The sequence below is a fragment of the Rhinolophus sinicus genome, linkage group LG16, assembly GCF_036562045.2.
Source record: "Rhinolophus sinicus isolate RSC01 linkage group LG16, ASM3656204v1, whole genome shotgun sequence".
Lineage (NCBI taxonomy): Eukaryota > Metazoa > Chordata > Mammalia > Chiroptera > Rhinolophidae > Rhinolophus > Rhinolophus sinicus.
The window spans coordinates 37,368,952-37,480,128 of record NC_133765.1 but is presented as its reverse complement, the minus strand read 5'-3'; the positions used below and the strand labels follow the sequence as shown (position 1 = coordinate 37,480,128).

The 111,177-nt window shown below is 49.8% G+C and overlaps 2 protein-coding genes and 1 long non-coding RNA gene across 5 annotated transcripts; 1 reads left to right on the top strand and 2 right to left on the bottom strand.

Moving 5' to 3' along the window:
- Nucleotides 1-2,869: 2,869 nt before the first annotated feature.
- Nucleotides 2,870-53,999, bottom strand: GLT1D1 (glycosyltransferase 1 domain containing 1). Of its 3 annotated transcripts, none has more exons than XM_074321931.1 (12): nucleotides 53,768-53,999; nucleotides 48,556-48,704; nucleotides 45,563-45,668; nucleotides 42,271-42,322; nucleotides 32,851-32,863; nucleotides 31,194-31,250; nucleotides 25,490-25,585; nucleotides 24,862-24,911; nucleotides 15,367-15,410; nucleotides 13,913-14,033; nucleotides 9,982-10,080; nucleotides 2,870-3,134 (listed from the first exon to the last, which is right to left on the bottom strand). In XM_074321931.1, exons 1-12 carry the CDS (start codon nucleotides 53,953-53,955, stop codon nucleotides 2,973-2,975), a joined length of 1,137 nt encoding a protein of 378 aa, XP_074178032.1. In that variant the 5' UTR covers nucleotides 53,956-53,999; the 3' UTR covers nucleotides 2,870-2,972. The 3 variants fall into 3 exon arrangements, with proteins under 3 accessions (XP_074178032.1, XP_074178031.1, XP_074178033.1); XM_074321930.1 differs by having other exon boundaries at nucleotides 32,827-32,863; nucleotides 53,768-53,998; XM_074321932.1 differs by lacking the exons at nucleotides 24,862-24,911; nucleotides 25,490-25,585; nucleotides 31,194-31,250; nucleotides 32,851-32,863 and having other exon boundaries at nucleotides 53,768-53,998.
- Nucleotides 54,000-56,239: 2,240 nt separating this feature from the next.
- On the bottom strand, nucleotides 56,240-63,947 carry LOC141569283 (uncharacterized). Its single transcript, XR_012492790.1, has 3 exons — nucleotides 63,807-63,947; nucleotides 62,522-62,772; nucleotides 56,240-60,963 (listed from the first exon to the last, which is right to left on the bottom strand). It is a non-coding gene; the product is annotated as an uncharacterized LOC141569283 (long non-coding RNA).
- SLC15A4 (solute carrier family 15 member 4) lies at nucleotides 63,548-84,491 on the top strand. Its single transcript, XM_074321929.1, has 8 exons — nucleotides 63,548-64,106; nucleotides 69,382-69,677; nucleotides 73,612-73,780; nucleotides 74,222-74,299; nucleotides 74,734-74,902; nucleotides 80,887-81,042; nucleotides 82,137-82,295; nucleotides 83,473-84,491. Exons 1-8 carry the CDS (start codon nucleotides 63,573-63,575, stop codon nucleotides 83,628-83,630), a joined length of 1,719 nt encoding a protein of 572 aa, XP_074178030.1. The 5' UTR covers nucleotides 63,548-63,572; the 3' UTR covers nucleotides 83,631-84,491.
- The last annotated feature ends 26,686 nt before the right edge of the window (nucleotides 84,492-111,177 follow it).

Here is a 111,177-nt window from a genome sequence, read left to right as displayed (position 1 = left end):
TGTTTTCTGGGATTGTGTTTCACCTGACGCAAAGGAACATTTTAGCAGATTCCAGTGAAAACCCATGCTGGCTTTGGCCCAGGGCCTTTAGTGTTTGAGGGAGTGACCAATACACTGGCTGAGAGCTCGTATCCAAAAAACGTCCTGGGGAGAAAGGCAAGCCGTGGAGGGCTGGCCTTAAAAGCTAATTTAAGGGAAAACACTTCTTGGCATTCAAAGGTATTCAGTGATTCAGAAGAAGTAGGATTCCTGCAGAATTAAAACAAGTTTATCTCCGTGGCTTCTGCAACTAAAGGCAGTCTCCTGGTATGCACCCTCCCCTTTCTTTTTGATAATAGACCCTGGTTTTTAACTGGGCACCAGGCTACTCGGGAAAGCCTGCATTTCCAAGCTGCTCTTGCAACTGGGTCTGGACACAGTATAGACCTGGAAGTGGGAATTGTCCTGACAGGGAGGAGATATGTGTTGGTTCCCGCTTTCCATCTTCCTGCAGCCTGGAATTTAGGCATGATGGCGTGGCTTGTGCAGCCACCTTACACCATCAGGTAGAGACGGCCTTCTACTAAGGAAGAAGGAACAGGATGGAGGGTCTGAGTCCCTGACCTGGGAAATACCAGATATGCTCTGTTAATCTTTGAGAAAAAAATGCATTTCTCTCCTGCTTCAGCCACTGTTCTTTGGATAACCAAACGTAACCTTAAGTGATATTCCCATTCTCCATACCAGTGTAGAGTCAGTCCCTCTTACTGTTGCTAGATGTTTAAAATATTCAAATGCCACCATGTGAATCAACCAAAGAGTAAAACTGCAAATCTTGCAAAAGTTGCAGGACTTCCTGAAACTGATGAGACATTTGTTGTTCCGACTTGAACCCCAGATGAATGCGGCTCCGACAGCCGGAGACCAGGTAACCGACGAGCGAAGAGAAAGGCCATGAGAGGACAGACGCTGCAGAAGAAAACTTAAATATCAACGAGAGAAGAGATACTTGGGACGGGACGACTGGTGAAGGCCCCGTGGATTGATTTGTGTGTGTGTGTGTGTGTGTGTGTGTGTGTGTTGGGGGGCGGGGAGGGGTAGTTCTTGGCCCTGCACTTACAGGTGCAACTCCACCTGTATAAATAAATTTTGTTAGCGACTAATCTAACTAGGTTCTTAATTCTGGGGTTTATATTTCAATAGGAAGTTACCATCCATCCTCTGTTTAGACTGTCCTTGTTTTCTGTGACATTCTGGCCCCTGTTCACATGAGCCATTCCAGTCAGTTGTCCATCTAGTCCGCACATTGGCTCACGGAAGCTTCAGGACGGAGGCCCCCCCATACCCCAAGGTTCTGATGTAACATCTGGGATACAGCCCGGGTGTGAGAAGTTTTCAAAGCGAGGCTGGGAACCACTGCTTCAGTGTATATGGCCTCTCCTGAGAAGGGGCGGCTTTGGGTAAGGAGGTCTCCCCGTAGGTCCTGCCAACCTCAGCCCCCTGACTCTCCACATGGACATTGGGTCCCAAAGGGGACCTGCGGGTGGGGTGTTGGAGGTGCAAGAAAGGAGAGGGAGGGGAAGAGGAAGAAGACGGCTGTGCCATCAGTGGACAAATGCAGAAGAGACAGCTCCCCCGACCTCAGGATGCTGCAGATCAACAGGGGACAAGGCAGGTTCAACTGCCAAGACCCTCCAAGGAGAAAGGCCATGTAGGGTGCAGACCCCGCTCACCAAGGCCAGCACAGGGATGCGAGACACGCTTGAAGCCACATCATGGCCTGCTGAGAGGCCAAACATTTAGACGCTCTCCCATCCTCAGCTGAGCGCGGGGAGGGCGGCCGCCAACGCCGAGAGCAGCATGTTCTTGGTCTGCTGCGTCCACCAGGCGTCCGCTGGACCGTACATTCCCATCTGCAAGGAGGGCCTACGTGGTCTGCTTCTGTAAACTGTAAGATCCATGATGAATCTTTCAGATCAAAAAGGTCCTGCTGTGTTTAGCTTTCCTGAGAGCTTGTGGGAAAGAGGCAAAGAGTGATCTTCAAGGAGGAGCAGTGAGCGCCAACCCCACACCCCAACTGCAGGCCCACGTGAGCACCCCCTCTTTTCAGGGTACCACTGTGCTGCATTCAATGTCTCCCCTCCGTATGTGAACGTCACCGGTTAGCTCTATCTGGAGATTTAGCTTCAGGTCCCCAGACCTGTACAGCAGCAAACGGAGAACGATACACAAAACGTTTAAACATGAAGTTAACTGAGCAGGAAACTGCAACTGTCTGCAGCGCTTACAGAAAAGCATTGCTCTTTTCATCTCTACTTTGGTATTAAAATAGTGATCGTGTTTTAAACCCCTCTTAATCAGACGCTCGCGTGTCAGTGTCTCCTTTTAAAGCTCAGGGACCAGAGGAGAGGGCACTACCTGTTTTTCTAGAGGGCACCTGCTGCTTTCCAGTTACTTACCTGAGGAGGACGGTGTGTGCACATGTGGACTCCACAGCCCGTCCCCAGTGTCCAGTCAGCCACGGCCCCTGCGTATCTGTCAGGACCCAGATTTGCTGTGGTCTGTACCATGTGAACAATGCTGCCAGAGCTCCTTGCAGTGGAAACGTTTGTTTGTTTTGCTTTCTGGACAGACGACGATGGCTTAGAGGCCACCAGAAGGCAGGTGAGCGGTGCCTGCACTGTGAGGCTTTACAGACAAGCCCGCTAAAGCCACAAATCCAGTTCTCTCCCTGATTCCCCTGAAAACCAGGGAGCCCTCCCCAGGAGCCTCTGTGTCTCCATCTGGCCTGATCTGGAAACACGTTGGGAGTGTTACTGGAAGCACCGAGAGCTTTGGGCTGAGCCCTCTTACAACCGACACATCTACAATTCCAATGAAACTGGCTTGATTCGTGTACGGGGCTGGACCTGCTGGCCCAGGATTTATTTGCGCAGGGCTGTGCCTCTGATGGCAGATGCAGGCTGGCACGTGACAGCCCCAGGCACGCACCGTTAGTCCTCAGGGCTGCCCTCCAGTGTCCTGACGAGGTGCTGGTAGGTGTCTCGCTCCACCTGCCACGAGTGGTACATTCTCACGTACCGCCTTCCGTTGGCCACGAGCTCTTTCTCTAATGCAGGGTCACTAACCAGTCTCTTCGCCAGCTGAACAAACTCCTGCCAAGGAGGAGAGGAAGAGAGTAGATGTGAATACTGGGAAGGGTTGCAAGTGCCTCCAAACGCCTGTGTCTGCATGAGCTCCTGGTGTCTTCCCTCTGAGAAGGTGGAGGGATGAGAGTTAATGCAAACACTGGGGTGGGGTAAGACTACACACACACACACGTACACGCACGCATGTACACGTGCATACATGCGCACCCACGCACACAGGTGTACACACACACACGCCAGGATGAACGTCCACGCTGACACGGGAGAAGGCGGGAGAGGGGATTGAACGGGCCTGGCTTTCCTCCCCTCCCCTTTCTCCCGCTGCTGAGTTTCAGACCATATTTCTCGAATGTGCATCGTTTGTTGATGTCCACAGACATGGCATGATAAGGAAAGAGGCGCCCGTTTCTGATCTCCAAGCCCTTCCTCATTGGAAAGAAACAGAATTACCTGGACTGTTAAGTGTAAATTCCAGTGACGCAGCAACGCCCGAGATTAACGCAGTGCCTGGCTGTTTGAAGGAATATCCACATAGTCTCAAAATCACTGTTAATTCAATGCTGAATGTTATAGCTAGCGTTATAAATAGCAATACTTATGATAGGATTATGTTTTTAGGTGTCGTGTATATACTTTATAGTAAATCAGTGTTCTTTTTGTAATAAAAACATAGCGTATTTATCCCCATCACATAACAGAACACCGTTCTTACTAAAGTCATGTGCGAGGCTTACAGATTCCGTGTGTCATTTTATGACGCTGGTCCTGTCTTTGCTGTCTGTGATGCAGAGACTTTGCTGAGCCCACCCCCCCACACACAATTTCTGCAGCAGGTGAGACCATTTTACAACACAATCCCGAATGAGAGGGTTTCTAGGAATACAATGTGATGCACTTTTTCCTCTCTGCGTGGAACCAAAACCACAGACGCAAGATAGAGGTGGGCGTGAGTGAGGACCGGGAAACACTGTGGCCGTCGGCGTGAGGAAACCTGGATGAGAGAGAGGCTGGAGGAAGAGGAGACGCACCACGGAAAGACAAGGGAAAGAGCACTGGGACAGTAAGCGTCACCCCCAAGGCTCCAGGCCCATTTTCTGCCTACGCGACCGCTGAGGAAACGCGCCGACCACACACCTGTGGACAGTGAGACGTGCTGGAGCGTGTGCAGAGATGGTGGCTGCAGCCCCATCCATCCCTGTGCATGCGTCACGCGTCTCTTTGCTGCATGAGTCTCCCACTCCTTCCATTAATGGGGAGAGGGGACTCCCCCAACTCCTGACTCTGGGCTGGTCCTGTAACTTGCTTGTGACACGTGATGCTGTGGGGCGTCCACGCAAAGCTCCAAAGGCCTTCCAGCCCCACCCTTGCCTCTCGGAGCCCTGAGGCCGCCACGTAACGAAGCCTGAGCTACTTCCACAAGGGTGGTGATGACCTGGGCAGAGACGCCAGCCACCATCAGCGTCCACCACCTCACGCGTGAGGCCCGTCAAGTGGACCCGAACTTGGCGGCAAGAGCTGGTGCATGACTTCTATGAAACCAGTACAGATGTCATTTGTCATCATTCCCACCAGAGCACGACAGATTTTACACACCTGTCTGCTATAGAACGCACCAGAAAACTGATTGGCTGATTGACAAACACTTGCTGGGGGAGGGTATTTATCAAGGGCTCTGTGCCGTGTAACGACCAGTCTCAAAGATTATTCGTGCTACTAACTCACAAGGCAGGAAAGCACACACACTAAGACAACAAAAAGAAAACAGAAACCAAGTATAGGAATGCCATTTCCTAACAGATTCAAACACAGATCTAGGCACTGTTCTGTATCAGCTTTGGAAACTCCAGTGCCCACTGGGCCCAGCGGGGAAAGTGGGCAGTGCCACCCAACTGCTGTGGGGAATGCCAGCCTACACTTGATGCCACATTGCCTGTGTTCCTCAAGAGAAGCCTGAATTCTGAATATTTATGGGAAAGCACCCCGTGTTAAATACCGACAGTAATTCAAAATTTTAAAAACACAGCAAACTAAACACCCGAGGGGACCAGGTCTACCCCAGGTCCACAGGGCTCAGGTTGCAGATTTCTAAAGTGTAACCAAAACTCATGCGGGAGAGCCTGGTTTTGCCTTCGTCATTATTCAGTTAGGAGTTGCCTGTTTTCAGTCATCTTCCCTTCCGAGCAGTCTTTCATTGCTGGTGGGAAACTTCCTGAAGAAGGGGCTGTGCACTTACAGTTTGCAGCTGCATTTAACAGCCAAGAATTACATATTTTGGTTAAGGAGTTAAAATTTGGAAGAGAATAAAAATAAGAAAGGGAGAAACGTTATTTTTATGGGCTGACACCTCACCAAATTCCATACGGAGAAAGTGGCCCACAGTGAGCTCGATGGGACCTCCGCCTCTCCCGAGGGCCGAGCCAGCGTGACTCCAGCGCTTGCACGAGAGTGTGTTGCACACTAGAGGGCTCCAAGGAGCAGCCGACGGCACCTTGCGTTCTGCCCAAGCCATGAGTACGAAGGGCTGAGAATGTGCAGCCTTCATCTGAGTGACAGAAGGGCCTCCGTCACGCGTGCTTTCTCTGTTCTCCAGATGGGCCTCATCTCCCTCTTACCAACGAGGCACAAGCGTAGGGAGCAGGAAGGTGTCTGGAGTCGCTCAGGTTTCAAGTGGAAAACGAGACCAAGCACGTCCGCCCACGCGACGTCCTCCAACACGTCGCTCTCTCCAAACATTAACCATGGATAGACGGTCGGCATCATTACCATTTAAAGAAAAAGAAACAATCTTGAGTGAACGTGGAAATCCACGCAGAGCGCTAGGAGCAGTGCCCGGAATCTAACGAGCCCTCGATCAGTGGTAGCTGTCATCATCATCCAGAAATTTATTTTTCTCTACGGTTGTCTAAAAAACAAACAGAACCTCCCAGCAAAACTAGTTTGGGCCACACTTTAAAAGTCTGACCCTGAGAAAGACTGTGGATTCACCGTATCTATTAAATGCCAAATGGAGTTTAATTCTGAAGCTATGACAGGGAACCATAAAATAGTTCGTCCTTATTCTTAGAAAGAAAGGGGTTGTTGTGGTAACAAAAGAAAATCAATGTTTAGTGGGTTTCAAAATCATCCCTTACGGCTTCCCAGGGATTAGCTGTATAAAAAGAGAGATTATTTTATTCCTATGACAGCTGAAGGTTTTTAATCTTCATTTTGTTAAAAGCCCCAAATACATTCTTTGATTTGATAAGCTGCCCAAAGCAAATTTCCTTTCCTTCCAGATTCCCCATTATCTTTACACAGCAGCCCTCACCTGTCCACACTCAGCACCAGGTCCCATTCCAGGTGCTCAGCTCTCCAGGGCAGAACCCAGGACCCCACAGGGGAGGCTTCTGCCTCCCTCTCACCATTAAGAAACTGCCCTCGCAGACCCAAGGCTTTCAGGGAGTGGGGCCACAAATGACCAAATGGCCCACAGAGTTTCAACTAATAATTTAAAAAATTAACTGAATTATTGACATGTAAAAGTTGGTAAAATCCAAATAAAAATCGAGATACCCAGCCTCGCTTCAAATTGGCCTGTGTCCGTACAGTCAGGTGGTGGGTTGCATGCCTTCCCTCCGGGCCTGTCGTCTCCAGCAGGGAGGGGACCCCACTCCCGGGCAGGCCTTCGTGTCCGCCAGACATCTGAGCTTGCACCCCCAGCCCAGCGCATGCGAACTCCAAATCGGCTTCTTTCCTACTCCCTCCACCCATGCCTGGCACAGACTTACTTATCGTGCGTCCCTTTCCTAAAGATCTCGCTGCTGCCACCCCGGCCATCAGTGTATCATTACTGTCACACCTGCTGATGCCCTGGTCTTTGGGTGCAGGGCCTGCGGGAGCCCACACATAGAATGAGCCCTGCCAGACGGATGGATGCACCACGCACGCGCGCCTCCTCACCCCTCACAGGCATGACTGGACCTCAGGGACGGAGCCACCATGTGACACAGATGCCAGGGAGGGGGCGGGGAGCCCCCTGTCCAACAAGGACAAGCACGGAGTATGGGCTACGCTTTCAGGGGAAACGTCACGTTTCCATTTCCCTGTTGTTGGTTCAGTCTTATAAAAAGGTTCACAAAATAAGCAAAAGGATAAGGGACCCCTTTAACCACTGTTCAGGCAAAACATACGTAAAATTTTTTTTCATTTTTAAAAATACGCGAGCGAGGGCTGGCCTGGTGGCTCAGGCAGTTGGAGCTCCGTGCTCCTAACACCGAAGACTGCCGGTTCTATTCCCACCTGGGCCAGTGCCAGATGGCTCAGCTTGTTGGAGCGCAGGCTCTCAACCACAAGGTTGCCAGTTCAACTCCCACAAGGGATGGTGGGCTGCGCCCCCTGCAACTAAGATTGAACACGGCACCTTGAGCTGAGCTGCCGCTGAGCTCCCGGATGGCTCAGTTGGTTGGAATGCGTCCTCTCAACCACAAGGTTGCCGGTTCAACTCCCGCAAGGGATGGTGGGCTGTGCCCCCTGCAACTAACAACAGCAACTGGACCTGGAGCTGAGCTGCACCCTCCACAACTAAGACTGAAAGAACAACAACTTGACTTGGAAAAAGTCCTGGAAGTACACACTGTTCCCCAATAAAGTCCTGTTCCCCTTCCCCCCACCAAAAAAAAAAAATTCCTTTAAAAAGAAAAATACACGAGCGGCGTGTGGAATGTGCAGTCTAACCTGCTGAGCGACTGAGTGGTGTCACCCTTTCTATCCGGCTTCTTTACCATCTCAATTAGGAAGTAAAAACCATGGCAGAACTACTAACTCCAGGTTTAGCATGGATTGGAACAGCATTCAAGGTTAAAAAATACCCACTTTACGAGGCTGGTGCTCTAACAGGGAAGTCCTTACTAAGTGAAATGCTGCTTCTAATCCACAGTGGAAACAAACCTTGCAAACGCTGGCCACCAACCCATTGGTTAGCCAAGCGGTTCCTTAGTTCCTTAGCTGAGAGACTATAACCACAGTCTGACTCATTTAAAAGGCCTATTTGTTTTTGAAGCAACAGCTCTGACTCTGTGTTAGGTCAAGTCCGATCACTGCTACAAAGCAAACAAAACAAAGCCACCTCCGTGTCTAATGCACGTTCTCAAACTATGTTATAAAAACGCAGCCTCCTCCCCATGTGAAACGCAAGCATCCTAGTTTTTTTTTTAAAAACATCCTTTGTACAACGAACGTTCAAGTTGGAATCAAAGTAAGGTCTGCGACTTAACTGCGTGCTGCGGGATGGTGTCTGAGAGCTCACAGGCGGCCGGTCACCAGCAGAGCTGACTCAGAACTGTGGCCATCATGACAGTGATTTGCACATAGTAGAAGGACCCATACCGTACAAGAGGCTCCCGTGCGGGTGTCCAGCCTGACATGCCCGTGCGTCAGTGACGGCTGCTCAGACACGCACTGAGGTCGTCGTGTGCTCTGAAACTGAGCTGCAACTCGTACTAACATTGTGTTTGGGGAGATGAGAATAAAACCGTTTTGCCAGCATGGAGACACTCTTCTCCGTCCTAAAGCTCAGCCAGTGCTGGAAGCAGTAAGCCTTTCTTTAGAGAATCAGCAAGTAACTACCTGAGCGCTTTACGCTCTGATGTTGTGTTGGTTCTAGGCGTTTTGTCAAAAGGCATTGAAAGTACACGTGCCTTTTGCTAGACCATAACAGACAAGCCATGGGCCTCTTGTATCCATTCAGTCTGCTCCCTCACTGAGGCAGCACACCTGTCCGGGGCTGGCTGGTCCCCGACTTCCTGCTGTCCCCCCACCACCGTGAAGCTGGCTTCTATCTGGTCTGCGCAACTCTGATGCACAGGTCGTGAAAAGGGCTGACCCATGATTATATTAAGGGAAAGCAAGAGAATCGGGGGTAAAACCTCTGCTACAGGAAATTTGAAAAACTGAATTTTCAAGTCTTTGAGCTGACTGTAATTTTTAAGTATAAATCCCTATGTTTCTGAATATAACATGTGCTTTCATAAAGACGATGGGGAGTACAACCTAGTTTTCAGGGCTAAAGGCTTGAAACAAAGGCTGGGCCTCAGATGTAGATTCACCACCTACAGGACGTAGGTGGCATGGAGCAGGGCCTCTCCCAGTGACAGCAGGTCCCGCTCTGGCCTGTGCCCTGCACACCACTCTGCCTGTGGACCTGCCACTCAGCCCCCGTCACACCTCTGAGAGCAGCAGTTACTGAGCAACTCTTGTCTGAACTGGGAGACGCAGGCCAGGCCCATGCCTGCACGCCGTCCCGAGGGGTCCACATGCAGATAGACACGTGGGGGCACATCCTTGGGACCTGGCACCTGGCAAATGGGGACCCCCTTCAACACACCTCCTGGGACGTCCTGGCACACGTGCCCCAGGTACACCCACTGTGCCCCTTGTCAGCTGCACTGTCCTTTATCTTCTGTTCCAATCCATGTCTACACACAAGCACCCGGCCTTCTTTGTACACGTGACTATGATCAGATGTAGGGCAGTCTTCTGAGCACCAGTAGGTGTTCTAGAGACACAGATGTGTGTGAAGCGAGCCCGTTTAGAAATCAGAAATCTAAGTGTCTAAGAGGTGATGTGACTGGATCAGGGTCACACACAGCAGCAGAGGACAACTCGGGTCTCCTGTTTCCTGACCGATGCTTGGTTTCTCCAGCCACATGTCCGGGCGGCTGCTCGTGTGGTCACAGCAGACACCGTGTGTCATCAGGGCAACCACCGGTTCTGAGACGGATGCCGCGAGCAGACAAAAACACGCATGTCACAGACCAAGATGACACACACGAAAGCCACCCACACAGGCGGGGGCCAGGGCCTAGCCCCTGCTTACCTGGGGGTCGGAGAACAGCAGTCCTGTGACCTCGTGCGTCACCACGGCCGCGTTCCCCGGGATGTTCCTGGCCAGGACCGGAACTTCCAGGTCCATCGCCTGCAGGACAGAAGGAGGACACAGGTGGGTGGGGCTGCAGGAGCGGCTCGGGCCGATGAGCCAGTTCCTGGGCAGCTTCTCCTGTTCACGGGGCCCCTGGCAGCTCCCGGAGAGGACAGCTTGACAAAATGATTTCCCTGTTGAAACACTGGGTTTTCACATGATGCACTGGATTTTAATCACTTACCGTATTTGCCAAGTTCTGGAAAATGATCCACTGTAACTAACATACCCTGTTTCCCCGAAAATGAGACCTGGCCGGACAGTCAGCTCTAATGCGCCTTTTGGAGCAACAATTAATATAAGACCCGGTCTTATTTTAATGTAAGACCGGGTCTATAATATAATTAATATAATTAATATAATGAAATATAATATTAATATAATATAAAACATAATACCAGGTCTTATATTAATTTTTGCTCCAAAAGACGCATTAGAGCTGATTGTCCGGCCAGGTCTTTCATCAAGGAGACGTCTTAAGCAAGAGCAGGTGCCAGAGTGAGGTGTCTGGCACGTGGTTGTTTGCAGTCAGTTCATTCTCCATCTGCCTCGGCCCCAGGAGCTCTTCAGCCTTCTATCAGGTTCACATTCAGCCTTCTTCAAAACCTTCATAGAGTCTCCAAAGACACTGCGTCCACTCTGCAGGACAGAGCAGCCTTAAACTGAAACAAAAATGCAGCTGCCCAGGCTCCAGGACCAAACAATAATGGGGGCTCCTGGAAGGGGGGCTCCTGCCCCCGGGTTTATGGTGTTCACGTGTCACAGCGCTTGGCGAGGCACAGCCCAGGTAGAAAACACCCCGTCCAGATGTTCTTGCAGAGGTTTGCTTGCGAGTTAACGGCTTTGATGGGAGCGTGTCCAGCCCAGTGACCGTGGCCCGTCATGTGGGGATGCGGTAAGGCTGAGTGACCCTCAGTTACCTCCACACGTGCACTCGGATCTTACATCGCTGGGGTAAGAGTGTTTCTCCCTGGGGATGCCAGTGGCATTCTGGGTACAACTCTTTGATTCTGTCCTGCACCTTGCAAAGTACTTCACTTTCCTACTGGCTCCACCAAACTATATTTGAGGAGCACCCTTCTAATTGTGACACATCAAAGGTCCCTTCGCTTTTCAAGGTGGGAGGGGCATGTACTGACACACACACACACACACACACACACACACACACACACACACACACACCCGGAAACTAGCCAAGGTCACATGACAGTCACAGTTGTCCTTGAAAAGCCCTTCAATGAATCTTCAACCTCCAGGGCCTGGACCTGGAAGCTAAGAGCCCAGAATTACCTTGTTCCTGCTTTTTACTTGAGAAGGGGCCTTCCTCACCCCGGGCAGTGTGTGTGTGTGTGCGTGTGTATACGTGTGTATGTGCATGTGTGTGCACGTGTGTGCGTTCTGGGGCGGGGAGGAGAGCCTAAATGAGAAAGACCCGGATAAGAAAATACTTTTTTTGTGTTCTGTTCATTTAATTCTGTGCCAAATTCAAGTCCGTAATAAGCCCAAACCTGAAACAGCAGCTTAGTAGTAGGAGTGTGTCCATCCAGCTCAAGTTTTGCAGTTTATCATGTTAGCATGTGTTTTTGCAAACGGGATTTTTATAAGCTTCCATGAGAAAACAAAGCTAATTCTGGAAGGTCAAAAGATCCCTCCCTTCAAAAATAATATGCATTTATTCTGCGATTAACCACTCATGTTATCTGAATCAATGCTGATGAAACATACCCTACCCACTCCTCTAAAATCAGTTCCATTCAAAACCCTCAGCCCAAAGGTTATTTTGGAGTTTTCAAAAGGAACACGACAACACTTTAAGGCAGAACTGCTCACAGCTGCCTTTCCTTTGAAGTAAATGAGATTTGACAGCAAGTCATCTGCAGTGAAATGCTGTGTGTGCGAGTTATAAAGCTCCCGAATTCCACTTCACCTTTTCTTAAGAAGCTGGGGGGACTGTGTATTTACGGAGAAAGGATAACTCAGCAGCAGCCCCAGCACCGGCTCAGTAACAATGCACATTTTTACCTCTAATGTGAAGCGTGGACTGTATCGCCCCAGTGACTATAGTGGAAGCTGCTTTTAAACCACAGAGGAGATTAATGCTAATCATTGAGCTCGGACCGAGGTATTGACGTCGGGCTGAGATGAACACATTACAAACCCACGGGACGTGCTTTGAAAGCACCCCACACCGGAATCAATCATGGGCGTGGGTGTGTAGCCTCTCCCCCAGCACTCAGTTTTTTTGTTTTGCTTTTTTTTAATGATGCCACATTAGAGGAAAATATCAGGCATACAACATCAGTCATTTCTTAAATGTAGGAAGGATTTCTTTTTCCTGCTTTAGTTACCATATTCTCTGAAACACTGAGGTTCACGAATCGTACGTTTTGGGCCAGTAAGTTCAGTAATTTCAACCCATGTCCAAAGGAATAATAATACATGGATATTACAGCTACTTACAACCCAGTAATAGCATCACTCTAAGCACACACTGTAAGCAGCAGCATGGGAGAGAGACAAAATGCAGCCGAGTCAAAGGCCTGGAGGCCCGTGGCCACATGTGTCGTCTCCTCCCGCAGGTTTGTCACATGCTCTTCAGTCAGTGCGCATGCCATGTCTGCTGTGGGCGATGCCAGCATTGGGAAGTAGGAAATACGAATGCTGCAGCCTGCGATGTAATGCTATGGAGAAAACCCAGTCCCGAAGGCTGGCCCCAGCAGGAGGGACCAGAGTCCACCCTTCGCAGATGCCACTCCTCAAAAGGAGTCCAGATGCAATGAACTAACAACAAAATAAGAGAAAGGACACCCCTCCGCGAGAGGCGCACACTGGTGCCTGCCTCAAGTACGTGTCGCGCGAAGCAGCTAAGATACTCAGGTAAAATACCCCGTCACGTAAAACGCTCCAGTGAGAAGAGGTGGCGAAGGGCTGCGAGGCAGATAGAGCCCAACAGAAGAGCTGACGGTCCAGCCAGACCCCCAGGATTTCAGCGGCAGGGGCTTTTTATTCGAGCCTCTCCCTGCAAAACACACAACTCGGTAATGGATCTGAGTTGTGTGGGAAGGTGCACATTTAACCAAGCAGACTAGTGATTTGCTAGAGCTGAATGCTGGATGGAGAGACTAGATTACACCACCACCACCCCATCTGCGTCTCAGAGTACAGTGGTACCTCGGTTTTCGAACGTAATCCGTTCCAGAAGACCATTCGAGGTCTGAAACGTTCAAAAACCGAGGCAGGGTTTCGCCATAGAAAGTAATGCAAAATGGATTAAACCATTCCAGACCTTTAAAATCAACCCCTAAAACTGCAAGTTTAGCATGAATTTTACTATCTAATGATACCATAGATCCATAAAATTCATGGCGTTCGTAAACCAAAATGTTCGTCAACAGAGATGTTCGAAAACTGAGGTACCACTGTGCTCCCCTCCCATCCCTTCACCCCTGATTCTAGATTAGCGAGCACATTGAAGAAGGGAAGAAACCAACAGAAAGGGAGCTTCATGCAAAAACACCTACACCCCCTTCCCCTTCCAACCTTCTCAACCTCAGCGCCCTGTCACTGTGATACTTCGCGGCTCAGACGCAGTGTGCCTTCGCTTTATTTTAGTTGGCAGCTGGCGAGGAGAAATGGCAGCGAGAGATGAAACGATCTTTTTAAGTCCCAGAGAAAACTTAAGAACTACTTTTGAGCACCCAGGGAAATGTTACTTTGCTTTTTCCAAGCTCTGAGAAGGCAGGACCTGGACGCCACCTCCATCAGTAAGACGAGGGGTGACGGACAGTTTCCTGGGTGCACACCCAGCGCCCCGTTACGTCCTCACCTCCAGGATGGCAGCGGACATGCCTTCGGACACAGAGCTGTTCACCAGCGCGAAGCATTTCTTCACAACCGCGTGGAGGTCGCCCTGAGGCATCTCAGGGATCAGTCGCACCCCAGTGGCCCTGGAACGATATGGGCAGGGACCTTACGGGAGGGCTGGGAGGACAGGTGACAGTTGTGGAGGAACCCCCTCGGTCACCAGGAAGGTCACTGATCGGGGTGGGACACAAAAAGCAATATTGGGCTGAGAATCTGTCTCCCACCCTCATAAGGGAGGGAGACAGCCGCTAACATCTCTGCTGTCATTTGAATACATGTGACAAAGGAGACGTCTCAGACATTGGAAGTTGCAGGTAATGTGTTTGCCATTTTCTCTATAAGATTTACACAACATCCCATTTCTAATTCAACCTTTTTTCAAATAATTTTTTAAAGATCCCAATAGAGACCATAATAGACGTGTAATAAACAGACAGAAAAAGAAATACTAAAATAGAAAAAGGCAACAAGAACCCCCGTTCCCACCACCCACAGGTGACCATCGTTTTTCCTCTCGGTTTTGCCTTTTTAAAATTTTTCATCCAACGACACTGATGCTTCTCCGGCCCCCACCCCTCTCCATGACTCCCATGACTCGGATACAATCCTTTCACATAACTGGCTATGCCTTCACATACGTGCTCTCTGTACCTACGAGCAATGTAAGGACACCTGAGAGTACGGGGAACCATCGCCATCTCCGGTCCCGTTTGTGACGGGGTGGCCAGTATGGTGGGCTGGAATCCCGGGGTCCGTGAGGAATCACTAAACAGGCTGGCCACTCCTCTGGCCCTCGCCCTGGCCTGTCCCGCCACTGAAAATGTGGAACGTGATGGGTGGCACTTGCAGCCACAGGTGAAGGACGCAGGACAGAGAGACAGGAGCCCAAGGCCGTGAGTTCTGAACCAACCATGTCAGATTTTCATGGGAACAATTAAGCCCCAGTATGTTTAAGCCAGAGTGGGCAGGTCTCTGATCGGGGCAGACAAATGCAATTTACCGCAGGTACTCTGACAAACCGCTCTCCAAGGAGCGGGTGGCAGTTGTCACCAGCAGAATAGGAGAGGGAACAGCTCTCCAGACTCTACCAAACCCTGAGTATTGACTTTTCCATTTGTGCCAATGTGACCGGTGCACATCGTCCTCTCAGCGTGGTTTCCGCTGGCATTTCCCTGATCTCGCGAGGCTGGGCACCTCTGCCACTCCCCAGGGAACGGCTTATGCTCTGAGGATCTCAGTTCCCTTGCCTGTAAATGGGAAAGGAACAGTGCCCAGGGGCTCACGGGACCACTGGGAGGATGAAGTGAGGAATTATCTGTAACATGCTGGGACCGAGCCCAGGACACGGACACTGGGCTGGTGGGCTGGCCACTCGGCTTCCTCTCCTGCAAAAGGCCCCTCCCTCCCCGTGCTCACCTCTTCACTTTGGCTTTCACTTCCCTTGTAAACACTGGATCAACCTGAAAAGAGACAAAGATAGATTTTAGGGAAAGCCTGCAATGAGCCCAAGTCGCAGAAGAATCGCATATGATGGCAAGAGAACCAGACTCGACAGTTGAGAAAGGGAGAAAAAGCAAGTCAAGTAGGAGAGAATGCCCCTGCGTGCAGCGGTTATGTCCTAACAACTAGGACAAGAGAAGGACTTGGGAGACGGTCCCCGAGCAGGGCACGTACACTCCTGCCTGCTGCTTGGTCTGTGAAGCCTGGTGCAGTCGGGCCAGCGCCCTCCACCTGACTCCAGGCCTCGCGACAGAAGCTCTGACAGCCATGGGATAACCTGACAGCACTTCAGATAGGTCTACGCAGTGCATTACCGTGGATGGATTTGTCGTAAAACCTTTGAGGCAGAATGAGTTGGAACCCTGAGTAGATCTAAGACAAAGGACAGAATTCAAATGTTATTTTTTTAACAGGGAGCCTTCCCAGAAACACAATTTTTAAGCCAAGGGTGTGTCCATCAGCTGATGTGTGGATAAACAAAAGGTGATCCGTCCACACAGTGGCATATTACTCAGCCATGAAAGGATCACAGCTCTGACACTCGCCCCACCATGGATGAGCCCTGAACACATGATGCTAGTCCAAGAGGCCAAACACAAAAGGCCACATATCATGTGACCCCCTTTATAGGAAACGTCCAAAATAGACAATTCCATAGAGAAAGAAAGTAGATTTGTGGTTGCCAGGGACTGGGGGGGTGGAGGGAATGCAGGTGACTGCTAACCGGTAGGTGTGGGGTTTCTTTGGGGTGATAAAAATGTTCCAGAATTGGGTGATGGTTGCAAAATGTTGTGACTATACTAACAAAAACCCCCATTGGATTATATACTTTAAAATGGTCATTTTTATGGCATGTGAACTCTATCTCAATTACAGAAAAGCCAAGTGCAGCCCCCTCAGTACGACACCCCCAGAGCCCTGAGTGTGGATTGCACTCCCATGTCACATCTGGAGGGAGTCCGTCCTTTGGGACAGCTGTTGTGTTTGTCCCACTGCACCTCTGGCGATTGACATGTGTTTTGAATCAATGCAACAGTGAAGAGCAGTGTTTTCAAGCTGATCCGCTAGGACAGTCTCTTTTACTGCACGTGTTTTCCAGCAAACTCCTGTGCAGGAGCCCAGGGGCCACAGAGAGGGTGGGGCTCTGGGACAGACATCAGGGCCAGACCCCCACCCCCACCCCCTGCCGCTCACAGTAATGGACCTCGCCGCCTCGGTTTCCCCATTTTACAAATGAACATAACAGCGCCTTGGGAGGATTAAGTGGGTTAAAACACATCCGTGCTGAGAGCGGTGCCTGGGACACGGCAGCTTCTATACGAGCAGAAGAAAAGCGTTAAATACCAAAGCCTGCCTATGATAATGAAGAGCAGCTGGTGCCACTGCGCCCAGCTTGTCTGGGCCTCACCCCAGATGTGCAGTGCCCAGTGACACGGCCACTCTTCTTAAGGTTTCAGGTGGGGAGGTGGAGACAGGCAGTCGCTGAGTCAGAGGGACCTGCCCTGGCCGGAAAGCAAAGCACTGTGCATTAGCTCAGCCGACCTCGTCCCAGGTACGTCACCTGCTCAGGCACCGAGATGACCTCGGACCGTTGTCGGCTACCCCAGGGGTCCTACAGCCTCCTTAGGAGGAGGCTGCCGGACACACTTATCACTTCTGGTTCATCCAGCTGCAAACTGCAACAAAACAACCAACAGGCTGGTTTTGCCCTGTACTCCCCCTCCTCCCTGGTGCTGTTAACGATGAATACAATTTAAAAAGAACTGGCAAAGTGTTCTTAAATGTATGCAAGTGTAACCCAAAGTTTGCAACATTGCTTCAAAGATGCGGGCAGAGGAGGGTGTGAACACGTTTGAGGAGGAAGGTGTGATCCTGTTACTTCTGATGAGCTGGGAGTGAAGACGATTCGACTGCTCTTCTCAGTCACGCTTTGCCAGTAGCTCGAAGGAATGACAAACCCAGTCTTACGACGAATGTGACAACCACCCTGTAGTTTATCATGCTGATGGAAATCATTGTTTTCCAGAAACTTCATCTCAGTGTGCGGTTTGTGTGTGTAACCCCAAGCCCTTCACAGCACTGGTGTGACCGAGATGTACCCCAAGACACTGGCAATGCTAAGTTCATTCGTGACCCTGACAACACGCTGTCACTTTGAAAGCTGACACAGCAAATGTGGGTGTGTAAGGAAAACTGAAGTTATTCCTAGAAAGAGTATGTTAAAGTTTGATGAATTTTAACAGCAAACTTACAGGAGCAGCACAGAAGACAGACAATATTCAAAACAGGCACGTGCACTTAGCACAGGTCAGAGAAGTACGGTGAGTGGACAGGGTCTGCATGTGACAAAGATGCTGCAAGGGGGAGGGGTTAACACGCACAAGTCGGCAGCTACAGAACAGCCAGGGAAGTAAAGTACAGCACAGAGTATGGTCAGTGACATTGTAATAACTGTGGGTCCTAAACTTACTGCGGAATCACCTCGTGAGTTATATAAACGTCCAACCACTACGCTGTACACCTGGCACTGACCTAGTACTGAATGTCAACTGTGACGGAAAAAATTAAAATTAAAAAGGAATTTAAAAAATGCTGCAAACTCCATTTAGTTGACGTCAGTAAGGACCCTGCTTATGTTAAGAAACCCCAAATGCTGGCATTTCCCAGAAAAACGGAACGGGCTTACTTCTGACTGTTGCGAAAGTCGACTGCGGAGACTTAATCGCTGAAACATTCGGACCCGCACTAACGCTCTGACGCTCCGCTTTTGTGGCAAAAGTTCACATACAAATGAAAACAGAAAAACTGCCAGCGCCTGACCTCTGCCTCCTGTTTCCACTCTGAGCATTTACATAGGTGCCTTTGGGCCGCGGGGAGGAACGTGGGCCGGCGGCCGTGGGCCTTGTAGTAGCCTTAGCGTAGCAACCTCCATATGTACCCTCCCTCATGGAGCCAGCCGGCTAGATGCTGCTTGGGGACCAGAGGGACACGCGGGGGGCCAGAGGGACGCGCGGGGGACAGGGACGTGCGGGGGGACAGAGGGATACGTGGGGGGACAGAGGGACGCGCGGGGACAGGGACACGCGGGGGGACAGAGGGACGCGCGGGGGACAGGGATGCACGGGGGGACAGCTGGATGCGTGGGGGGACAGAGGAACATATGGAGGGACAGCGGGACACGTGGAGGCTGCAGACCGGCTCTATTCCTAGTAAGATCATCAGAGAAAAACTCCGACCATGTGACTGGTTGTCTGTGGCCGCCGGTACCGATTGTATTCTTCCCGCTCACGCTTGGCCAACCTGTGTGAAGTCCTGTAGGTGCATTAACCTCATTTCTTGCCAGTAATCCTGTTACAATTGCCCCGACCTTAGGCAGGGGGACCCTGACGCTCAGAGAGCTGGGAAACTTGGCCAGGGTCACACAGCAAGAGAGATGCTGGGCCATGAACCCAGTTCCGGCCTCTGGAGACTGACCCGAGCGCCTAGTGGGTTTTCTCCAGTGGTTCATAAGCCAGTGCTCACCTATTTACTGACCCCCTGTCCTCGCCTGCACCTTCTCCTTCCCCCCTATCCCCTAGGGGTGCCATGCTCTCCCCCAGGAAGGCCCCACTGTCCCGCCTCCCAAGCACAGGCAGCTGCCACGTCTCTTGCCCCGTCATTGAAACTAGAAGAAACATCTCCACAGGCTTTCCTGCCGCCTCCTGACAGCACAGGTGCCCTTTGTTGTCCCCAGTTCATCTCCTCGCACCGTCTCCATTCCCTGCCCAAGGCCACGTCCAGGGCCTGTACACGTTTCTGAGCTCAGTCATATTTGCTGAATGAATGATTTCCACTTGACCCTGCCTCCCATTTCCACTGTCTGATTCGTTTTGCTCAAAGCATCCGCATTCCACCCTAACCCTAACGTCGTATCATGACGGAGTGAACAGGCCAACGGAAGCCGCTTTTGGGCTCCATGTATTCATGTTCGAGTCTGCATTTTACTTGTGGTCATTTTCAGTCAGCAATTCCTCGTTTCTAATTTTGTTAGCATGCTTCTGCTCTCATGATTAACTATTTGGGCAAAAGCAATTCATCAAGGAGAAAACAATCAAATTTTACAAGGACACTACAAAACCTCACACAAACTGAAATTTAACTGAAGACTGCACCCAACCTTTCTGATTCGCCTTCCACGTCAGTCCATTTCCAAGTCGCTCAGAGAAGCCAAGCAGAACAAAACAAAGACAAGGGAGGATGGACATTTTTATTTAATGAGAGCACATCTGATGAAACTTTAAAAAGCCAAAGCATTGCAAGCAACAGAGAAAAATTCTCATTTCCTCTAAGCTTCTTTATTTTCCAGCATAACACATCGTTTCAACTCCCAGGCTTAAGGAGAATAATCTTCAATACAGGAAGTCATGGAGGAAAGTCATAAAGCAGTCTTGCTCAAACCAAACAGTCACTCACACTCCTTATCAAAGAGCCCCAGAAAAATGCAGCCACCAAAGCCCTCCTGCGAGCGGGGACCACACACTTGCTGACACGGCTGAACTGAGCCATCAAAGAAGCTTCTAGAAGATCAACGCCAGACTCCAGCCATCCCGCAGCCAGTACCGAATCCCAGCATGTCCACACAGAGAGGAAACACCAGCAGGAGAGATCCTATCCTTGACACCCATGGCAGATACAAATTACGCCATTTGCATCCAAACATGTTAACTGACTTGCCAGCAGGTAGCAGCACTACATGACCCTGCAAATTATGCAACTAAACGCCAAGTTTCTCAAAGGTTCTCACTGAGAACGGCCCCCCAAACAAATAGATGTACAGCATCTACAAAAATAAGACATACACAGCACCGAGGACTTTTCAGCCACCTAGGGACATCACTATTTTATAAGTGGTTGGGAGAGCAGTAAAGGCCAGTTAGAAGGTGGAGTGATGGCCGCCCACAGAAAGAGTGGGAGCTGCCTCCGGGCAGGGCCCCGCGAGGGGGCAGGTGCAGCTGCGAGGGTGCTTGGCGCCCAGCCCCGACTGCCGTTTGCGGACAGCACACCTGCAGCCTGTGTTCACTCGTTCCCACCTGTCTTCCTGACCGACTACATGCCCCACGGCAGTTGGCGCCAGGTCTGTGCCCGTCACTGGGACACACCCACGTGCCTCCAGCACAGGGGCACTCAGTAAGTTTGGGAAGAAATAAAAAAGGAAGTAAAATTGTACACACACACGATGGGTATATACATATATGACAATGGACATTTTGCTTGTGTCAACGGACAGGAAGTACATAGATACCCAAGCCTGCCAGCCCCATCGGGCATCCACAAGAGGACGAAGGAAGCGGTGACAGTCTTACCACAGCTGTGCCGTCTGAGCGCACCTTCCACCACTAAGAATGGGGACAAAGCACCGAATGCATGCGAGGGACAAACAGTGGCCATCATACTCCCACAACGGACCAATGACAGTCTCCAGCTCTTTCGTTTGGTCGTTGATGGAAACAAACAGGTGATCCACGTACGCTGTGGGCATCTGTGCTTTCTCGGACCACTCAGCATCACTTTCACCTCTTCCACCAGAGCCCTGCTTCCTTTAGGGGTGCTTCCTCTCCTCTCCCCACTGGGTATGGTCTGCTGAACGTGGAATCAGGTACCTGGACCATGGACCTTGAACAGAAGGATCCAGAGACAGAGAGATGTGCTGCCTGGAGTAAAGTGTTCCCGGCTAAGACTTCTGGCCTCTGGGGTTTCTTGGTTCCTGCCGCAGTGCGAGCCTGGCCTTCACCCTCCCCAGCAACTCTCTTAGTAGCTCTTGCAGTCTTCTGATAAACATCTTTTGCTGAAGTTGGGCTGATGCTTGCAGCCATGGGGCACTGACTGAGCTGGGCAGCTCCCTCCTCAGAGGGGTCTCTCCGTGGGGAGATGGACACAAGGAAATAACTGCTGTGAGCACCACAATTACCCACTAATAGTAGACTGCTCTTTGTCAAGACGTGTTAACTAACCAAGTCGATGCAATTTTGCGCTAAGAGGGGCCGCACCTGACCTGGAAAAGCTGCAGCGCTCCAGAAGTGTGTAATTTACCTAAAGAGTTGATTCAGTCATTGAGCTGTGCAGTTAACAAAGAGAGACAGGCACCAAAGTAGAGTGTGCTCACATCAGATGTCACAAATAATTGTAGTACTTGGGGCATTTTATCTGTTAGATGAGATCGCCATTAAAATACGGATTTTAATGTCCCAAGATTTGACCTCTGACCCACTTCTCAAATCCATTTCCAGATTACCAGCATATTAACCTGTAACGTTGTAGCACAGGTTCAAATTCAAATGTAAAATCGTTTTCGTCTCCTGCTAGCTCTGTATTCAAAGATGATGGTGAATTGAATCCTTGACTCTGAAAACTGATAAGACGTTTGGAAATCTGATCATGATGATGGGGCAGCTGGTTAAACTGAGTGGTCGGGAGAAGCAGACCCAACAAGGTCACGTCTGAGCCACAAGATCTGGGGAGAGAGTTTCGCTGAGGAAATAGCCAATGCACTGGCCTTACAGGGGGACACGTTCAGGGGACACACACAGCGTCCAGCAGGGCCAAGTCAGTGTTTTCCAAACTTCAGATTATGGAGCTAATCATGAAATCAATTTGGGGGTTAAAAACAAGCTTTTCTAAAATGACATGGACTAGAATAGCACAGCATAGCATGAAGGTAAATAGAGTTGTTTGGTAAAGCGTGTCTCCGTGTGTGTATGTGTGTGTGTGTGTGTGTGTGTGTGTGTGTGTGTGCACGTGTGTCGCTGTGCCCAGTGTGCTGACTTGGTTCTGTCAGCTCACGAGAGCCAGCTGTGCACACCCACTTCCCTTCTCAACTCTGGTCAGTGACATCTGCCTGACAACTTGAACCTGATCCTGGTAAAACTTCTTAACGCCATGGAAATAGGCAAATAGGGCTTTTAGAAAACAGGGCTTCTCTCCCCCATCCCCAGAGAACGGTTGTGCACACTCACCAGCGTGCCGCTCCTTGTGGCTGAGAAGCAGACACACACACGTGACTGAAAGGCAGCAGCCTGCCTGAGTCTTGGGCGGCTCTGAAACGTGTGACTACGTGTGTCAGTTTTAAATCTTCTGTGGGGCAGAGGGAAACGAGGCGCACATGCTATTGGAAGGGGTCTGTGGCTCACTGGATTCAATGCTGCCTTCAGAAATTTAGAAACAAATTACTCTGCTGAAACGACATCAAGTTTTTTGGGGGGTGGCTTTTGTTTACCCCTTAGATTTGATGAAGACCTTTTACAAGGTGGGAAATTGCTGTGGCCTGAATGTCTGCGCCCTCCCCCAAGTTCATGTGCTGGCATCCTAATCCCCAAGGTGACGACAGTAAAAGGTGGGGCCTGTGGGAGGCTGAGGAGACGGCTGTGTGACTTACTGCAGCTTATCCGGATCTGGAAGCCTTGGTCTCTCCCGCGAACGGACAAAGTGACCAGACCCTAAGAAAGCGCGGCTAAGTGTGAGGGTGGCACAGTGCCACATGCTTATCAGTGGTCTGCTAGGGGGCACATGTGCCACCCGGGGATGCATTTCCCCATTCCCTGCAGGGGCTTCCATGGTGAGCAGTGGACGCCTCTGGAAGAAGTGCTTTAGAATCAGTCATTCACGGCAGTGAACTGAAGGTCTCGGGACCCTCAGATGGCGACCATCACAGCAGGTTGGGGCTCCCACACCAGGGCCCCCTTTCCTGGCTGTGTCCTCTCATCACTTGCAGTCCCAGCTCCACCCAAGCAAACCAGCAGCCCGAGAGCCGTTGCCCAAACTTCAGCTATTTGCGCCCACTTTCACAGTGTGTCATAGCTGCGTGCCATCTGTCCCTCAGCTTATTTGGTACTTTTCGTGCAGTCAACTCAGTTTATTTTTAAAGGAAATGTGCGTAATTGGAAAGCCAGTGTCACGTGCCATAGATAGAATGCAACCATGAAAATGCAGACAGTGACAAAGAAAGCCAGGTTAACTCAGTTCTTTCTACCCCCGTTATTGCCAGCCCAGGGCTCTGAGCTTGGGGCCTTCTCTCCTGGTTAGCAAAAATCTTAGCATCAACCTGAAACTTTTCTTTCAGCCATGCTCTTCAAACAGAGGGACGGAAAGAGAATTAAAATAGTCATAATAATAACTTTGCCACTAGGGGACTTAACACTAATTAGTGCACAAGGAATTATCTTGTTATCACCAAAAGCCTGGCACTGAGTGTGTGTGTGTGTGTGTGTGTGTGCAGGTGTGTGTGTGCAGGTGTGTGTGTGCAGGTGTACGTGTGTGTATGAGTGAGTGTGTTAAACCAAATGACGTAGATTGAGGCCTGCTTCATTCTCCTTGACAGCCTATGTGGCCACACAGATTCTCTAGCCCATGATACGTTGGTTAGGTTAGGTGGCCTCTTTCTCGGTAAACGTACTATTTCCAAAGGTCCTTTAGAATACTGAGAAAAGTGTGGGCCCTGCATTGCATGCTCTGTGGGTCCCAGGGAACTAGAAAACCTGCATAAGGCAGAATTACAGAACACATGAGACTGAGTTCTGTAGAAGGCCACTCACTGTTATGTGAAGTGACACAGTGCAGTCACACAGGAATTCAACAAGCACACACAGCTCTGCCTGCTTGGCTAACGTGCAAAAGGAAGAGACAGAAGTTGTTCATGGGGTGCGCTGTGCAACCCCGGAACAGAGACCCCACGGAGAAAGGGAGGTGTCGCTGCCGTGTTCCGTCTCACTGCATGGAAACACTACGTGTGTTTTGTCCAAACTGCTTGGAGTAAATCAAAGTTCACGTTCATGAGATGACCGGTGTCGCCACAGATTCTCCCAGCCCTGAGCTCTCAGACCTGAGTGGGGAACAGAGCACGCGCTAAGGGGCAAGAGGAAATCTTGGAGCCCCGTGGAATGAGCGGCAGGACGTCCAAGCCCTTCCACGGGTCTCGGGTCCCCAGGGGTCAGGTATGGACCCCTCCCCACGCCACGTGGAGTGTCTCTCCTGCTGACAGACGCTTATTTTCCATCCCAGCGCAAGTCAGTTACAGAATGGGGGCCCTGGTGAAGAAACTGCTGTTTGCCGAGCAGTTTAGGGGAGCTTCCGAGACAAAGCGGCTCACGCATGAGGCCTGCCTTCTGCGCGGTTCAGACCAGCTTTCCCTTTCTACGGCTCCTCTGAGTTTCCGTAGGACTCACTCGTTCTCCTCTGTAGCAATGAACTAAGCGCAAAGAGGTATAAAGCCTCGTAACATTTAACCTGCTCTGGTTTTCATTTTTTAAAAGGCAGACATTAGTTACTTACAAGGAACAAAATAATTTGGTTTGAAGAGTAACGTAAACTAATTTTAGAAAATATATAAAAAGCATAAGGAAGACAACAGAAATAGGTCAATGCTGTCATGGCACTTACTTCAGGACCTACAATCACCATGTAAACGTTGGGCTCTTCTCGATGCCATTCTCGGGGAGAAAAAAGAAAAAAACTTTTAAAATGGTGATAAGTCACAGCTGAAAACATAATTATTACACTACAATATATATTACTTCAGACCATTTTTCTTTCACACTAGTCAATTTGAATTACATTTATTTAAAATGTAAATCTTTGGCATTTTTTGCTTTTAGGCAAAATATTTTTCTAGAACATTACGTATTATCCAGACACCTAATGTATTAGATACCAGCACTGCCACGCCACCAAAGCTCAGTAATATACTGGAGCACATGCAGATCGACTTAGCGACACAAATCCACACACATGGTACACTCTGACGTGTGGGAAACATTTCCAGATCAAATTATTTTAGCCTTATAATTATCGGCTATTTTTTATGATTTCCTCAGAAGCCGAGGGCAAAGGAAAGTAGAAAGCAGCAGAAATTACGACTCAGAACTATTGTTTTTCTGGTTGCTTTCAGTGTAACCTAGAAACGGGTCTGCAAATGTGCAGAGAAGAAGATACAGCTCAAAGCCCAAATGAGAACAGGGTGAGACAGGCGCCCACGGGAACCCGCAAGCTGGCTGACTGCCAAACATACCTGCGAAGGCGTCCACCAAGTACAGCGGGTCTTTGACTTGTCTGAGCCCACAGATCAGGAGAAACACATGTAAATTATCAGCGCTTTGCTGGATGTCTGCAACAGAAGGTGTTTTCAGTGGCGAGGTCTCAGCCCGATGATGTGGCAACCGCATCAGCCAGCCCGGGAGCCACAGGGCTCTGAGCCCCCAGAGCTGCTCCCACTCCCTAACCCGTCACATCCCTTACATCCCGTCATTGAGGGACTGACTCCTCAAGGTCGGTCCATCTCAGCTGAGCTCAGACGTAGGAGTGAGCCCAGGCACGCTCAGGTGGAGTGAGAATTGACCTGGGCCCAACTGCTGCGAAATCATGAGAAACTACATGGTGGTGGTTTTAAGCCACCAAATGAAGAGGGGGCTTGTTATGCAAAAATAGATCCGCTGAGTCAATAGAAATTGGAAATGCAATTAACACAAGCTGACCTAAAACTGCATCATTTGCAAACTTATGTAAATGAACATAAAAATCTTGCAAGTAAAAGGTTTTCATTCATTCATTCCATTTCATTCCTCCATTGCTTAATGCAAACATTTTCCTTTTGGAAGTCTTGAATAGGAATATGATTGACACCACTTTGATCCAATCACAAAAGCTAAATAATAATAATAATAATAATAATGCACAACCAGCTCTAGAGAAAATCTTTACTGAAATGTTAAGATTCAGAAGTCCTTCTTAGAAAAGCCTTAAAAAATTATCACAGCCTCTGAATTACCTGTGAGCAATTTCATTGAGATATATGAGTTTATTTTTTTATATTTCCCCAGTATTCTGAGTATCCTGAAACTAATCTTAGAAATACAAACTTTTTTGAGTATTGTTTGACCCAAAGTTGAAGCCAGAAGCTTATGTGCAGAAGTTGAACTTGAGATCAAAGGAGCTGAGGTCAGAGGAAGTTGAGGTCAAGCATTTGAATCCAGGTCAGGGGACAGCAATTCTCTTTAATGACCAAAGTGGAAGAATACCTTCAAGGATGAGGTGTGAAAAACAGTCAAAATCTAAGTTGCCGGGCAAGAACCATCAAAGGATGCTGAAACCAGTGAGGGAAAGTTTGGTGAGGATGGAAATTAAAAGTGTCTTCTCAAAAATTACTTACAAAGGAACTAGAACACCTGTACATGGAAAAACCCGGGGACACCCACTTAAGTGAGGAAACCTTAGCCCAATGCACATGGGTGTTTATACACACACACACCACACACCACACACATCACATACACCACACACCACACACACACCACACACCACACACACACACACACCACACACACACACACACACACACACACACACACACACACACACACACACACACACACACACACCACACACACCACACACACACACACACCACACACACACACATCACATACACACACCACACACACACACACACACACACACACACACACACACACCACATACACACACACACCACACACACACACCACACACACCACATACACACACACCACACACACACCACACACACCACACACACCCTTTATATATTGAAAAAGAAAATAAAAAACCCAGTAATGGGAGAAGTTGATGTAAAGTGTCTCCAGACGTGTTACACAGAGAAGGACACAACATCACTTACAGCTATTCAACTATATAAGAAGGAAAAGAAGGAAGGTGGCAGGACAAGAACCATGCAAGTCCCAAAAAGAGGGGGACAGTGGAGACTCGCTATTACTGAGTGGAGAAAAAGTAAATTCAAGAACAAAACTAACAAGCAAGGATCGCGTCCTGAGAAGGCATGCAAAGAAAACACTTTTAAAACCCATGTGACGCTTGGGCACAGAGACACATTTAGTTCTTTATTTTTGCTATGCGACCAGTATAGATGTCGGAAACCTAGCTATCGTCAACCTTTATCCTGCTTTGACACATCACATCCTTGTTACTCAGAACCGCCGGTTCAGAAGGCCCGGTGGCCTTTCGATCAGGTAAAGCTGGAAAAAAGCGGCCCTCACCCACCTGCACCCCAGCACCCCGAGGAACGTCAGCCTGGAGAGAGAAAATGATAATTCACAACACTGATCTTCAGAGTGTTCAGGCTGTGACTTACGGTAACTCGGATTAACTTCAGGCTCGCTACGGCCCTGCCCAGCTTTAGGGAAATGCAGTGTGTTCAGCCTTAGATTTTAAAAACAGAAGGAAAATAGACTGCCCTGTGCAGGTCTGGAGGTGAAGCAGGTACCACCCTAATTTTTTTTTTGGTGGACTTTGTTTCCTCGTATTAACCCCAAACTTAACTTTTCTTATCTTTGCTTTTCCACTAATATCCAGATTATCCACATGAATGAAAGTTTGAACACATCGCTTGCAAACACATACATTTATGTATCGTTCTGACATTCCCACTTCCTGGAGAAGGGTATTTTTATCTTCCAAATAAAATGTGTCATTTTCATGGTCTGGCACCATATCGGTCCCAAAACGCACTTCCTCATCCTGTAAGTGACTCATCAGCTGCCTCCTGAACAGAAACCCAGTCCACGTTAAGGCACTTTCTGTCCCCTTTTTTCTATTCTAGCAGCTCTGTTTATTTTCTGTATGTGTTATTATAAGGAGAAAAGAATTCAAGAACTTCAGATGAGTGTAGTAGACTTACGTGAATTTTAGCTGAAAGATCGGATTTGGGGTCTGTGAGAGCATAAAGGGATCTAGTAACATTAATTTTTCAGATGAAAAACCAGTGAGTTTTCCTAGGAAGAAGTATACTACCCTCTGAGTTAGGCATAGTAGAGTCTCCATATAGAAAAACAAATCGAGTTTAGAAAGAGAGAGAAAAATAAACACTAGAAATAGAAATAAAATAAAATGGAAAACAAACAGGGAGGTGTGGCCAGGTCAGACTTAAGCTTTCATAGTTTGGGGATTTGATGGCCTGCAATGAATCGATACTTTAAATGTCTTGGTCATTGGCATTTAGAAGATCACTGAACCATTGCCACATTGAAGGTGTATGCAGAAAAGCTCAGACAGCCTCACAGACCAGGTGACTCAGGCCAGGTGCCCGCCACACCTTCTGATCAGAGCAGCTATTGTAAATATCACATGAGCAATGACAGCAGTGCCACTTAGGGCATCTCACCTACTCTGTTCTTTATGTGTTCCTCGCTGCTCTGTTGGAACGTGGAATCTGGTTAGCATAAAAACCGTGTAATGCTATAAACTCAGGAGACAGCCGTCTGTTAGCTCGGGCGTGTGACATACTGCAAGGGAGAATGCATCATCAACTTGACAGCAGATATGTCAGAAGCGAGCTGTAAACCTTGGTGACGGATCAGCTACCTGCCAACTTACATGGAGTGTTCAGAGCGACCCTGTGCAGCCCCCTCCCCTTGATTTCACAGTTAACAGTTCCTAAGAATTCAGAGGGTGTTTGATCACGCAGCGTCTGTATCATATTCACTGTATCTTCTGCTGTCACCGCCTGAGGCTCAAAGTGGAGTGACACATCACAACCACAAGTTCTGAGCGCGCCAGAAGCCAGGGTAAGATAGAGGGTGGGTGACAGTGGCGGCCCATCTCTGCAGTCTGGCAGACAGCAGAGACGGACGGCCACGCAAATGAGAACAGATGCCGGATCATAAAACCCAGAGACCCGACTGAGCCTAGCACATCTTCCCCTTAAGCCATTCTCTAGCCCAGTCACAACCCACGCTCCCCTGTGACCCATCTATTCTGCATACGTTCACACCTTCTAATTGCACCCATTACGATTAACGTGTGGCCAAGTAGGTCTCTGGGGAAAACGTTTTCTAAGGAGCATTTTTAAATCTCTCAGCTGTTTCGTGAATCACTCAATAATAAGACCAATGAGACAACAGAACTCAATAAGAAATCCTTCTGCTTTTGGAAATTATGAATCTTAGTTACACAGCAACTGGGTCCTACGATGGATAGAAGATGGAATCACCTCACAGCAGGCAATGAAAGATGGGCCCATTGGCTCTGAGCGATGGCACACATGACCCGACAAGATAAAGCAGCCAGACAGCAAAGCGTGGGCTCGTCTGTGATGCTGAGAACAGCTCGGCTCTTGTCACTGAGACTGACGGACACACTCAGAAATTATTTCTAATGAAATGCGGGGACATTTGGTTTTCTTTTCAAGGGAGTCTAACGCTGACATACAGTGTGCAGCAGAGGTTTTGTTTGAAGTTTTTGGAGCAGAAGCCAGCTTGTGGCAGTGTCCTCATGTTTGCTGAGGGCGGGACATCAAGCCCATGCTCCATCTCTTCCTTGAAGTTCATGGCCGGACCTGCAATTTCATCTCCCCCCCGGGAGTCCTCATGCCTTGTCGTCTCTCGGGAGAAACAGTTCAGGCTAAAACAAGTACATGCGTAGGCTTCCATTTGCATTTGTGGGCCAGTTTTAGCTGCCCTAGCACCTTGAGCAGAATTACTAGGCTGGTCAGCCTGTCAGGCATTTATAACCCCAAAGGGCACACACTTAGGAGCCTCACGTGTGGACAGCGAAACTCTCTCTCCTGAAACATGCTGTACAAAAAACATCTTTTTGTTTAAACATCGTGACTATGCTTAAATGGTAACACGCACAGAAACGCAGTAGCAAGACCCTCCAAGCCGCATTACATGCAGGGAAAGTGGTACCGTCACAGCATCTGCTCATGTGCGACGTGTGAAAGCTGATTAGGGGCCGGCTCAGCCCAGCGGTTCTGTTTTGAGAACTGGCTCCTCAGGCAACAGCTGGGCAGACGCGTGACGGCTGAAGTCCCAGCAGCTAAACCACTGCGTAGCACGAAGCTGCAAAAACTCTGACCGTCCAACAAGGACTGGCCAAATAAGTCTACAGAAGCCACAGTAATACGATGAAGGAATGAAAAGTCACGAGGTAATTAGAACTAGTAGATAAATTTACAAAATACTGCAGAATATGGTGTCAACGTGGAAAACCCCAGTGTCTTTCTATATATTAGCAACAAACAACTCAAAAATAAAATTTAAAAACATTTGTAATAGCATCAAAAATAAAATCCTTAAAAATAAATATAGGTATATATTAAATATAAAATAATTATAATTCTGTAATTTGATATATTAAAAATATTTATAATGTTACGTTATAAATATATTTATAATGTTGAAAGACAAAAGTGTCATAGATATACTATAGCTATAATAACAATGTTATAGATAAATACATAAAAATCATTATATATGTAACATTGTTAAGAAAGATCACATCGAAATGTTAATAGCAGTTCCTTTTGGTGCTGAGATTTCAAGTGGCTTAAATTTTTGTTTCTTCATCTGCTTTCCATTTTCCCTTCTACAATGGTCATTGATTACGCGTGTAACAAATAAAGTAGCATGAAACGAACACAGGAGGGTGGCATCCTTAAAAGACCAAATGTCACACGGAGGGACACTGAACGTCGCGGTGGCATGTCCTCTGAGCAGCACCCTCTCCCTCCTGCCCTGCAGCTGGCGTTTCCTTTCAGGATCAGACCCCGACGGCGCCTCCAAGAGCAGAGACGCCGACTCCTGCTATCCTGTTCTCCTAAACCAGGGAATGTCTTTGACCCGACAGCTCTTTTCCACAACCACGAGCACGTCAGGAACTTCTGACACTGGCTGACAAGGTACACGTCAAACAAAACCCCACCAGAAGACTCTCTCTCTCACCTGCACGCTGAAGAAAGGCGTCCCAATTAAAGGCGGTGTTTGGTGCTGTGGCGATTCCTGGGTCAAAGAAAAGAGAAGGGAGTACACACTGCTGACGCAGAACCAGCTATTCCGTGTTGCATTTAAGCGACGGTCACACGTGGGCCTCATAAAGCCACTTGGCGTTCTGAGTGCTTCACGAATGCCCGTTAATACCTCCACACCTGAGGTTTAAAGCGAGCCCACGGGTTCCCAATGGGCAAAACCACCACCTTCAACCCCACCAGCCATGTGTGGGCCAGGCTGCCTCTAGGTCATTGTTAGTCTGAGTTCCTTAGAAATGCATGTAAGTAAGAGGTTCCTAAAACATTAGCACCTAACCTCTACTAGCCCCAGGTAGAAAGGATGTCTTTATGTCAAGTTCCTAATCTCATCCCTCTCCAAGTCATGTATGATTGCCTGCTGTCTGTGTCATTTCCTCAGACAGATGTGTTTTAAATTCTCTGAAAATCTGAACATTTTAAGATACAGAAAATTCAGTGACAACATTTAACAGATTGTCTTGGTAGCAGAAAAAACTTTGAAATTTCGTGAAATGTAAATGAAGTCATCCAACCACCTCCACATTGCACGTCTAATGTCTGAGTGCCCCCCCCCAGCCTGCCCTGAGCACCTCTGGGAGGGGGTGTCCCACACGACCCTGGAAGTCCTAAACCCCGCTGAGCAGGTTGACACTTTCAGTGCATCCGGCTGGAAACTGAGGTTCCGAGAGCTTACGCCGTATTCAGAACGCTTGTAGGCAGCAGGAGCAGCGTTCACACCCACGTGCTGCTTCCAAGCCGTGGTTCTGCTGCCTGGCGAGCCTTTCCCTGGGTTGGGCATCAGGCCACGGCCGAGGAGCAGGGAGGTGCCAGCCACCTCCTGCCCTGACACACGCACGCACCTTTCACACTCACAGAGCCAGCACATCGTTTTTAAGAAGCGGGCTCCGAGAAAGGGTTTGTTTGGTAAGCGACTCTGCTGCTGCAGGCGTCAGTGGAACCACCCGAGCACTGATGACAGTGTCATGCGCTGTGGGCAAGGTGGGCCTGAGGGAGGCCGTGCCCCTGCTGGTCAGCACCACGGAAAGCGCCTCACGGGGCCTGAACGCTGACCTTGGCCCCAACCTGGTCTAACCTCAGTCTGGCATCAGTTACGTGTTCTTCCTAGGAGCTGCTCAATCCACGATTCCCATCGGGCAGTACAGTCATTTACTGGCTGTGTGTAGATCCCGAGGGTTTCGGGAGAGGATGTCGAGGCCACCACCGGCCAGGCCCGGCTGAGGCAGGAAGGGGTGGACAGCGCAGAAGTGTTCCATGCCCCCCAGTTCAACTCAACCTAAACAGGGAAGCCCATCGTTTTCCTTTTCTAAACATCCCACTGACCGAGTGCATTGTACTTTACCGGTTGAAACATTAAGTGATCTGCATTTTAAATTATTCTTTTATAATGTTCTGTTTATCTTCTATCTTAACGTTAGAAAATAATAAACGGGTATCCATTCTATGAACTAATTTAAGTAAATCTCGCGTTATTTCATCCACAAACATTTCAGTACGTGTCTCTAAAAGATAAGGACTCAATTTCTTTTTCAAATATATTTTAAAATTCTTACCTTGGCTCTGGACATAGATCTTACCCTTAGCATGCGGCTTTAAAAAAGAGGGGAGAAAGGGGAAAAAAAGTAAATTTGATAGATTGTTACAACTGCTTTTTAGAAATAAAATAAAGGCCGTAAAATAATCATCTTGGAAAACATCACAAAGCATCCGCTATAGAGCCGCTCACAGGCTAATTACTTTATAGGAGCAAAGAGTTAACCTCTGCTTTTAATGGGGATTAGCCCATTAAAAGTACAGCATTATAAGGTGAGAAGCCCAGAGAAAGAAGGCCCTTATATTAGGCATCATACAATTTTAGAGTCTTACAGTTACTATGTTAGTACAAAGTTATTGAAGCTCAGACGAGAACATGCCAGTGACACAGCCCCTCTGGTGCATATCGTGTGCTGAAGCTGCGGGTAGGCATTTGGGGACATGGTTGGGGAAACACATCCTTGAAAGGAAAGAGTATGCGCCCACAACTCTGGGGAAGGAGAAGGAGGAGGCGATGGCGATGGGTAAGAGCGCCCACCATGTGGGGAAACAAGAAAGCAGGCACCAGGGGCGGACGCTTCCAGGCAGGTGAGTGGACTGGTCTCAAGGACCCTGTAAGGACGTCCCCGAATGCCTCTCTGACATCAAGGGAATGTGTGGCACTCACATAGGTGATCTAGATATTTGTACCAAGATAGAAACTTACTATTCCTGCTGGTGTTTTCTGGTGGAACGTCACAAAAGTACTAGAGAGAAAAAGAATCCATGTCTCGAGTTCATTTCGACACAGTGGCATAAACGTTTTTAAAATCAAGTTTAGAGACCAGGCAGATGTACCAGGAGTACACTGAGAAGCCACATTTCAGTGGCTGCAGGGTCAACGAGTCAAGATACCGATGGCTATTCCTCATAGGTAATCAAAGGACAGAGTCACTTGGGTGAAGAAGTCCAAAAGAGATGCACCTATGTGTCACGTGGCTGAAATAGCCGATCTGTGCATGGAATGTCAAACTAGCCAGTGAGTGGTGGTCCCAGGAGCAAACCTCAGTGCTGTCCCCCCGAATGTGTGGAAGGGCGCCCTGAGGTCCCCTCAGTGACGGGAGCCCGTGGTGTTGTGTGTGGTCCGCTAAGCACCTCCACCTTCATCCTCAAATCAGTTCCATGTTTTGGGAAACAAGCCAAAGGGGAAGCTGTCCTGCCAAGGGAGAGGCAATCAAAGGGGAGACGAGGCAGTGGCCCTGCCCTCGCCGGGTTGATGGAAGGTTCTGGGAGAGGCAGCACCCGCCAGCTCAGGGCGGCCGACTGGGAATCGGTACACAGACAGGGTCTCGACTTGGCCTTGCGTTGTATATGTCACCACTGGAAACTGGAAATTGAAGTTCAGAGCCCCTAAAACATGCCTTCTGTTTATAATTTCCCTGGAAAGCTGGAGAACATTTTATTGGGAGATACTGGAGGCTAAGGGCGCCTCTCCCCTAACCAGCCCTGAGCCGGAAGCCCTGGCCTGGAAACTGCCTATAAGAAGGACGGTGACACAGAGCCAAAAAGAGACCAGTGTGGCCTGTTAACTTGGATGTTAACACATGTGTTCGACAACAGATTCAATCTAACCCTACGCAAATTCGACTCATGACGGTAAGGCAAAGTAGGGTTTTAGTCTTATTAGGGTTTAGCCACTATTTTCATTAGAAATATGCTCTGTAATTAGAGCTACAGGAATCCAGAATGCTTCTTTCAAGAAGATTTCTTTTACGCAAACAAAAATTAACTAAAGTAGTATCTTAACTCTATAAGCAGAATTAATTGACTGTACCAGAAACGTCAGGATTTGACTGCTGGCCTTTACATGTCCCCGAGCATTATTTCTCTAAAATCTACTGCAAACCCGAAAAGTATCAAGTCCTCTACAGACTTTTAAAATGTCTCATAAATGACATTTTAAGTTTCTTTCTGAGCAAATCAATAAAATAAGAGTTACACTATAAAAGGACTCTGGACCCGGGTTATTTTTAATCATCGTAATAAAAGAAATCTGGCAAAAGGAAATTGGTTTATATTGATTTTGAAAAACATTTTCTATATTAAAATGTTCTAAATACAAATTAGCTTTCTTTGCTCAATATTTACTGTTGTTTCACTTGCCTTGAAATAACATAAAAGTCAAATATCGTTTTGCAAGATTAGCTCATCGATGCATAAAATGGAAAAGACGACGGACCGTGTGTGTGTGTGTGTGTGTGTGTGTCTGTAGTGGGTGGGAAGGGAGGAGTCTCCATTTTGAATGTCCGTGAGAAACCATTACTTAATTTGACCCATCACTAGATTAAAAAAGCCAGGGCCTTGTTGGACGGATACCTGGAAATACACAGGACGTGACTTTGTAACAGCCCTGAATGCTGATCGATGCTGTCTCATCACGGAATAACAGCCAGTCAGCAACAACAAAAATGCCTGCTCTATGATTAATACAGCCTCCTAAAGCTAAACTTTCTGCAAGTGAAAACCACAACAAATATTAGTTTTGGAAATCTATGCAATTTCATACTCCACAGATGGCAAAAAACACGAACTTTTTACTTTGAAATGACAATGTGGGGGACGGCTTCATTCAAAGTACTTTTAAAATAGTTACAAGTGGCTTAAAAGAAATTGTGCATTGACACGGAAAGCTCTCAAAATACAGCTACGTCACAAAACACGTAAATAGAAACTGGGCACTTTCAGGGACACAGGTCTCCTCTTTTCTCCCTCTACTCTCTTCCTTTAGAAATCTGTTTCTAAGCAAGGAAAGAAAATAGTGGTCTTAAAGAAAAGAAAAAGAAGTGGCATGGCCTTGTCACTGAGCTCCCACAACTGAACTAGACAAAGATTTTTCAAGAAAAGAAAACACGCATGAATAAGACAAGGAGGAAATCTGGGGTCCAGTCCTGTGGGTGTCAGTGGGGCAGGCCTCAGAAACAAGCCCAAAACAGTCCGTGACCCTGGGCATAATCACAGGGTGACAGCCTGGCACCTCCTCGGGTCCGGTGGCTTAAGAAACAGGGATGCCAATGGGACAGCACCCGGGAAGTTACATCTGTGGAGTGAACAACTCGGAATTACCGCTGGTTATTCAAAGACCTCCCCTACCTTTCTCTGCCTTCGAGACTTGAAAAATTAGAACCAATGTGCGAGCCCCGGGTCAGGTAAAAGGTAAACTTGACTTCTAGGCTCTGACACTGACAAGGTTTCCATCCTTTGAGTTATTTTAAAACATTTCAGTTCCCAGGGATCTCATGGGGGGGGGGGGTGCAAAGAACACTTGCAGTCCCGTCGTGACGTCTCTGAGGAGAGCCAGTCTTAATAGAAATATAGAAGTTACTAAAAATGACGAGCTTCCTGGGATGTGACCAGTCCCCAGGGTTTCTCCTGCTGACCATTTGTGGGGAGGGCCAACCTATAAGCTAGAGAGTCGAAAGATGGAACCCACAACAGGAATACTTTTCAGGTTCCATCGTGTTAGAAACTGTAATCAAAGACGTGGTCTGTCGCTGCTGGGACCGCCACCGTGACTTTCGGAAATAGATACGCAGCAGTGGGCCATGCGAGAGGAAGGGGTAGTCATCAGAAGTTCACTAGACACGCAGCCGTTAGTCGCTAAGCAGCTCGCACACGTCAGGCCAGCACTAACTTTTTAGCTCACCTGTGCCATGACCCGTGCAGGTGACCGCCAACGAAATCTGTCTTGCTGTCTGTGTTTCAATTTCCAAAAGAATTCTGATGAGCATACGCGTCCACTGAACACATAATGACACTGTGGGTGTCGCCTAACACAACTGCTCCAAGGAAGTCATTTTCCTTTCATAAATGCCACAGTAAAGGAGGCCAGAAGGCAGTGACTCAGAGTGGCCACGTTAAAAGCCAGCCAAACAAACCGCTGAAAAGCCCCCCCACCAGGAGGCTCACCTCCGTGCTAACCTCAGAAAAGGCTACGGCTGTGTCGTTTGGGTCGTCGTTGTGCTGCCGTGAATTGGAAAACTGCATCCAGCAGGAGTATTTAAACTCAAGACTTTCTAAAAATAGTTCATGAATAATTGGAATTTGGAGAAAGCCCTCTTATCAGAGCACTATCCGAAAAAGCGTGCAAATAGCGCAGTAAAAACCCCATAGGCCTGTGGAATTTGACCCCAGTGCAGATTTTTTAAACCACACTCATTGCTTCTGCCGAGAGAAGAGCCATCGATTAAGACGTACATCTCACTTATTTTTAATTTTTTGGTGAAATACATACATTTTCTGGCAAATTTAGAGAAAGCAATCTAAACTTGGACTAGACCTACAAGTGCCTAGATTTGCAATCTGCATATATCGAGTACGTACTATAAAAGGAAATCAAAATTCTGTACGGGCTACTTTTACATTCCCACAAAGCCTATATCGGTTAGACATGTATAGTGAATCCAATTCCTAAAAAAATGCCAAATCGAGTTCCCACTATCACAAACCAGGGTCAGGCCATCCCAGAGCACAAGCACTGCTGCACTTGCATGATAAATATTAATAACAGCAAAGGGACCTGGCGAAGAGCCCTCTGGGGTTGTGCAGTTTACAAAATAGGCACGATATTGAATTACGGCTGATAAAAACAACACTGAAAAAAAAATAATAATGACCTGAGCCCAAACAAAGGCATTTCAAATTAAAAGAGAGAAAATAAAACCATCTTTATTGAAATCTAATCAAAGTAATTTGTGCAGAGTCAGCCAAAGACAGATTGGTGACGATAAATGCAGCCTCCAAAATAACGTTTTTAAAGGCACACCCCAGCTTTCTCGAGGGCTGAAATGCACCCACAGCTTGCAAAATAAACCCTCCCTTGGCACATTTTTGTTACTATGTCTCCCATGACCCGGGACTGCACGAGTCTGTGTTTTAGCAGCCTTGAAACAGGGCACTCGCCACTTGTAGGCACGTGCTATCCAACACGGCAGCCACCAGCCTCCAGAGGGTACTGAGACCCTGAAAGGGACCTGGTCTGAACAGCGATTGGATTTCGAAGACTGAGTACAAAAGAATGCAAAATACCTCATTAGTCGTTTGTATACTGCTTACATGTTGAAATAATGAGATTGTGGATACAAAGAAGGCATCCTTGGCCCAGGAGAGGGCTGGCCTTTGGCTGTGGATTCTGGGAAATAATCTATGTGATACCTGAGAGGCATGTCTTTGTGTGGGGTGGGACCAGCCATAACCAATAGTGTTAGGTGAGGGCTGCCATGCCAGAAAGACCAAACGTGATTTAGGGTGTGAACTTCGGGTCCAGCCGTATCAGTTGATGGAGACTGCATTCAACCATGTGGGCAATGAATTAACCAATCAGTCCAGCCTACCTAATGAAGCCCGGAAAAACTCTGGGCAACAAACGTGGGTGAGCTTACCTGGGGGATAGTACTTTGTGCACATGGTCTCAGGTCAATAACCTCAGAGCATAAGATGCCTTAACTCCCTGGGGGAGAAGGCACTGAAAGCTTGGCCCTATGTGTCTCCTTAGATGGCTGATTTCTGTCTGCACCCGTTCCCAGTAATAAATCATAACCATGAGCGTAGTGTAATGCTCAGTTCTGTGAGTCCTCCAAGCAAACTAGCAAACTTCAGGGGAACTCACAGTTGGTGCCAGAAGTGAGGGCTCCTGGGGACACAAACTTTGCAGTTTGGCTAACTCCAGGCAGTGGGTTAAATAAAATATACTATTAAAACTAATTTTACTTCTTTCCACTTACTTTTTTTAATGCAACTACCAGAAAATTTAAAATTACATTCATGGCTCACCTTCGTGGGTTGCGTTGTACGGCTGTGAACAGCCCTGGCATCGAGAGTGTGCCTGTGTTTACGTGTGTCCTCATTTAAATTAAGCTTGAGAAACACAAGTTTTAGACCAGAGTTTATGCTCAAAGCTACATGCATACCCACATAAACTATATAATGTATATTCCCTCTTTTGAAGTCACAAAAGCAATAAGAAGCAAATGCCGTAATTCATTCTCATCTGAGATGATTGGCATTTGATTCTGCTTTGGTAATAATTAGGTAGGATCAACTAATCTACAATCTGAACCATGCTGCTCACTAAAAGAGCAAACATCTCACACTGGAAACAAAAGCTGGTGGTTTAATAATGAAGGATAAAACTTAATTACTCAAACACTGTGTCACCGTTCAGGATACGCAAATGAAACTAGTCCCTCTACAAAATCCACCTAAGATAATTATATGAATATGGCTGCATGATGAACCTTTGTATTATTTACACAGTTTTTATTTGCAAGACTAATCAAATCAAAGTATTGAACTGAACTGCATTGAAAAATCACCCACACTAAATAAAAATACAAAAACCTATTAAAAAACAGTTCACCTTAGAATTTAATAACTAACCCCCACCACTTAAATGATAAAAACAAATTCATCCTTACTTTTATTAGCTTTCATTATAGTGCCTCTGACAGCATCACCCAAGATCAAACAAGTTTTGCTGCCGTCTCGCTATTTTCTCAGATGCCTGGTTATTGTACTTGGAAGAGTATCTTTCTGCAAACAAAGACGGCTAACCCAGGGTTGGAGTAGATGTGGAGTGGCTGGCCACTCAAGTGACCGCCAAATGAATGGTCAGCTTAGTTCTGAGATGGAAGACGATCCTTCTGACAGCACAAGACAACAGTATGGCTGCCCAGCCCGCCCCAAGTGTAATCCACCTGCTGTTAGTAGCATTTTCTTATTATATTGGAAAGTTAAACTCATCTAAGGATAATCCTTTCCATGCTTCAGTTTCCCCTTGACATGGGTGACCCCAGACCTCTGTCTCCCACTGTGCCCTCGTCTGGGGGCAGCCACCACTGGAAGCTGCATTCTGGATACTTACCCCCAGGCCAACTGGTCTCTAATTCCGTTTGTCTGGAACTCAGAGATCCCGTTCCTCTCCCTTCCCCCATCCAAATGCCTTCACTCAAGTCCCTCCAAAATGTATTGATCAAAAATCATAAATTGTGTTAACACATGCGAGCCCCTCTTCATTTCTTCCTTACATGCTGTCGTCTTCCCACTAAAAACTACCCACACCATGGTGCGTACGTTAAAAAACATTCTTTATCAAGGTGCATTCATAGGTAAAATGGTATATTATTTACAGGTGAAATGGCATGACAGCTGTGATGGTTTAAAATATTCCAGAAAAATAAAGTGTGTGCATGTATGTGCATGTGCATGTATGTGCGTGTGTGTGTGTAATGAGTATGTACCACATTTCGTGTGATTTGCAGCAAAAAGTAAGTGGTACAGTAAGTGAACACCTGCACTGACTTGGGAGGGTCACAAGATTGATGGACAGGTGATGAGCAAGACAGAAGCTGGGGAAAAGGGCAGGGAATTCATGGAGAAGGAACGTGCTTCGCCAGGTAAAAGCTTTCCTTCCCGTCTGGCGTAACAGGAGACCTCTGCGTTCTCCTGTTTGCTGTTCCATCCCACCCGTTTTCCATGTGTCATCCTGACTGTGGTACGTGAAGAAAATCTGAGTCTCACTGATGGGTGGTGGGAAGGGGAGGGGCATTTTAATAGCTGTCTCAGGTCACTGACAGGTAATAGTCTTGGGTTCTACACCCAAACTCAACGAACGGTAATTTCTTAAAGGTGAGTTGCAGTCGGGACCTGGAACCACCTCACACTCTTACCTGAAGGTCCACTGGTGTCTCTTCCACCTTCAATGAACCTGTACCTACGCACGGTTCTGTAATGCCATGTATTAATGCCGTGTCATTTGAAACTACTGTTTCCATGAGTGACATCAATCTTCCAAATGTTGAAACGTTTCATTATACAACATCCCAGAAAAATCACGTTTGTTAACATGACTCCGATCTTATCAGGAAAGTCTCTATGGGGAAGCTGTCAGCCTTTTCTGCAACGCGAATTCTGGCTCAACAATTCACATGTTACCACTGGCAACGAATACTGCCAGCTGTTTTTCTTGACGTGACTGGCTCCATTCATTGTGAAGGAGCTGGCTACCAAACGCCCAAGTCTGAATAACCACGGCTTATCTGTCAGTCACCCTTTCAGATAAGAAAACTCGTGTCCAAAAGTGGCGAGTTCAGTTTGCAACTCAGACTGTCACCCAGGGGCCTCTTCTCAAGGACCAGCACGTTCCATTGGGATCACAGCAAAAGACCTTCATGCTTCTCCTGTTTCGCCACAGAACATTTTAAAACTGTATTCTAAGGCTAATATTTCACGAAATAAATAATTTCTGTTGCTTTACCCGGAGATTCTTAAGTGATTATTTTTTTGAAACTACAAGTGGGTGGCAAGAAGTGGTCAGTGACTCTAGGGCATCGGCTGGCTGCTCCATCATCACCTTTCCAATGGCAGAAAAGGGCAAAATACGTCAGTGTTAGGATAAAAACAGGCTTGACGCTGTAGAGGCCTGTAAAGCCCTCAGGCCCCCACACTGAGAACCCCTGGTTTAGATGAGGGGCTGGCAAAGGGGACAGCGTAACACGAGATGCCAGGAGACAGTCCTTTTTGATTCTGAGGCTCACCACCCATTACACTGCACAAAGAGATGCAGCCTCCCTGCTCTGCCTGGGAAGCGCTGGTGGGAAGGGCGAGGGCCGCTGTCCCAGGGAGACGTCACCATCACATGCATGGGGTTTCCTGAGCTTTGGGGAAGGGACCACCAGTCCCACAAAGGACAGTGTTTGTCCCTGACCCACTGCAGCAGTCAGTCACCAAGTGCCAGATTTTACAGACTGAAATTCTCTGACGAACGTGCAGCGCCTGGGACATCACGCACAGGAGTGGCTCCCACAGAGGGTGAGTTGCAGAGCCCGGGGACCAGCGTGCTGGTGACACAGGCCCACCACGGGCTCCCCACCAGAGAGGAAACGCTCATGCCTGCGGTCCACCAGAGGAAGTGACCTTCGGCGTGGCCTTTCCTTGGTTTCGCAGGCACTAAGCTCTATCGTGCCTTTACATAGCTGCCCACTGAGAACTCAGACTCCCAGCAGCTCATTTCACCTGCCCCTCCCCCAGTCATAAGGGGGTGAACTTGTACAGTTACAAAGTCGCTGATTCTCTAAAGCTCTTCAAATAAACAGTGTAACTGGGAAACTTCATCTGCCACCTGAGAGATTGCTCTGCGTGTGGACGAGGTGCTGCAACCTTTATAGCACAGCCTGTGAGTCACCCAATCTGAGCGTATGAAAACAGACAAAACATTAAGATTTGGCTATTGGGCTATTTTCGCTATTCAATAACCACATAAAAAAATCAGTGCAGTTTTAAGAGGAGCTATACAAATAAAAAACATCAATAGACGGGAAACATCATACGCTACTGTGGCTACAACAGGCAGTGTCGATGGGAGATGGTCGGTTCCCATAAACCTGCCTTCACCAGCACAACCAAAATAACAAGACAAGATAAATACATACCCACTGCAGGCGTGCCATTTCCTTCATTGACTCTGTGAAAGCGACTGCAAATCTAGTAAAATGAACAAAAATAAAAATGGAAACAATTAGGGCAGAATTCAATTAACAGAACTGCAAAGCAGCACTTCAGACCAAACTGTGAGAGCCAATTGAAAGTGTAATGACTCTTTATTACTCGTGGTCATCAGCCATTGGCTTTCATCTCTGCTGACATAAAAAAAAAAAAAAAAAAAAAAAAAAAAAAAAGTTGTGTATGCAAGAAATAAATAAATGGAGCTAGAACTTCCTATTTTTCTTGTGTGTTCCTTCTACACAAGGTCAGAGAACCAAGGTTAAAGCCAAAAGTCAGATGCAAGAGGGAAGCAAGGACCTCAATGTGTCCTCTGACCGTCCCAGGGCCGGCTGCTCAGTCCACCGGCTTCGCCAAAGGGAGACTATGCTGATGCATTCAAGACCTACTGAAGGGACACGGATAACGAGCGCTGACATCTGAATGTACTGAAATGGCTGTTTCCAGACGTCGGGCCAAATTCACATGGGACGAACCAGGAACCCCTTACAGTGCCAGCAAGTAAGAACGTGCTCAAAAACAAAACAAAACAAAAATAAAACGGCGAGGGCATGGCAAAAGGACTCAGGAGTCAACTCAACGCATCTCCAACGGCCGTGGCTGGGACAACTGGAGCATCCAAACTAACAATGAAAGTGATGAGTAACCCATAGAGCAAAGTAAAACTAATGCCCTTGAGTCCATATTGATATAAATAAATAACTTAATAAGTCAGTGAGGTCAAACAGACAACTCCTCCCTATAGTAGAATTCCAGTTAACACATGTAGAAGGAGTAGGGGAAATAGAAAATCACTATGAGGCAAACACCGCAGGAATCATTGTTGAGGCTTCATGGACGATTCCCGCCCAACAGTGTGACCGGGAAGGACGGGGTGCCCTTCTGCAAGTGCCTCTGCCTTGCCTGTCCTTCCCTCCGCCTCCGTGCCCTCCTACAAAGCCGTCACCAATTGCAGACACCATCGCATGTCCTCTACTGAAGGGAGACATAAGGAAAGCTTCCCCTGGGTACCATGAGGCTCGCGAGGAGGAGAGGATCACATCACACTGCATCTGAGCCCACTCGCCACCAGGGCCCCACCCGGTGGTGCAGAGTCAGGCTCAGCCAACAGGGACCAGTTGGCTGGCATCACGTAGGACACGCTCTCCACGCTCCCTGTACATCGACAAGAAATACAAATATTCTGACGGAATCAACTTTATTCTGAGAAATGAGGATAAAAAGGAAGAAAAGCAACTAAACAGAAATTGCAAGGGTGGTGTAGAAACCTTCCTTCGTGGGCGTCTGCAACGATGAGAAACTTAAGAATCAAAGAATTAAACAACACCCTGCTTGCCAGAGTTCCTGCTCCCTCATTAATTTAACACCCGATAGGTATTTTCTATTACTATTTTCTACTGGTACTAACACCACTATTACCATGTCTTCTGCAAGACATCAGAGCACCCCACATGGCCAGCGAACAACCTCAAACTTTCAGAAAAAGAAGAAAACCCGAAGAGCAGAGGAAAGCTGCTGAGCAGGGCATGGAGCCAGTGCTATAAAGACCGTGCATTTTACCCCAAAACAGCGTTTACAGATAAATGCTCAGATGCAATCCTCAGGATGACTTTTGTGGGACGTTAGAGCCACACATTTGGCAAGCATGATTAGCACCTGCTTTGCCCTGGGAATGTCAGCTCGGTGCCATCTGGAACAGGGCTGTGCTCTGCCTCCCCGCACCAGGGATACCTGGCACCCCGCAGGCAGACAGCAATACCTGCTGACCCAATAAGTGAAAGAACCAGTGATCCAACGGGAAGTCCTGCTGCTCAGGGTGAGGGACGGAGGGTGGGGGCAGGGAGGAGAGTGCAGGAAAACGTCGCAGGTGTGGGAGCTGATGCCGCTGTGAGGGAGGCAGGCGTCGCAGCCCAGCAGCTGGTCCTTTTCCACAAATTTCCACAAATTTTCAATACCCCTTATTTAATTTTGGTATTTCTAATATAATTACCAAATACTCATTATATTATAATATTATAAGCCAAAAACTTGACTCTAAGATAAGTTTGAATATTATACGATATAGAAAAAAAGTTTAAAATACAAAAAAAAAAAAAGTTGTAAAATATACCTGATGGGGAAAATATAACTAGTTACAAGTATTTGATTAAAAATGAAACACTCATTATAACGCTAGACAGGTTCAATACTTTGTTTTATAGAAATGTGCCATATTGTGTCGGACAAGAAATCAATGATTCGTGCAACTTTCCTGCCCACTAACCTCGATCGATACCCTGCAAATAAAAATCAATGCGTGTTTTAATAACAATGCAAAGAATAATGCTAATGATAATACTACAAGATGAATTCATTCAATATTGTTTCTACCAAGCAGAATGATTTTCCTTCTACAAGACAGTACATTACGAAGGACGTGGGCCTAAAGGTAATACATTTTGAGAGCAGAAGAACAACAGCATCAAGAAAACCTACGACAGATCACCTTCCAAGGTGAGTCCAATCACGTACATACATGTGTGTGCCGCACACACACACACACACACACTCACACACTGCACTCTCTAGTTTAAAAAGGTTGTATTGCTACGTGTGTGTCCAGGGCAATAACCATTCCCATCCCGGGAGCTAGAAACATGTGGAGACGTGTTAGATTATAGCCCCTGGCAGGTGCTGTTCACACGCAGGGTGCAGGATGAGGGGTGTGCGGGACAGCCCCCCGCACTGAATAACCGCCCTGTCCCAAAGGCCCGCAGCAACCCCATTGAGAAATCCAGTTGGTGGCCCCTCTCCCAAATGGTGTTTACATAATCCAGAAATCTGTAGAAATAAGAGCTACATCCAAAAGATCCTACATGGGCACACTGATGCAAAGTGGGCCCTAACTTGTGCGCTAATAAAGCCGGAGTTTATCTGCCGTATTGTCTCTTAGGAGCCACAGTGCCTCTGTCATGTACCTTCCCAACATCCCCAGAATGTTCATCCGACATTAACTGGAGTCGGACAATTACTCGACGGCAGTAACTTGTTTACAAGGACTATTCGTGGCAAAGTAAAAATGTACCAAATGGAAGAAAAATAAAATGAAATGACAGAAAGAAGTTGGCTTTATATGGCAAGATGTAACCCTCCCAATCTCTTGGTCTCCTCGGTCTTGTTGTTTCCATGAATTCCACCCAAAGTGTTAAATCTTTAATGCCTCGAAATGCTCTCCGGCTGTACCTGGCTTCCTCGAGGACTTTCCCCATCACTTGGTGTTTTTCTCCCTGGTTAATATCTTCGTTTAAATCAGTTCCACCGAAGATGATTCCAAAAGGAATTCCATGACCTGTAAAATTAGGACAGTTAACAAAGCAGCGAGCAGCCTTGGGGACAGCCCTCGCCAACCCATCCCAACACAGTGATACTAAACACCGAAGCGCCCAGAACACAGGGAGCGAGTTATGTTGTTAGTTTAGTTTTACCCAGGTCTCCCACATGGTAGACTGGTTATCACCATGACGGGCGTGACCCGGGACTAATCACGTGAGACACCGGCCACCGTTGTCAAGACTGTTTGAAATCAGTTTGCTTTAGATTTCAACAATGAATAATATTGTTTGCCACCATCTATCAAAGCCAAGCTTATCATTCCTAGGAAATGGGCTCATCTGGAACTATTACTGGGTGTTTGGCAGAAAAAGACCTCTTCAAATTGAGTCCTGCCATGGATTGTACCATGTTTCCCCAAATATAAGACCTCGCCAGACCATCAGCTCTAATGCGTCTTTTGGAGCAAAAATTAATATAAGACCTGGTGTTATATAAGACCCAGTATTTTATATTATATTATATTATATTATATTATATTATGTTATATTATGTTATATCATATTATATTATATTTATTGTATTATATAAAACCCAGTATTTATTATATTATATTATATTATATTATATTATATTATATTATATTACGTTATGTTATATTATGTTATATCATATTATATTATATTTATTGTATTATATAAAACCCAGTATTATATTATATTATATTATATTATATCATATCATATTATATTATATTATATTATAAGACCCGGTCTTATATTATAGTAAAATAAAACCGGATCTTATATGAATTTTTTCTCCACAAGATGCATTAGAGTTGATTGTCCGGCGAGGTCTTACCTTCGGGGACACACGGTAGTGACAGGCGCCATGGAGCGAGGAACTAAGAGGGAGACGAAGGAGATGCAGACGCCGTGACGTACCCCCAGGGAACATGCGGTGCCACAGGAATGACAAATCATGGCGGGGACCCAAAATACTCGAGGTGCTGTGTGTGCAAAGTGTGCAAGGATTGGCACAGGAACATATTATTCTGCGCAGACTATGGACATGTACCTTTTCCAAAAACACACACAGATGGACATAGAGAAACACACCCAGTACAGATGACGCCCGTTCTGCAGAGAGTTTAGACTTTCGGGGATGCTGAGACAGGGTGAATGATTTTAGCATGTGGAACGGACATGAGTCTTTGCAGAATGAAGGGCGGAGGGCCTGTGGTAGGTGGAATAATGGCCTCCCAGGACGTCCATACCCTAATTCCCGGAACCTACGAATCTGTTACAGGGGAAATGGAAATGCAGCTGCGAGAGAACTGAGGTTGCTAGTCAGCTAACCTTGAAGTGGGGGGATGACCCCGGATAAGCCAGGTGGCCCAGTGTAATCGCGGGGTCCTTAGTGTGGAGGGAGCAGGTCGGCATGACGCCGTGTGAGGACTCCACTGGCCACCGACTGCCAGCTTTGAAGATGCGAGGGGGCTGTGACCCAAGGACTGTGCTGTCTCCCGAGCTTGGAACAGTAAGGAAACACGTTCCCCACAAGAACCTCCAAACAGAGAAAGCCCTGCCCACATCCTGGTGTTAGCCCAGCGAGCTCCATTTCAGCTTTCAGACCCCCAGGACTACAGGGTAATAAACGTGCGTTCCTTTCAGCCCCTGCGTGTGTGCTAACTTGGCACCGCCACGGAGGAAGCGTTCCCATCGCCACCAAGAAACACGCTCCCTCATAGAAACCTGCTCCTGAAGGAGGCGAAGGAAAATAGCAGAGAAAGTCTCTTTTGGTGAAACTGCAGAACGGGAGAGCTGATTTTCTAAGAGCAGGCGCTGCTGTTTGATTTCACTATTGACTATGAACGAAGAGCTCATGCTCTGTGAAGCTGCAGTAAATACTCTGCAGCTTTGCGCCAGGTGGAGATGCAAATGGTTCCTGTGCAGCTGTGATGGTCAACCTTATGTGTCCACTTGACACCCAGAGTGCTGGCAAAACGTTATGTCTGGGTGTCTCTGTGAAGGCGTCTCGGGGGGAAATGAGCGTTGGCACTGGTGGACTTTGAGGTCACCCTCACCTGTGCAGGTGGCAGCACAAATCCATCGAGGGCCCAAGAAGAACAAAAAGGCGGGGGAAGACCTAATTCAGCTCATCTGCTTGAGCTGGGACGTCCGTCTCCTCCTGCCCGCAGACAGCGGCACTCCTGGTTCTCAGACCGGGGCTGATACCATCAACACCCGGGTCTCAGGCTTTGGACTCGGATGGAACCAGCTTTCCTGGGTTTCCAGCCTGCAGACGGCAGGTCACGGGACTGCGTGGCCCCCACAGCAAATGAGCCAATCCCTGTCATAAATCTCCTCTCTCACATCTCTCTCGGTCCCTTTGGCTCTGTTTCTCTGGGGAAACTTGACTCCTATACCAGCAGAAACGATAGCCCCCATTGACAGGGGTCAGGTGCAAACCTAGCAACCTAATTCTAATACTCTTTGTGAAATCAACTGATGCCCGTCAAACTGTCCTTAGCATCTCCGTAGTTCCCTCATTTGTAAATCAGTGCAATAACATCGTTCCTGGGTGCCCATTCTATGTTTTGTAAAAGAGTCCTGTTTTCATTCTGAAAATGATACTGTGAGTTAGGGAAAGACGGAAAACATTCAGGATAATGCCCCTCGTGCAGTACAAACAGCTTATACATTAGTCTGTTCTCAATGGGCAGAGTTACATATACCATTTTAGAAAATTACCGGTAAGACAAACAAACCAGAAGGACGACTGTGTTCCCTTGTGGAACCGGGTAAACCAGAGAAGCTGTCTCGTGGGTGTTTAATTGGACATTAAAGGGAGGCGCTGTGGTTTCCACGGTTCCTAGCGCTGCACCGCGGAAGGGAGAGGGTTACCTAGCAGAAGCCGGCCTCCTCGGTACAGGTGCAGAGCCAGGGCCGCCTCCACGGCCTCAGCCTGGATGAGGGCTGCAATCTCGGACGGGCCATCAAAGTCAAAGGCATCTTTCAGAAGACACACGTGACCTGCGGCTTCTAGATGGTCCCTTTATCAAAACATACAAACAGGGAAAGAAAAAGATGGAGAAACATTAATGCACCTCATTTTGCTGCCGTGATTAAGATTGCAAATCCAAAGACCATTACATCAGAAAGTTAATGCTGTGTCTGCTCTGCATTGTCTTGGAGACACAATCCACCTGAAATACAGAACAAGGTCATGGCCAAGACAGTCACCATCCACCCACCAGTCTCTGATACCTGGGACTGGCTGGGACCGAGGCCAGCGGGATAAAGGGCTAATTCAGGAAGTGCTGGCAGCCGTGAGACACAAGGCACGCACGGCCATTTCTTAGCGGCACTTGCTATGGCAGAAAACTCCATCTTTATCGCCTTGATTCCACTTTTTTCTCCCGTCCATTAGTTCCGGGTGACACCCAAAGTTTGTTTTTAAGCATACGTTACTCAGTTCTTAATAAGACCCCTGCATGATGCTAAAGAAAAATGAAAACTCAAAAACTTTCCCACAGGCCTGCTTTCTTCCCAGTGTTGGCGTCCCAGGAGTATGACACCTCCGACAGCAGGAAGCAGCTGGGCCGTGGAGAGCGCAGTGCCAAGTGTGCATTTCTCCCTCGCCCTCCCAGTTAGTTAGGGAGTTAGTTTCCCTCTGGGCTTCTGTTTGCTCTTGTTATCTAAAGTGTTTCCACTCAAACACAAACACTGTTATAATGTTATAATCGTACACCGTGTCCCAGCTGGAGAGAGAACAAACAGTCACCGCCCACCACACAAAGTCCAGCGCTCAGCACCACCGTGGTGTTGCCTTAGTTCTGATGCCAACACGCTCATCCCTGGATTGAAGTCACAGCTCAGACGGCCGCTGCAGAAGCCTGGATCCTTCCCCGTTTGCTTATTTCCCACCCCTCTCCATTCCTTTCCCCTGCCCTCAGGAGCCCTGCAGACAAAACTCCAGGAAGCCAAGAAGCCAGCTGAGTATCTGACAGTTTAGTTTAAGAACAGGACGGAAAAATTTCCCTGGAAATGGCCAGAGAGGAAATACCTTGGGGTCTGAGGACACAGGGTCCCTCTTACCGCCCACGGGCTCTGTGCCTCTAGACTTTCTCGCCTCTGTCTGACCCTCAGGCAGTAGTTTGTCCAGCCTCCATTTAGAAGATTCTTTCAAGGTTTCTGAGGATGTGTCCTATGTATCCTAACGGAAGGCACCCTTTGAAACTATATAGAGATTTCCCGTCACTTCGTCGCTAAAGCAACCGTGGTACTTTTTTGTTTTTCAATCCATTACTCGTGCAATATATTTCTTCACCACACCATACGAACCTTGTTCTCCTAACTCACTGGAGCTGATATAGATACATATATAAATTTTATTGGGGAATATTGGGGGTGAATATTGGGGAACAGTGTGTTTCTCCAGGGCCCATCAGCTGCAAGTCACTGTCCATCAGTCTAGTTGTGGAGGGTGCAGCTCAGCTCCAAGTCCAGTCGCCGTTGTCAATCTCAGTTGCAGGGGGCACAGCCCACCATCCCATGTGAGAATAGAACCGGCAGCCTAGTTGTTGAGAGCTCGCGCTCTAACCCACTGAGCCATCCGGCCGCCCCCGGAGCTGCTTTTTAATTTTGACCTGAACTGTGAGGCGCTGACCTGCATCCGTGTGCCTGGTTCAGGAAGGTGCAGATCTTCTGGAAAACGTTTGGCAAGTTCCTCTGGAAAATGTTTACCGCCTCAGGGAATGAGAGGTGGGTGGGGAACCAGAGGTTCCCCTCCCCGCAGGCCCCACTCTGACAGCCAGACCAGCCACCCCCTCGTTGAGCCAGGGGACAGAAGGGACAGTGCTGCAGGCTCCCTGACTTTATGTTCACACAAGGGCCCACGTAACCGTCCCAGCAAACCACATACCCTAACCCCGCTTATTACTTCTGAAATGCTTTATGCTAATAAGCAGGTCCTACTGTAGATTCTAATATTAAAGTGCTCAGGAGGAAAACTCCTGAAAGATATTTAAAATGCTACCTAACAGCCCCAGAGTCAGAAATTAACACACGCACCCCACGCGTACCATACCTACTGAAGGATACTTAAAGGGCCACACAGGCAATAAAACAGTCACTGTCTGGTTATTGATCCCCAAATTTTTCTACCTTAACACCTTCTACTCTCTTATCTGCATATTCTAAACATCTTCTAGACAGCAGAGGCCCAAGCTGTCTGCAACGCCATTGCCTGACCTGCCGCAGTGAGGGCAGGAGGCCGGAGGCTGTCCTCGCCTCTCGCCTGGCATGGGTTGCCCCCCTAGAGGCTCCCAGAGCGCCCTGGACTTCCCGTGTCCATGCAGTCCCCCAATTCAGCCTCAGGATTTATGTATCCAGTGACCGTTTATAACCAAAGACTCGAGTGTGCAAGAATGGACCTGTTTCTCCTTTTTTGAAAATGCAGTCTTACGTGGACCTAGAGAACATTATGCTAAGTGAAATAAGTCAGACAGAGAAAGACAAATACCATATGATCTCACTTATATGCGGAATCTAAAGAAAAGAATAAGTGAATGAACTAATCAGAAACAGTTTTGGAAACATGGAGGAAAAACTGAGGGTTGCTAGAGGGACGGGGGGTGGGGATAAGGGGGAAGGTGAGGGGCTTAGAAAACAGTCGGGAACCACAAGATTGCCATGGGGTTTTGAAAATTAATTTGGGGAACGTAATCAATAATGTTGTAAAGATTTTGTAGGGTATCCGATGGACACGTGTCCCATTTGGGAGACAGTGGAAATGTAATGGCTCTGTGCGATGTCAGAGGGATAGTGGATGGGGGGAGGGGGTTCAACAGTGTGAGAGATGTAAATGATAAACGTCTAAGTATTACTTTGTCTTGTGCACCTAAAACTAATTTAAAAAAAAAAAAGAAAGAAACCAGACAGAAAAGGAAAAACAAAAAATCCAGTCTTACGTAACTCAGACACCCTCCCCTGCTACACTGAGGGGGACCCCGACCTTATTCTCTTGGAGGGGCAGGGGTCTCTTACAGAGGAAGTCTGATAAGATCCTCTGGTTCTCACTGCTGACTGGCGTTTGGCTGGGGGGGGTGTCACCATAGGAACCTCCCCCACACCCCGCCCCCAGGACACTCAGCATCATTTCTTCCAGGAGCCTAGGCTTTCACAAGACCGAGTTGTCTTCCAGCAGCTTCTGCTTTTTCCTTTTTCTCCCCAGCAATCGTTCTTGAGTGAAGGGGAGACAAAAGCTGCTCTGAAGAGAACAATCTTTATTCTGCATCCTGTTCAGCCAGGAAAGCAAAGAAGCAAGTATGCACTTAAATGGGCCCTGTACCCCTCTCCGCCCCCCCCCCCCAGTGTCAACGTCTCCATGGACGCGCGTGCCTGGTTCCCATCAGGGTCCCCAAGGCCTACCAGGACACAGTGTGTGAGGTGCACCACAGACGTGATGAGGGGACGAATAAAGGAATGCGTGAATTTAAGAACAGCAGCTAACAGTCGTCTTTCCCGTGTGCCTCTGAAATGGGCCAAAAGTACGTAAAGCGCACAGCTAGTGGCCCTTTGGGTGGGGGTAGGTGTGCGCCTGTGGAAGACGTGGGCTCATACGTGTGGCTCCAGGCGGGGGTGACATGTTAAATAATCCACGTGTTGTCTAGTTTCCTAAGTACACACTGTCCCCCCCGCCATGGACACAGGCTCAGCGGCACCTGCCATCTCTCTCTCGGACCTCACTTCCTAGCTCTATATTTCATCCTCCAAGATCTCTGAGTGTCTCCACCTCAGAGAGCCCTCCCGGGGCCCACAGCACAAATCACTTTCTGAAATTGCCGCCTTTCTTCTGGTCCTCCTGCAGTGTCTCCCCCGGCCCTGGGATGTGCTTCCTGAGAGGAAGACCACAGGCCTGGTCCTCGCTATAGATGCCCAGTGAGTGAGGGCAGAGCTTGGCATGACACTCACGGTGACCCAGTGCAATGAAAATCCTCACTGTGAAATCCTAACTGTAAACTCCAGAAGACTCATGTACCCTCCACCCATCATTTTCACTTAGGATCCTCGGGAGAACTAACAGTTTTAAGCAGTAGGGGGCATCCCATGGTTGGGGTCGCCCCCATTGCTCTTTTTAATAATGAGGAAGTAGACCCAGAGGGGGAAGTGAATTGAGAAATTTCAGGAAGCCAAGTCAGGTTTGTTGTAAAGGCTTCTGTTAAGCTTCAGGCACTAACCAGCCCCCTCCCCGACCTGAGAGCTTACATTCCAGAGAGGAGACGAGAAAAAGTAAACAAGTAAACATAAAACAAGATAATCGCAGCAAAGGGTAAGTGTTTAGAAGATAAGAAGTCTAGACGATACGAGAGATCGGAGCAGGGGATGCTGAGAGGGAGGGGACAGGGAAGGCTCCTCGGGCCGGGACCCAGGACACGTGTGCAGAGCAGACCCGAAGGACAGGGGGGTCTGTGCCCTTGCTGCACACCCCCGCCAACCCTCTAGCTTCAAGGGTCCGTCCCTCACGCTCGGGATTCTGCGCAAATGTCACCGGCAGGCAGGCCTCCCGGGAGCATCCTGCCTAAATGGCACATGCGCACGAGCACGCCAGGTCCCTGTCATACTCGTGCGTGTCACACTACAGATCCATGTGTTTCTATTCTGTCGCTCCTGTCCCCACTGAAAGGGAAGGGTCAGGAAGTCCCGACTTTCCTTTGCGTCGCTGTGTCCCCAAACCCGGGCGCTCACAATACACAGAAAGCCTCAGTGAGGACACCCAGGCGAAGGCGAGCGCGGAGGGCACGCCAGCGACCTCTGCGCGCGTCCGGCCGTCCTGCCCAGCGCGGGTCCCCGAGTGGGGTCTCCTCCCGCAACGCGAGGGCCGGGGGCGCGTTAGGACAGCCGCGCCGAGGCGGGCGGGGGCCGGGTCCTGGGCTGCCCCGCGCCCCTCTCTGCGCCTGCGCCCGTGAAGGCCCCCGCGCCCCGCGGGCCGGTCCGTTTGGGTTCGCGGTTCCCGGAGGCCCGGCGCGGCGGGGAGGTCAGACCCAGAGCCCCGCGGCCGGTCCCCGCCCCCGGTCCCCGCCACGCCGCGATGTTCGGGGGCTGCCACACCTACCGGACGCGCTGGGCTGTGACCGCGTTGCCCGTGTGCGGCCGCAGTACCGCCAGGAACAGGAGCCTCATGCCGCCGCCGTCGCCGCCGGGCCATCGACCGCCCCGCCGCGACCGGGCCCGGGGGCGGGGGCGGGATGCGGACCCGGCCGGCGGGCGTCCGGCTGGGTCAGTCCCGCCCGCCGCGCCCATGGCCGCGCCCGCGCTCGGCGGTTCCAGCGCCCCGGGCCCGGGCGCACGTGGCCGGCAGGGGGCGCGTGCTGGGGGGCGGGGAGCAGGGGCGCGGGGCCACTTCCAAGGGACCTGGACCAGGGGTTCCACGGGGTCCTCCCATGGGAAGCAGAAGAGACCAGGGTGGAGCCCCATGGGGTCCGAGGGTGGCCGCGGGTCCGCTCCTAGGAGACCAGGCGTGGCAGTGAGTCTGCTCCCATGGAGACCAGCATCAGTGGTGATTTCGGGTACCTTTTCGAGGACACCAGGGGTGGCCACAGATAACACCCCCCACACAGACGCACACAGGGACCAGGGGTGGTTGCGGGCTGCTCGCATGGGGACCAGGTGTCAGTGGGCCCCCATCCTCCGGTCAGCACCAGCGGTGATGGAGATTCCCTGCCACAGGGACCAGGGTAGCCGGCGGCCGCTCCCATGGAGACCAGCTCCAGGGGTTTCTGAGAGCTCTTGAAAATTGAGAGATCTGACAATATGAAGCCATCAATCCCACAGCTGACAGGAGCGAAGCAGCAGCTGCCCCCATTAGATGTGTCAAAAGATAAACTAGGCAAACTGAAAATGTTAAGTTCCAACAAACAGCCATTCCAACGGGGCGTCACCAAACCGGAAGTGGTTCGGAGGACCCGGGGGACAAGAGCTCAGGAGAGACTTCAATACAGAAAAGGTGGAGAATCAACCGTGAGGACACTACTGATTGACTACAGCTTACAGCCTAGTTGACTTTCAGCAACTGAAGTTTATTACTTGGCTCCATGGTCAGCAGGGACCCAGGCTTCTCTCTTTCTACCCCAGTCTTTTCCTGTTGGGCCTCTGTTCTCAAGAAGGCCTCAGGGTGCAGTGTGGCTGCTCCGTGCCCCAACCCTCATCTCACATTCCAGGCAGCAGGAAGGAAAGGCAAAACAGTGAGCCCAAAATGGTGCATTTCATTTTAAGGGCTCCTCCTGGAATGCAGCACAGCCTTTATGCCTTAATCTTATTGGCCACAGGACTACCTCTTCCATCCAAGGCAGCTGGGAAATGTAGTCCCTTAGCTGGGCACGTTGCCACCCTGAATAAAATGGTTACACACAACAGATGACTGGCTCCAGGGACTAGGATGTGGACATACCTTTTGGAAGGGCCACCATTCAATCCACTAAAGAGGCCCATTTCAAAAATGACTGCATGTATGAAAGCAAAGCCTCCCATGGCCTCATCTGGGACTGTCCCCTACAATCATGGCTCTTTGTCCCTTCTGTTCTGATCCCATCCTGCTTTATAATCACAGAGCAGTCAGCCCCACCCCCACACCCCAGCTAGATGGTGAGCTCACTCAGGGCCCTTGCCTCTGCTTGCCTAGGACAAGGGTCGTGAGTAGGGAAGGCAGCCATAGCTGCTTTTTGAATTAAAATCATTGAATTTGCACTGTTGTCAGATTTTATTCCCACGAGACTGCATTCCTGATCTTCAATAGGAGTCAGCACGATAATAGGATCTGCTAGGCTGAAATCTGCTGTTATTCAATTTTTCTGGAATACATCTGTTCCATAAATTAAGAGACACTGACATGTCACTTCTGGGGCCTGTTACTTTATCCATTCATTGCTACCATTTACCCATTTGCAAAACGAGAAAACCCACCAACAGTATCATAGTTAATCAGTTCCTTTTGATGAAGTCGTTTATGATTCTCCCAAGTAGGTACTATACCAGGTAGGTACAAAGACAAATGTGCTGTTATGGAATAATGCAGAAATAACTGCTGGGGGAGGGGCAGTAGCCCAGAAAAGGTTGCAGGCGTCTGAGATTTCTGCAGCTACTTCTAGCATAAGGGTCTTCACATACGTACATGTGAAGCAAAATCTGCTTTTTCCTTTGATCAGAGTGTTTGCTCAGACTATTTCTCTAGTTTCTAGCACTGGGGAGAATGAGACTTTATTATCTACCCTGTATAAAAATGATGGCATTCTCAAGGGACAGTACTGTGGGCATATTGACTTTAGAAACGGCGCTGTGACCAAAATCAAGACATCTTTTTTTTTTTTGCCTTCATGGTATTAATAAGTGAGGCACTCGCTTCCTTTGTTTCTATCAGTTTCCAATCTTTACATCATCATCCCCTCTATAGTACTGAGGACCACAAATGCTGTGTGTGTGTGTGTGTGTGTGTGAGAGAGAGAGAGACAGAGACAGAGACATAGAGACACTGAGAGAGAGACAGACAGAGAGCATGAAAAACAAGGTGCTACAGAACTGTGGTTTAAATGCCCTGCTTATGTTTCCTCTTCCTGGCTTTCACTTACAGCACTGGGAAGTGACCAAATACCAAAAAAAAGCTGTTGGTCTGAAAATAACTAGTTCCTCCCAGTGTTGCTTAATGAACATGAGAACAGTCACCAGCGCTAGGTGGCTTTCCCTTTGCGCTTTAGGCAAGAAAGCAGGCCTTGGATGCCCACTGCTGTCCTGAGGGCTGGGCAGACCGGTTCTGAGCTTCTCAGCAGAAGGACGCACACCTAAAGCTTGTCGTCACTGCTCAGTGAGACAGTGCATCTGACGGCCTTCGTGCTGCTCTGATGCTTCATATCCGTCACAGTGCAGGAGACACATGTCCAATTCTGTGCACAGTAGAGGTTTACTAAAGGGAAGATGCTTTAACTGCCTTTAGTAACAACGCGTCGTTTGCAGAAGCCCACATTTATTCTTATAATCTGATTTACTTTTATCACATAACCAATATATGTTGAACACATACAGATAAACAAAACGATTTAAAAACCACACAGAATCCCACCACCCTGAGATAACCATTATTAATACTTTGGTTTCAAGTTTTTCCAGACTTTATAGTCGTGTTTACTGTGCTCCCCATGTGCCTAGCTGTGTTCTAAGCACGCTACAGCTTTCCTCCATTGATCCCCTCCCACTGCCCTTTCGCCCCTCGCCCATCCCACACTTTATGGATGAATAAATTGAGACGTGAGAGGATGACCGTCCAGAAGGAGCACGGGCAGTGTGGACTCTTTACTAAGTTTCTTTAGCTCTGATATACAGACACAGTGTGTTTTTTTGTTGATTTTTACTCTGGTGTGAGTCTTGTTTATCATTGTTACAAAAAATAGGGACCCTGTCTACATAGTTCTTGTCATTTGTTCTTTACTTAATCATTGGGGTAGGAAATTCTAATCTGCCCCTAAGTTGCCTGCCTGCCTTCAGTGACACACATCCAGGCAGCGCTGTGAAGGAGATTTGCAGATGTGATTAAATCCCAGATGAGTTGCCCTTCAGCTAGAGAGAGGATGCAGGGTGAGTGTCACCCAATAATGGGCCCTTTGAAGGGACCGGGCATTTCTTGACATCAGAAAGAGTCAAAGCGTGACAGGGACCTAATGTCAAGCTGGTTCCCTATTGCTGGCTTTAGGAATGACGGCACGGGGGGTGGCTCTGTGATAAGGGACACTGGCAGGGTCTCCGAGCAGAGAGCAGCCCCCCAGCTGACAGCCAGCAGGAAATGACCACCTCCACGCCCCACCTCAAAGAACTAGACTCCGTCACAAGCACAGGAGCTGGAAAGATCTCCCGAGGAGACCCCAGCCCGCCCACACCTCGATTTCAGCCAGGCCCACTTCCCACCCACAGGCCTGTGAGCTCACGGGTGTTGTGTAAGTCGCTACAGTTGTACTTTGCTACAGAGCAACAGAAAATCAATACAATAAGCTCTCACGAATACTTTTCCAGAATCCCGCTCCTACAGGATCACGTGAGTAACTGCATGGTATTCCCTGTGTGCTGGCATTGCAGATTTCATCCCTGCTTTCTGACTGTACAGCTTCGCTGTTTCCAAGCTTCGTGCTATTTTTAAGCAGCATCATAATGAACATAAAATAGCTAAATCTGCGCACAATCTTAGATTCCTAGAAGTGCAATTGCACAAAGTGCAGGTGAATGCATTTTGATACAAATGACTAATTACCCTCCAGAAAAGTGGCACCAGTTTACTTTTCTATTGGTCATTTATGAGCACACTCATTTCCCAAAACAGTATCAGCCCTGGGTACTTTCTACTTCAAGTGACAAAGCATGGCCCCTCTTTTTGCATTTTTGAATTATTGGTGTCATTTGAATTTTTCTTTCCTGAGGGCATTTGTCTTTTTTCTTTTCTCTGTATGTGTGTGTGCATATCTACTGCTTGTATGAGTTAGGACTTTCTCAGCAGCAAGTGACAAACTCACATTTGCCTAATCAGAAAGAGAACTTATGAGGTCACAATTGTAATGTCCAGGAAAGAAGCTACTTTAAGCCATGATCAGACCCAAGACATAGAAAATGTCATTTTGATACAAGGTCTTTCTCCCTTCTTCTAGGTTCATTCTTGAGTTTCACGAGATGGGCCCTGGCAACTCCAGGCTTATACCTTTATAATTATAAATCCAGCAGAAAGAAGAACGCTTTTTTTCCCTGGGTACTCCAGAGTAAGTCATGGATTAGCTGTGATTCAAGCAACTTGGGTCACATGTCCATCTCTGAGCCAATCACTGCAGTTCAATACTAGATGGACTGCGGCCGATTGGACAGGCTGAGGTCACTTGAGGACTCCGAGCCTAGGAGACCAATCAGTCCTCCCTGAACCACAGGGAGGTGGTTAATGAAAAGTCAAGGTGCTCTTGCCAGGGGAGGAGATGCTGACTGAGGGAGACCAAGGACAGCTGTCCTCACAGCGCCCGGAGGTTCACTCTGACAATTGTAACTACTGGATGCTTAGCCAATACATTTCATGAGATTCCTGAGAACTCTATAAAATGAGGCCATTAACTTTGTCGTATGTGTTTTAAATATTTTTTTTCCAGTTTGTTGGCTGTTAACCAAAATGATTATTTTTGATACAAATTAGTTTTTAAGCCTCTATGCAGTCAAATCAGTCGACTTTTCTTTTATGACGTTAGTGTTAGGCTTAGAAAAGCACTCCCCTCCTAAGATTTTATATTTGCCAATATTTCCTCTTGATGCTTTCATATTTTTCATTTCTCCATGACCGTATTTTATCCATCTGGAATTTGTGTTGGTATGATCGATATGCAAAGCCTCCTTTTCTCACATTTAATCGCTTATTCCAACAGAACTTATTGCACAAATCTATCCTTTCCCCATGGATTGGAAATGCCTTTATCATCTGCTGAATTATTTATGTATGGACTTTAATCCTAATCCTCTGTATTCACCTCCATTGATCCTCCCTGGGAGGCCTAATCTAAGGAACACATACACTTATAACTGCTGAGTATCATGTTATGGTTGCCATACAGACTCACGTATCTGTAAGGAATTATGCAGGTGGTAGTCAAAACAGAACCACTAGGTACGGTCCCTCATTTGTCATCGTCTTGTACTTCTTCAGCTCAGAGGAAGCAGAAGTTACTTCTGGAACTTACTCTCCCTCCCTCTCCCAGTTCCCCCACGTAACTGGCGAATGCCCGGCTCTTGCAGGTGTCTTGCGGGTTTTTGAAACGCAGGCGGGAAAGAACCCAAGAAGTAGAGGTTTCTGCTCACCCGGGTCCAATAAAATGAGGGCTTGAAAAACATCAAATCCCAACCCATCTCCCTGGCCACACGCTCTCACATCCCCTGTGAAACCAAAACGCGAGTTACTCTGAGCTGAGCTAGTTCACACAAAGGAGGTTCGTGTGGCTTTGGTTTGGGCTCAGGAATGTAAGACTTGCTTCCATCCGTTGTTGGCAGTTCTTAGCTCTTGTACTTTCTGCTTCTACCCAGGTTCCTGCAGCCAGATAGAAATGGACTCCTTGAAATAAATAGAATTTATGACAACTCTCCATGTCCAAATACAGTCAAAAGCTCGATGACATGGCCGGTGACACTAATATGGCTAATGACTTACGCCGTGGCCTGACACAAAGATGATCAGAGTCCCTTGGCAGAGAACTGGGGCCCAGAAAAGCAGAAGCATGGGCCGTGACGCTGACAATGGGCTGTCGTGACCTAGGGAGCAGGTGTTCAAAGGTTATTTGTTGACTGAGTGACGTCCTGCTGACGCAGAGTCCATGATGGCTAGTGGCAGACCAGTGTTCTGAGGAAGCTGGAACTGTGAGTAACAGATGGGGCAGCCAGGGGTGAGCAACGCAGATGTGAAACAACAAGCAGAAGTGTCATGAAACGAGTCAGAGAAATCTGACAGCCCCTGAAATGTCCTCAGTCTCTGCTGGTTTCTGAATCCACCCCATCCGGTAGCATCTCTCTGAGCTCTGCACTGGAAAAGGCACAGGGGACTGGCGGGGACGGAGAAGGAAGGCCACTGCATTTTAGAGTGAACATTGCATTTTCAGTGCCAGTCCACACCACAGTATCCTGGCAGCAAGGTCCTCTTTCCCAGAGGGCCTTTGAGGTGAAGAGGCCGCCCACAGAACTGCTTTGTAAGGCAGTACTGTCTATCCTTTGGATACCTGCTGGGTGCATTAGGTCATTTATTTACCTGACTATTGTAGTTGCACAGGAGAGACTCACACAGTTGTTTTCAGGACAAGTATACCCAACAAAGTGGGGAGAGGCCATTTCCACCGTCTTTAGCTATACAATCACTGGGGCTTAGTACAAGGGCTTAACCCCCCCCACCCCCATCACAGGGGGCCAGGCAGAGAACTGTAAGAGCAAATTGGGCCAGGTATGAGAAAGCAAAAATCAGGCTGCCCTCCCTTGTTCTACCTTTAATGTTCCCACTTCCTGATCGAATCCCAGTAAGTGGCTCTGGCTACAGGTAACGGAAAATCCAACACAGCAGCTTAAACAGTGTAAGATTTGTTACCTTCTATTATCTGACTTTCCCTTGATTCTCAGCTGTGCCACCCACAAAGCTGGCTTCATCCTGGACCTGTTCACCTCGGGGTTGTGAGATCGCTGCCGGCAGCAACGGGGGCCACGGGCTTCCTACTTCAGGCTTCCTTTGCCAAGCAGGTCACAGGCCCAGCCTTGTAAGACTGTGACCTGTGAAGGATTCATAAAGGCACACACACGAGAGGCGTGGTTCAAGCAGGGATAGGGTGCTGTTACTAGTGTAACAGGGGGCCACAAGTCCCAAAGTTGCCAGAGTTCTCAGTTTTTTTACTAGCAGCAGGGCATCCAAATTTATATGTGAAACCTTCCAATTTTTAACTGTTACCTCACCTTTTTGGGGGCAACAGCTTTATTGAGACATAATTCACACGCCATATAGTTCAATCCATCTAGTGTTCAATTTGATGATTTTTAGTACATTCACAGAGTTGTGCAACTATCACCACAATTAATTTTAGAATATTTCCATCACCACAAAAAGGAACCACGGACCCTTTAGCAGTCATTCCCCAATCTGCCTATCCCCTCAGCACCTGGCAATCACACCACCATTTGCATTCGGTTGGTACAGGTTTGCCTATTCTGGACAGTTCATAGAAACGGAATCTTGCAGTACATGGTCTTGGCTTTTTTTTTCTTTTTTTAACACCACAGCCAAACCAAAACATTTCTGCCTGCTGGATTTGTTGTGCAATCTCAGGGCATTAGAGATGGCAGTGCACAAGAGACCTCCCACAGATCAGAAACAAGCACTCCAAATTCCTCAGTGTCAATCTGAACTCTGTAACTGCCTCCCTCCCCTCTTTTCACTCAGCTTTATGCTTCTTAACTGAAACAATCCAATTGAGGTGGTTTGCTGTCCTCCAAAATGGCACGTCTATAATGGGCAAAGCTTTAACACCAAGTCACCGCACGAGCCACGCCAAATGGCTTTCCACCCCACGTTGAATGTTCATGTTGTTCTGAGTGTGTCAGTCCTGTCAGTCTTGGAACAAACACTCAGAGGTCCTGCCTCATCCACCAGCTGAAGTGGGGAAGAAGCACTGGACTAGGAATTACCCAGTTACAAGCCTTTTTTTTAAGCCTGAGTTCCAATGCCTACTAGTACGTATGACCCTGCAGAGGGATATCCCCTTCAGGGGTTTGCTTTTCCCATCAGTGAAACGAAGATACAAATATATGCTGTAGACACCATGGGAATGTCAAAAAAAAAAAAAAGTCAGGTGAATAGAGATGTTCTTTCAGCACCATTTACAATTCAACAAATATTCATTCATTTATGCAGTTAATTCCACACATGTTTATCATTGGCAGCTACTGCGCTCGATTCTAGGAATACGGTGAGGACAAAATAAACAGTCAGCCCTCCAGCTTTGAAGATAGGTGTTAGTTTCACAAAATAAGTAATTATAAATTATAATGGGTGCTGTGTAAAAAAAAAAGTATAGGGTGCTCTAATGACATACAAGGAGGGGATCTGATCTAATCTGGGAGGATCGGGAAAGTGATATAGTCTGATAATTACGCTGACTAGCACCGCTGGACAGTGTGGGGAAGGTCCTATTCTGGCTTCCCTTGTGCTCTCATGAAATATTTATCTACTGCGTGCTGTGGGCCCGCACACTAGGCATTAGTCTAGATATCAGACATTTAGGAAAGTAAAAATGTTAATACTTGCTACTGAAGTGTCTTTGGAAGGCCCACCTACCCAGATGACCCGCTGGCAAGGTGATGGCTCCATCCTTGTCTTCCCGGGAGTTAAGGATGGAGGAAGAGGGAACCATCTCACGCTAATTGAATCATTGCAGCCACGCTTCCCCATTTCTGAAGACTCGCTGGGGGCCGGTGTTGGACGACACGCTCCCACTCCACACGCCAGGCACTGCTGTGGGTACCAGGGGGCATGAAACAGAAGAACGCTGCCACCTTGGAGCTTGTACCATGGGGACCACGGACAAGCTGGGGAGACAAAAGAATAAACAACAACAGCAAAGACAAATACTACGGAGAAACTAAACCAGGGTGGGGGTGGGGCCGGTTTTAGACGGGCTGGCCAAGAAACGCGTCTAAGAAACGACCCTGGAGTTGGGAATGGGAGGAAAACAGGATGCCAACCACGTGACACGGAGACAGGCGCTGAGACTGGCTTATTCTAGGGCAGTGGTTTCTCAATGGGGGTGACTTTGCTGCCCAGGGGCCACTTGGAGGAATTTTCAGTTGTCACAGCTGGGACACTGGGGTGGGACTGGCATCTAGTGGAGCGCAGAGGGCAGGGAGGCGAATAAGCGTCCCACTATGCACAGGGCAGCCGCACATCAGAGAAGCGCCTGCCCCACTGGGCAGCGGGGAGGCAGGAGGCCGGGCGCGGGCACAGGCACAGGGACCAGCGGTCGCCACCGTCGCACGTCCGCCTGCAGGACAGGCAGAGCCCCAGGCCGGTCTGCGCAGCCCGGGTTTCAATGGCGGGGCTGGAACCTCGGGGCGCCCGGGAAAGACTCCGCCTTAAAACCCTGCCCCCGGTAACGCCCCCGCCCCGCGGCCCCACCGACGGCGGAAGCGCGGCCGCCCCTGGGCGGGCTGCCCCCCTGACCCCGGAAGTTCCCGCGGGCGGCGCGCCCGCCCAATGGTGACGCTCGGGGGGCGGGCCGAGGCGGCGCGCCCGCCCAATGGAGACGCTCGGGGGGCGGGCCGAGGCGGCGGGGCCGGTCTCGCGACAAGGGCGGCGGCCCAGCCGGGCAGAGCGGCGGGCGGCCGGGCGCATGGAGGGCGCGGGCGGGCGCGCGGAGGAGCGGGCGCCGCTGCTGGGCGCGCGGCGGGCGGCGTTCGCGGGCCGGCGCGCGGCGTGCGCCGCGGTGCTGCTCACGGAGCTGCTGGAGCGCGCCGCCTTCTACGGCGTCACCGCCAACCTGGTGCTGTTCCTGAACGGCTCGCCGTTCGGCTGGGAGGGCGCGCAGGCCAGCCAGGCGCTGCTGCTCTTCATGGGCCTCACCTACCTGGTGTCGCCGTTCGGCGGCTGGCTGGCCGACGCGCTGCTCGGCCGGGCGCGCGCCATCCTGCTCAGCCTGGCGCTCTACCTGCTCGGCATGCTGGCCTTCCCGCTGCTGGCCGCGCCCGCCACGCGCGCCGCGCTCTGCGGGACCCCGCGCCCCACGCGCGGCCGCAACTGCACGGCGCCGCCCTGCGCCGACGCGCCCGCCCGCTACTGCGCGCCCGCCACGCTCAGCGCGCTGGCGATCGTGGGCCTGGGCGTGGGCGCGGTCAAGGCCAACATCACGCCCTTCGGCGCCGACCAGGTGAGCGCGCTGGGTGCGGACGGGGACGTGCAAGGCTCCGAGGACCCGTTGGGATGAGCCCTGGGGAGGGGGCCGTGGGGACGGGGCACACGGGTAGATGGCTGCGAATAGAGGGACCTCCTTTGTGCAAAGGAGCCGTTTGAGGGGCACCTGGGCGATAGCAAAGGACCTTCCCAGACGGGGCGTCTGCGAGTTCCGAGGCCCTGGGCCGGGAGGGGAGGAAGCGCGTGGGGGTGTTGTGGCTGCGGCAGCAATGGTGTTGCAACCCAGAAATGTATCAGATCAATGTCTGTCCGCCTGGAACTTACACAAGGTCACACGCTATTTTCTTTGAAGTGGGAAGAGAGGTGGTGGGCAGGGGCTCGGTCCCGTGAGGCTTGGTAAAGAGCTGCATGTCTGTTTCGGATACAGGAGGGAGCCTTTGTGGATTTTCAGCAGGCGAGCAATGTGATCTGATTTATGTCTGTAAAAGATTCAACTTCTGTAGCCCGAGGCGTGGCAGCTGTGGCCTGCCAGCCAAATCTGGGCTACTTCCTGTTTTTGGAGCTAAGAATAGGAATGGGTCTTGGGTTTTCAAGTGGAAGGGGAAAAACAAGAATATTTTGTGACAAGTGCAAATTCTATGAAATTCAAATTTCAGTCTCCACAAAGAAAATTTTATTGAAACAGGGGGCCCGCTCATTCCTGTTTGCTTCTGGGCTGCGCAATGGCTGTTTTCACAGTAGAGGAGCAGAGTCGAGTAGTTGGGACAGAGACTGCACGTCTCCAAAACCTAAAATACTTAGGCCCTGCTCGTCAGACGACACGTCCGGACATACGGTGGAGAACCTAGGTTGAATGGGAAGTGGTGGCAGCAGGATGCCAGGTGGGAGTGTGTTACACTAGCCACATGAGAGAGAGTGGAGGCAGTGGGGTGGAGCGAAGTGGGTGGCTTTGGGATGAGTTATGGAGGTAGAGTGAGCGAGAGGAACCATAACTCCTAGGTTTTTCTGTTAAGGAGCCCTGTAGTGGCCTACATTCACTGCGGGCTTTCTGTGTGCTAAGTACCTTATTAGTCCACACGACGCTGCTGCTCTTACTGTGCCCATTTTACAGATGAGGAAATGGAGCTTTGAGATGTGAAGTCATTTGCTCCAAGCTACACAGCTAGTGCACGACTGGGCCAGCATTTGAGAGCCTGGTCTTTGGAATCTGAGCTTCACCGATACCTGTATAAGGCTATCCGTCACAGTAAGGCGACACCTTGTAGTGACGTTGGAAGTAACAGTTGCCTGGTGTACCGAGTTCTTCATTCTCTGCACCTCGGAATGTGCTTTACACACTTGATCTCATTTGAACCTCACATGGATCTTCTTACACCCATTCTTCAGACCAGGAACCAGGCACGAAGCAGGGATTGGTCATTGCTGTCGTCCTGTGGGCAGTGAGTGATCAAGCCAGGGGTTGAGTCCAGGTCCGATTTCTTAGTCCACACTTTCCCCATTGCACCAAGATGAGCGGGACGTGTGTGTTCTGTGAGGATGCAAAAGAAATGCGGGGGCCTGGGTCTCAAGGCCAGGGCGTGTGGCTTTGGCCTTGAGGTGCCATCAGCTCACAGGCCACAGCAAAGGCCGCCTGCTGGGAGCGCAGTTGCCTGTCTTTAACGGCCAGGCCACAGGGTTGAAGGGTGACATGAGTCTTAGGCCCTTTCCTGCTCTGCGTGCTCCTACTTGGTCCCACTAAGCCCCCAACTATTTATGTGCTGCAGTTGTTCTGTCTTATAGGGAACGGGCTTCGAGGGTTTCACCCCCCCAGGGCACACAGCCAGTGAGTGGGGCAGCGGGGTTTGGACCCAGGCGTGATGACTTAAATGGTAGTTTTCTCCGGGAGATGACAGATGCGAAATTAATGTAATTTCTTAAAGAACAAATGGTCTGATAGGGGTTATCTACAACACATGACAAAATGTGCACTCATTTGAGGCATCGTTAAATGTGGACATTAAAAAGAAATGTGTTCTCTTCTACAAGATAAGTGGCCTAATCTCTCCACGTCTGACACTTGGGAAAACCAGGAGCCCTGCAGACTCGGCCGTGTTAGAGGCTGGGCAGCCAGAAGCAGTGCGTGCTCGTGAGGAGGTCCCAGAGGTTTTTTAAGGCATTTGTTTCAGACAGTTGGGATAAGTGAATATTGACAACATATTAGACACACGTGTGTTGATGTGAAGTTTCTCAGGTGTCATAATGGCATTGTGGTCATGTAGAAGGATGGCCTTGTTTTTAGGGGATTCATGATGAAATCTCCGGGGTGACATACGATGCTGCAACTTATTTTTAAAAAGTTCAGCCTAAAAGAGTATTTCAAAGATACAGACAAGAACTAAGGATGTGAGTGAGTGACATAGGAGCGTATGTCTTAATTATTCTTTCAACTTTTCTATCAGTTTAAAACTTTTTTTAGTAAAAATTAAAGAGAGGTCCAGCAGCTGATCCATGGATAAAGCAAAAGTGGTCCATCCACACAGCGGAATATTATTCAATAAAAAGGAACAAAGTGCTGACTCTCAATGTAATTTGGAGGAACCTGGAAAACATGCTGAGACACACCAGGCACAGAAGGCACGCGCGCATGATTCCATTTCCATGAAACATCCCGAGCAGGCAGATCCAGAGAGTCGAGAAGTAGACTAGTGGTTGCCAAGGGCCGGGGGAGGCGGGTGGGGAGTGACCACAGGGAATTTCTCGTTGGTGTGACCAGAGTGAGGAATCGGATGGTCACCTGATAGTTATAGGGCGCTGGAAACAGACTGAAAACCACTCGGTTGTACATTTCAAAAGGTGAATTTTTTAAGTGTGTGAATTATGTCTCTTTAAAATCGTGTCAAAGGAAAAAGCTTATGGCAGGTGCTGGCTGGCTGGTCTCTGAAGCCAATTTCAGAGGCTGCCCTCCCAGGGGTGCTGGCTGCTTGGTGAAGGGAGCCGTGGTCTGGGGTGTGAAGCATGTCAGGTCACTGTCATCTGCTGGCCCTTCTCATTTTGAGGACAGCTGTTTATGTTTTGAAGCTGCTGTTGAGCACGCATGTCTTTGTCTCCAGCGTAGGGCCTCTGGGAGACACGCGAGGTGGAGATGGACGGGGTCAGGCTGTACTTCAGGCCCGGTTGACTTTGGAAAGAAGATGCGTAGCTGAAGATTCTAAGGGTGATGGATTGTGATGTGAATCCTGCCAGCCCCATAGGTTCCCCCAGTGCTTTACCTTTTTCAAAGGTCACAGTCATTCTTGATGGGTGAATTGAGGATTTGAAGTAGTATTCTGAAAGAAGAAAACACGGTTTTACCAATAGAGACAGCCAATGATACATTTTTTTCTAGAGGAAAAAATTCCCTCGTGTGCATTTTAAGGAATTTTCCCAAAGAGGCCAGCTGTTTGAGCCACGCTCTGGGCTCCGTGATTCTGATCTTTCCGCTCTCCTCTGAATTGATGCAGCCTTGGCTTCTCAGCAGTCACGTGAAAGGCTGTTTGCCCTTGGTGTGCGGCGGGGACAATGATGTAATGTGACTAATGGAGTGATGGCTGCTGGCTTCTCTGCCCAGGGCACCTGGCATGTGATTTGCAGTGTGTAAGAGCCAGCTTCCCATTTGTTCCCAAAGAATCCCTGGTATGTGGCTATTTAGGGCCTGGGCACCAGGCTTAGCTTCCTCTCAAGTCATTTCTGGTGCGGTGCACATGGAAGGTTAGTCAGTGGGCCGGCAGGTTCACACAGGGTGTGAGTGTGACTGGGATCCTAGTCAGGGTGCTGCCAGACTAATTAACTGTTAATTTTTTCATGCTTTGTTTCAAGAAGATACATCTAAGGACTTGGGACTGTGTGTACAGTGCCCTGGGGTCATGGGGAGGCCCCTGCTGTATTTCGGTGTTCCTAAATTATGTCTGCATTAACTTTAGATTCCTGTTTACTGGCCCCCTTCCCTGGTAAGCTCCGCCCCCCCACCCAATTACTTGTATTTATATCTTTAGTTATAGTTTCTCTGCCCACAGTTTTTCTTTCCTCTGGTCTGCTTGCAGGAGTGCGTGACGGGTCACATCCAGCTTAGTGACATTGAGATGCATTGCGTCCGCATGAAGAGCTGTCTGCCCTAGACCTAGAAGAAATTCCCCAGACAAGTCACTTACTCAGTAGTCGGGCCAGCATTTGATCGAGGACCTCTGTGCAGTTCAGATGTAGGTGGGAGGCAAGTGTAAGCTTCTCCTGAGAACATGTAGTTTATTCAGAACTCAGGTTTTGAGCTTGGGATGGTGGTTACAATATAATTACTTCAAGCATGTTACTTGCCAACACCGTAAAAAACAGAGGTTCAAGTGTCATCAAGTAATGTGCTTGCTTAAAAGATGCGTTTCTGTGGATCGTAATTGGGTGTTTGGGCTCCATGAGAAGCCTCATCTGTTGTTTAGGAGTTTGCCCCGTGGACCAGAATCAGATCTGTTACTGGGACAGGAACTGTCTGGCCTTTCCATAAGCTGTGAGGTCAGGACGAGACGGCAGGAAGTCTAACACCGCGGACTAGACGGTCTGTGTGAGAGCCAGTGCCAGCCTTTGGTCAGTAAGCTTGTTACAGGTTTTATGAAATGACTCTGGCTGTTGTGGATGTGAAAACCCAAGTGGGAAGGGAAGTTGTGGGTGCCCCCCCACCAGGGGCCGTCACCAGCGAGATGGGCCCCCTGTAAGGAAGTCGTCTTGTGGAGACTGTACACCCAGAAATGGCTTGTTCTCTCGGTGCGTATGTTTGTCCAAGTTCGGGAAAATGAGGGATTTTTTAGTCTTCCAGGAATCCATCCTTGTCAGAATGTCCCCTGATCCCAGTGGTGGCCTTGCTGATCTAAAGTCTGTAATTTCCTCTGTGCTCCAGTTCTCTCCAGGCGAGAGCTATGGAGCTGTGACTGGAAAAGTCTCCTGGGAAGTTGATTAAAATGCAGACGCCGGGGCCCCAGGAGGCCCCAGGCAGGTAGTCCCCACCGTGTTTGGGAGCCTCTCCAGGACTTGTTGGATTTAAGCATAATTCGGAGACACATTACCCAGAATGTGTAGCAACGCAGAGTGTAGGATGCTTTGTTTAGTTTTGGTCAGGGGACCCCGAATGGATCAGTAAACATCATGGTCGTGCGGCACGTCTTCCAGGCTTGATGACAATAATAATTGTAATACAGAAAAAATAGTTGTAACGTAAACACATTACGTCTGTGTTTCATCTTTGACGTTTTTCAGACGCTTTCCCACCTGTCTCCTGCCGGTTGTTTCAGGTTAAAGACCGAGGCCCAGAAGCCACACGAAGGTTCTTTAATTGGTTTTACTGGAGCATTAACCTGGGCGCGATCCTCTCGCTGGGGGGCACGGCCTACGTGCAGCAGAACGTGAGCTTCGTGAGCGGCTACGCCATCCCCACCGTCTGCATCGGCGTCTCCTTCCTCATCTTCCTGTGCGGCCAGAGCTTTTTCATCACCAAGCCCCCCGACGGCAGTGCCTTCACCGATATGGTCAAGATTCTGGCATATTCCTGCCGTCCGCAGAAGCGCACTAGAGAGCACGGTCAGAGTGGGTGAGTGTGACCCCGTCACGGGCTCGCTGGCAGCTCATGCACCTGCTTCCTGTCTGTCACCTGCTCACTGGGCGGGGCACTGGGCGGAGCGGTTCATGTGTCACGTCCTTTAACTCCCATCGCCAGCAAGTTGGAGGGGACAGGTGCCCGTCTCCACCTGAAAACCAGCCCAGCAGCCTGACTTGCTCTGCTTTTACGTTTTAACCTGCATGTGACCTTGTCTCCCCGCTGATGCCGATGGCAGCTCCCGACTGCGTAGTTATATGCGGCGGGTACAGTAGAAAGGTACAGAGGCTTAGAGGAGAGGCACGTACTCTGTCCATTTCTCTTCTTTTAGAAAGCTTGGACAGTCCTCTGAATGAGAAAGCAAGCAGCAGTTGCTTACTTTGTAGGTACCTCTGTGTGCTCCCTAAACAGTCAGCTGTCACCTTACGCTCTGGGTCAGCATGTGAAGGGTCAGCAAGGGCCGCCTGATCCGATGGTCACGCCAGCCGCTCTCTGACAGAGGACACAGCAGAATTTTGAGGTGCAGGTAGGGCAGCTCCAGGTCCCATTTGCGTGGGACTTCCCGGTTTCAGCCCTGAAAGTCCCATGACCTGGGGAAGTCCCACAGCCCTAGGCAAAGGGGGTCCCCTTTGCCGATCACTAAAGCCTAGTTCAGAATTTGCCCAAGAGAAACCTCAGAATTTGTGTTTTGCTATTTATTGCAGTATAATTTCCATGTAGTAAATGCGTCCCGTTGGCTGTCCAGTTCCGGAAAGTAGGACAGGTTTGTTCCGTGGCGTCAGCACAGTGCAGACAGGATCTAGCCCACCGCCCAGGACGGTGCTGGGACCCGTGTAGTCAGCCCCTCAGGGAACATGTCCACCGAGGTGGCCTTCTGGAGGGGGCGGCCAGTCCCTGAGCCCGAGGCTGACCTCAGGCACGTGGGCTCCCTGCCTGTGGCACCGCACCCTCCTGATTGGGTGGCCCTGATGGCTGGAATGTTCTCCAGACCGGCCCCCACATCTGCCTCCTTGTGGCTTGTATGTCTCATTTGGTCCTTGGAGCCATAAGGAATGTCTGCTGTCCCTTCCACGGGGGAGATTTGCAGCTGCACTGAAACAGCCTTTGTGGCCCTTCACCCTGGCTGAACACCTCTGGTTCCTTCAGCTGTCCCTCTGTGGAATTCCGACGGGTCTCTTAGCCACCTGTGGGACCTGGAATCCTGGTGGGTCAGTGTGGCATTGTGACTCGCAATTGAGAATGACAGACGGTGGGACCACGGCACAGTTTTAAGAGTGAAAATGTCTCCGCGCCAGCAGCGGTCACTGGTGCCCTCCTCAGGCACCTCCTCAGGTCCCGCTTTTCTCCAGGCAAAAGCAGAGTTTCCCACCCTAGACGTCCATCCTACACACGGAAGGCCCTTTAGCAAACCGCATCCTTGGAAGGAACCCCTCGCGGTTTTAATGTTTGTGTGTGCGTGGTTCCTGGTGGACACTCTGCGAGAGGACCCATTGCTCCAGGGACATTGGTGGGTTTTAATGCACAGGTGCCATAGTGAAGATTTTCACTCAGGAATCGGATTCCCTTTAGGTTTGTTTTTGGAAGCCTCCTTTGGCATAATTAAGATAAAAAGGACTACGTAGCTTGCAGAAAAGTTGATGGCCCAGAGAATTCTCCACCTGTTCCCTCCTTATGCACAAGTTCCGGGCTCTGTGACCTCGGGCAGGTAATGACCTTGCAGAGTCTGCGTGTCCTTTTGTGCAGTGGAAAGGGATGCATCCCATAGGACGTCGTGAGGCCTGGGTGCGCTGAGGTGTGCACAGCTCCCAGCAGCACACCTGCCCCTGATGACAGCGCCTTTAATATTAACGAGTGCTCGAAGGTGCTTGTCTTAGAATCCGAAGGGAGTAGGCAGTGCCCCAGGTTTCCCTGTTGGCGCTCTCATTTCATCTGCCCATCTCCATTTCCTTCTGACGTAGGTTAGTCTATGTTTGAGGATGATTTAGTGCCGATTTTAAATGAAAATCCACTCAGTTCATCAGAGCAGAGTGGAAATGGTTCTAAACCTTTTTTGAGATCCATACCTTTTGGAGTTGAGAATATGAGAACTAACGGACCCTCTTCCCGGAGAAGGCACACGCGTGTGCATGCAGCCTCTGCAGACAGTTCCGGGAGCAAGCTCACCCCATCGACTTGTCTGTTCCGTGTCATGAGTGACCCTGCCTCCATGTTGGACCTTTGTGTGTTGCAAAAATAATACACTAACAATATGTATGAGCCAGGCCAGGCTTTAGATGCATATTGACTTAGCGGTTCTTTAACTATGTAATGAGATGAAACAAAAACAACGTAGCCAGTAGCCTGTGTAGCCAGTATTCCTGGTGAGAAAATGGATGTTACTCGACATTTAAGTGTATTTAGAAACACGCGCAGTATGACAATCATAGTCATATGAGGTAGACAGGGACTTTCAATTTCCTTATTTGGTCAAAAAAAAAATTGGAACAGCTGTGAATGTTCTCAAAAGAAAGTAGGAAAAAACTTTTGGAATTTAGAGGTTTCACTCTGAGTGGGTTTTTTTTTCTGATTCTTTTCCCCTAGGAGACAAAGCTGTATGAGGGTAGGAACGGTGTCTTTCTTATTTATTCGAGTACCCCCAGTACCCACTTAAAATGGGGTTGGGCAGAGCATAGGTGCTCGGGAAATATTTGTGGAAATAAATTTAGTTTTTCAGTACAAAATTTGACGAAAATATTCAGTTAAAGTTTTCAGTTTTCTGTGCTCTTCAAGTTCAGATGAAAAATGTGAACATTGTAAGACAAAGGTGATTTAAAATGGTGGTGACTCCGCTAAATGGGCAGCAGTTTACAGGCTGGCAAGCAGCTGATTGGCGTCTCTGGCTTTAGAGACTAGTGTGCGGTTAAAACAAAACCCTTCTCTGGTGCCCTAAGGAAACGTTAGAGCACGTTTCTCCATTAGAGTGGCTCGGAGCTAGGAAAGGGCTCGGAGCTATCCACTGGGACCCCATCATTTTATCACCAGTGAAACAGACCCAGGGAGGGAAGCTGCTAATACGAGAGCCAGGACCTAAGGCCTGAGTTCTGACCAAGCAACAGGCCTGCTGGGGGTGGGGGTGATGCCTGTGGGTGGGGAGCAGAAGGGTAGGTGTGTCCTGCCGAGGGCTGGGCCGCCGGCTCAGAGCCAGCGCTGCCTGGGCTTAAACCAGCCCCAGCTCAGGCTGTGTTACCTCAGGTCCATTCCTTGCCCTTTCTGTGCCCTGGCTCCTCCTCTGTAGGCGGCTGGCAAGGTGTCCTGACCCTCACGGGCCTAAGGAGTGAGCACTCATGTCACATTATCTACCATCCTTGTCGTGAGCACTAGCTGTCCCCTCTCAGCTCTGCCTTTGTAAGAGGTGACTGCTTTCCCCGCTGTAATAGGACAGGGCCTGCCTCACGTCACACCCGTGACCACGTTTTACATAAACCAGCACAGTTTGACTAACGGCAGCATCCGTGTCGATTGTCAGGCCTGGACATTTGATAAATTCCCTAATTAGAAATCGCAACAACCCAGCGCAGTTTTCTCTTCAAACATGAACCCCATGGTGGGGCTGCTGTGCGTGTTGCCAGCTTCAGATGGAAAACTGCAGGCCTTCCTCCCACAAGTGGACGGTTGGCGTGGGACCAATGCTGGGACCGCACTGTACCTTGTAGCCTCGTAAAGTGACAGTGGCTGCAGTCGCACTTTGTGTCAGCTGTTTCGTACGTTTTGCAATGTTGGGCAATCATCGGGGCAGCTCTGGTTGGTGTGGACCATTAGTAGGTAATAAAATGACGTTTAAGTAAATTCAGTGCAGCAGGCTGCCTTCCTCCCCCAAACTTAGTTTGTGACCAAATAATTGATTTCGAGGGGTGGAAAAAAACTAATTCCTTCATTTTATTTCCCAAAGTGAAGGCAGTGGAGTCTTTCAGCAATCTTCTAAACAAAGTCTGTTTGATTCATGTAAGATGTCTCGCGGAGGGCCATTCACAGAAGACAAAGTGGAAGACGTGAAGGCTCTTGTCAAGATTGTCCCTGTTTTCTTGGCTTTGATACCTTACTGGACAGTGTATTTTCAAGTGAGTGGTGACAAACAGGTTTAATTTCCTTTATCTCCCTGTGAAATGTGACCCTGGCACCCGGCAGGGCCGTCACTGAAGTATGTAGGGTTCCGTGGTTTCTTCCCCGTGAGTCTCTAGGGTCTTGGAATCTTGTTTTTAGTTACGGACTCATTTTTGCTCATTTAAATGTTTTGAATTGTTTTTCAAAGCAGCAGCTAGGAGTAGGTACGCTTCTGTTTTTCCAGGCCCCTTATTTTCGTTTGATTTCTCATTTGGATAACTCTGATCTCTTTTTCAAAGTTGATCTCCAGATGAATTTATGATGGTCAGATAATTGACTTGTCTGTTCCGACCTGAGCCCCTGAGCCCGCGCGTAGGCTGGGGGGGGGGAGGGGCAAGTTGCGGGAAGTGTTTGAAGGCGAGCTGTTCATGGATAACGATACCGCTTTTTACCCCTAGATGCAGACAACGTATGTTTTACAGAGCCTTCATTTGAGGATTCCAGAAATTTCCAGCATTACAAGCATTCGTCATACGGTGAGAACAATTGGCAGTGATCTGAAAGTGGTCACTCGGGGTTTATGGGGCAGATGGGTCCCTCCTACCCATCGTGGATACCTTATAAGCGTTACCAGTTCGCACCAACCAAAAGCATTCTTACTGAAGTGGAATTTTTCCTTATTTTAGAGACTGTTTTTCTGTTGGTTGGGTCATTTACTTGATTAAGTTGACTAATGTCGGTCGATTAAACACGAATGAATATTTTCACCTGAATCTCCCAGCCTCACCTTAAAGCACAGACAAATAAACGCAAATCCGTTTAGAAGTAATATCTTGCCTCAATTCCGGCGTCTTGAAACTGACAGGCCCGAATGCTTTGTAGACATGCGCTTGGGATAAGCCTTCAGTTGTTGGGTAAGTGCCCCCTGTTCTGCAGAGAAGTAAGCTCGTGTTTCCCGTCTTCCTCCCAGTTCCCGGCAGCCTGGCTCACCATGTTCGACGCGGTGCTCATCCTCCTGTTAATTCCGCTGAAGGATAAGCTGGTGGATCCCATTTTGAGGAGACATGGCCTCCTCCCGTCATCCCTAAAGAGAATCGCCGTCGGCATGTTCTTTGTCATGTGTTCTGCCTTCGCTGCAGGTGAGAAGCCACTTCCTCTCGTTTCTGCTCGACACGGACTTGGGCGGTTGTGGGGAGTTCGGAATATAGTGATCGACCCCGGCTACTCGGTCCACGTGTTACCAGGAAGTGTGTACTTGAAAAGAGAACTGCATGGGTTATTTTAAACCCGAGATGTTCGCTTTGTACCTTCTCGCTATAGGAAGTTTAGGCTTCTTTAGGGATGTGTCAGTTTTCTGGTAGCACACACCCCAGGGAAGTGCTCTGGGAAGGGGCTGAGACTGAGTCCAAGGAAACTTGTCCCCACCCCACTGAGTTAGGTTTCGGACAACTGCTGATTGCTGACCAGGTGGGTTTTTATAAGTTTAAGGTGTATGTTTGTCACACCCCCTAGGGTTCTAAACGGCGGGTCCACCCCTAGGCTTCAGCGCTCCCCCGAGCCCTGTGCACTCCATAGACAGGAAGCGTGCGTTTTCCTGGAGAAAGGTTTCATCAGTTACAGGTTCACGACCAGCCCCCACCCCTTAGAAAAAAGGAAAAAGTTCAGTGGTAGTGCCTAAGTATCCATCACCGAGGGGGCAGCGACCCTTTGGGGGGCCCTTTCTGTCTCTATAATTCTTCTAGTCTGGAATATAAATTGAAATGTCTTCTGCTGAGGTATTGCGACTTTCCCAAGTTATTTGGACTTCTTCCCTCATTAATATTTGAAAATTATTGCGCCGAAAACAGCTTCATTTATAACAAGAAAGCAGCTATTCCTGAATCAACTCTATCAGCACTGCTGTGAGGAATTGGATGCTAAGCTCTGCTGAGACGGAATTTAATATTCTCAGCAGCCTCCTCTCCCACCGCCGAGCGAACATATTGATAGGGTACTTAATAGATGTAAAGAAATGAGTCCCCAGGCTTAAGAAATCCATATCCCAGAGACTGCGACATCTTAGAAGACAATTACGTTTTCTCTCGATCAAATAGATAATTACAGTGAGGTCGTGTCTGAGTGCAGTTTGGACCGCGTGCTTTCCTTCTCATTCCGCCTGTTCTCCAGGCCTGGGGCACATGGGGAGCCAGGCGCGAGCAAATGGAGCTAAATGACAGCTGGGCTCCAAGCAGGTGTCCACAGGCAGGCAGGCGGCAGTCAGCGGGAATGTCTGGAGGAGCCGTGATTGGCTGGAGGTGCTGTCTGTCCGTCCGTCTGTCTTATCTCCCGAGTCCCTACTGGAGGCTCGGCTGTGGTCTCAGCAGCGCCCCCCTTTCCCAGATTGGGGAGCCCTCTCTTTGCACACGACCACGCTGGTCACATGCCAGGGAGGGTAGGCCCTGTCCTCTCGCTGTGGGAAAAGACATGTGCTTGGTTTCCCAGGCATTTTCTAGTAGGTTCCGGGTTGGGCTCCTTTAATACCACCCGCCGTCCCTTTCAGTTTCATTATGGCTGAGGAGTCTCTGCCAGCTGCCCTGAGAGCCTTGGAGGGAGTTCCTCTGATTTCAGAACCTGTTTGTGCAGGAAACAGCTGGCAGACCAGGGACTGTTGAGAATGCCCATGGGACACAGCCGTCCTGCCTTTGGAAAAGTGCTAGAAAACAGGGCAGCTTCCCATGCTGAGCAGAATCGGGCTGCCTTTGAAGTGGCACTGGCACGCGTGGGGACACAGACGGTTTGAGCTGGCGTGGCTGCACAGCTCTGAAATGGCAGCATCTGAACTGATGAACTCAGAAATGGAAAGTGCCTGCTATGCTTGTAGTTTTAGGCTTTCTCTGCTAAGTGGCCAAATCCTGGGAAGGAATGTGCCTGTCGCTGGTCCGGACAGTTTAAACATCCGATGACTTGACTGGAGCACAGTTTGTTAGTGTCACGGAAACGGCCCTGTCTCGTGCAGCTTCTTTCCAGCGCTAGTGAGGATCACTGAATTGGAGCAGTAATGACCTTCGAATAGAGACCTGCAGCTATTGTAGCAAACCAACATTTTGATCTAGAAAAGAAACTATCTTGCCTAGTAGCTTACTACATTCACTACTAATAAATTTGCCTTTCAACCCACTACATTCACCCCTAATAAATCAATATATTCCACTTAGTGCCATATCAGCCACTAATAATTCTTTCTTTAAAGTTTCTCAGATGAGAATAGAGCAGGTCTAAGTGGCTTCTTCAAGTCTTAAGAAAAAGAAGCATCTGAAATGGCAGCATCTGAACTGATGAACGCAGAAATGGAAAGTGTTAATTTGTTAGTTTTCCTTTTCCCCTTAAAAACGTGTGTATGTGTTCTTTAGTTCCTAACATAGTCCCACGCCTGCTGAGAACCTTAGGACCACAAAGAAGAACAAACATACAATCACGTAATCCGCAGTGCTCACACGACTGGTATGGCGTGTGTCTGGTCTTGATTTTGCTGCACGCATACACTGTTTGTGTTTCTGCACAAATGCAATCCTGCTATGTAGGCTGATGTGAGCCTGATTAAGAAAAACTAAGCGTAAGAAAAGCGTGAAGGTACAGTAACAGCCACGCATGTTACACGTAAGGAGGGAAACCCTCAGTACAGTGGAGACGTTCTCACACAGGTGGAGACACTGTTCCATCACCCCAGGAGGCGCACACTGCCATTGGCACATGCGTAGGCATGTTCCCTCCATGGTGTGTGACAACTGGTGGGACTCCCTCTGTCGCCTGCTTTAAACACCCTACCGTATCACGAGTATCCGTCCATGTCAAACATTCAGCTGCTGTCCTTTATTGCCATGTATTTAGGGTCCTCATTCTCACCGTTACGGGCCTCGCTTTAGTGAAATGTCTGCTGTTCAGGTCCCTCCGTCCCTTCACGGCCTTCAGTGCAGGAACCACAGTGAATGTCCCTGGCTGGAGTGTGTGCTGCACGCTGCCAGCTCGGGGCTTGGGGCTCTGGCCAGGCGTCCAGCACGCACTCCGGGACCGGGCAGAGCCCAAGGGCCTTTCCCCAGGTCCACGCTTCTTAGAGAAGAGCCAAGAACCGCGGGTCTGCAGCGAGTTTTTAAAGATGATTATTGCACAGTCAGTCCCTGGTCATCAAAAATACAGAGATGGAGGGGGGCGGATTCGTCCACCTTCCACCCAGTGACGACCACTTTATATCTTCCTACGACATTTTCTGTGACAGCTAAATTGCCTCTTTTTAAAACAGAAAGGAACAAGCCATTCCCACGGTTCATAGCCCTCTGTTTCTGTGTGCTAGATACATACCATTTTCTGTGTCGATTATAAATTCAAATTATGGTTTTTTTAACAGCTACATAATCTTCCATTTTTGGATGTACTATCATTTTTGAAAATGATTCCTCTCTTATTAAATGATGGCTGATTCTGGTCCTTATTTAACAACACGCCCTCTGTGTGCCTATGTGTGCACTTGTCTTATTGTTTCCGTGGGGCAGACAGCCCAGCATGAAAACGCCAGCCGAAGTGCACAGAATTTCTGATGTTACAGGACCCTTGTCAGTACTAGTTACTTTTTTGTATTAATCTCTTTTCTGATGGGTTAAAACATGGTACATCTTTGCTTTCAGGTATTTTTTTAGTGATGCTTAAGATTTTTCCCCAGATTGAACAGTCGCTCTGTTCTGTGTACAGTTTGTGTTGTGCCCAGTTTTCTGATGGGTTTTTCTTTTTCTTGGTGATATGTAATCGATTGTTATTATTCAGAATTTTATCTCACCTTACATATACTTTTTCCAATTAAAAAAATTTTCCCTTTAACTTCATTTACGGTATCTTGCAAAGTCTTACACATTTCTTCATTTAGGTCCTATCCATTTAATGTTAAGTTTATTCCCAACTACTTTATGTATTAGGTTGGTGCAAAAGTAATTGCGGTTTTTGCAATTTTTTTTTTCTAATCTTTTAAACTGCAATTACTTTTGCACCAACCTAATATGTTTGGTTGCTCATATATGAGATTTATTTTAATTCTGAGTTTCAGTGAATTATTTTCGAATGGTGGTCATGCGTCCTCTTCAAACAGCAGTTCTTAGAATAATTCTACCTCCCTCCTGTTTGCCAGCACTGGCCAGACTGTCCCCTCTCTCCTGACTAAGGAGCGCCTCCAGCGGCTCGCTCACTGTGAAGGTTCAAGGTCTCTGTGGCCTCTCAGTTGGAAAGGATGCTGCTCTCTGACTTTCCTTCACGTTTACTGAGTGTTTGGGGCAGAAATGAGTGTTGGATTTTGCTCAGACGCCTCATTTTGTTTTCCAAGAGGATTACGTGCCACCCCCTCGCCCCCCAGCTTGGCTGCCCATGCTTTTCATTTATACTAGCTTCCTGATATTGAAGTGTTTCTGCATTTCTAAACTAAAGCCTGTTTGTTAACAGGGCTGCTTTGACGGCTGAACTGTAATCGGCCGCCGTTTCATCGAGCACCTGTGTGTCTGTCCGCAAGTGACACCAGTCAGTGCCTCGCGTCTCGGGGGAGTGGGCAGAGCCCTGTTTCTGTAGGCAGGAGACGGACACGACGAGAGTAGTCTGTCTGCTCCCAGGGAGGTGCAGGCCTTCACCTAGAAAACCTGTGAGCCCACGACCTCTGAGATGAAATTTGATAGCTTTTTCACCTTTTTCTCAGTTTTGTGCCGATTTCATTTTCTCTTGAATCACTTAAGCGCTTTTTTTTTTAAATGTCCCTAGTAAACCATCCGTTTTATTATTGAGTTTTAGAAAAATCATTAGTGGAGATAAAAATAGACTTTTAACTAAATCTTTTGTGTTTCCTTCCTCATTGCTAGTTTCATGTGCATATGTTCTCTTTTTTATTAGATCTGCCAAGACTATATGTATTTTGTGGTCATTCCATCTCTTAGATTTATCGGTTTGATAGTTTGTGTTTTCTAAGTGAAGGATTAAGTTATTAATTTCTTTCTGTTACCTTGGGTTTGTTTTGTGATTTTCTGTCTCACTTCCTGGGCTAATTCTTCGTTTTCTCTTGTTTATTCCTCTTTCCTGTTCTGCAGTGAAAGCAGGAGCTCTGAGGCCACTGTCCTGCCTGTCCCCCAGGGAGGATGGGGAGGTCGGGGACCCCCGGCTGGCCTGCGGGGAGGAGGTGCAGGTTTCCATGGGAGCGAGCTGCCTGCTTCCTTCCCGTGGTCCCTTGATGTCCCTCTTTGCTTGAACATGTCACTTGAGACGTGGCTTGGGGTGCAGGTTCCAGAGCTTCTCTCGTCATCACCCCGCCAGCCATGATCTGGGCTTTTTCATATTTTTAATGTAGATCCCATTGCCAGGCCCCAGGCTCCTCTCCTGCTCCATGCGGTTCTAAAACGTGCATTTTTATATACGCATTAGATGCTGGGGTCTGTTATTGCACTTGCAGCTAGAGCTCTTGGAAACCAAACATGTCCACGTTGTTAACCTCAGACCTTGGGCCTGCACACTGTCGTTTCTGAACTGTATTGTGATGGTTTAGTTTTGCTTCTGTGAAGAGGGGCCGTTTCACTCTGGCTGAGTTCTCCATGTCGTCCACCGCTTGTGGGATGAGCCGTCACTCGGCGGTGGCTGCCACCACCGAGAGCAGACCCTTTCCTTTGGCTTCTGAGGTCCAGGTGCCTCATTAGTCACAGTTACCATGGTGATGACAATTGCAGTGGATCAGCTTACAGCCCTGACGGTGATGTGACAGTCTCAAAATGTATGACCTACGGACAAGCAAACAGAAGTGTCTTTTCATCGCAGGGCTCTAGCTCCCCACCCCCTTTGAAAACAAAACAGGCGCGTAGGTGAGCAGTCGGGGTGTGAGCATTAGATTAAACGTGCTGCACAGCTGGCTTATGAACCCCATGTGAAACGCGTGTGATGTGACCCTGTGTCTTAGTGACCTACTCAGGAAGCTGGACGCGGGGGGCACCCTTCCATTGGGTCCCGGGAGCTGTGTACTTGGGTGTCGGCCTTTGTGTGCTTGGCAGCACACACCTGGTAGCGGACATGCAGTTGTTTAATTGCAAATGTTAATGAGCAAACGCTGTACTGACCGACTTATGAATTCTAGGGATTTTGGAAAGCAAAAGGCTGGACCTCGTTAAAGAGAAAACCATCAACCAGACCATCGGGAACGTCGTGTACTTCGCCGCTGACCTGCCCATTTGGTGGCAGGTCCCTCAGTACGTGCTGATCGGCGTCAGTGAAATATTTGCGAGTATCGCAGGTGAGCGTCCGTGGCAGAGGTGTGTGGGCGAGTCAGCTCGGAAAGTGACACAAGTCGTGACGTTTTCTTACTGTGTTGAATATGCTGAGACAAAAACAGCGCTTTGTGTTTTTGGTGGGCAGGTGTGGTTCAGAATACGAATTGGTAAGTAAATAGTGGCTGGGGTTCTCCTTTCGTAGTATAAAAACAGCTTCCCAAAAACATGTCCATGGACGTCCCCTGCCACCTTGGAGGGGCCACAGGAGAGAGAGAAGGGCCTCCCTACAGGGGGGGTGGGGTTTCCGGGTCTGGCACTTCTGGTCCAGCCCGGCCACGCGACCTGAGGGTACAAATGGCAGCCCCAGCTCGGGGGTTCAGTTCGGACTCACAAGAAAACAAGTCTGGTTTTTAAAAACACGTTCTCCTGGGTCATGCTCTCCTTTCCCCACCAAGTCTGCGATCAGGCGGTGGGTCTGTGCAGGACGTTTCTGGTGCTGGGTGGGGAGAGAAAATCAGTGACAAGCAGAAGCCGCGAGAGGCGTGGGGGCGGAGCTGAGGGTGTTCACCTCACACACATGCCAAGTCGGCTGATGGGCCTCTGAGGGGATAAATCACACAGAATGGGCCTTCCTTTAGAATCCACGGCAGAACTGCGCGTCTGGTTATTATAAAAATCTGAATTTATAGCTGTGCCTGCTGGAATTGTTTTAAAATATATTGCCTTTAAAATAGAATTCTTAAGTAGGTTCCCCATTTTAGTGGATCTACTTTGTTTTCATACTCCCATTAGTTGACGCTATAGGAAAATTTTGCTTCTCAACCTTTCTTTCCATAAAGACCAAGAAATTCTACGTATCAAATGTTACCTTGCAGTTTGAGAGCAAGGAGCTAAGTCTGTGTCCTAGCGTCTTGTAGGACCTGTCGTGGTGACAGGAGGAAGAGCCTCCCGCGCGTACCTCTGATTCTTGGGTTCCCATAAAGACTGTCTTCCAAGGAGGGGGCAGTTGCTCCTGCTTCAAGCTCTGAAGCGCTGAGCCCGCACCCTGGCTGCGTTCCTGCCACCTCGGGCAGTAGAGCAGCAGCCGGCGCCCGGGCTCACCCCCCGTTGCCCGCAGGTCTGGAGTTCGCCTACTCGGCTGCGCCCAAGTCCATGCAGAGCGCCATCATGGGCCTGTTCTTCTTCTTCTCCGGCGTCGGCTCCTTCGTGGGCTCGGGGCTGCTGGCACTCGTGTCGCTCAGGGCCATCGGGTGGATGAGCAACCACACGGACTTCGGTGAGGCCACCATCCCCGCTCAGCAAGTGCCCGCTGCGCGAGGGGAGGTTGGGAAGGAGCGTGGTGTGAGCGTGGGCTGTCCCTGTCCCTCCAGCCTGGCCAGTCCTGCTGTCCCCGCACCCGGCCGGCCTGGGACGTCCTCGGTTGGCAGACGCCTCGTCCACCTTAACATCCACGTCACGGTTTCATTTATGGGCATCTGTCCGTGTGGCGGCTTCTTCCCGACCATGCCTTTTAATTGTCTGCTGTTAAAACAACAGATAAGCGCCCTTTCTCAGTAAACAAACGTCACTCAGACCGATCGTATGGGGTTTCCCAGCTGAGGGCAGTGGTGGCACCTGGGGCGCTGGACACACGCTCACAAAAGGCGAGTTTGCTGTGTCCAGTTCACGGCAGCTTCCCAGGGGCCCAGGACACGGAGGCCTGTCTCCTCGTGTGTTCTCGCTGCTCTGTGTGGCATCCATTGTGACACCCACAGCACCCCAGGCCTGGAGGGGGGACATCAGCCGCCCTCTGCATGTCTTCACACCTGTCTTCCAAAACGTCAGCTCTGCCCTCTGCCTAATGGGGGTGCAGGGAGCCCCTGCAGATAGTTGGGAGGAAACACGGCATGAAACAGGCTGGGGCGCACTGCAGCATCCGGTCTGATGTTTGCTTCTGCTGGCAGAGCACACAAAAGACTTTTTTACTTTCCCCAAATGTTCTGTACAGAAAAAAAAAAAGTGGAAAGAGGCTTAGTTGACATTATTTCTCTCGTGGCCAGTTTTTCCCAGATTGCCATGCGGTGTCACACTGTCCACTGATTGTCACCTCGTCCTCTTCAGCCCCGCATGGATTTTCCTGAGGATGAGGCTAGAAGGGGGTCACATCCTCGTGTTCCTTTGTCAGGGGCTCGGAACGCTCCCTTCCCCCTTCCAGGAGAGACATGGGGTCCCAGGAGCAGGGGGGACCCGGCAGAGACCCCAGTCCAGAGCCCCTCTTAGAGACATGTCTGACTTCCGGTGACTTTTTGCAACAGCTTTGAAAACAAAATGCTTGTGTGTTTTGAATTACAGATACGTGATTCTTTTCTTTTTTTTCTGACCTCCCTTAAAAGTCACTCTGACTTAGTAGGAACCAAATTAAATAGGCAAAATCTTTTAAAGTCTCTCATAGGCGTCTTTGTTTTGTTTTCCAGGTAACATTAACGGCTGCCATTTGAACTATTACTTTTTCCTTCTGGCTGCCATTCAAGGAGCCACCCTCTTGCTTTTCCTGATTGTTTCCGTGAAATACGACCGACAGCGATCCAGAGCGGGTGGGACCCCCGCCAGCAGGAGGGCCTCTCGGCTCTGAAGCTCACGCAGGGTCTTCACCTGAGGGGCCCGCAGGTGACTGAGGGAGGCAGGGTTCAGGTCGCCGTGAATGGCTGGCTTCCCCAAAGCTTGTGTGACACCTGCACTGCTGTCTCCCCTCTTCAGCCAGATGAGCTTGGTAAGTGCCTTACTGGTTTGTCCCCGGGACGCTGGGCCTCCTGGACTGGGCCGCAGAGGTGTGTTGCTTCTCAAAAGTGAAGGCTGCTGCGTCCACCCGGCTGCGGGTTTCCTTTGGACGAAACCCACACGTGGAGTGCACGGTCTCGGGAGGCTCCTCGTGTCTCAGGCGGCTTCAAACAGATGTTGTCATTTCCTTCGCACACACCGTGTGATCTGACTTTTTTCTTTTTTGATTAATAAACATCTCATATCGGAGAACGGGAGGATTTTTAAGAGAGAAGTGTGGTCAAACACTCCAGAGGCTTTGTGTGAATGTCCTGGTCATGTTTCTTTTGTGAGCCACACGCCTTGCCATTCCCCCATTCCTTGGCACTGCTTCAAACGATCCTAATTTTTTGAACTATTGACACTGCTTTTCTTCCTCTAAGAACGGGCATCGAGACGTATGTAAGAGCATGTGTCCTGTCTCAGGCTGCAAAGCAGCTGAAAGAGTGTGTTACACCTGCCGCACCAGTCCTGCTGTGAAACGCCGTTTGGGCACCCTTCACGGGAGGGTGTCAGGAGCGAGTTCTTTTGGGCAGAATTAATGTAGTTACAAACGATGGAAAGTGTTAAATGTGAACTTGAACTGTTTGACTAGTCCCCAACTTTTGTGTTGTTATTTTACACGTTCGTGGCGTTCTGATTTTGTTAAATAAACTGTTCTTTATTTGTTGCTGTACTTCTGGTATAACTTTGTTATCAAAAGCACCGCCAGTTCGAGACCCATTAACTAGTTCTTTGCATGGATTCCATAGCCATCGTTTCTTTGGCATTTACACAATGTCATGAGGCTCCACGAGCTGTCACATTGGAAGCATCGAGTTTCCCGAGTCAGGAATTCACAGAAAATCACGATAAAGTACTTGTTCCTGACACGACTCAGGTTTCCCGAGGTGGTGATTCTTAAGTCTGGTCTGGATTCAAATATACTTTATATTCAGAAAAAACAGACACAAACACAAAACCCCCATTCTTTTCTTACTATGTTTTGGTAATACGAAGTGGAGGAAAACTACAGAAAAACACGAGGCAGTCTTGACCGGTGGGGTTCAGTCAGGTACTGTCAGCGTACCACCAGCTCTCAGGGCTGCAGTGTGCGCTGGTTAAGAAACAACCTATAAAAGGTGGAGAAGCTCTGCCCTTGGTCACGCGTTACCCTCCAGACGTGGACGTGTGTCGTCAGGACATGTTGCATAGCGCAAACCATGAAGCCATGCTGTCAAGAAGGAGGTTTTCTGTAAGGAATTAGCCACAGGAGGGAGGGATGGCAGGTGCAATGACAGGAAGTCTGCAGGCTGCTGTGCACGTGCAGTGTTGACACCCGGGCACGTAAGGCGGGAAAGGAAGGACCAGGTCCTCACCAGCCTCCCCTTACTGGGTGTCCGTCGTGGGCTGGGGGCTGGAAGGGGCCCCTCTTGAATCCGTCTGGGGCCAGAGCTAGGCACACCCTCGGTATGTTAAGGGGAATCTCTAGGAATTTAGCCGAAGTGCTGACTATGGAGAAACAACACTTTAATTTTTCATTTGAACTTAGACGGTGGGAGGAGGCTGGACAGGAGGCAGGACAGGGCACAGGGTTTCCTGATGGGCAGGTGGGCCTTGAGTTTCTTTTATTTTGGGAGGCTTTCTTTGTTTGGTCTTATGGAGGTTTGTGAAGCACTAGTATCTGGCAATTTTATGGGTCACTTAGTGTGTGTTGAGAGGCCTTTCTCCTGTGTGAACCCCTGGGGCCGGGCGGACCCCCATGCCCAGGCCACCGGATCCTTCAAAACCCACCGACGCCTCCTGAGGAGGTAGGAGTTGGTGGGGCCACGCTGCTGCCTTATGTTGGTGACCCCACTTGTGCTCTGCAGGCCTGACACTGGTGTGGCTGGGAGCCGCGGTGACATAACCGCCCCACACGTCACCCCATCTGCACACCACGGGTCACCCCCGTCTACACCATGGGACTTACCCGCGTCTCCCGTCTGTAACGGGCCAGCCTTCCTGGGTGGCGGGCTCACCTCCTCCCCCGCCTTGTACACAGTCCCCTTCTTGCCTGATGGTGGTATCAGTGACCAGTCGGGAACAATTTGTCACCCATGGGGCGCCCCTCATTTAAAATGAACAAGCACATACGTATACAGAGCATCTAGCTGGCGGCTGGGACAGAGCAGTGGAGGTTGGGGCCCTGCAGTTACAGAAATGGTGGCACATGGCGCCTCACTTAAGGCGGCTCTTCATAAAGGTACTTAAGTTTCTCGGGAGTGGGCACCAGACCATGTTTTAGTCTCTATTCTGTGCTCTGCACGGTGGAAGCTCAGATCAGCATTGTGGAGATCTGAAAAAGCCAACCCCTCCTCCCCCAAGACGTCCCATCCTGATCCCTGGAACCTGAGAATGGGGGACCTTACATAGCAAAGGGGGCTTTGCAGGTGTGAGGAAGTTAAGGCTCTCCAGGTGGGGAGGTGACCCTGGGTCACCTGGCTGAGCCCTGACAGCAGGAGTCCTTACAGTGAGAGGGAGGCAGGACGTCAGGAGACAAAGTGAGGACAGAAGGAGAGGTCACAGAGGTTGTGGGCTTTGAAGATGGAAGGAGGGGCCCCGAGCCAAGGAATTGGGTGCCTCTAAAAGCTGGAAAAGGCCAAGAGGATTCTGCCTCCAGGTGGAATGCTGTCCCGCTGACACCTTGGTCGGCTCATGCTGCTGGGACAGCACCACAGACTGGCTCAAACCACAGAAACATTTCTCACAATTCTGGAGGCTCGAAGTCCAGATCCGGTGCCGGCCCGGGTGGGTGCCTGGCTTGCAGAAGGCCACCTTCTAGCTGTGTCTTCACATGGTGGGGACAGCAGTGGGTAGGAGGGGTAGGGAAGCTAGCTCCCTGGTATTTCTCCTTATAAGGGCATTAAATGCCATCACGGGGACCCCTCCCTCATGAGCTCAACTAAATCTAACTACCTCCCCCAAACTCCGTCTCCAAAAACCATCATACTGGGGGTTAGGGCCTCCACTTGGCAGTTTAAGGGGTGGGGACACACATTCAGTACATGGCACATTCACACTTCTGACCTCCAGGATTATAAAATAGTAAGTGTGTGTTGTTTTAGGCCCCCAAGCGTTTGGGAATTTGTTACAGCAGCCCCAGGAAACAAACACAGGGCATGTATTACATTTGAACATAGTAAGATTTCTTAGCCATACTCACGTGCTTTGTGATCTATTTTGAAGATACAGAACTAAATGACTGTTCCCTAACAGGAAGGTATCTTAACGCTCTTTCCTCAACCTTTCACATTTTGGGAATCAGGGACTCTGCCCCAGCCCCTCTGTGGACAGCAGGGTGGGGCTGTCCTCCCCACCGGGGCTGAGATTGGGTACAAAGTGTAAGGGGCGCCCAAACCTCAGTAACCAAGATAAGTAATATGTTAGTGCCTTATCTTAAAAATCAGAATGGATGTGAAAACTCCACGAGGAACAAAAGACCGAAATTTTGAATGAAGGCAGGACTTGTCCCCGCTCTCAGGAGAAGCAGCCTCCCCCTGCCCACCTGCGTCCCCCTCCTGCTGTTCGTTCCCAGCAGGTGACACTCTCGGGCACTCCCCACAAGCCCAGCAAGTGCGCTGACCGATTGCAAATGGGGGGTTTATCTAAAGCTCCCTCAGTGCGCCAGACAGCGTCACTTCTCACGCCTCCTGTCACTCCTGGAGCTGAAGGGGGGGGTGGTGGACACACCAGAGATGGTCAGAGGGACCTCCAGTGGGTTTATGCGCGCCAGTGAAAACGGTCTGCCCGAGCCACGCTGGTGAGACCCACAGGACTTCTTGCTTGCTTCCCGTCAGGGCTCAGGGGTTTCAACGACATAAAGCAAACCATAGGGCCAGCAGTTTGAAATGTCCTCGACACCCCATCAGTGCAAAGCGTGGTTCACCGTGAGTCGTGACGCCACCCGAGACAGAAAAGTCAGGGAAGGAGACCCAGTCTGTTCGTGTGGATCAGAGGTCACGTCCTTGCATCTGTGGTATCACTCATTCACCCGCACACACGCCTCAGCCACCTGCTGCGAGACCGCGGGTTTAGACGCGGTGGGTGCAGCGCTGAGCAGACAGTCCCCGCTGCCCGGAGCTCACGCTTTGTGGAGGGAGCCAGCCAATCCGTGCACATGGAGGCAAACAGTAACATTTCAGACAGTGGAAGGATTATGGCGAAGACAACAGAAGACGGAGGGCTAGCGTGACCCCCATGGTGAGGCAGTGAGATGCTGAGAGGACCGGCAAGCACTTCTGGGTGGGGGGGCCCCCTCTCGCCCATGAGGGGTCCGCGGGTCTCGTTTGCCCTGCCATCTAGTGGCTGAGACTAGAACTGCAGGCTGTTTTCCTAAAGGGCTCAGGGATTTTTTGAATCCCTCTGGTAGAAAAAATACGTAGTTTGAGGGTACAGGACGGGAAGGAGGAGAGAAACAAGTCCGGGAGAGAGAATGTGCAGCATAGTGATTTCAATCAACGTCCACGAGGCTGGGATATAACCTCAAAGTCGGTAAGAGACTAGATCTCAGCAGAAGTGAGAGCGACGTGGCCCGCGGTGGCAGCATCGCCCACATCTGTGCACATGTGTCGAATCCACACGGTGTTCACCGTCCACGTCCACAGGGTATCGGCCCGTTATAGTTCACTTAAAAAACAAATTTGAAAAGGGACATTTTGTGTAGAGAAGGAACATGCATTTAGGGTCCAGCAAACTGTGTGATGGAACCTGGTCACTCTGGCCATTTTCCTGCACCCCCACGCCAACCCCCCAGGTTCAAAGGCAACAGGACCGAGAACTGCCTACACGTGTCCGTTTGGCTTTAGTTCACGTCCCTTTCTCGCACGCAGGGTCCTCTCCGCTGACACGAGCCACTACGTTTCCCCGGGGCCAGTGAGATTCAGCCCAAGGGCAGCGTTTTCTGTGTGAGAAGGTTGAGTGGTTGCAGATTTGCTTCTGGGACACAGCGAGGACCCCACGCAGGTGCTCTCTCGGGAGTGGAGCCCGGCTTTGAGAGAGCCCCACGTCCGTGCGCCTGTGCCCCCCCCCCCAGGGCCACACAGTTGTCGCGCGGGGGGCCTCACAAGAGGCATTGAGCCGAGTGGCAGCCGTCCTGGGCACGAGTCCGTCTCCCCAGATGGGCTTCGACTTCCCGAGTTTACTGCCGGGGGAGCCAGGGCCAGGCTGAGGAGGGAGGAGGGGCTGAGGACACCCCGTTCTCACCACCACCGCCTGGAAGCCCCGGGGGTGGGGTGGCCACCTCGTCACTGTCAGTCACTGCCCAGAAGGAACCCACACAGCCCACGGGGGGGTGGGGCCTGGGCTGTTCCTCTGCATGAGCCGGGGGCCACTGGGTGACCTTGAGCAGGGGCCTGATGTGCTCTGATGAGGTTCTGTGAGAATCACTGCTCACTGCGCACAGAAGAGCTTCTCAGGGGGTGAAGCGTGGACTTGGGGACCTGAGGCCCTGAGAGAGGGCTGGAGAGGAAGCGTTGCCATCCTCATCTACTTGCTGTGAGGTGACTTTCATGCCTTGTGCCCAGAAATCATCCTGGGATGCTCAGCGGGACACACTCCACATTTTGGCCTAAAGGACAATAGCATGTCACTCGGAGGATGTTTGAGGGGAAGACAGAACCAGCCCTTCGCAGATGGGGTAACACCCTCGGAAAGCTCAGGATGGTAAGAGCCTGGGACATGCCCTCCAGGGAGCCTGCAGCTCTGGCCAGGACAGGCCCCCACGCCCCATGCCTCTGTGTCTGAGGAGGAAACGTCCATTCCTCTCCCCAGGAAGACTGACTGAAGCGGGATCGTGCAGAGCAAGACACCTCGGAGAGGGACAGCCTGGGAACACTCCAGGCTCTGAGGAGGATTTCTGTGGACTGACAGATTGGTTTTCTGATATTGATGGACCTGTCAGATCTATTCAGGAACGATTTTCGAAAATATAATATTTTCTAAAACATAAACATCACATGTTTATGTACATTACAGAAAAATGTTAAGTTCTTTATATTAATATAGTTTATTACATATTATATAAATATTTTAGATTAATTTAAAAATAATACAAGCAGGCTAATTATTTTTGGTGCATGGATTAGTATATATGAGAGTTTTCCAGAAAACCAGAACTAATAGTCTCTCTCTCTCTCTCTCTCTCTCTCTCTCTCTCTCTCTATATATATATATATATATATATATATATATATATATATATATATATCTTTATTTCTATACCTATCATCTGTCTGTCTATCCATCCATCCATTACCTTCATCTATCATCTATCTACATAGTACATATTCATATCCCTTCATTAGTCTCTTAGCCATGTATGTCTCTAATACTGCACCACAGCTATCTTTCTGAAGAATACATTTTAAAATATAATCTAATGCAAGCTCAGAACCAGTGCTGTTAAATCAAGGATATTTTTATGATGTTTTAAAATATTGAAATTAATAATAAAATATTCAGTCCAGGTATTTTCACAGGCAGTGTCCTTTATGCTTCTGTTCTGAAAGCCTTTGTTTGACAAATATTTTTACAACATAAAACCTATCGAATAAACGACCTCTACTTAAGGTTTCTTCTAATATTTTACCAAATCTGGATCCTGCAAAAATGATAGGCTTGTCCCATTGTCCTCCCTTGTGACACAGAATAGAAATGTACCTAATTAGATACGGGAATTCTCGCACGAGATTGTTCCTCCAGATCAGGGAGTTGCAGAGCACAGTGCGATAATTTCAAAATGAAATCTTGCTGTCGTTTGACTCTCACTGTCACACTGCTCCGTCCCTCCATGCTTCTGTACAAATAAACCTCAGGGTCTTCTTGCTTTCTGCCTCCCCCGCCCCCCTGCCCCCCCCACACAATGACCTCAATTAGCTAAAAGCTTTAAAAGCGAAGGTTTGCTTGCAGGGCTCCATTGTTTGAATGTTCTGATTAAAGAATGTGGATGGAATGCTACCTGAATCTCAAGTTTCTGCAAGTTCAATACTGCTTGTTGGAGGACACTTAGGCGGGCTGGCAAGGCAGGTCCTGTGACGGAAGGGTGGCACCGCGGGCTGAACGGGCACACTGCTCGGTGTGTTTTCCTCCCTACACTCACCTCCCCGGAGACACTGGGAGGTTCCCTTACTCTGAACATGTAGAAATATATCTAAATGTTTGCAGCTAGAGCTTTGTATTTGTTATTTGTGCTGCATAACAAATTACCCCCACACTGAGCCATTTGAAAACAGCGCACGTTTATTACATCACAGTTTCGCGGAGTCAGGAGTCCAGGCAGCTCACAGCTGGGCCCTGTCATTGGCTGAAATGGAGGTGTTGGCGGGAATGCCACCGTCTAAGGTTTGCCAGGCGATGATTGGCTCCCAGGCAGCCCCAGCTTCTCCCCGGATGTGCACTGAGCACTTGCGTAGCCTGCCATGGGGCTTCTCCATGGGGTGTCCACAGGACAGCAGCCTGTAGCTCCCAGAGTGAGAATTAGAGAGATGGAGTGAGAGAGAGGACAGACTGCCCAACACAGCGCAGCATCTCCTTGTGGGACGCCCAGAGGGGTGTCGCTTCACTTCTGTTCTCAGAAGCCAGTCACTCCACGGAGCCCACCCTGCAGGGGAGAGAATTACACAGGGCCCTGAGGGCCACCAGGTGGGGGTCGTTGTGGTCCATCCCAAGGGGCTGCCAGCTGGGAGGGACTCCTGGGGTTGGGGGAATGGCCACTTCTCCTTCCTCTGCTTCCCAGAGTTAGACCATCTTGCGTTAGAAAGAAGAGGGAAATAGCCCATCCTTCAAATGCCAGTGGGTTTGTATTTGACAAACTGAAAAGAAACATCAGAAAAACCATAGGAGGCATTTGTCTTCTCCCTCCGAGATTTGTGCTTCATGGGACCCTAAGTGGCTTTGTCTGTCTCAGTGTTTCTGGTGGTGACCCTGGGACGGAGACACCGGCTTAGGCCGTCTCAGGCCCAGGAGCTGCACGTCCGTCACACCTGCCCACCTCCGGTTTCTTCCTGAGGAAGCTGCTTTGCAAGCATGGCTGTTCATCACAGACCCTCCCTCTGAGGAGACAGCCAGAGAATTTGCTGGTTTGATTTCCTTGTGGCCACACGGCTGATGGAGAGAGACTGGGCCCCTGTGAGTAGAGAGAAGGTTCTCTCCTCTCCAGCGGGGTGAGCCCGGCCCTGAGAAGGCACCCGGAGTCACACTCTTTCATGACTCCCAGCTGAGGGGCGGCATCTGAAGGAGCATAAGGGGATGAGGGCCCGGTTGGAGGCTGCCTCGACCGTGCCAACCTAGAGACAGGTGTCTGAGGCCCAATAAGGCTTTGGAGCAGGTCTGTATTTTACTTTGAGACCCACTCTGCGAACGCCAGTGTCTCTGCTGAGCCCCATTCAGAATTTCATGAAAGACCTTCGCTCTCATACAAAGTATTTCCTCTCCTTTCCCTCCCTCCCTCCCTCCTCCATCTTTTTTTCCTCCTAATCCACATCCACCCCACCCCCCCACTTATGACCTCCTAGAATTGGAATCCAGGCTGTGTATGTCTTTTCTCCTCACACACAGTAGGCACTCAGCACACAGTTGTAAATTGAGCAGTGAGCCATCTGGTGAGAGGAGAGGTGACATTTCCCGGCTGTGGTGTGGTGGCCTCCTTGACCCCTCTAGGCTGGGAGCCTGGGGAGGGGTGGCACAGCCTCGGAAGGAGACAGTCAGTGATGACCCTCGCTCCAGGCCCACAGTGAGCGAAGCTGTGGGGTTTCCGGCAGACCCGCAGTAAAGAAGGACCCATAACAGTCACACCTCTGTCCCAACATCTAATTCCTCTGGTTGCTGTATGTCGTGCATCATGGCCTGCGGGGTCTCTGCTCCCGCTCCCCACATAAGAACACAGGATATGGTGAGGCCAAAAAGGAACACCCACGTAGCCATAGGTAGGGGAGCCATACTACTATATTCTCTCTGGCGGCTGGGTTGGAAACACAGGAAGCAGGAGCCACGCAATTCGCAACCCTCACTGCACCGCTTGCAGGCTCAGCCACCATCTTCTTGCTAGCCCCCATTTTCCTGCTAGCGTAGCCACGGCAGTTATATTAGTGGCCAATGGCTCACTGGTTACAGCTGACGGCCAACTAGCCACAGCTGATGGCCATGCAATCACAGTTGATGGCCAATTACTACCTGAGCCAGCACCTTTCCACATGAGGCCAAGAGCCTGGAAACTGCTCTCTGGGGCTCTGTCCCCACACCGTACAAGGAACGTTGTTCCCCCTTCCCACGAGGGCACCTCCGGTTTTGCTGACGAGTCACCTGGCATGCCACGGCTTCTGAGAACTGCTGTCTGAGGTCCTCCTCGCCCCGTAATTATTTCCCCGACTACATGATCCTTAATTACCTCTCTATCGATTTCTCTCCCCGGGAGCTGGTGGCAGCTCAGGGTTAAGCTCAAGGCTGATGAGACATCCATCTGATCCACACATTCCCCAGCCCCGCGGAGGACGCTAACAGATAAGCAGGTGTCACAGTCTGGGGACTTAAACAGCTGAGACGTCTGTGGACGCCTGATCAAAGTGATAAAATGCTGAGTGTGGACACATGGCTTAAAATGCTGGTCAGGACAAATGGCTGGAGAACATGAGACCCGTGGAAGGAAAGTTTAGGGAATGGTTTAGCCTCGAAACGTCCAGCAGAACCCGCTGGGACATGGCTCTCCCAGGGTGCTTTCTCCGGCCTTACCTTTGCCTTTCCCAGCTCACCCAGCGCCTACCTGCACTCAGCCTCCCTCCCCTATTGCAGCCCTGGGAGGAGCCTCCTCAGACCCCTCACCTGCCTCCCTTGTCTGGGGAGCCCTACCGTTACGGGGTTCAGGCCCACCCCTCTGCACAGCCCGGTGCCCCCCTGAAGCAGCCATCATCCCCTTTGGCTCAGCAGGCCTTGGCTTAGGAGTGAGACTATGAAACCCTTCCAGTCCATGGAAGGTCAATTCAGGCCGTTGGAGGCATCCGGGAAATGCTCTTGCTTTTTCAGAAGAATGATCGACATAGAGGAATGAATGATTTCTCCTTTCACGCGTGTGTCCGCCCATGACGCCCAAGACCTTGGCTGCCATCTTGAATCCCTGAAGGGCAGGTTGTGAGGAAAAACCACACAGAAAAGAGTAGGCAGCTGGGACCTAGCTCCTCCATGGTGCTGTTGATGGTCTGAGTCAAGAGCTCCGTACACGTTCCGACCCCGGGGCTTCTGTGAGAGGCAAGAGGACATTTTTCTGCTGTTCATGGAGTTGGGTGATGCTGGAGGAGCCTCAGGACGTCCCTCGCTGGACGTGACTCTCCCCTTTGAACTTCCTCAGCACGTCAGGACCCAGTGTCCACATACTGTGTGATTCCACGTCCACGATGTGTCCAGAAATGTCCACAGAGACAGAAAGCAGAGGCTGGGGCCACAGGGGGTGGGGTCTGACTTCTAATGGGCACAGGGTTTCTTTCTGGGGGCATGAAACTGCTCTGGAACTAGACAGACGTCACGGCCACACAGTGTGTGTGTGGACTGCTGTCAGCCCATTGCACACGTATAAATGGCTGATTTCATTCTGTGTGCATTTCACCTCAGCAACAAAAAGGCAGTGTTCTGAGGGCCCTGTCGTCACCGGGAGAGCCCCTGATGGACCGGGGACAGTCACAGCTCTCGTCAGTTACACCAGGCAGCCACCACGCAGCCCCGAGGCTCGGCCGGGGGCAGGACAGGTGTCTTCTCTGTGGGCCCCTCGAGTGCCACCGGGCTCTGGCCACCTCCTGAGGCCAGATCACAGCCTGCTTGGTCAGGGTCCCTTTCCTGCCACAGTCCCCCCGGTGACAGGGCGCTGGGAAAGACAGCAAGGTGGGAGCAGACGTCACGTCATTTGTCAGGATCTAGGTGTTTCATCCCTTGGGAGCCTTTCCTTAAGAGGCTCTCTCTCTCTCTCTCTCTCTCTCTCTCTCACACACACACACACACACACACACTCCATGGGAATAGCAGGAGGTCTCAGGAAGTCCAGGTTTTAACTGTGTTTCTCAGTAACAGACCCTGAACAGACGCCACATCACAGTAGATGAAACACCTGTCGGGAGTGAGATGTGGGACTGTGCTGTCAGGTAGAGAGGGCAGGCGTGTGTGTGTGTGTGTGTGTGTGTGGGGAGGGGACACAGACCGTGAGGTCTGCGTGTGCATGTGTGTGTACAACCTGGGGACACAGCCTCAGGGTACCATGTTGCCCCGAAAATAAGACCTAGCTGGACCATCAGCTCTAATGCGTCTTTTGGAGCAAAAATTAATATAAGACCCGGTCTTATTTTACAATAGTATAAGATCGGGTATAATATAATATAAATATAATATAAATAATATAATACTGGGTCTTATATTAATTTTTGCTCCAAAAGACGCATTAGAGCTGATGGCCTGGCTGGGTGTTATTTTTGGGGAAACACGGTATTATTCCTGGGCACAGCTAAACCCATGGAAGTTCCTTCTGGAAGAGCCCCTGCAAAGCCTCACCCATCGGTAATCAAATGATCTCCCAGAGACCCAATAAGCCTTCCACTGTCCTTCACCAAAGGACAAACACCCGGCCCTCCAAAGTGCAGCAGTCTCTTGTCACCTCAAATCAAACTGCTTTATAGTAAAAAGTAAAATTCTTTTATTGTGTGCAGACCTCAAGTTATTCACTTTCATTGCTCAAACATTTTATACGCTCCTACCATATGGAAAGTGGGCATCAATGGACCATAATCCTTTAAAATGAGAAATCATATATTTTCTTGCCTACGATAAAAAGGCCCCGCTCTTCTAGGAGCGTGACACATGCTGGCAGCATTTCCTGCAGGCATCAGAGTGAAGGCTGCTCGTTTGCTGGCAGAGAAACATGACCCCGTAAACGGTGATCCCAGCCTGTGGTGGGGGGTGGGGCTCTGGAGCTGCACGGCTGGGTGTGAGGTGAGGAGGGGGGCACAGACCTTCTCGGAGCCCGTGTGTGGCCCTCCTCTCTCACCCAGGCCCTCCGCTGCCTCTTTCCATCCCCGCCCCCAGACGGGCTCCCACTTCGTTCCCTGTGGTTTGTTGTAAGGAATTCGACTCTTTTAAAAATACTGGGATGACACAGTGTGTTTGTTTCCTGGGGCTGCCATAACAAAATGTCCCAACTGAGTGGCCAAAACAACAGGCTCTGACTCACAGTCCTGGATGCGAAACATTCAACATCTGGGGGCGGCTACCAGGCAGGTGGCAGCCGCCCTTGGCGTCTCTTGGACTGTAGACATGTCACGATGTCTGTTCCATCGTCACATGACCTTCTCCGTGTCTCCGTGTCTGCATTTCCCTCTTCTAAGGACACCATCACTGGGCTAGTGCGCACCCACGTGGTTACGTCTGCAAAGACCCTCTTTCCAAATAAGGTCACACACATTCTGATGTTCCAGGTGAACGTGAATTTGGGGGACGATATTCAGCCCAGGACACATGGTGACACTTCTATATATGGTACATGAGGCCAAAACCATACATGATCAAAAGGACCCTTAAGAACTCTTCGGGGGGTAGACAAAGAGGTCTTCATGAGGGAAGAGAATTTTTCTCTGAGACTGCCCTCAGATCCCCCTTCACTGTCACTGAGCAGGACTGTCACAGGTGCCATGCCCCCGCCCCGCCCCCTGGACCAGTTTGTGTCAAAAGGGACGGGAATGACGCGCTTGGCGTTGCCCGACCATGATTCATCGCGGCATTGGCACCCTGCCTCTTGCACAAACTTGACGCAAACAGAAAGCAGGTGTGACCGCCGAGAGGGAACCAAGTGTCTGCCACAGGGGAGCACACAGACGCTGCCATCGCCGCCCCCACCAGGGACTGTGAGCTTATCTGTGCCGCCCTCCATGCCTGGTCCTGTATCCGAGCTCCTCGCTACGTGACTCCGCTGCTCTCCCACAGCGGCGTGGACAGTGTTTCAGGAGCCACAGCTGTGCAACCCGAGCCAGCCACACCGCAAGTCACCGTGCTGTGGTGACCAGAACGAGACGCTGATGAGCACGGCAACGCGGGCGAACGCTGGGAACATGACGCTGAGCGAGAGGAGCCACACACAGAGACACACAGCGTACGGTGCCATATATACGGCATGTCCACAATAGTTCTACAGAGACAGAACGGGGATTCGTGGTGGCACAGGGCTGGGGTGCGGCCTGAAGGGGGGAAGTGATTCCGGTGGGGGCAGCGAGAAGGTGCTCACACTGACTGATGGAAACATGCCTGTGAGTGGACCTCACCCCACGGAAACGACACTTCAGACGAGCAAACTGAATAGCCAGGAATTATATCTTCAGGGAGCTGCTCACAAAGAGCCAGTACTCTTCATTCAGGGTGATTTTTGTGACTTGTCTTGGCCCAAAGGACATAGCAGAAGTGACACTGATACTATGTCAGTTTCATGGCTGCCATTTCTCAGGATCCTGCGGGTGACAAGCAAGCGCCAGCCTGGTAGATGATGACACATGGTCCACTCACGGCCCTCGCCCCGGCCCACAGCCACCAACGACCCGACGTGAGTGGGGCTATCCTACCCCCAGCCCTCAGCCACCTGTCAGGCTGGGCACAGACCTGCGAGCAACCAGCCAAGAGCCCCGCAGCTTCCCGTGGCTTCAGGACCAACAACGAGCTGCCCAGCTGCAGCGTCTCAGGCAGCATGTCGCTCAGTAATAACTTAAACAGTTGCCATCATAACTTTCTTTTAGCGGCTTTGCCAAAATATAATCCACATGTGTCACAGCTCACCTTTCCAGAGCATATAACTTGGTGGTTTTGAGCCTATTCAGAGTTGTGCATCCATCACCACAATCAACGTTAGAACATTTTCACCATCCAAGAAAGACGCTCAGTGTCCCACCAGCAGTCGCCCCCCCATGGCCCCTCCCCCACACTTGCTTTCTATCTCTATCAATTCGCCTATTTTGGTCATTTCATATAAATGGAATCATTCCAGATGTGCCTTTTTGTGACTGGCTTCTTTCACTTAGCATAGCGTTTTCAAAGCATCACAACTTTGTATCAATAGTATCGTTTATCTATTTGCTTCTCTATGAACTGTCTTTCTCCAGGAAAATGTGAGATCCAGGACCTCAGGGAGTTCACTTGTCTTATACATTGTGTCACTCTCCTTGCCTAAAAATGAACTTTGCACATAGGACCCTTCCTGAGCAAATGAATGGGTCCGCAGGGAAGTGACAAATAATATAGACTGAACAATTAAAGACCCTGAACAGGCACGGGGTTATCAGCTTGTGTGAGCCAGGGGGCACTTCCCGGGACACCGCTGTCACATGGTGGCAGAGGACGGCCTGCCGTGCAGCCCACAGCTCCACAGGCCACCTCTGCACCCCACCAAACCAGAAGGGCAGGGCTCCCTTCTCACACTCGTCCCTCTGGCTCTAGTCTTTAGCAAAGCAACGCTCCTCTCGCAGGTGAGAAACGACAATGACAGATTTTCTCCTGTTGCTTCCGGCAACACTGACACCATTGCCAGTGGAAGACAAAGGAAACTTCCTTACCTGGTAATGAGACAGGGTTCGCCTGGGGTGCCCAGTGTCCCCCAAGCCCGATGCTGTGCTGCATCGTGTGCAGGGCTGATGGCCGCCACTCTCCACGCTGTCCCCTCGAGTTCATTTTAATTCCGGGGCCCTGGGTGGGAAGGAATGACAAGGGTATCTAGACCAACCTCACCGGCAACCTTGACAAAGCCCTTTGTTAAAAAGAAAGGCAGAGAGGCGCGCAACCACCATCACACAACTGCCACTCAGCCTCCAGCTGCCAACACGGCCATGCCTGTTGAATCTATGGCCCCTCACTTCTTAAAACCTGGTATTTTGGCCATTTCTGTTGCAGACGTAGAGACGTGTGTGAATCCCTTTATTCCTCAACCAGCCATGGGTGTTTTCAACCCAGAGCCAAGCGCAGGGCAGCTGGAGCCCCCAGGGCCGAGGCCCAGTGCCTTTGGTGGCGCGCGGGGAGCGGCAGAGGCAGGGCGGCCCCCCCGCAGGCACCTGAGTGGCCACTGAGATTGCCCCGCTGCAGGGGCCGATACACCTTGCAGCGAGGACACGCAGAGGAGCTCCGCACCCACGGCCCTGCCTCCCCAGCTGCGCGCCCCGGGGCTTCGGGGACCTTCACCCGGTGTGAGCAGTGTGAACACTCAGCCCGCAGCCGCCCTTTGCGACGGCCTGTTGGCGGGACCACACGCAGGTGCGGGCGGTGGGCGTGGCCCTGCCCTGTGACGCACGAGGTGTCAGGGGCGGGGCGCTCGCACCTGTGCTGGGGCCCGACTGTGCCAGCTGGTCCTGGTGGGCGGCAGCAGCGGGTGGTCTCCGCGTGGGGCCCGTCTGCTCCGTGAAGCTGGACGCGCTCTCGGGGACGAGCACAGTGCTGGTTCCCTCGTCCTGAGAAGGGTTCTGCGGGCTGCCCAGCAGCTTCGAAGGAGACATTTGTGAACTCGGCAGCTACACTCAGCGTCTGATACTTGTGAATAAGACACTTGATCTTCACGAAAGCTGCCCGTAAAACATTACTTCTGGCTGCCGGGCTGTTTTCTCGTTGTTAGGGTGTGGGACTGTAGAGGCTGGCCTACCTGGGACCCAGGTGTGTGTGTGTGAATTTAGCAGAGGAAAACCCTGAGACGTTACCCAGACCTTAGGCCATTTTGACTCCAGCAAACCGTGTAAACCGGGTCTCAGGATCCTGCTGGTGCAGTAAGTGCAAATTCCTTCTCTCCTGCGTGGGGCAGGTAGACTCTTCTGCAAAACGCACCATTTCCCCTGCTAACCCCTCCAACCTGGTGTCTGCAGAGACGTCAAGCGGATGAGAGAGGAGCACGCTGCTAACATGTCCTGTCTCGGAACCAGGACAACCCAGCCTTCACCTGCTATCGACTCACGTCTTTCTGAGAGGTCGCCATTCGCTCTGATGGAGGTTGAGTGTAACTTTCCGAGCTCTCCCAGTGCTAGCCCTTGAGTACACATCACACAGAGCTCCACTTGACTGATCTGTCCAGAGCTGTCACCTACCCCCCCCCCATGTTTATAGAACATCCAACATCTTGTTATCTTTGGCTAGCCCAGGGGTGGGGGTAAGGAGGGGGGAAGTGAGAAGTAGGATTTGCTAGCTTCTTAAAGAGACGCTGTCAAAACCATAGAAATATGGGGCCGGCCCGGTGGCTCAGGCGATTGGAGCTCCGAGCTCCTAACTCCGAAGGCCAGTTTGATCCCCACATGGGCCAGTGTCCTCTCAACCACAAGGTTGCTGGTTCGACTCCCGCAAGGGATGGTGGACAGCGCCCCCTGCAACTAACAACAGCAACTGGACCTGGAGCTGAGCTGCGCCCTCTGCAACTAAGATTGAAAAGACAACTTGACTTGGAAAAAGTCCTGGAAGTACACACTGTTCCCCAATAAAGTCCTGTTCCCCTTCCCCAATAAAATCTTTAAAAAACAAACAAAAAACCAGAAATGTGAACGAGGCCAAGAAGAAATGACAATATACACGTTTGGTTCTGTTCAGCGACTTCCATATCCTCTGTCTGGTACACGAGCATTTTCTTGCTGAGGAGCAGAGTGCCAGGAAAGAACGAGGAGCAGGTGTTTACAATCGTCTCTGTCTCCAGGTGCTGGTGGCAGACGAAGCGGACGCAGAGGGTGTGGTGCATGCACAGTCCTGGGTCTGCAGATGGGCACCACGGTGGGTCTGAATGGCTCGGATTCTCTGAGTGCCGAGTAGTGTGGTTACGCTGTGCCGTCTCCACCTCTTCCCAATGCTATACCCCTTCTGTCTTCTTCTGGTGACAAAACCATCCAATTTTTCGGGGAGGGAGTGAGCCCACTTTTAGTCTCAAGTTCTCCTTGGCTCTGGAGGTGGACATTTGGCCCAGGCAATCAGAGCATCAAATACCCTTAGACATGGTGGTGGATTGATCAGCAGACACATGATGCAACGGTCTAAAGAGAGTCAACTCTTGAGGTTTTTTTTTTTTGAATGGCTAGCAACAAGAATGATTCTTACCACTGGTGATACTGACAGGTTACAAAGCAAGTTGGACACTCCCGGTGGCCGTCTTTCTGCCTGCCCCAGCAAGGACGTCACACAGAGACAGGCAGAACTGAGGACCTTGTGGGAGCACCTGGATCCAGCCGTGCCTGAAGCTTCTTGACTCTCAGTTTCAGCTAGCCACCTCTCCTTTTATTCTTAAGCAATTTTGAGTTGGATTTCTCACTGCTTGGGACCAAAAGAGGCCCGCCTCTTACAGAAATCATGTAATACTTCCCGTTCTTTCTCTCTCCTCCTTTGTCTCCTTTTCTATCTTGCTTTACCCTCACCTTTTCAGATTCTTCTGTTTTAATCCGTATTGCCTTCCACTCAATTTTCCAGCTCTCAGCTACTGATATCACACTGTCCCTTTTGGGGCCATAATGGATGAATTGGGCACTGGTGTCATTAAACAGCATTAAAATGATGTCGGACCTGGACTTGACCCTGGCAAAGCTGTCCCAGGCCCGAAGTTGCCTCAGAGGCTCCCAAAATGGGCTTCATCCTTTAAGTTCGGATATCGCCCTTCGAAAGCTGATTTCCCACCCACAGCGGAATGGATTGACGGGCTCTGTGAAACCTGGGAATTAATTTTAGTCTTGCCACTTCATCTTTACACTCAGGTTTGCCCTGCCAAGGAAGGGAGATGTCATTGTCCCCACTGTCTCGGCTTCTCCGATGCCTACCACACTGAATTACAAGGATCTGATCCAGAAGCCTGCATTTACGCATAGATGGAGTCCAGTGTTATTCCAGCCATTTGTGCAGTAAATAGCCTGCTGGGGAAAAATAAAACCCAGCTCCGTTTACAATCTCTCCTCCCTCTCATGGAAGAAAGCACACGGGGATTGCAGCCGTACTGCAGGCGCCTGCTGGATGATACCCGGCTGCTTTCCTTATTCCCCCAAACAGAGGAAAAGAAGAACCCTCAGGAAGGCACGATTCCACTTTGACCTGGGGACGCGGGGGACAGTGCCCTCATCTGTGGACATGAATTACCGAGGCGGCCGCGTCAGAGTAACCAGGACATCACAACTTTTATGAAATAAAAATTCGGACATCATGGATGAGAACCTGAGTACTGGCCTCACAGCCGTTAAGGGGTTTCCATGGCAACCTTGCTTTGCTAACAACCCGCCCACACTGGACGCTGGCTCCCAGCCGCCCCTGGACTGAAAGCCTGCTTTTGTGTGAACTCCGTCCCGGGTTCCCATTTTCAAATACACCTTCAGAAAACGTGATTTGTGACTTCTCAGAGCTGGAGATGTGGGGCTGACTTGTCTGTGGAAGAAGCTGGAAAAGGCAGCTTTGGGCCCCACTGTCTCTGGGGCCGACTTACTGTCAGTATCAGGAAGATGAAAATGAGGCCACCCATAGCCAGTGGAGTCCTGAACTCCCACGTGGGCTGGATGCCACCCACCCCACCCCCAACATACGTGAGGCCCCCAAACGACGCTAATGGAGGGCCACACACCATGGGCACATACTGACGAGGCTCACTATTAAATGAAATGTGTGCCCCCCCCCCCCCCGACTCCCCATCACCTTGACACGATGCCTGCATAACAGCCCGGACAGCTAGGCTGGAACTGCAAATCCTTACGCTCTTTGCAGCTGCGTGTAGAACGTGTGAGAACAGGGCAGGCCAGCACTGGATACCTGGCCCCTGTCCTCCCTCGTCTCTTCCATCCCACATGTTTCTCCTGCACACGTGGACAGGCCTCACCTGCACACCTGGGGACACCTGTCCTGCAGAAGCAAGCTCTGCTCAGACGCCCTGCAAACAGCTGTCTCCTGGGCCTCTCTGAGCCGGGCCTGGACACAGAGGCTTCCTGGTCGGGCCGCAGGAGGCTGGCCTGTGGTCGAGGCCCTGCCAGTGTGGCCGTGGACCCAGGGCCATTGTACAGGGGCTTCTGGGATTCAGGAACCTGAAGTATGTCCAGAAGGGCCCACACTCCTAGTGGGCAGGTCCCGTGGGCCTCTGCATTCTTTTCCTAGGGCTGCCATCACAAAATGCCACAGGCTGGGCAACCTGAACAACAGGAATTGATTTTCTCACAGCTGTGGGGGCTGTTAGTCCAAGATCAAGGTGCTGGCGGTTTGGTTTGCAAGGAGGCCGTTTCCTGCTGGGTCCTCAGGTGGTCTTTCCTGTGTGTGCACATGCCGTGTGTCTCTGTGTGCCCAAATATCCTCTCAGACTGGATTTGGCCCAGCCTAGCAGCCTCATTTTAACTTAACCATCTCTTTAAAGGTCCGATGTCTAAATACAGTCACCTTCTGAGACTGGGAGTTGGGGCTTCAACATAGGAATGGGGGGGGGTCATAATTCAGCCCATGACAGCCTCCTCCTAAGGGGGCCACAGGTCTGTAATACTATGCAGGTGGAGAAGAGCCAGAGTCAGGCTTTCTGCAGGGTGGGCCCAGGGCGGGGCCCGCCTGCCCGGAGGTGAGGGCACTGCTGCCTCTTTATGACTATTTGTCCCCACTAAAGCTACTGATCTGATGCGTCTGCTTTTGGGGGTCTCCTTCCACAGCTGGACCACGTGAGTGGTATTCTCAGGTCCTACTTGACACGAACGTGACAATATCAGCCTGTGACTCTAGTTCGGTGACGAGCGTGGCTGGCTGTGACAGTGGCATTTGGCCAGTATTAATGGGCTAGCGGTCCCATTGACATGGTTGGCTCATGGAAAAAACCTCCAAATCTATTGCTAGATTAATCATTCTCAGAACTAAAGAAAGGAAGAAAACAAACAAACAAAAACCAGCCCGTCATATTGATGAAAAAAGCAGATGTCCAGTGTTTTCCAAAAACGCCCATTTTCTTCACAAGGGACATGCAGAAAACGGTCGTTTCTGATGGAAAAGCTCTTCACGACTGATCAAAAGATTGAGAGTTTACCGTTTGGGCCACAGGCGGGCTGAGCGGCGTTGATTTTCCTCCTCTCCAGAGAGAGCCGACTTTGATCACTTGCTACGATGGAAACGTTAACAGTCAGTTTCTCTCTGCAGATTCCCAGCAAAGTGGAGTGGGCACCGCCGACACACACGTCACATGTCTACCTGCGCCAGCCAGGCACCGTTGTCTGACAAACCCCTCAGGGCTCTCTTCTCTTTCTGTCCTTTCTCCCTGTAACAAAGATGAAAGAATAGGCTTTGCCGAATACGGATGCTCAAGGAAAATTCCAGCCCACCGACGGGCATGGATTCCCGAGACCCACGTTACAAGTGTCTGACTCATTCTCAAGACGATAGAAAGGAAAACCGAGGGCTTCCTCTTGTCACAGTTGAGTGGACTGCCGACAGTTCTGCTCTCTGCTGGGTCATTTCAAAGAGCCGGGCGCTGGACTCAGTGCCCTGCCTGAGCTCAGTGAGAAAATCTTCCCAGTGACCTTGGAATTGGACGTCCTTCCCATCCCACAGCCGAGCAAACTGAGGCTAAAGTCATTGAGTCATTTGCCAACAGCCACTCAGCTGGCATGTGCGTGCGCCAGTCAGGTTGGGCTTTTAATTCTTTGGTTGGTTATGTTTGTAACTTTAAATAACATACAGCGATCTCTACTTCTTGATCCATCAATGTTAAATTGTATCTGGTCATGTCCACGTGACTGGATGGGAACCAAGTACCTTGACGTCGCTTCCCTCTCTCTGTCCCTCTTTTGTCAGCTTTCCTTTGGTTTTAATGACGCAAAGTTTAATAAGATTTACCCTTAATTAAATAACAACTTCGCTCCCTCTGTTATTTCCGGGGTCTCCTGAGCATTTCGTCGCTGCTGTCCTGCTGTACACGCTGGGAAAACCGCTCCAGTTTACCTTCCAGCCATTCCATGCCACTTTACTTCTGGTTCCAGCGATGTTGTTTTTGAATTTCCAGGAGCACTTTTTGTTGCTCTGATCTGATTGTTTCTTTATCGTGCTCTTGTGTTCTGGGTATAATTGCTCTGAAAATGATACTCAGAGTTTCTTGAAGCTCGCTCTGTCCTCTGAAGGATTTCTGTTTTCTATACAGTCCATCGATTTGCTTGCTTTTATTGGCCCTTGCTTTTCTTTATTTGCCTGCTTCTCTTTGGCTATCACTCACATTTTGGGCCCGGTGACCCACATTTTCAAAATTGCCAGGTGCTGTTCAGAGTTTTATGCCCACCAGCCTGTGTGACTATGTTCTCCTCTCTATAACCCCCCAGCTTGGAGCAGTTTAGTAAAACAGTTACAACGAAAATCGTTGCCCATTTGGAAGATGACAGATGATGGACTGTTTTCATTTGCAATCATTTGACCATTTTTAAAGATGTTTGTCGATTCTTTCTATTTCTTCTTTTGCCAGTTAATAACGGGTCAATAAATGAAAACAGAGATGAAACACAGAAGAGGGAGACGCGAGAGACATTCCCAGCCTCCCAGAGTCCTCATTAAATGCCTTCGTTTCTCTGCTCCCCAAGTTTGAACTGCCTGGCGTTCCTCTGTCTCCCTTCCCTTCAAAGGTAAGTAACAAGCCCCAGGAAGAGTTACTCTGTTCAACCGGAAAGACAGATCCATCAGTGCAGACCAAACGGGGGACGCTGACTTCTCCAAAGCTGCCGAAAATGCTCAGCTAATGAGAAAAGACACCTTTTGGCAGCTGCCCTCCATTCTCTTCTCGGCTCTCTTCTTGCTGTTGCTGTAGGAATTTCTACCTTTTGCATTAAATCGCTCCAAATGGAGAGATTTACCAAGCCTCAGAGGCGCGTCTTTGGAAAGTCATAAAGAAAATTCTTCCAAAATTCATGCACGGGCTGAACCAGACAGAAGCCCTGATTACTTGGGCGTGCTTAAAAAATTCTGACCTGTGTGCTCTGATAGGGGATGGGGGTACATGGGACGTGACCGCAGAGGCGGGCTTCATGGGCGGTGCCCACAGACTAGACTGGAAGAAGGCAGATTAAGGAGCGGAACACAGACGTGTATTAACGCGGGCATTGCACACACACACGGGGACTCGTCAATGAGTGACCCAAAGAGGTGGTTGGGACTTGGGCTTACAAACAGCTGAACAAAAGGACAATGGTTTTGCAGAAACCTGACAAGGAGTGACAAAAAGAAGGGACTTTGAGCTTCTCAGGGTGGCCAATTGTGGGAAGGTGCATAAACGGAGGAGAGTCAGGGGAGCTAAGGGCACACTGGCAGGGTTTGTTCCGGAGATTCCTCGCGGGCTGTCCCTGGGCTGGAAGAGTCTAGAACGAGTGGTGTCTGATGATTAAGAACCGTAGAGAGCGGGAGGGCCAAGAGTTTTCCTCTTGTGTGCTTCTTTTCAACTGCCTTCAGCTCCAAACAGTGGGGTGATGTGCTCTGAACCCCGTGGAATACTGCGGAGCCCTGGCAATGTGGCGAGTCTGCGCTGAGATGGGCTGTCAGAGTTTTACGACGGACCTAGTGAGCCACAGTATTTGCTGGATGTTGAAGGCAGCACAAAAATACACACCATCCATTCATGCATTTTAGAGTGATTACACGTCAAAGCGGTAATTTTTTAGATAAACTGGATTAAATAAAACGTATTAATTTCATTTCTTTTTGTTTTTAAACGTGTGGCTTCTAGAAAGTTTAAAATTACACCTATGGCTTGCATTGTATTTGTATTGGACAGCGTGGGTCTAAGATCACCACGAAATGTGTCACCTATTCATGCATCTGAGCAGCTGCTATGCTCAAAACCCCAGGGGATGAGAACAGACAGAACCTGTCTCCCTTGCTGGGGGTCCCCCCCAATCCAGGCTTGAACCAGGGCTGTGCAACGCGAGCGGGACGAACACCCTCTCCTGGATCTGGGGTTAGAGTTCCAGGTCCTCCCAACCCCACGGAGACAGCCACACCTCACAAACCCAACTGCTCCTCTTTCCTAGACCTCGTCACCTGCTTTGAACAGTCTGTTTAGTAAGACGTTCCTACTGGTTTCGGGGGCTCCAGGTGCAGGTATTGAAGCAGGTGGCTGTGGGCTGGCGTGTGTGCTGTGCCAGGACGGGCATGGGTGGCCCTGTGCGTGTGTCTTCTGTCCAACCTGGGGACACAGTTATCTCAGACACTTCGGAAACAGAGCCATCGGCTTCCCCACCCCTTTTCTCACTCCCTGACCATCTGGTGACTCTCACCACTGGCCCACCTGGCTGGAGCAGCCCGGGAGGCAGGACGTTGTGTGACAGCTGGGACAGGTGACATCTCATTTGTCACTCAAGAAGAAGCACAGCTCTTCCTGAAGCCTGTTTGTCTTTAATGAGCCAGAGAGAACAGCCCCAAAGGAGCGGTGCTGGGCATCAGGTTAGGGTGGGAAAGGCAGACAGGTAGCAGGGCTCAGGCAGGTGTGAAATTACATGGAAAATCGGGTTCAGCCTCTCTGAGGCTGACTCTTCAGTTTCCCTGTTTTATTGAGGAATTCTAAACAATGGGTGCCATTGTCCTCATTCACACTTGGGGCCTTCTGGCAGCACGGGAATGGTAAGCCTGGTTTTTGCAGGGTGTTTCCTGACCTGCAGCGGAGAGGCTGCCAGGTGGTGGTGGTGGGGGGAGGGAGGGAGGCCACAGGTCTAGGATCTGACTCCCCTCTTGAGAAGGGGCTTCAGTGCTCCAGATAGAAGGAAAGTCTGTGACTGGTTGTTCCCTCATCTCCCGCTGATTCAGGCCGATCAGAGAAAACTCAGGAATCGCTTCCATCTATCGATCCTTCCCTGGGCCTGGGGCACTCAGCGTGTTGCTTGCATGGCGTTTTTTACGTGGTGGGCAGTGTGGTGCAGTGGTTAAGAGCACAGCTGCCGGATCCAGGCTGCCCTGTCCTGCTGCTGACTTTACCCCCCAAACAGCCAGATGCCCCTGACTCAGCGACTTGGCTTCTCGCTGACCCATTTTTGTTACCTGTAAACACGTGGCAGTAATAATACTATTACTTACTCCATGGGTGTGTTGTCGGGAATTAGTGAGTGGATGTTTTAAAGCACCTGGAAAACACCTCCTCACTTAACCTGGGTTTTTGAAATCAATGAAATTTCACAGGGTGGTAATTCCTTTCCACCCAAATGCCCTCTTTGACAGGAGGGGAAAAAAAGCCTTTTTGAACAGAACATTTTGATTAGTGGACGATAATTTGGAAAAATTCATAATTTCCTTCATTTTTTGACACATTGTCGAATGTGCCCCCTAACGGACAAGGGGCGACAGGATAACCCAACCCGACTCTTCTCTCAGTTCTCCCTCATTAGCCTTCTCGTTCCCAATTGTTAAACAAGCGCCTCCGCCTGAAAGAACACCCAGAACAAGACTCACCCGTGGAAACCCACCCGATTTGTTGCTTGGGAGCAGTTAACAGGCCTTTCCGGACAGACACGCCCTTAGGAAATGCCCCCAACTCGGCTTCTTCCAGCTGGAAAATTGGAGATGCAGAGGCCAATTCAAAACACGAGTATTTGGTCAAAGGTTCCGCCAGTTGGGACCGCGAGATAGAGCTCGGGGAGAAACGCCCGTTTTTAAAAAGCAACGGATTACATAGGCGTTTGGCCTCTGTTCGCAGTCGAGTGGTGAGAACGTGACTTTTCCCCGGGTGAGCGTGCAGGCAGCGCCCCGGAAAAGCCGTGTGTCCGGCCACGTGTCTCCCCATGCCCTGTCCTGCCACGCCGTCGCCTCTCCGTGCGGCGCCTTCACACCTGTGCTGCCTCCACCTGCCACTTCACCTGGGTCACCTGCCACCTCCAGTGCGTCCTCTGCTTCAGGACGACCTGCGTTTCCTCGAGCGGCCTCCGCGGGCACCTCGAGTGCCCATCAGAGGTTGTCCTGGCACCGTCTGCTTTCTGTAATATTTGTCACCCCTGACGTTTTACAGCTGCCTGCGTGAATGTTTGATGCATGTCTGTGAGGGAGCGTATGCCTTTCTGCCCAGACCCAGGTATCTATGGACCGTCCCTTGCGTGTCGCCTCCTTCCCCGTCCCCGCTCCCATCTGCCCAGCTTCTGCATCTGTCCTGTCCGATGTCCAGCGCCTGTGGCTTTCTTAGAGGAGCCCCATCTGCTACCTCTGCAGAGGCCAAGCAGTGCCTGGGACCTGCATCCTGCAGGGCAGCTCTTAGCCGGAAGTACTGACAGCACCCACCTCTGCTGGGATTTAGCCCCTCTGGACCTTCCCTCAGTTTCCGCTCCATTCACACCGGCTCCTGCTCCCCCGCCACCCCCTGCAGCCCAGGGATGCTCCTGGAAGTGCGAGGCTCTCACGTTTTGCTCAGTCTCTGAGCTCTGCCATGCAGGTCGATAACACCCCAAGGGGAAAGCGTGGTGACCATCGTGGGGTTTGCCTCCACACGCCCCGCTGCACAAATCTTGGCCCTTGAACTTCAGCTGCCGTGGTTGCGCGCCAATGCCCCGAAACAGCTGTTTTTCATACTTCCTGCCCCTGTGCCACTGGTATCGATGGAAGAGCAAGTCTGATGTGAGCAAATCCTTCATCATCAGTCACAGAGGCGAGGCTGGTCACCGGTCAGAGCTCTGTCCCCTTGAACCTTTCCCATCACCTTCCAGAGCTCCTTGCCCTTGGGAGCAAGCCGTAACCTGCAGCCTTCTTGTGGAAGGTGCCGCCCTGGGTGTGCTTGGCAAGCACATGGGCTCTTGTCCAAATCAGTGCCAGGGGCCTCTCCTCCAGGTGGGTGCAAACCCACAAGCAAGGACTGGGCTGGATGCTAATCCCTCATCGCCCCCCACCCCCCAACGGTGGTGGGGCCCCTCATGCGTCTCAGGCGGTTCCAGCACACGTGCTTGTCCCGTCATCTTCTGCAGAGGGCTGTGCAGTGTTCCCTGTTCATTATGCTTACAAATCAATATTTGCACTTTGATCTTAACTATGGAAGGAAAAGAAATCCGGGGGCAAAAACCTGTACGGATACAACCAAAGCACCCACAGTGGTGAATTCGGTCACCTTTATACATTTTCCACAGTGCTCATGGGCTGCTTTTAAAATTGGAAAGATAATTTAACAGTCATATTTATAAAGGCATCCTTGCAAAATATGAATACAACCCTGAGAAAATTACGTGCACCAGTGAAAAAAACACACTGAAGGATATATAAGATGAGTTTTTCATTTTTATTTTCAGGAAGAGGGGCTAGGGGGCTTTTTTCCTGCCCTTTATTTCTTCTACTTTATTTTCCAGATTTTGTGCAATAAGCCTGAATTGCTTTTTTTTGGGTCAGTTTCATTACATTTTTTTAACACAAGAAAATATAAAGCTTGTATTAGTGTAATAACAGACCACAGTCTTGGGAGATCCAAGCATGGGTCTGAGTCCCGGCTCTGCTACTTCCCAGCCGTGACCTTGAGAAGGATGCTGGAGCCTGGTGCTGCGTCTGTCATACCGGGTCACGCGCCTTCCCCAGACGGCTGCTGTGAGTGAATAACCAAAGGGTGTTCTCTACTGACAACAATGCCCGAGGGAGGAAGACCTCAACCATCCTCGTGGTCTCAGGCCTCAGACCCGACGTCGCTCAGCTGACCAGAGTGGACCACTGACGGATTTGCTCACGGCCAGCAGTTGGCATTTAATAGTTTAACTCAGCACAGAAGTTATGCGCCCAGCATTCGCGCCAACCACACCCCCTTTTCCCTTATTTGGAGCCTTAATCTTGAATAGATGAGGTAGGTAGCCAGACTTAGGGGCGGACATGGTTTTCACACACAAAAAGGCCGTGAAGGCTGAGCTCCTCGCTGCGCACGAGCAGCCGTGCTGTGGGAGGGGCTGCTCTCCTGGTGCTGTAAGGAGACAGTCACAATACATGAAGCCCCCGGCTTCTCACGAGAACACTTGCTATGGTGATGTTGTGGGGATTATATCACGTGGCGAATTTTCAGGAGGGTCTCGCGTAACGACACACATCCCAGCCCCTCTAGGTGAAGCCAGAGTGTCAGACAGTAGGTGGCTGCCTGGGTCTGGGGCTTTGGGGGGAAATGGGAAGTGAGTCTAATGGGTATGGAGCTTCTTTTGGGGGGTGACGAAAGTGTGCTAAAATTGATGTGATGGTGTATGTAAAACCCTGTGAATGTACCCCAAACCGCTGACTGGTACACTTTAAATGGGTCACCTTTTATGGTATGTGAACTCTATCTTAATAAAGCTGTTTATTTTCAGTACCATCTTATCTTCTACCAAAAAATTCTTTCCCCAACCAACCAATAGCAAGACGAAACCATTGAAACCTGAAATAGCCATCACAAACATAAAAACAATAAAAATAAAAGTAAACCTTTTCCC

Bases quoted from the DNA above. Each gene is read 5' to 3' on its own strand.
- GLT1D1 (XM_074321930.1), bottom strand. From the start codon at position 53,955: ATGGGCGCGGCGGGCGGGACTGACCCAGCCGGACGCCCGCCGGCCGGG. The intron at 48,705-53,767 runs GTAGGTGTGGCA...GTTTTGATAAAG, and splicing joins GTCACAGCCCAGCGCGTCCG to GGACCATCTAGAAGCCGCAG. The intron at 14,034-15,366 runs GTGAGCACGGGG...ATATCGTTCCAG, and splicing joins GTGAAAGCCAAAGTGAAGAG to GGCCACTGGGGTGCGACTGA.
- SLC15A4 (XM_074321929.1), top strand. From the start codon at position 63,573: ATGGAGGGCGCGGGCGGGCGCGCGGAGGAGCGGGCGCCGCTGCTGGGC. The intron at 69,678-73,611 runs GTGAGTGTGACC...TATTTCCCAAAG, and splicing joins AGAGAGCACGGTCAGAGTGG to TGAAGGCAGTGGAGTCTTTC. The intron at 73,781-74,221 runs GTGAGTGGTGAC...TTTTACCCCTAG, and splicing joins ACTGGACAGTGTATTTTCAA to ATGCAGACAACGTATGTTTT.